Below are 136,174 nucleotides of genomic sequence, written 5' to 3'. Positions count from 1 at the left end.
TGCTCAGGGTGCCTGCGAGGGGGCGAGGCTGGGGCCTCATGGCCATGCGCCTGGGTGGGCAGAGACCCACATAACTGGGGGAACCCCAGGGCCCAGCCTTGAGCACATCCCGGTGTGCGTGTCTCCTGGAGCAGTGCTGGCTGCAGAGCTGTCCTGGAGATGTCCCTGGACACACTCCTTCTCATGACCTCATGGCTGGAAGAGCCAGGACGGTGCCAGGCTTGGGCAACGGAGGGGCTGCACCCCAAGCCCGGAGGCAGCCCTCTGTGCAGAGAGGTCGGGGACGGGTGGGTGACGCTGGCAGGGCTGGTGTCTTCCAGGGAAACTGGGCCAAGGAAGCCCATGCCCATCAGTGAAGGCAGCTTCCCAGGTGGCCCCTGACCCCCAACTCCCGGTCGCCACACGGCCTGTCGGGGAGAAGCCCCCAGCAGAGCCCTGTGCCTGCAGGCTGCCCTAGGAAGGTGGCAGAGGGAGGGCTGGGCGTCTTTGGCAGGCACCCATGGGTGTTCCTGGTGAGCGGGAAGCGTCTGCTCCTGTGCTGCAGAGGACCTGGCCTCCCTCTCTCCAGGCCCAGGTGCGGCGGGTGCTGCCTTGTCTCCTGGGACAACGCTGGGAGGTGTGGCACCACCTGGATGGAGCTGCCTGGCTGCATTGTTCCTTGGCCCCCGGTGGCTGTCCCTGGGTCCCGGCTCATCTCCTGAGAGAAGGTATGGCTTGCTGGGGATGCTGTCAAAGCAGACAGGAGGGTCTGGAGCCGTTTCCTGATTCCCCTGTCCCAAGGAAAGTGAGGGGCGTGCTGTCATGGCCAGGAGATAACGCCCCAGCCTGTCAGCCAACCCCAACTCAGCTCCGCTTTGTGGTTAAGGGAGTTTCGGAGTGAACATGCTCAGACCCCTCTACTTCCTGAAATGTCAGGGGGCCTGTAGAGAGGGCACACAGAGCCGCGGCAGGATGGGCCTGGGTAAGTCACTGTCCTGGGTGTGCTGGGAGGGTCCCGGGGGGCTGGCCCAGGAGAGGGCCTGAGAGAAGGCTGCCTGTGTGCTGGAACAAAGGTGGGGCTTGCTGAAGGCTCTTAACCTGAGGCCTGTCCCCAAGATAGGACTTAGGGGCACGGTGCCCACCAAGAACATCTGTCACATGGGTGTCCTCATCTGCCCCCACTCTCTCTAGAGATCCTTACGTGGCTGTTGGCGCAGATGCCAGGCAAGGCTGGACTTCCTCTCCCCTCTCCTGGCCTGCGTGCTTGCCATCCCCCTGGGGCAGCATGGTTTGTGGACATGGGGCTCCTTCCTCCAGGGTGGCCTAGGCTGAAAGGCACTGCATAAGGAGGGACTGCAGGACAGTAGGGACTCTTTTGGAGTGGACGGTGGTCTGGCCAATCATGGGGCAAGATCCTGTGGCTGGTGGCTCACAGGTCTCTCAGGCTAGGTATCCCAAGCACCTGGCACAGCAGGGGCTCCGTAAATTCTGCTGGGTTCATGGACCCAGGCTGGGCACACCCCCCGAGGGGCTGGGCTGACCACTGAGGACTGGAGAATGAGGCTGAGCAGTGGTTTCCAGCATCGCCATCCAGGATGGATAATGCCGTGCGTTAGGGCCAGGCCCAGCCAAGGCTGAGAGGTGTTGGACAGCTGGCAGCTGTGTGGGAGGCCCACTCACCAGCAGTCCAACCAAAGAGAATGTGTGTCAGAGACGATGGTCTTACCTTACCGCACTGGGAAGGATGGCAACGCGGCTTCGGCTGGGCAGGAAGTCAGCCCCAGCTCCTCCTGGAGAGCCCGTGACTGATTCTGGTGAGCCTGCAGTTCTGGCCTGAGCACATCCTGATGTGGGGACCGAATCCAGGGTAGGTTCTCAAAGAAGGATGTGGGAGGAGGATGGTGGAGACAGCCGCAGTACCCTGCTGTGGCGAGGGGTGTGAGCCTGGAGGGGAACCCACCAAACCCGTCAGCCTCAGAGGCCCAGCAGCCCAGGCTGGGAGTCCCTGAAGCCCCAGCCAGGGTGGGTGGGAAGCATGGGGCAGGGACGGCCACGGATGTATGAAGAGCTCTGTGATGGACAGGCGAGGAGCACATTCTAAAACCCAGGGGCTGTAGGCAGGTGCCGGGTGGTGCTGGGCGGCCGAGGCTGGCTGCGGCTGGTCTTACTCCTGACCCTGGCGCCTGGCATTTCCAGGGACTGGGCAAGCTCCTCCCTGGGAGAGTGGGCAGAAAGCCAGTGGCAGCTGCCCCGGGGGTGTGAGCTGAGGGTGGGGACGGGCCCTGGGAAGGTAGCTGGAGGCACGAAAGGAGAAGTCAGGTGGAGGGCACTGGCGGGGTGCAAGGGGAAGGTGTGGTTTGAAGATGGCGGTTTACAGCGGGGGCTGGGGAGACTAGCAGTGTCTGCGGCCTGGGATGCCCGGAGCTTGCTTGGGAGCAGGTGGAAGAGACAGGACTGATCCGTGCCTGCCTGTTCAGGACTGTGACTGCGGTCCCTAGGCCACATCCCAGGGTCCAGCTGAGCTGCTCTGTACCCAGCCTCCACAGTTTCCCCAGGAACATGGGGCCACCAGGGGCACATGGCCTGAGACCGTGAGGGTGACGTGAGCCTGTTGGTACTATGGGCCTTGAGGGCATTGCTGACCCATGGATGCTCCTGGGCATGGGGTGGGGGGCATCCCCCATGGGGAGGACCCTGCTGCCATGTCAAGGCCCTTGCCCCAGCTGAGTCAGAGCCCCAGAGATGGGCCCAATGGCCAGGGCAGGCGAGGCCAGCAGCCACTATGCACGGCCTGGCCTGACTCCTGCCCTGCTGGAGGGCCACATCTGCTTCTAAAAGTGGAGCGGCAAGGGACCCCCTCACCCGGCCCTGGTCCTCCTGATGCACACAAAGCCAAGGGGCAGGAGGGGCCCGCCCAGGGGCACCCTTCCTGGGAAAAGCCTGGGTCCTGGAGGTTGGGGCTGCCCCTTACCGCTCCTCGTGGGAGACAGCCCTGCTGCTCCAGAGATGGCCACACGGCACCTGAGCTTCCCGACAGGGAGCCCTGCAGTCCAGCAGGTGAGAGGGCCCTGCACAGGCTCACCTGAGCGGGGAGGAGACTCAGGGGAAGCGGGAAGCGGCTGGGAGCAGCACGGAGGGTGGGGGGGCAGTGTCCAGGCCTGGACCCTGCCTGGCCTGAGGCTGTGCGCCTGTGGGGCAGGAGCACCCCGACAAAGCCTGGGCGGGGCCCACTCTGAGAAGCAAAGGCTAGGGACTGGTGTGCAGGGCAGGGCTGGAGGCAGCTCTGGGCAGGCGCCCGGCGGCCATGGGAGGAGTCCAGCCCAGGGCTGGGGTTCAGTCCCGTGGGCCCGCAGCCTCCCTTCAGCTGCCCCAGCACCAGCTGCCCCCTCCTGGTGTCACCACCTGCCCCCTTGCTGTGGTCCAGGGAAACCCTTGGAGCCCAGAGGTCAGACAGGCCCCAGATCTGGACCACGGTGCCCTGCAGTGCCTGGCTGCGCTGTCCAGGCTGTGCCTCCGTAGGCAGGCAGGGGCCCAGAGAAGCCTCTCGGTAACAGAGGTCGTCCCGCCGGCTGCTGGACAGGAGGCCAGCCTCGCAGGAGGGAAGCATCTCTCAGGTTCCCTATGGGCCCTCACTCCCGTGGCCTTTGTGAGCCTGGGTGTGGAGCGGCCCTCCCTCCCTCCGCTCTAGGGACCAGTGCTTGGGGTAGCCCTGCAGGGGAGGGCTGGTGTCTGATGCCGACCCGGGGCCTCCACTCTGTCTGATGTGTGTGGCCTCATGAAGCTGCCCTGCTGCTCTGTAAGGACACGCTCCTCTTGTGTCCCTCAAATTCTGGAAGGAGAGAGAGGCTCACAGCATTGGGCAAGAGATGAGGTACAAGAGTGCAACCTGCCACCCAGGGCTGGGCCCGGGAGGAAGCAGGCCACAGGTGGGGTGGCTGTCCTCCCTGGTCCTGGACAGGTGGGCACTCATCCCGTCAGCCCCTCTCTTGGGGGCCCTGGCCCATGTGGCTACCTCGCCAGCTGGAAAGCACCTCCTTGACCCTCCTTGGTGGGGAGCACCACTTCCGTGCCCTGGACTCCCTCTGTTTAGAGAGTGGCCAGAAAGCCCTGCTTCTCTGCTGGTACAGCAGCAGATGACCCCAGGTGGCTAGCTGGGGACGGCAGAGAGGGCAGAGCCCCGCACACAGTGCACTCCCCTGGGCATCTTCCACCACAGCATGCAGAGCTCAGTGCAGGAGGACCTGAAGTCCCCTAGTAGTGTCCCGGCAGGTCACTATGAGGGTCCTCGTCCCCTTCACACTGGGAAACAGGCTGCTGGCCGAGACCCAGGAATGGAGACCGAGGGAGTGGGTAGCCTCCCTGCTGCTGCCACCAGCCACACCTGGGAAAGGCCTTCCTGGATTCTGTCTGGCTTGGACTTCTCGCTTGGTCATGTACGTGGAGAGGTTGCCTTGACTCTTCACACACTGAGCAATTTCCTGTGGCCTCAGGTGAACGGCTCAGCTTCCTGTTACCTCCAGCTTCTAGAAACATACTTGAAAGAGGAAGGCAGGGTGCTCAGGAGCTGAGCCAGCCATGAGCTGGGGTCTTGGTACATGTGGCCCTGGCCGGGGTCCTGGTGTGTGTGTCCCTGGAGTCCTGGTTTCCTGGTGGCTGCGGCCTGCTTACTTGGCCTACCTCTGTAAGGCTCTGTGCCTGACCCAGTGCTGTCCCTGGTGGTGGTGGGTTCGAGCCACAGTAGGTGGAGTGGGGGCCCCTGAGTTGACCTCTGCGTACCCAGCCTCCGCTCCTCTGTGGAGGACTGAGACACACATGTACCCGAGCCAGAGAGCCCAGGCTGCCTCGGAGGTCCCAGGACTCCAGTGGGCCTCCCTGACACCCTGGAGTGGGCCTGGGCTGGGCGGGTCCTCCCTGACTCCCTGGAGTGGGCCTGGCTCTGTTTCCCTCAGACCCTCTGCCTCGTCATCACGGGGGCTGTCTTTGGGGGCTGTCCCTGTTAGTGAGGGATGCAGAGAAGCAGGTCCCCTGGAGCCTGCTGCCCACCGCCCATGCCCTCTGTCTGAGGTCCCTGTCAGGGTCCTCATCCCCTTCACACTGGGCAACAGGCTGTGACACAGCTTCTGGGTCACACGCACTCGATGCCGTGGGTCACTCCTGGTGAGGACTACTCCAGACAGAACCTGATGGCTTAGAAGGAAGCACAGGGCTGGGAATGCAGCTCCGTGGCAGAACTTCGGGGGGTGTGGAGCCCTGGGTTTGGTGTCCAGCGCTGACAACAGAAAACAAGAAGGCCCAAGGGAAAGACTTAAGATGTTTGGAAACATACTGACGATGGTTGAGACTCCCCTCAATCCCCACTACATCGCCTTCCTCCTTATTCTCCATGACACTGAGAATTCAAATTCCTTTTTTATGATGTACATCGTGATGTTCACTGGCTTTAGTAATTCTATTAGGTTTCCTGTTGTTGATTTTGGGGAGTTTTTATACATATATATATATATATTAAGGACCTGATATTGCCTCCCACAGGATGAATTCAAGAGTTGGCACATCATAAATGTTCTCTAATCATTTTCTCAAATGAATTAATTCATGCTTAATTCACATGATTTAATCTGCTTTTCCTAAAGCAATTTCCACCTGCGCTTTCTCTAGGTCCTTTTAAATAGTACACTTCTCAGTAGGACCAACAAGACGCACAAGGTGTACCAGAAGGCTTACATTAGAGCCACCCTGAGATTGGAACCTGCAAACATGCCAGGTGAGTGAGCCTCCTTCAACTTCAACATTCAGGGTCCATGAGAGTCTTCCTATGACGTACTCCATCTCATCTCACAGTTCAAAAATTAGCGTGCAGAGACAGATTTCTGAACCAAAGCGGACGGAGACCACAGGCCCACAGGCGCTCCACCAGGAAGCTGACAAGTGCCCACTTCACAGTTCCTCGAGAGAGTGCTGGGAACAGCCAGGAGAGGGGTGAGGGACAGAAGCAGCTCTCACGTCCAGGACCCCTGAGCACTGGGCCTGAGACACCGCTGTCCCACGTGCCCTTGCTGGCCATGGAGGAGCTTGTCAGGGACTGTGGTGAAGAGCTGACCGTGAGCCGCACCCTCCGCCCCTGCTGCCTCCCCTTCTGGGGCTCCTCTGCCTGCACCGAGGCTCCCAGCCCAGTCACCAGTGGGGGAGGGAGGTGCAGGAGGGACTTGGCCCTCAGTGAAGGCCTCAGGAGCGTGGGCCTGAGCAGGTGGTACAGGACCAGGCCTCACCAAGCCCCTGGATGGTGGGGGAGTGCAGGGCAGGAGGGGGATGCACTAGAGCTGCTCTGGAGCATGAAGGGGCCCTGGGCCACCACAGGGCTCACTACTGCCTCACCTGGGTTAACAGGCGTTGGTGCTGGGATGGAGGTAGCAGGGGGGGCTGGGAGGGGCATCTGAGGCCAGGAAGTGGGGGACAACCTCTCTGTGGGCTCATACAACAGGCAGGGTGCTCACATGAGGGGAGGGAGCTGTGGGCCCCGCGGCCCCGGCACCCTGCTCACTGCTGTCCGCTCACAGGCTTGTGCAGAGGACTGCTGGGGGCCCTGAGGCAGCTCAGCACTCCCGAGTCTCAACTTGCCTCAACTTGTCCGTCTAGACTGGGGACAATGACACATGCCAGAGTGGGAGGAACAGTGGGTGGGGTGCCTCACACCTCACACCCAACAGGACAGCCACTACCAGAAGACGGAAAATAAGAGGGCTAGAGCAGAGCTCAGTGCAGTGTTTGCCTAGCAGGGTGAGGCCCTGGGCTGCATCCCCAGCACCTCTGGGGAAAACATCAGAAAACAGCACGTGCTGAGAGGGACACGGGAGAAGAGACCCTGTCCTGTTGAGGGCAGAGTAGGGCAGCACCGAGGAGGCAGCATGGGCCCAAGACACAAGCACCCAGCATCCAGGCTGGGCTCCGTCCACTCCCCGGACGAGAACACAAGAGGACACTGGGCAGGACCTGAGCTGGTCGGATATCCAGGAGCACTGCTGAGGCTGGACTCACAGGAGACCCAGAGGCCAGAGGCCAGTGAGGGTGTGGCCAGGCAGTGGCTGTGCATGGCTGTGAGGAGCTTCACGGGCCTGTGGCCTTCAGACCCCTGCCTCTATCCTCTTGACCTCAGAGGCCATGTGCTGCTCTGGAGTCACAGCGAGCCCCAGCAATGGCCCAGACCAAGGGCCCAGTCTCCAGCACAGTGAGAGGCACATCCTGAGTCTGGTTTATGCTGCAAACTGACCTCCTGTGGTTCATTCTCCACTTGATCAGGATGGTAGGTGATCCTAGGACTCGACTGGGGGCTCAAATGGGGCACCTGCAGAGAAGACTCCCACGGGCCCCCCACTGTGAGGAGCCAGGGCTGGAGAGATCAGAGGACCCTCCTGCAGGCCGCTGTTGTGGGACTGGGGCAGCAAGCCCCCCCCAGGACCACACCTTCCCCCCAGGAGCGCCCTCCAGCAATGCCAGGCATCCTGAGCAGGAGCCCTGCGGAGCCTCTAGTAGTGAAAGGCACAGTTCTAAATTCCAGTGAGTTTAAACACAGAGGTTGGACAGATAAAAAGATGACTAGGCTAGCCCTACGGGTGTGGGCCACCCAGGAAGCACTGCAGAAGGACAGAGAGCTCAGGGTGAGCGTGTGCAGAGCCCAGGATGAGGAGGCCGCACAACAGCCAGGGGCCACTCCCCAGCAGCCACAGAGGCCAGGACCAGGGCAGCCTCTGCAGAACAGAGAACATTCCGTCTTTGTTTTGGGGACTGGCTTACTTCACTTAGCACGATAGTCTCCAGATCCATCCATTTACCGGCAAAAGTCTTGTGTCAAAATATGCTCTGGTGTCACCCATGTCCAAGCAGGACAAGAACCACCACCCAAGCCAAGGCTCAGGGGCGAGGCCTCCAGCCGGGAGCTGAGGTGGGTCCAGGGGAAGCCGTCTCAGGGAGCTGTGTGTGGAGGCACATCTGACAACCAAGGCGGGGGTTGCCCCCAAAGGCTCCTGTGAGCAGCCCTTCTGGGGCGGCATGTGGCCCAGTGGTAGCGCGAGCCCCAGATGCCCTCCCGGCACGGCAAAACAGACCAGCCGCAGAGACAGAGAAGAACATTACTAAGGCTATCCTCCAGCGCCCGGACACTGCTGAAATCCTCGCCCCCCAGCTGAGGGCAGGAGGGCGTGGGCCTGGCCACTAGGTCCCCAGGGGTCAGTGAGTGCCCTCTGCAGCAGGCCCCGGGAGCTCCCTCACCCCTGCAGCACAGTGAAGACCGCGGAGGCGGGAAGCAGGCTCACCAGCCCCAGGGCAGGCTGCTGGCCCTGCGGGGCGCCCAGCCTCCAGCACGGTGCGAGGCACATCCCCATGTCTGTAAGCTGCCCGGGCTGTGCCAGCTGGTTACAGCAGCACCTGGACAACAGCAAGGGGGCGCACCTCAGGGCAGAGCCTGAGGGGAAGGAGGACAGCAACAGGCCCGGCTGGGTTCGGGCGGTCACGGGCCAGCAGCCCACCCCAGGGTGACCCCGGGCAGCACTCTGAGCTCGCTGGATGCGTGCCCTAGATGGTTGCCATAGTGGGATGTTGTTATGCAGACTTTTTAAAAATCACCATTTTTAAAACCATACAAGTGAAATGAGGGGACATGAGTCAAACACAGGCCAGGCCAGGGGTCCCAGAGGTGAAGACTGGATCCACTCAGGGGTGACTGCACCCTTGGAGACCTCGAGGTAATCGCTGACCCATCCAGAGAATCAGTAAGTTGCAAAGCGAGGAGAGGGGAGTAGAGCAATGTGGAGTCACTGGCTCCAGAAGATGAGGCCCGGCTGCCCTGCGGGGCCTTGACTTCACAGTTCACCTCTCACACCCGAGGGCCCTGGGCTGGCCCCGCCTCCCCTCCCTGGGCCCTCTTCTCCTGGGCCCTCTTCTCTGTGCTCGCCTGTGTCCAACCCCCCCACCTTTAATATTTATTTTTAGTTGTAGTTGGACACAAACCTTTTATTGATTGATTTCTATGTGGTGCTGAGGATCGAACCTGGGCCTCACACGTGCGAGGCCAGCGCTCTACCGCTGAGCCACAGCCCCAGCCCCAAATTTCCCCTTTCTGTAAGGACACCTCAGGGCCCATTCTCACAGGCTCATCTCAGTCAAGATGCTGTTTCCAAATAAGGTCACCTTCTGAGGCCCCAGAGGTTAGGGCCCCACAGTGTCTTTTTTGGTGAGGACAGAATTCAGCCCATAGCAGAAAGCAAAAGGGGAGTAAAAGTAAATGGAAAACTGCAAAGGAGGGCAAAACAAGGTGGAGGGATAAATCTAATACGGGAAGCTAGGGGTGGTGGCACCCACCCGTGGGTCCTAGGTGTCACCCATGTCCAAGCGGGACAAGAACCCTGGAGGTGGAAGCAGGAAAACCACTCAAGTCCAGGAGCTGGAGACCAGCCTGACCTAGCAAGACCCTGTCTCAGAAAGAAAGTACATAGAGAGTATTATAAATGCAAAGGGCTGACCTCGAGAGTTCAGAGGCAAAGAGTATTCGTTGTTTTAATCCACCCATAGTATTTTGTAAGTGTCACATCTAGAATTCAAGGGTCCTGTGCTGGGGGTGTGGCTTAGTGACATGTGCTTAGCAGGGTTGGGGCCCAGCTCAGTCTCTGGTGCTGCAACACGAACAGAAAGAAGCAGAACTCAGGGGCCTCCGAAGGCCAGGCTGGACAAGAAGCCGCGGCAAGCAGGGCTGTCCCCAGGAGCATCTGGAGCCCTGGGACTTCCCAAGGCCCATGTGGCAAGTGGCTATAAATGCAGAGGCTTCACTACACATGTGGTCTTGGGGTTCTGGCTTCTCGAGTCTGGAGTGGGTCCCACCAGCTGAGGCTGAGTGCTCTGAGGGCCCGGCCACCTGGGTCCAGCCCCAGGGCACCGGCAGCCCTGGCAAGGGTCAGGAAGGAGCCCTCATGTGCACAGGGTGCTTTCTGGGTACTTCTTTCACCTAGTGGGTGGCCCGGGGCCCAGGTGTCTGACCTGTGACCAGGGCTCCCCGTGGGAGGCTTGCTGGTCCTATCAGATGCCCTGCTGGCTCCTGGTGCTCACCCCTGACCTGCTGTTTGGGTGGGGTTTGAACTGAAGCTCTGTCCAGGGTGAATGAGCCCTGCTTCTGTAGGAGAAACTTAGACTGGCATTCAAAGTAGATGCCAAGGCAACATAAAATTACAAGGATTCACCACTGTGTCCCTGTGGAGGCCACAGGGAGAGCCCCTGTCCTTGGCTTCTCCAGGTTTTAGAGGCTATGTTCCTTGTCCTGAGGCCCTTCCTCTGTCTTCAGAGCCACAATGGCTGTTTTCTTTCTCCCTCTCCCACATCTAAACTCCCTGTGATGCACTGGGCCAGATGATCCTAATTAATCCTGATTCTATCAGCAACCTTTTCCCCTGCTGCCATAACTAGCACATTCACAAGTAGGGATTAGGATACAGACATGTTTGTAGGAGGTCATTATTCTGCCTACCACACAGATAAAGAGCATCATGACATAATGCCCAATGGATCAACTCACCAGAAACAGAACGAGTTTTAATTTCTAGGCACCAATTAACAAAAGCTTCAAATATAGAAAGCAAATCTTGAAAGACCTAAAAGGAGAAGTGGATGAATCTATCATCATGACAGGGACGGTTAGTTATCTTTCTTTGTAACTGAGAGTCAAAAAGGCAAAGAAGAGATAAAACTATGTGTAAGGATGAGACAGTGCCCAAGTCAGGGCAGGGGCTGGGGCCAGAGCAAGATCGAGGCTGGAAGAGGGAAGCAGTGAGCACCTAACTCCAGACACTGTTGATGGGGTACTCAGAAGGGCGCTTGCTCAGCTGTCATCCTCTTCAAACATGCAACTCATTCAAACTGACTTGGATGAGTTGCAAAGAGTGCATCTTGCACAGCCTGTGTTCTTGTCCATGAGGTCAATGGGTTGGACATCCAGGATCTAAGGATCTCTTTCAATAATCCCTCTGGAAATTGTCTAAGCACCTGGTGGGCCTTTCGCTTTCTCTTGGCTCTGCAAATCTCACTCTTGTTTCTGCCCCACAGGAAATGCCACCCCAGTGACCACCCCGCTCTCTCAGACAGTCCCGGGACTGTCTGCCGGGCTCTGCAACGCGTCTTTCGAGGAGAGCAGAGTGGTCCTGGTGGTGGTGTACAGCACGGTGTGTGTGCTGGGCCTGCCGGCCAACTGCCTGACCGCGTGGCTGACGCTACTGCAGGCTCTGCAGGGCAACGTGCTGGCCGTCTACCTCTTCTGCCTGGCGCTCTGTGAGCTGCTCTACCTGAGCACGTTGCCGCTCTGGGTCATCTACATCCAGAACGAGCACCGCTGGACCCTGGGCCCCAGGGCCTGCAAGGTGACCGCCTACATCTTCTTCTGCAACATCTACATCAGCATCCTCTTACTGTGCTGCATCTCCTGCGACCGCTTCCTGGCGGTGGTGTATGCACTGGAGAGCCGTGGCCGGCGCCTCCAGAAGACCGCCGTCTTCATTTCTGTGTGTGTCTTTGTCCTCGTGGGGCTTGTTTACTACCCGGTGTTTGACATGGAAATAGAGAAGGAGAGCTGCTTCGAGCCAATGCGGATGAACGAAAAAATCGCGGGCTACCACTACGCGCGGTTTGCAGTGGGGTTCGCCATCCCTCTCTGCACCATAGCGTTTACTAACCACCGGATCTTCAGGAGCATCAAGCTGAGCATGGGCCTGACCGCTGCCCAGAAGGCCAAGGTGAAGCACTCGGCCATAGCAGTGGTGGTCATCTTCCTGGTCTGCTTCGCCCCCTACCATGTGGTTCTCCTCATCAAAGCGGCCACCTTCTCCTACTACAGAGGAGACAAGGTTGCGGTGTGTGCCTTTGAAGCCAGCCTGTACACGGTGTCCATGGTGTTCCTCTGCCTGTCCACGGTCAACAGCGTGGCTGACCCCATCATCTATGTGCTGGCCACAGACCATTCTCGGCAAGAAGTGTCCAGAATCCAGAAGGGGTGGAAGAAGTGGTCTGCAAAGACAGAAGTCACCAAGCTCACGCATTCCAAGGACTCAGAGGAGATGCACTTCCCCATGGCGCTCGCAGACGACTGTGCGCTCCCCCCGCCTGTGAACCCTCCCAGGCTGCAGCCAGCTAAGTGGGGCTCAGCGCACACCCCGGAGAGGCTGGTCGAGGAGACCTGCTGAGACCATTGTACTGCAGGGGAGGACCACAGGTGTGAGAAGCCAGGGCCAGAAACGTGGTCACACTGCCCATCAGCCACAGTGTCCATGTGCTGGAGCCACCCGTTTGGTGAGCCTCTGCCCCCTAGGGTCTCCTGACTGGAAGGTGGCAGTGTGTAACTGGGTGATGCTCCCAGGCTGTCGGGAGCCAGAGAGCCAGAGAGCATGGGCATGGGCAGAGGGAGATGCCAGCTTGTTCTGCGGGTTCCCTCAGCCATTAGCCAACGCAGGGCTGCAGCAGAGCTCTGGACGACAGCTTCATGAATGTGCTTTGCTGCAGGCATTGCTGGGTGACTGCTGCAGTGTGTCAGGGGGCTTTCCGTGCTTCTGCTTCACAGGTCGATACAAGCCACAACGAGGGGCACCCTGCACCGTCACAGTGCCTAGACACTGGCACAGCCCAGCAGCAGCAAGAGGCAGGAGCCCAGCCCTGAGGACACTTGTCTGGGCTTGGTTCTGAGCTGAGCAGACACATGCTGCCAGGGGTCACCAAAGGGAGTCAGAAGCCAGGGTGGCCAGTTGTTGGTGCCCAGTAGGGTAGTCCATGTGTTTTCCACAGGGAGCCCCAGACACTCATGCTGGGAAGGCCAATCAGTCAAAAATGCTGGTAGACACCCCAGGAAGGCTGAGATACAGCTGCCACAGAGCAAGAGGACGCTTGGAATTCCTTCACATCGAGACTTCCTGACTTCATTGTCACAGGGGAAGGGGTCGGGAGCTGGGACAGAGCAAGCAGATGACTGCCTAGCGCCTCACCAGGTTGGAGTACAGGAGGAAACTCACGGCCCACTCGGATCCCAGCTCTGCCAGGCCATGCTGATGACTCAGTTTCCCCATATGGATACTGGGAACAATGACACCTACCTCACTGGGTCACTGTTGGGGCTGACCCTCCCACCTGCCTGATATCCTAGCCTCAGCAAGAGTCTCAGCAGGAGACTGAGCCGAGCAGGTGGAGCTGCCTGGACATAGGGCCGGCACCAGGGGCACGCTCAAGTTTCCTTCCCGGGGAACTGCACAGAGCCCCTGTGTTGAGTCAGGTTCTCATTTCTGTAAGGCAGGTGTGGGTCTCTGCTCTTCACTGTGAGAGACACCCGCAAAACACACAGAAACACACTTAGAAATAAAAACACAAAAATACATGCTCTTTTCACTTCCATTGGAAAAGAAAGACTCCATTTGACCCTTACAAGTGCTTTTCTTCTGGGAGTCCCTTGGTACAAAGGCCTTGAGGAGGGTGAGCCCTTGGATCCCACAGGGACAACCAGAACCGGGTGTTAAGAGTGATGGCAGGGATTCTGCAAACAGTCTGGAAAATTCCGGGATGGGTGAGAACAAAAAGACCCTGGAGAGACTGCCTGCTGTTTCAACAGTATGCTGGTGTCCGGGGGCTGCTGTGACTGATTTCACAAGCTGGCCACTGACCACAAAGTGACCTCACAGCTCTGCCTGCCACTGGTCCAAGACCCAAGCATGGCAGGGCACAGCCCTCCCACCCTCCTCCAGCTGCCCTGGCTGCCGGCCTCCCCAGCTTGTGGGCATGGCTCTAGTTGCTGTCTCTGTGATGCTGTCCTTTCTGTGTCCAGGGTACATGCTGGGCCCAGTGGCCATGGGAACACAGCTCCGCGTGCTGGGTTTACACCTGCCTGGTTCCCTATGCTCCGGGTCGGGTGGAGGGTGACCATGCTGCCCTCTGCCCTGCCGGCAGTCCCAGTGGCCCATTCAGCCTCTCTCCACCCCTGAGCTGAAGCTGCAGCAGCCTGTGACAAACGGCCCTGGGTGCCTTAGTCACTCCGGATACCAGCGTTTTCACGCCTGGAGGCGGGAGCTGGGACTGCAGTCGGCGCAGCACAGCGGGCGAGCCACGCCTCCCGCAACGCCGTGGCACCCCTGGGCAGTGTCCAGAGGAGGGGTGCGCGGCCGAGGACAGCCAGCGCCGGTTGGGACCTGGGCTGGGCGGGGCCGAGTGCTGGGCGATCGCAGCAGGGGCGGGGCCACGGTCGGTGGGCGGGGCCGAGTGCTGGGCGATCGCAGCAGGGGCGGGGCCACGGTCGGTGGGCGGGGCCGAGGGCCCGTGGGCGAGACTTGCCGGCCAGACCCGCGCCTGGGAGCCCCCGCTTCCACCGAGGCCTGGACGGGAGGAGGGGTGGGAAACTGTGTCGTGTCCTAAACGCCAGCCCGCCCTGGCTCGCTCTTCACCGAGTCCCTGGGGACTTCAGGGTCCTTCCCCAAGACGGACTCAGGTCTGCCCTGGGCCCTTTCCTGCCAGCAGCATCCGGGGCTCTCAAGGTGCTGAAGGGCCAGCGTCGTGATCAACCCCTCAGTACCACGTGGTCTGGCCTGGACAGTGTCCCGTACGGAGGGGTGGGTGACGGGGAAGTCCCTGAGTGGCCTCTTCTCTTGGGGCTCCTTCCCGTCATAAACATGAGGCCCAGAAAAGTACATGCGTGGGGTGGGGGTGGGGCTAAATAAAAGGAATTTCAACAACATTGACGCCACTTAAAATATGTAGCACTTAAAAAAAAAAATGGACCGCATCGCAAATTTGCGTCCTCCATGCTCATCTTCTCAGGCTTCTGATTTTAGTATGCGTACTGCAGAAGAGAGCACCACAAACTCTTTTAAATGTCTGAAAAAGACAAAAGACTTCAGAAAGTAGATGCAGAGCTTTGAGAGACACGGGCAGGAATCAGACAGCAGGGACAAGAACTGTCACCCCTTTCTGACCCTAGCTGGCTGTTATTCCCCTACAAACTGAGAGCCAGTTAGGCAGAGGAGGAAGGCTTGTTCTTCAGCCAGAACTGAAAGAATCATGGAGAAATAACTCAATCAAACAAAGGATGCGGGTCTTTAAGATTGAGGGCAGGCTGGAGTTGTGGCTCAGGAATAGAGCACCGTGTTCTATCCTCAGCAACACATAAAAAATAAACAAATAAAATAAAGGTATTTTTAAAAAGTGTGAAAGGAGGAAAGACAGGGGTTAGTGGAAAGAATTGTCTCTGATTTCTCTGGAGGGCACCAGTCCCTGTCCTCAGATTCTTCTCTGGACCTGTTTCAACTGGGGGTCAAAAGCAGACCATACCAAGATGGGTGGGAATGTGGTCAGGGCCATGCTTTACATCGGCATGCTAATGAGCAGGTGAATTGTAGGTCCACTGGGCTTCCTTCATGGCTGAAATGGCTCAGTCATCCTGCATCTGTTTTCCCAGCAGCAACCTGGGCCCCAGAGGTCTGCATGGCTGGGTGGGAGGTGGGGGCACAGACACCTGGTCTGGCACAGAACACTGGTTAGCAAAAGGTTTATTTCTCAGGTCTGAGAGGGCCTGGGCTTGGCGACAGAGCTGCAGCCTCATGACCCCTTCTCTGGGCTCCACTCCACCCCACTGCAACCCCAGCCTCAGGTCTTTGCCTCTGCAAATTGCAGGGGGTGAGGAGTTGGGGAGCTGTCGGTTCATGAGGCCCTGTCTACTCAGCACAAGTTCAGCTCATTCTCACAGGGCTTTCTTGGGACATCTGGCTCCTGTGTGGTGCAGTATAAAGCCACTGGCTGTAGCCTCCCCCATTGCCAAGGGGTTTTGGAGTCTCCCATTTAGATGATTTTTTTTTTTAAAGATATCACCTTTTCAATTTTGCTGCCACAGAGTAACAAATAAACAGATTTTTTTTCCTATGCTGGGCTACCCCAAGGGTTTTAGTATGAGTACTGCAGAAGAGAGCACCCTGGCCACTAGGGCCCAGATAAGAAGTTGAAGGACTTGCCAGTATCAGGGAGGCTGCCACCACCAGGCGGGGAGGCTGGAGACAGGCCCTGATATGGCCAGGTGGGTGTCCTGGGGAGCCTCCACCGCAGGGTCCCAGAGGGCCTGCTGGCGTTGGTGTGGGAACTGAGTGAAATTAGAAAATGGATACTCAGGGAGACCGGGAACTGGGCAGTCACCACTGGGCATGAGAGCTCTTGCAGACCAATTGGCTTGGGGTGCCATGGCCTAGAGACGAATCCATGGCTCTGGCACGGGCTCAACTGAGTGGGGGAAGCTCCTTTCCCAAGGGCCAGGCCTGTGAGAAATGGAAAGTCTGGTGGTTTGTTTTCAAAATACAGTCTCTAGCCTTAAATGTAAAATGCCTTGGGGTGTAGCAAAAGCAGCTGGAGGGGACGGCAGAATAGAAAGCTATGTGCAGGTAATGCTGAGTGTAAGAGTCACAGTCCTGGACACACAGGAGGGGAGAGGAAGGGACCCAAGCAACAGAGAGGAACTGTGCATGTGCCAGCTTGTGGGGGGCTGAACTAGACGTGACTGGGTCTCTCTCCCCTGCTGAGCGGTGTGGCATCTGGCAGTCATGCTGCTGGACAGCCCCGTCTTCTAGGGTGCGAGCCACTGTGTCTTTGTGCATGGGCGTGCCTTCCTGCATCCCCATGGGTGAAGCTACGCTCACCTGTTCCTTTGTAATATTACCCTTGCTCTGTTTGGGATAGAATGTTCCATGGAAATGCCTTGTGTGTGTCCCCTTCTCTTACTCTGCCCTTGGGTGTGGCCTACCTTGATGTCAATCAACCTGCTGACAGCAGACATCACAAAGATAGACTCAGCCCCCTGAAACATGAGCCCTTGCCTCATTTGAATAGTTTCTCCTCAATAAAAGGGGTCAGTGTGCGCTCTTTCTGCGGAAGCTTAAGGTCAGAGGAGTCACAGCACCCCCAAAGAAAAAGGTATTGTTTCTTGTGTGGTTATTTCGTGCAGCCCAATCAGCCCAGTTCCCCTGGAGTGACCCCTGAGTATTTTAGTCTCGAGCCACCTGGCACCAGCTCAACCCAGGGGGACTTTCCTGCCGAGAGAATACAGGGAGGTGGGGACAACTAAAGATACCTTTCTTCGGGCTGGGGATGTGTCTCAAGCAGTAGCGCGCTCGCCTGGCATGCGTGCGGCCCAGGTTCGATCCTCAGCACCACATACAAACAAAGATGTTGTGTCTGCCGAAAACCGAAAAATAAATATTGAAATTCTCTCTCTCTCTCTGAAAAAAAAAAAAAAAAAAAAGATACCTTTCTTCAAACAACCCAGCAGGAGGCAGTAAAACCTAAGTGATGTTCCGGAAGACTGTGTACCCCTAGGTACTCAGCCAATGAGGATAAAACACTGGTTGTATCCAATCTGAGGGTCCTGACCACCAGGCACCTGATCTTGCAAGACCATCATTGATCTTGCAAGACCATCATTGAAGGAAAACCTTGCTTCTGCTGCCCTCATGTCTCTTAGTCCATTCTTTGGGCTTGGACAGGTAAGTGTGTTTTTCACTGGACCAGACAGGAGTGGGCTGGGCTCCAGCCAAAGGCTAGCTCCTTGCTGGACAAAGGGGCACCCAGGGATTGAGGCTGAGGCTCTCCAGGGCAGTGGGTGGAAGGCATCTTCCCAATCCCTGCAGGCAGACTGCGAGGGAGGGCCAGCTGTGTGTGCTCCACTTGCTCCCAGTTGCTGCCTCCCGGCCACACCTGTCCTCTCCTGCATGAATGATGGGCATGACAGGGTTTTGTCATCAGGCACTCCTGACCATAGTGCGTCCTGGCTCTTCCTGCTACAGACCACATCCTCTCCCCACAACACTGCAAGGGGCTATGGACCGAAGGCACACACACCAGGTGAACCCCTAGGCGAGACAGCTAGGGAGAAGCCGCACTGGCCTCAGTAGGCTGGGAACCTCTTATTGGGGATTTCTGTGTCCCCTTGCCTGGGGACACAGTCCCAACAGCATTCTGAGTTGGGGGAGGCTTTCCAGAAACTCTGGCCCTTGGGGCCAGCCCCAGGGAAAAGGGGTGCTGAGTGTGCCAGGTCCCCTTGAATGACCCTGTGTGGAGCAGCTTGCTGGCTCATGGTTGCGGGTCACCCACAGGCAGCCCAGTTCCACCTGGGGAAACAATCCAGCTACCTGGATACCACCTGTCTCTGGGAAGGCCTGGGAGGTTTGAGCCTTCCCAGAGACAGCTCACTTGAACAGGTCACGTCCCCTCTCTGCCTCAGTTTCCTCATCCATCATGGTGAGTCAGACACTGCCCGTAGGGCTGCAAGTCAGCAGTTGAGATGTTTATGCCAAGCCTGAGCTGCCTGCCCGGGGGAAAGTCCTGTGAAGATGCAAAGTTCACTTACAAAACCACCCAGCTGTCCCTAGTAATGGCTCTCCAGGTGCCAGTGGCAGGTCCTCAATGGCCACCAGGGGGCAGTACCCCACAGGGCCAGAGCAGGGGGTCCGCATGGTGGGCAGTGTCTGTGCCCACCCTGATCCTTTTCCTCCTCTTTGGCACATCCTTCTAGTCCCTTCCTAAATGTGCACCTGCTTACGGGCATCGTGGAAAATGCATGGTGTGGGTCTCTGTAAGGGGTGGTGAACATTTAAATTTAGTTTTAATTGACTCATAATAATTGAACATGTTTATGGGGTACAGTGTGCTCATGTGGATACATGTATACAGCATGTACTAATCACATGAGTGTAATCAGCATTTCCATCTCCACAACAACATATCATTTCTAGGCGGGGCATGGTAATCCCAGTGACTCAGGAAGCTGAGACAGGAGGATGGCAAGTTCTAGGTCAGACTCAGCAACTTAGTAAAAACCTGTCTCAAAATGAGAAATAAAGGGGTTGGGTGTAACTCAGTCATAAAGCACCCCTGGGTTCATTCCTTAGTACTGAATACACACACACACCCACACACACACATATATAAACTATATGTACATATGTGTGTGTATGTGTATACATACACTTTATAATTGCCGTCTTTGAGCTCCTCTCTGCTCCATCTTTATAAAGTTATATTATGGTTATGGTGAACTCACCCCTCCTGTCTGTGCTTGGGTCCCCTCTTTCCCTACCCTTCTCAGCCTCTGGTAATCACTATTCTGAATTCTGCTTCTACAATCAGGTAGTTTTTTTTTTTTAATATTTATTTTTTAGTCGTAGTTGGACACAATACCTTTATTTATTTTTATGTGCTGCTGAGGATCGAACCCAGGGCCTCACATGTGCTAGGTGAGCGCTCTACCGCTGAGCCACAACCCTGGCCCAAGATCAGGTAGATTTTTAATCCAACTTTTTATTCTGAAATAATTTCCAATTTATAGAAAAATGGCAAACAGTACAAAAAATCTGGATGCTCCCTTCCCACATGCCCCAACCTCTAATATTTTCCACATTTGCCTTATTATTCTTTCTTCCCGTTTAACTTTTTTTTCTGCACCACCTCAGGATACATTGTAGACTGATGCTTGTGACCCTCCACATCTCCAAGTACTTTGGAAGTAAACAGACTTGCCGAATCAGTCAACATAAGGAAACTGCCACGTGTCCAAGGTCTGCAAATCTGCAGAACTCCTGCCAAGGTTTCTGCATTTCCAGCAGGAATCCCTCTGGAGTGAGGTCTCTGGAGTGAGGTCTCTCCGCTATGTGGCCTATCCCAGGCTCAAGGTGGCTATCTCGGTGGCACCGGCAATGCTAACTCCTGTTGTCTGGGTGAGGTGGGGGTCCACCAAGTCTCCCCACTGCAAGGTTAGTCAGTAAGCATTTTGCATTCATTAAATAAAATAAGTAGTTCCTGGGAGGTTGAGATCCCTCTGTGAGGTCTGGCCCCTTTCTCCCATATGCATGCATGTTATATACTTTCTATGTCTGAATTTAATTCAGGCTCAAGAGTTGTTCTTCGGGGCTGGGGATGTGGCTCAAGCGGTAGCGCGCTCGCCTGGCATGCGTGCGGCCTGGGTTCGATCCTCAGCACCACATACAAACGAAGATGTTGTGTCCGCCAAAAACTAAAAAAATAAATTAAAAAAAAAAAAAAGAGTTGTTCTTCTGCTCTGTAAGGTAGGCTGGTGCTGTGTCCCCTCCGCCTGTCTGTCCACTCTTGAACACTCCTCACTTCCTGGAACAAGTTAGTTTACCTGGCTCTGGTCTTGTCTTGGCCCTCCTCCCCGGAGCTGGTGGGGGTTGGAAGCCAAGACCTGGGCTCCAGGTGTGTTGCTGCTAGGGCAGCCATTTCAGAACTTGGAGTATACACGTCTGAACACATGCACATACACATATACGTCTACATCTATATCTAACTATAGTCAAACTGTGGATTTGTATCAGTATCTCCAATTTCAATCCAACAGCTGGTCCAGCCTGCCCATTCCTTATTTGCAGTTCCTTTCTCCAACAGTGAGAGGGCTTGAATTCTTTATCCACACTATATCTGCTTATTTTTTCAACTCCCAGCAGCCTTCAAGATCCTTTCCCTGGCTCCCTAGGCAGGTTAAAGCTGTTTTTCATGAAGAGGTTAGAAAGGAGAAATGGAAGGTTAGAGATTTTCCCAGCTTGTAAGCTCGTAGTCTTGTTTTCTATTGCTATAACATAATATGTAAGCCTGGATATTATATGAGGAAAAGAGGTTTATTTAGCTCATAGTTTTGGAAGTTCAAGGGCATGGTGCTGGCACTGGCTTGGCTCTGGTAAGGGCCCTATGGCAGATGGCATTACAATGTTGAGAGCATGTGTGAAAAGAGATCACATGGCGAATCAGAGAGCAGGGAGGGCCAGTCTTGCTCCTTAAAAAAAAAAATTTTTTTTAGTTGTCAATTGGACCTTTCTTTGTTAATATGTTGATATATGGTGTTGAGGATTGAATCCAGTGTCTCACATTTGCTAGGCACGCACTCTGCCACTGAGCTACAACCCCATCCCAGTCTTGCACCTTTATAACCTTCTCTCTTGGGAACTGAACTGGTACCTCAGAATACCCCTTCTGAGCATGATTTCTCAAGGCCCCACCTCTTAAGGGCCCCACAATCCCCCCAAATCATCACACTGCAGACCAAGCTCCCAACGCATGAACCCTGGGGACACTGAAACCATATTCAAACTACAGCTCAGCCAACAGGCTGCCAGTGCTGGGCACGTGATGGGAGACTGGAGACTCCTGGGCCTCAGACAAAAGGCTCTGCTACTCATGGCATTGAGGGCACAGTGGGCTTCATATTGTCCTTTGCTCCCCAGGTCCTTCCGGCAACAAGGTGCTTGGATGGCAATAGTGGCAACTGCTAGCTGGTCCTCATCTGGAGCTCAGGACCCCTTCCCAGCTTGTTCCTGTCATGGGTAAGATTTGGCTCCTGTCATGGGTAAGATTTGGCTCCTGTGGTGTAGACCAGAGGTTCCTTTTTTTCTGGTGGCTGCGTCAATGTTCTGAGTTCTTGTAGGGAATCTTTAAAAACATGGCTGTGGTCCTCGTGACCCCCAACCTTGCATTTGGTGTCAGAAGTGAGGGCAGTGCTGTGGACTGTTTTTGAGTCTGTATGTGCATATTTCCCATCCTTTCATCATGAAAGGATGTCAAATCTTATCAGATGCTTTCTTTGTCTGTGCTTACTGAGCTTTTCATGCCTTTTTCTCCTTTATTACACTTCTGTGGTGAACTGTGTTGACTTTGGAATGTGAAACCAACCATGCATTCCTGGAGTAAGCCCAACTTGGTTGTGATTGATTATATTTTATCACGCTGGATCTGATTTGGAATCTTAAAGTAAGCTCATGAAAGACTAGCCTGTCCATTTTTCTTGTCCTCTCCAAGTTTCAGCATCAAGATTTGGCTGACTCTAGTATAACAAACTGGAGACTTGTAGGTGGGCATGGTGGTCACACTGTAGCCCCAACTACTCAGTAGGCCACGGCAGGAGGATTGCTTAGGCCTAGGAGTTCAAGCGCAGCCTGGGCAAATAAGGAACTTTTGCTTCTTAAAAAAGATATTTAGGCAGGTGCAGTGATGCATGCCTGTAATCACAGTGGCTCAGGAGGCTGAGGCAGGAGGATCGCAAGCTTGAGGCTAGCCTCAAAAACTTAGCCAGACCCTCTCTCAAAATAAAAAGGGTTAGGGACATAGCTCAGGGGTGAAGTGTGCCTGGGTTCAATCCCTGGTACAAAAACATAAAAAAGGAGGAAAAAAAGAATTAAGATTGATGATGCTATTTCTTCCACTTGGATGGAAGAAAAAATAAAAAGGAAAATTTTTTTAATAGATTCTAGTTTTTGTGGTTAAATTTTCCTGAACACATTAATTACAGTTTCCTGAAAACTTGACAACTCTGATATCTGTTTCTGTTATCTGCTCCTTCGGCCCCCCCGCCCCGTTTTCCCACCTTTTTTGGTCCTGACATGCCTTGTTAATATTTTATTGAATATTATTGGACACTGAGTGAAAGCAGAGTCCAGCTGCATTGAATATTTTTGATCTCTGCAAATTTGGTGGGTGGAAAATGGCATACATCACTGCTCCAATTTGCGTTGAACTTCTTGTCACCTGCTTAAGGGTGTGTGTTCTCTCCTTTGCCCACTTCTACTGGTTTGGAGTCTTGTTTTCGTGCGCAGGACCTCTGCGTAAAGGGAACTGCATTTTCTGTGTGGGTCCGGCTACAAGCGTTTGTTTTTTACCGGACGTCGGACATGCAGAGCTCGCAAGTTCTCACAAGCTGGACTGCAGCGACCTGAGCGAGCTGGCTCCTCCGCGCCGCGCCTCCCCAAATGTATCCCCAACTGCGATTCTCTGTGGTGAACTGTGTTGACTTTGGAATGTGAAACCAACCACGCATTCCAGCACAATTCAGGTCCTGTCGCCCCTCTGCATCCCGCAGGAGGAAGCTGAGTCCCTCCCGGGGCCACAAGTCCCCCTTCCCCGGAGAGGCGGGCCCCTAGCGCGGGGCACATGGCGCGGCTGTCAGCGCCTCGGGCCTCAGGTCCACTCTTGTTTCTCCACGGCGCCGGGCGAACCCGGACGTCGCGCACGGCCCTACAGCGAGCCGCCCCCGCCATCACGAAGCCGCCACTGCTCGCTGTGCTCACGGCTTCCTTGCTGACGAGCGGGACGGGCGGCACGGGGCACCCGGGCCTCCATACGATAGCCCTGCAAGTCCTCAGCTACCCTCCGCCAGAGAGCTCGCGAGGAGGAGGCGCTGCGCAGACGCGGTCCCAAGCTCGCGCGGAGACCTGGGAGCAGGAGGGGCGGGACTGGGCGTGAGGGCACCTGGGTGCTGGGGGTGGGGCGCAGCGCCACGGGGAAGTTGGGGGCGGGGCCGGGCGCGAGGCCGTCTGGGAGCTGGGGCGGGGCCGGGCGTGAGGGCGTCTGGGAGTGGGAGGGCGTACGGCGCGGGGCGGAGTGGCGGAGCACGAGGGCCCAACGGCCACCGCCGCGCGGGAAGCCGTGTCGCCAAGCCCCGCCCCGCGCGGGTTTGAACGGAGCCCCGCCCAGCGCTCAGCCAATCGGCGGGCGCGCAGCGGCGCCATGGCGACCCTTTGTGGGCGCTGAGCGGCTCCCGGGCTCCGAGCTGAGCGGCGGCCGGCCTGGCGGCGCAGGTGAGCGAGCAGGCTACGGGCTTTGGGGAGCCTCTGCGCGTGCCGAGCGCTCGCGGGGTGGGCGGGTCGCAGCGGGCTTCCCGGCCGCTGCCACGTGCGCGCTCGTCGCACCGCGACCCTTCGGGAGGGCATCCGCCTGCAGACCGGAGCGACACCCTGCCGGCGGCCTCCTGCCCTCGGGCTCCGCGCCCCTCGCCCACCCGCTCTCGGTCCACCCTCCGTCCTCGGCTCCTCTCCGTCGCCCTCCGTCCACCCTCTCCTTCCTCCTGCTCCCACCCTGCGCGCGCCCGTGCTGACCCTCTGGCCTCTTCCTGCCCGGTTTCCCTCCCGAGGGCGCGTGGGAGCGCTGGGCCTGCCCGGGGTCCTGCTGGCGGAGCAGCCGCGCCGGGGATCCTTCCTCCCTCGGGTGCAGGGCAGGCATTCTTTGCCTTTGTTTCCCGTGTTATTTAGCGCCCAGGGGGCGTCTCTCCGCCTGCTCAGTGGACCGTCCTCCCTCTGAGCTGGTCGTGGGCTGCCCTGGACAGTCCTGCCTGTTCTCTTAGGTGGGACCCGAAAAAGCACCAGAGACAATTTCAAAAGCTTCTCTCCCTAAAGTAGGGTCACCAAGGAAAAGGCTTTTCTGAGCACTTTCCGGAGATGCACTGGCCCAGACAGCCTCCGTGTTTTTTCCCCTGCTGGCCTTTGTGTCTGGCCTCTCAGTCCATAGGACTGAGGTAACCATTCTTTCAAACGAGCTGATAAAATTAAGATTAACGTCTTAGGAACTTAGTAATATGACTGCTTTGGTCACCATGTTTTTTAGTGAAAGACTAGAAAGTCAGCCATGACTTTTCTAGGCAGAGCGGCAGGTTTTATCTGGGAAGGAGGCCAGGAAGTTCCCCTCAATTTGCCCCCGGAACCTGCTTCCAGGCATAAGAAAGTCTTATATCCTCTGAGCATCAAAAGTAATTGTAGCCAACTGGTAGGAGCTGTCAGCAGATGGTGGTGGAATGATGAACTCACATGCAGCCTCAGAGACCAGGGGACTCTGCACTTTCCCACCTTGTTACATCCTCCCTATTTTTTTTTTTAATGATATATTTCACCTGAATCTGATTGTGTGATATAAATTGACATTTTTAGCATTTAAGCCCAATATCCATAAGAGTGGTTGAGGTAAGAGCCAGTACTGTCCCTGACCACCCAGCCCTCCTGATCAGAATATGGGGGTCTGAATTTTCAGCCACTAAGAACTGCTGCTAGAGTACAGTATGCAGCTGGGGGCGGTCCCTGTCTGTCTCCCTTGGGTTGCTCCAGGGGAGCAGTTACAGTCACTCCCCTTGCTCCTGGCTAGCTTCTGCTTTGCCTTGCTGCCATCTCAAGAGTTCCTTTGTTCACCTGGCCCTGTCTTCAGGCCTGTGCTTGGCCTGGAGGAGGCCTGAGGGTGGGGATGGAGGGCTAAATCCTGCTGGTGTTGGCTGTTCTGAAGACACCAGTTGGTGGGATTTGAGTCATTTAACTAGACGTGGACAGACTCTGGCTTCGTGGGAAATAAGGGAGGTGTGAAATAGCTACCGTACTCTATGTACAACTTAGCAGGAAGCCAAGCTCTGCAGCCCACAGGGTTTTGCATTGGAAGGGCTAAGCAACCTCAGGGCAACCGCAGTGAGTTGTTCCCAGACCGGGTCAGCTGAGGAGGATCTGTGTTTCTTACCTCTGTCCCAGACATCCTTTAGGGCCAGTTAGAACCATGCTTAATGCAACTTGGTCTCCGACAGAGAATCTGAATAGGGGTTCCTTACAAGTCTCCTGGGCCCACTGTTATCCCCTTATTCTGGATCACAGGTTTTGGGCAATAGCACTTTGGGGTCATGAAATTGTAAAAACTGCCCATGAACTCTTTTTTGTAGTAGTAAATTTTTTTTTTATTGGAATAACAATATTACCACTTGCTTGGGATTAGGAGCACTTGAAGTGGATGATATTATTAGAGTGCACAGAAGGAGATCTGGCACACCTTACATGCAGAAGAGGCATTTGCCAAAGTGGCTTTCAGTTTTAATGTGGTAGCCCTTTACCACATCCTTAGCTGACTTATTTACTTATTTTCTTTGTAATCAAAGTATAATTTAATACAATAAAATGAACAGATACAGTGCAGTTCAGTGAATATTGACAGATATGTGTCCTATGTTGCTGAGGGGTGTGTCCCCACATCCTAGAGTCCCTCTGCCCCTTGCCAGCAGTTGCTATCCACAGCAGCAGCACTGTCTGCCGTGTATTGCTATCACTAGGTTGTCGACTCAGGTGGGTGGGTCATGCACTGTGTATTTCAGCATAGGACCTTTGTGATCCATTCCTATTGTTAACAGAGGCCTCTATGTTTTTTGTTGCTGAGTTGTATTCCATTGTGAGACTACATTGCAGCTTATCCATGTAACTTGGGATTGAACTCAGGGGCACTTGGCCACCCAGCCGCACTCCCAGGCTATTTTGTATTTTATTTAGAGATGGTCTCACTGAATTGCTTAGCAATTTGCTGAGGCTGGCTTTGAACTCGTGATCCTCCTGCCTCAGCCTCCTGAGCTGTAGACTTGTTTTTTATTTATTTTTGGGGTGCCAGGGATTGAACTCAGGGGCACTCAACCACTGAGCCACATCCCCAGGCCTGTTTTGTATTTTATTTAGAGACAGGGTGTCACTGAGTTGTTGAGCGCTTCACTTTTTGCTAAGGCTGGCTTTGAACTCACTATCCTCCTGTCTCAGCCTCCCAAGCACTGGGATTACAGGCATGCACCACTGCACACAGCAACTTGTTTATTTTTAATGTTTAAAGAATGTCCTCAAGCTGGGGCTGTAACTGGTGGTAGAACCCTTGCCTGGCATTCTCAGGGCCCTGGGTTCCATCCCCAGTACTGGGATGGGGGAATGTCCTCATCCCAGGGTGGTAAGAGAAGGCTAAGGGCAGAGTGTGAGGCCAGCAGAAGCATGGATGTGGAGCAGGGTCACTCTGCAGGTAGAGCAGTGAACTTAGAGAACTGGTAAAGCAGTAGGGAGAATTTCCCAGCATATGTGCAAACATTAATGCAGAGTAAAATTGATAGGGTGGTTCAGTCCTCCCAAAAAGCAGCTTTTGTCGATGTGTTCAACAAGTGCCTTTCAAATGTTTCTGCCCCTGTCCCTGGTACTAATCCAGGAATCAAGGGTTAGGAAACCAAGTGCCAGAACCATTGCATCACCTGAACTTGGAAACCATTATTACCTGTGACAAAAACCTAGGTGTAGGTGAGTGATGTGGCCTGGCCAGGTACAGCTGCTGTGCTCCTGCAGACTCTGAGTGGGCATCTCCCCACTGTGGGGATCAGACTTCCATCCAGGCAGAGCTGGCAGTGGACCTGCAGGGAAGGGCTGCCTTGGGAAGGGCTGGGAGGAAGGGACCCACGGGTGACTGGCTTTCTCTGAGTGCTTAGGATTGTAGGACATTGTGTTTCGTGCTTTTTGATTGTCAGCAAGCTGTCTCAGCAGCCAGGCAGGTGAGAACAGGTGGTGGATGTGTAGGAGCTACTATAGATAGGGGACAGTTCCACCAGAGACGGAGGCAAGGGTGGGAGGAGGGCTATTTGTTTGCCCCTCTCTGACTAGTCCAGCTCTGCAGCAGGGACAGAAACTAGAGCAGCTGTTGTTTTTATGTGTTGGCTGGTGCCTTTGTTAGCAAGTTGCTGTTTAGCTTCCTAGAGAGCCTGTGGACTTCCAGGTTGTCCTGTAGGTCAGCAGCTGGCTTGTGGGCTCCTTGCTGCAGGTTGTGGGTCAGGGTTCTGTTTGAATGTGGTCCAGCTGTTGCTGATGTGTACATTCAAGTTCTAAGAGCACATCCTGTTAAGGGTGCCTTGGCTTGCTTTCTCTGCAGCAGTGCCGTCCTGGCATGGCCTAGGGGCTGCTTACCAGCTGTAGCTGAGCACTGAACTCAGGCTTTTCACATTCCCTGGGGTCCTAGGACCACATCTGGCTTCCAGAACTCAGTGTGAGGGTCTTTGTTGAGTGTGCTGCCCAGAGGCTTATGACCAGGAGATAGGGGTGTCAAGGTCATTAGTTCTCAGGATAGTTTTGGAGCTGTGTTCAGGTTTGAGGGGTGGGTCTTGGTCCTGCCCCATTCTTACTCCTTTTGTGAGTTGCCCCATGTGCTCCTGGTAGGCTATCTTGACTTCTGGTGGACCTACCCAGTCATTACCTGGTTTCCAAAGTCAGAGGGCAGCCAGAAGTTTTGTAAACTAGGACTTAATTTATGACATTTGAGTCCTACATTAAATCTTGCAGAGTTGGAATTTTATGGTTGAAAAGAGAAACCCAGAACCAAAAGAGAAAGAGGGGCTTGCCACGGAGGAATCTTTGGAGTTTAATTTTTTCCCCCAAACAATTTTTTTTCTGTGGTTTGACATAATCTTATATTTTCTTGATAAACTTGACAATTTTTATACCAGTGATTTAAATGTGATCGGGTTTTTAGAAACAGTAATTCTGTAGAAGTTGAATTTGCACCAAGACAAAGAACTTGAATGCTATAATACCAGACGGGATAGAGTGTAATGTGTCTTGGTGGTGAGCTCCTGTTCATTTAAGAACAGGTCTGCTGCTGTGTGCGGTGTGGACCTGTGTAGGTGGTCATGCCACTTTGCTGCTGGGGAAAACCATGGCTCAGGCTTAACTCTTCAGTTTGAAATTCTCTAGACCCACAGCAACTGGCACAGAGGCCCTGTGTGCGTGACCCTGATGCTCCAGGTGGGTGCCAGGGGCAGTGGGGAGTGGGGTCCTCTGCAGTGTAGCACACTTGCCCAGGTGTAGATCCCCTTCACTCCAGGGATTTCTTGTGCCTGCCCTGCATGGCCCTCCCACCCCTTAGTTTGCCACTGCATAAATGTCAAGTGAGATCCCACAGGGTGGTGATCCCTTGGCCTCTCCTTGGCCATCCCCAGCTGAGGGGACTGTTTCCAGCATGGAGCTGTTTGGTGTGAACACTGTGAATGTTCTTGTATACGTTTATACATAAACCTTGGCTTTCATTTCTTTGGGATAAATGCCCAAGGGGTTACTTTAGTTAATAAAATTTAAAGTGTTGCAAGCATGGGAGGTGATATCTAGGACTTTGAAAGGATATTCAGAAGGACAGGGGATCTTTTCCTGTCCTTCCCAGGGTAGAGCCAGCAAGACAGTCACCACCAGGGCTGTCCTGGGGAGGGACACTTGGCAGCTGGTTCTTCCACACTGCATAGCTTACCTACCGCTTATTCCTGGGCCCTGCGTGGGGGACAGCACATGCCTCCCACATCAGCTCCCCAGAGCCACCTGGCTGCACTCCAACCACAGAGAGTCATTGGATTGAAAAAAAAAAAAAAATCCTAAAAGTTTGCATTTTTAAAAGACTCTGAATAGTTTGAATTTATTCATTTATCTCAAGTTAGTTGAAATAAAAATGTTCAGCTCCTGCACGAGCATGGAAGGAGAGCCCCAGGTAATCACTGTGAGCCCCAGCTGTGCTGAGCCACTGTGTTACACAACATGAGAACAAGGGGGCTTTTCGGGGCCCTGGTCCCTTCTGAAGGTGCTGCTGTGGAGCCAGGTAATGCCTGCCCGCTGGAGGACATAGGCCAGCGTTCTGATCTGTGCATCTCTGGAGTACGATTTCCCAGTGAGCCGTCTGCCATAAGGGACCATAATTTTGTTAGTGAGCTCTCGAAGGGAAGGAGCAGCCCTTCTAAAACATGTAGGACTTTATCACTGGTGAGGATCCAATAGCTAATCGGTTTTGGAAGGTGGACAGTATTGTTGATGTGGTCTGCAAGCCCTGTCCTCTCCATGGCCCTGTGTTCTGTGCCTCACCGCAGAGTTCCTCTTCTTTCACAGGCACGAATGCGTGGATTGTTTCATGCAGATTTTGAGCCTGGCTCTAAGAAATAAAGTTTCTCCTATTTCTGTTCATTTTTCTGTGGGTAGAAAAGTCGTGCTACAGCCTTAAGCTTTGTTGTTGCTGACAGTATGGCTGTGCGTATATCACAGACACAACGCTGCCTTCCAGGACATGCCTTTGTGCCCGTATGCAGATGCCCCTTCTCTCTTTGATGAGTGTCCTGGGGGCACTGTGCCAGGGTGCCAAGATGTGCTAAGTGGCGTCTTCCTTGGTTCCCACAGGGCACAATGTTTGCACGAGGACTGAAGAGGAAATGTGTTGACCAGGAGGAAGATGGGGAGGGTGCCTTGGCTGGCTTTGGCACTGTTCCTGCCTATAGCCTTCAGCGGCAGTCGCTCCTGGACATGTCCCTGGTCAAGCTCCAGCTCTGCCACATGCTGGTAGAGCCCAACCTTTGCCGCTCAGTCCTCATTGCCAACACAGTCCGGCAGATCCAGGAGGAGATGAGCCGGGATGGTGCATGGCGAGGGGCAGCACCCCAGAGTGCGGAACGGGTGCCGCTCGACCGCCTTGTGTCTACGGAGATCCTGTGTCGCACAGCAAGGGGGCCAGAGGCAGGGTGCCCTGCTCCTGACCTGGGAGATGACCCCTTGCAAGGTCCAGTTTCTGAACTTTCCACAATCAGCTCAGCACAGGTGCCGAGGAACACTCAGAGTAGCCTTTGGGATACAGGCAACCCTCGAGAAAACAGAGGAAGCTTTCAGAAGTCTCTAGATCAGATATTTGAGACCCTGGAGAACAAAAGTCCCAGCGCTATGGAGGAGTTGTTCTCAGATGTGGACAATTCCTACTACGACCTGGACACTGTGCTGACAGGAATGATGGGTGGCACTAAGCCCGGCCTCTGTGATGGGCTTGAGGGCTTTGCCTCGGCAGCCTCACCTCCCGGCTCCAGCTGCAAGTCCGACCTGGCCGAACTGGACCATGTGGTGGAGATCCTAGTGGAAACCTGAGGCCTCCAGTGGGCCACGGACAAGGCCACATGCCCCAGAGAGCTTACCTGATATACTGTGGCCCATGTAGAAACGCAGGGCACCAGTCCTGTGCAGACTTCTCACCACTGCAGCCTGCGTCCTGGCCCTGTGGGGCAGTCTGTTGATTCTGAGAGTGTCCTGGGGCAGACTCAATGGCTCTGGCTCCGGCAGCAGAGGCCGGTCCTGGGAGCTGGAGCTCTCTGAAGGCGCCTCAGCCCTGGGCTAGGTGACATCCCACAGCCCCAGGCCCTCCCTGTGCTGGCTGCACCTCCCGCGGAGATGTCGAGCAACAGGCTGCATTCAACCAACCTCATTAAAATCTAGATAGGTGAACTTTTAAAACTCAGTCTTATATGTTTGGGGCAATATTTTGTCTTTTAAGATATATTTTTTAAATGTTTTATACTCTTAGATTTTTGCAGCTATTTTCTTAAAAGTCTATTTTTTGTATAAACATCATTTGCTGCTACATTAGAAACTTGTATAACCTGAACAATTGCAGTTGTGTATTTCATTGTTTGAAGGTTTAAATGGTCATTTCCCACACTCTGATGCAGCAGCGTAAGTGTTCTGTTTTCTACTTTGGTTGTTCGCAGGACCCTTATGTCATGTTCTGTGTTACAACAGAGGATGCTTAAAATGAGAACTGCATGCAGTTAGAACCCTCTTCACTAGACCTGCTCTGAAGCCGTGTCTTTTTAGACTTAGTGAAAATAATGGAGGGTTCTATTTAAGCCTATTTATATATGTAAATGCCACTGGAGGGGAAGGTTGGGTATTTGTGTGAAATCACAGGCACCATTTGATCTTTAAGAGTCTGGAGTCTCAGCTGTGTCTTCCATGAGGTGGTCACAGAGGGCGCCTCCCATCTGTTTCCAGCACGGCCCTAGCAGAGCTGCGTGCCCTTTTTAGAGCATACACATGGGCTGCTGTGTGCCAGACATGTGTGTTTGGAAAGACCGTATGCCTGTGTGCTGTTGGTAGAAATGCTTACACCTGCTCTGTTAAATTGGTGCTAGAACAGAATTGTAAGGTTAAATTTAAGTCCAGAATGAAAGAACTCTGTAATTCATGTCCTCTCAATCCAAAGGGTCACACAATGAAGGGAGCTGGTGTGGCCCTGTGCCTGGCTGCCACATCTCCAGATCCTTGTTGCCTACCATGCACAGGTTTCCTCGTGCCTCTTCTGACCTCCCATCTCTGAGCCTGACAGGCATGTGGTTTTCCTTTGTGCACATGACCATACTTTTTTTGTATCAACATGACAGTGATGGATGTAAACCTCACTTTATTAAAAATATCCAGCGCACAAAATGGGAATGGTGTGAACTTCACCATGTCATCCTTGTTTTGTTTTCCTCGTTGGTTTCAGCTGTAATGTCTGTCTGTCTGTGGAGGTAGGGAAAGAACTTCACTTGAATGCATTAAATAGTCAATGGATGGTTTTTCTTTTCCTAAGCTTGGCGGGGCTTCTGCCAGTTTGCGGTCCAGGGATCAGGCAGCGTCACCGTAGCAGGGCTGGCCGTCTTTGGATCCACGGAGGGCCGCCTCCTGGTGGTGAGAGTGCTGCTACTCCTGGAAGCAAAAGGGTGCCTGCTGATAGCTGAAGCAGTGTTTGCTTTTTTTTGCAGCATTTCTATTGCAAATCTCATGTGTTCAGTTTCAGAGGTGACAAGGTATTGCTGGCATGGCAGGCTGGCAAAAGGTAAGACGGAGTGAGGGAACCGGCTGTCCTCGCGCACGGAGGCCTGGTGCCCCAGCTCCTACACCAGGCAGCTGCCTCCCCTTGTCTGCCAGGTGGTGAAGAACCTATGGGACTGGGCAGTGTGGTTGTTGGTGGTGGAGAGCCCCTCAGCCAGTCCCCATTCCCCGGGCTTATAGACCTAGGCCTGGGAAGGTACCTGCTTCTGCAGTAGTCCCCGTGGCTCATCCATTGTTTTTACAGAAATTTCTGGCTGTTTCATCATGTGTATGTGTTTTTTGAAGATGTAGATATAAGTAATTGACTGGAAGCAGTTTTCCAAACATTTGATAATTTTGTTTACAAAATATCTATATAATAAAAAATATAAATTCCAGTTATCCAAACTCTGTAGTGTTTTGTGGATCTGCCTCCAGTCAAACCCTGACCCCTCTACCCTGAGGGGTCAGGGTATTTGGTTTTCAACTTAGTTGACAGGTTCTCGTACGGCTAGAGTGCATGCTCTAATACACAAGTATCGAGGTGGGGTCCCAAGACCAGAGAGCGTGCTGCAGAAGCCTTGGGAAGCAGCCCTCCTGCAGGGTTTTACACCCTCAGCCTTGGAGCCCCTTTGCCTTGGAAGCGCATTAGGTTTTTAAAGGTTGAAAAGTAAAGCACTGATTTTAAGTATGAGCACCAGTGCATGGCTGCAATCCAGCTACTCCGCAGGCCGAGGGCTGGGGTGTACTCCGTGGTGTGCACTAGGGATGAGGAGAACACGAGAGCCTATAAGTAGATTTTCCACAGTGTACTGTGCCACACGTCTGCCCAGGTTCTCAGTAGAGGCAAGAAGGGCAGGGCTGAGGCGAGTGGTGTCTGTGAGCTTGAGTGTGGCCCCTCAAGGCACTTCAAAGCCCCGCAGGGTCAGCCGTGGGGAGCACTTGCCTGCAGATGGAATGAGGTTCAGCCTGGCCATTCCCACGGAGCCCCGGTGCTGCTGAGGGCCCTGCTCCCCTGCAGGTGACCATTTCTGGCCCATACACTTCATCCTGTGCTGCCCAGTAGGCAATAAGCCCCACTACTCCATCTGCCCTCCATGCCTCCCGAGTGAGCTTGTGCTGCCCAGCTGGGATGCCAGGCCATTGGCTAGTGGTTTGCTTCCCAGCGTTCCCAGAGCCTGCTGACCAGCCAGGCCCACCTCTTGCTGATGATGTCAATGCCTGAGCAAGAGACTGGAGAACCTGATGGGGGGTGGGGGGCGCTGGAACGCTCAGAGAAAGCCCTAAGAATGAGGTGCTCAGAGCAGCCCCCAGCACGGCTGCATAGGGGGGTTGCTGCCTCTGTGGGCTGCACCTCGTCTTTTTTGTAAAAATCCCCGAGATGTGTAAATGACAGCTTGCAGCAGCCTTGGGGCTAGACGCCGTGTTCCTGTAGTCAGAATCTGGTTGGACCTGCTGACTTGCTGCTCTGCAGTCAGCAGGGCTGTGGGGGACCCACAGGTGAAGCCCAGAGTGAGCTGAAGATGCCACTGCAGCTGGACTCAGGGCAGAAACTTGGATGGGACTGAAACATGGGTGTCCTGCTGCCTCCTGCCCTCTACCTGCCTCCATAAGTGGCTTCATGTGCTCTCGGCACCTGGCGCTCAAGAAAGCTGCCACCCTGCCTGTTAGGCTGGGGGACAGGCAGGACCCAGGCTCCAGGGGAGCAGATGGCCCTGGGCACTGGGTACCCTGAACTGGAGCAGGCTTGATTCTTGGGAGGCTCTGCCAAGCCCTCACCTCTCCTTCCAGCTCAGGCTGTTGGCCTGGCCCCACTGGGTCAAGGCACCAAGTAGGACACACAGCGGGAGCATGGGCCCATGGAGGTACCAGGTGCATGACCTGGTACCCTAACACACTCAGCCCGTGTGGTGCCCGTCACCTCCTCTCCAGCCAGGGTGAACAAGGCTGGGGTATGGTGCACTGCCCAAAGCCCAGCCCCTGGTGAGGAATGAGCGGGGAAGGAGCTTTCCCTCTGGGCCAGCCTGCTGTTGCTGTGGGCAGCTGTCCAGGGTGGTGTGGGAGGGGCATGTGCAGCTGGAGGAAGGGTCAGGTGAGGGCTGGGGACTGGCTGGGGTCCACTGGCACCCAGCACCCAGGGTGTCTGAGTGTCTGAGGACCCTTGCTTACCCCGCCCCCACATTCCTGTGGTGGAGCTTCCTAGGGAAGCACCTGGCTTTTCTGTACTCTTCCCGAGGGCCACAGGGTCACAGCTCCTGCCAACACCTGGCAGGGGCCCCCTTAGCCACAGCCTACAGTTCCCTGTACTCCCCTGCAAGGACCCAGAAGACAGGCTGTACTTCAGAGTAACTGAGGCATGCTGTGCCCACCGAAAGCCCCTTGTTCACACTTCACATACTTCACGTAGCAGCAGAGGGGCTGTATCAGGCCCTTGAGCCTGTTGCCCAGGTTGGCCAGTTGTAAATGCTGTCTTTTTTGTTTTTCTGAAATGTGTATATATTTATTTTGGCAGTGCTGCCCAAGGCCTCACACATGTGAGGCGAGTGCTGTGCCTTTGAGCTACTTTCCCAGCCCCCTGAAACAATTTTTAAGCTAATCCGAGCTATAGGAGGCCATTTTCACCTTAAAAATCCGGTTAGCCTTAGAAAATAGAGCATGTTTATACATTGACGATTCCATAATCAGGAAATAATTCCTGAATATTCTCTAATACTTAGCTCATGTTCAGACATCTGTGCCCTAAATTCACTCCCCTGTACCACAAAAAACAAAAACAAAACAGTTAAAAAGGACATTTGGGGCAGTGTTTTTTTTGTTTTTTGTTTTTGGTACTGGGAGATGAACCCAAGGGTGCTGTATCACTGAGCTATACCACCTGCCCTTTTTTAAAATTTTGAGTCAGGACCTTGCTAAGTTGCTGAGACTAGCCCGGGCCATCCTCTGCCTCAGCCTCCCAAGTCAATGTGATGATGTCAGGCTACCTTTTCAATTTTTAAGAACAGGTTTCAGGGTTGGGGTTGTAGCTCAGTGGTACAGCGCTTGCCTAGCAAGCATGAGACACTGGGTTCGATCCTTAGCACCACATAAAAATAAATAAAATAAAGGTATCATGTCCATCTACGACTTTTATATATATAAATTAATTATTTATAAAGCGAACAGGTTCCATGCAGTGGAGTTCACAGCATACCCGAATCGCACCCCCTGGGTGATGGTTTATTGGAAACACTGGTCACACAAGCAGGGTGTGGCCCTCCTTGCCTCACAGCCCCCTCGTGGGCCAGTGTGCTGCCGCTGTAGGCAGATAGCCCAGGACTCGGCATATCCCCATGCTGTGTGTCCCTGTTCTTTACTGGTTCTTCCAGTTAATCTTTAAGTGGGAAAATTCGAATCTACAAGGTATGTGCTGTTTTCTGCATGATGGGTGGCTCAGGCCCGTTAGTAGTGTGTCACCTCAAGAGTCATCCTGCTTTGTAGTGGAAACACAACCCAAGAATGTAACTGCTTGTGCAGTGGGTCTCCCGAGGGCTCATCCGGTGGGAGATGGCACCCTTGCCCCTGTAGCTGCATGCCCTTGGCTCCTGTGAGGGTGGCTTCTCTGGTCCACCTGTGCCTGGGGTGTGTCACCCAATGGCGTGCCCAGGGCTACCCCAGGTGGCAGGCTCCACCTGGCTGGTGGATGACAGTACTCCCTCATGCATGTGTACCACCTGCCTTTACCACTTGTTTGTGGGGGCCATGCGGCCCATTCCTCCCCTCTATTGGGGAGCAGGCCACAAGGAAGTGGGCCTGCAGATGCCTTCCACAGCCGGAACTGGCCATCCCCGGTAAGTGCCCAGTAGCAGGGCTGGGATCACACAGGCCGTGTCTTGGGGGCACCTCCATGCCGCTCTCCATGAAGGCTGCACTGCACTGTGCTCCAGCCGAGCGGGCAGGGCCCTTTCTTCCGCCCTCACCAGCAGGCCTCGGTGTCCCACCCGCACTTCTCTGAGCAGGACTGATCCTTTGGGCCATTTGTGTGTGTGTTCTGAGAAGTGTCCCTCCAGTCCCTTTGTCCACCTGTAATTGGTGACAGTGCCCCTGCAAGGTCTGCACTCTCCCTGCCGCCCGCCTCCCTCTGCTGCGCAGAAACTGCCTTTTCCTTTCTGTGTGCTGGTCCACACGTCCTCTGGTTAAGGGCGAGAGGTCAGAGCAGCTTTCCTGACATCTGGTGCCAGGGAAATGATCTGAGCCACCCCTTGGTTGTGGGCCACATGGTATTGATGCACAGCCACCTGGGGTGACCAGGGACAGCCAGCTTCCTTCCTCCTGGCGGGCACAGCAGCTGTCACCTGCACCTGCATCAGTGGCTCAGGTGAAGGGAAGCTGGCACCTCCTGAGCAAATTGGTCCTAGAGTGGCCTTGGTACAGAGACAGCAGGGGCTCTACCTGGAGTGCCAGTCCCCAGCGTGGCCTCTGTAGCCCCTCCAGCCTCAGGTCTCCCTTTCGGGACAGAATGTTGTCATCAGTCCTTGCAGAGTCAACGAGTCAGCAAGAGCACGGCTTACTGAGGCCTTCTACAAAGTCAGTGCTGCCCACTTGGCCTTTCCTGGAAGGAAACCGTTGATGCAGGAGATGACCAGTGAAACACACTTGCCTACCCACCTGGGCCTCCAGGGCTGGCCCAGTGTGGCCTCCCAGCCATCAGAAAGGCCTGTCCCCAAGGCCACCAGTGTGAATGCTGTGGGGAGTGCTCATGGCACTTCCAGGAACAACACAGAAGCCCAGGACCTCCTGGGACCAGGTGCCAATGCTGCTTCTCAAAGTGCAGCTGTCTCCTTGGTGGTATTTCAGTACATTCCCCACTTTGGGCCAGGTCTGGGATCATCCCTGACATCCTCCACCAGGAGCAGGTGGCATCTGCTGGGCAGGCTGCAGTGCATCCAGAAACCCCTCCCCCCTGCTTGGGGACTGGCTCTGCCCAAGACACCCCTTCCTGATCAGATCTGAGGCAGGGGTTTTGAAAGATCCTAGGAAACTGATGTGGGTTTGGGAAACGGCTCTACAAAACAGAACCAAACCCAGCCAGTGAGACGATGTGAAATGCCTACATGACAGACTCCTGTTTCTAGCACACATCCCTGTTAAAAAGCGCCAGCTTTAGGTGACGTGGAGGGAAAACCTTCTTTTCCTGTGGACTTGTGATGTGCCGCCCGTTTCCATGCAGGGGTGTCTTCAGAAAGAGGCTGTAGGTAATCAGGCTCCCCTGTCTGCTGCCAGGTGTCCCTGAGAGCTGAGAGGAGGCCAGCAGTCAAATACAAGTGCAGGTGACTAGAGGTGCCAGGTTGGCATCTGCCCTGCCCACCTCTGGCCCCTCAACAATCTCTCCTTGGTCACCATGATCCTAAAAACTTCATTGTGCAATGCAACCAGAGAAGCGCACAGGGCTGGTGTACTGGGACCAAGGCCGCTAGTGGCCCACCTGTCCCTGGCCTTCACCCCACTGCAGCAACCACTGCCACCTGACTTCTACCACTGAGCAACACTCCCAGCCCTTTTTATTTTGAGACAGGGTCTCATTAAATTGCCAAGGCTGGCCTTGAACTAGGAATCCTCCTATTTCAGTGTCCCAAGTGTTGGGATTGCAGGTGTGTGCCACGGTGCCAGAAGGGCCAGTCTGTTTCCTAAGTAGGTTCCTGGCCCTTATCCTGGGTCTGGTCCCCCTGCTTTCCATGCTCCTGGCCTTGGAGTTCCCACATCGCAGCTGCTGGACCTCCTCGAGTGCTGGCTACTGTAAATGACACAGCTACAGACAGGTAACCTGTTGTGCTCAAAGACAAGTAGTGTCTACCTCGAGGCTCTTCCAAAGAACAGAGGGACCCAGAGTCCTCTAGGGCCTGTGACAGACCTGTGTGTGTTCATGCAAAGGCCTTCCTGGGTGCCTGCACACCTGGCACCATGTGCCAACCATCAAGGCTGCAGCTGGCATCAGCTGGGTGGCACCACACGTGCCCCAGACTCCCTCGGCACGTGGCTGCAGTGTCCTCCCACAGAGAGCTGTGCCTCACTGCCGGCCCTCCCCTAGCAGATCTGTAACACACAGTGCCCAGTGCCACGCTCTCCCACCTCCCACTCACACACAGAGCCCTGTGGCTGGGCCTGGCCACCTGCCCCTCCTGTAACCTGATCCAGGCTGGGCATGAGACGCCGACCCAGATGAAAGAGAGGGCTTCTAGAACACAATCTTCCACCTGCCCTTCTTCCTGCCTCGAGTCCCACTATGAGGGTGGCAGCAGGCCTCTCGAGGAAAGCTGCTTGGCTGACTTCAGGCGCCCACCCCTGCCCAGGCTGGAGACCCAGGGCTACCCTGCTGCAGTGCAGCCTTCCTACCCGCGCATTCTACGTGCCTAGGCATCGAAGAAGAACAGAAGCCAGGCTCGGTGAGGACACAGGGAGCTGTGTGCAAACCCAGCCTTGCCTCCTGAGGCCTCTCCTGTGGGGTGCTCACCTTCGTCTGGATCAGGGCTTTGCAGTGGGGCAGGTCGAAGGTGCTGAGTGCCAGCAGCTCTTCAGGACCTTTGAGGTCAGGACCTTCTGAAATGTGACCCTGGTCTCTGGAAGGACTCTGAGGAGACAAACCTCTATGTCACACAGCTGACAGGGTCACTGTTTCCTCTCACCTTCCGTTTTAACCGGAGCCCCTCTACCTTAATTCTGGACATGCATAGCCCCTGGGAGGGTCAGGCCAGGGCCCTCCCTGCTCAGTGCTGCCACCTGCTGTCTATCACCTGGTTCAGGGGCAGCCAGACCTGCCTGCTGTGGTTCCAGTGTGTCCCCCAGAACTTCTGTACTGAACACACAACCCCAAATTCACAGTGTTGATGGCACTTGGGGTGATCAGGGTAGAAGGAGGCCATGAGGTGGGGTCCTCCTAGCGGCACTAATGGCTTTATAAGAAGAGAACTGAGCTGGCGTGACTGCTCTGTTGCCTTGTGATGGCTGGCACCATGTTAAGGTGCAGCAAACAAGGCCCTCACCATGCCAGCACCATGCTCTCCTGGGCTTCCATACTCCAGAACCATGAGCCAAACAAAATGCTATGCTTTACAATTACCAGGCATTTTGTTATAAATAGAAAATGGAGTACGACAGTGTTCAACAGAAACACCCTCACGGCCACCTGAAGGATGAGCACCCACAGCCTGCCACTGTGGTAGCTGTCCTGCCTGAGCCTCCCCTCCAGAACCCCCTGGTTCTGTTTCCCCAGTGGTTTCCCCACCACGAGGCCTCCTGACCAGTCAGCATGGCACACTGGAGACATGGCCATCGTCCACATGACTATCTTCATTGGGGCCATGAGGCCCGCCTTGTCAGCTCCTTTTTGAGTTCCATTTTAAAAGTTTCCACCTAAGAATGGAGGGCTGTGGCTGGGGCTCAGTGGTGGAGCGCTTGCCTAGCACGTGTGAGGCACTGGGTTCCACCCTCAGAACCACATAAAAATAAATGAATAAAGGTATATTATGTCCATCTACAACTAAAAAACATTTTAAAAATACTCAAGAGTGGAAAAAGATCTGTTCTATATTGACTGCCGAAAGGTGGCCCTGTTACTATTTCTTGATCACACAGGCCTGATGTGTGTACCCTGGGCTTGGCTGGCTCTGGGCTGTTCCTGCCTCATGCAGCAGCAGCTCCTGTCTATGAAACTATCTCTGCCCATCATGGTGCACACTGGCCACCCTCCACACTCCAAGGGCCTCTCCCTCTCAGCCTCATGCCTGTGCCCATACTGGAACTTGCCCTTGTCCCCCTCAGCAGGCCCTGGCCTAACCCCAGCACCTCCTGCAACACCTGAGGTGCAAGCACACCTTGGTGGCTTGCAGTGCCCTGCAGAGTGCTCCCGCCCATGCTCTGAACTTCACGGTATTCCACCTCCACACATGGCACCTTCCTCCTCTCCCCACCAAGTCCATGTGCACCCTGTCTCCACATCTGCACCCACTCCTGCAGGACCCCGCACCAGTGTCCAGGTGCTGCCCACAACAGCCACACCCACACCCCTCACCACCAGTGGCCTTCTAAGTAGTCAGTTGGCCTTCCGGTGTCATTTTCTCCACCACCCTCCCTGTCCTGGGCCCAGTGAAGTTTCCACCCCCTGAACCACGTCACCTTCTGAGCAGCTTCTATGCCAAGAACCAGGAAGAGCTTCTCCTGGCAGTGAGACTGGCTCCAGAGGCATCGTGAAGCAGACATGGTGCTGGTGTTTTGAAGGGCTCGCCAGACTTTTCTAGATTCAGAACTGGAAAATAGAGGAAGTCACTAAAGATGAACTTGAAAGCCTTCTGAGCAGGTCAGGAAGCCCAGTCTCACAAGCAGAGGAGGACCTGGCACAGGTGACACTAGATGGTGCCCCTTCAGGGGCCCTGGCCACCTCCTTCACTCAGACACACACCCCTGCGGTCAGTGTTCCTGATGCTGCCCTGCCTCTTCTTTCCACAGTGCGTCCCAGCACAGGAGGCCTGTTCTCATCAGGGAGTGTCTTCAAGGCCAGATGTTTGCTGTCTGGTTCACTATTACAGCTGTGCTGGCCACAAAATCCATGTTCACAAACTAGGAAAACACTGAGGGCTCCGAAGAATGGATGAAGAAACAAACAGGGTATGGTCACCATCACCACCAGGCACTGGGGCAGAGGGGCCTGCTGGTCAGAAGCTTTTGCCCTAGTGAGGACATGGTGGGTATCCGACAACACGGGAGCAGATGGGACATGTTAAATGCCTAAATCATTTCCCAAACATGCCAATGTCTCGGAACATGCAAACAGGGTTCTTCTTCAGCCCAACAACATTCACCACCCTCTCCTGAGTGTCAGCCCTGCCAAGACTGACTCTAGAACCACTGTGCCTCTAGAGAATGGTCTGCCAGTGCCACCCCGCAACCCTATGGCCTGAGGGGCCACTCTTGAGGCAGGCTCTCCCTGGGGCTGTGCCAGGCAGGAGCAGCACACACAGGGAGCCAGGCATGTGGACAGCGGAGGCCACAGCCTTTCGGGTTCCGGGTGTCCCTCCCCAGACCACTGTAGCAGGCACACTGGGAAGGTGCTGGGTTACTGCACAGCAGTGGCCATGATGGGTCAAGCCAGAACTCTGAATGGCCTGCAGAGCTGTAATAAAGCCAGGCCTGTCCAGACATGCACAGACCCCCATGGCTTGCTGACCTGGCCTTCCCCACATTACTGAGGGGCAAAGAAGCCTGCTCATCTCACTCTCTCCCCTCCTGGGGTCTTAGGCCAACTTATCTGGAGCATCTCAGCCCTTCACTGTCTCACCCTGGAGCCTGCTTCTGTCAACAGGTGCTGGAAGCATACCCTTTCAAAGCCACTGTCGGCACCCACTGCCAAGTGCACCTGATCTCTCTGGGAGCCCGCAGCCCTGCAGGCAGTACTGGAAGCACATGGCCACCCGTGGGTTAGTGGACAGCTTGGGGGTGTTTTCTACAGCTCTGTGGCTGAGGCTCAACCAAGTACACCAGGGCTGCTCTGGGGCCCACCATCCCTCCCATCCTCTCCTGCACTCGTGCTGAGACACAAGAGGGCTGGCACCTGGGCCAGCTTGCTCAAGGTGTGCAAGGTCAGCACTGCTGGAGCCTCCACCTGTGCTGCCAGCTCCCCATAGGACACTGTAGCCCACAGGAGGCTACAGGGGCAGTGATGCTCTCCAGGAGGCACGCACAGAACTTTGTGCAGCCACGTTATCAAACAACCGTGCAGGTACAGCGCTGCCATGGGGTTCTTAGCTCTGTTGGTGTTCATTACCACAGTCTATGTGCAGATGCAAGGCCAGGGTCTTCTTCACTGCTTATTTCCAAGAAATGGTCTAAGGTGGAAACATCTTCAGTTGCCTGCTCAACTGTGACTTCTTGAAAAGCAAACCTAAATATGTTCTCATACCTGAGAACAGGCTGGAAAGAAAGAACATTCCAGAATCAGGAGAAATACAGGCATTTAGGTCACCATATTCTGAGTAATTAACTTTGATACAAAAGAAACCTGAGCTCAACTGTGCAGTCAGTGCCATCTCTGGACACAGCCTCTCCTAAAACCTCTGTTCTCTATAAAATCACAGAGCTCACAGGAGGTGGGTGAGAGCACAACTCAGAGCTCATCGGAGCTGCAGGGAAAAGGTGGCCTTTCAAACACTGGCACAATTTTTCATGTGAGCTGGCTGAGAAGTTCACACATACAGTGGAAACAGCCTCACCTGGAAAAGGCCCTGAGGTTTGCAGGCAGCCAGGTGAGGGGTCGGGGACAGTCTGAACTGGGTAGTGTCCTAACACCAAGTGGGATGGGGGTGGTAGTTATCTGAGGTGTGCAGGTGCAAGTTTTATGTCTATCAACATGCCTCAGCTCCGTGGGGTGCAGGTGTTCCATTTGCCTAGTGTTTCCTGCAAAATTCCCGTATGCGCTAATGTTCCTTAGTGCATCAATTGCATTGGAAAGGAGTCCTGGTTTTAAAACAAGTGTTACAGCAGAACTGACTGTCCCAAGAGCGGGTCTCACCGAGGGCCAAGAAATCGTTGGTGTAGGAGTACCTTTTACCTCCCTCCTGACTGTTGAACTTATCTTTTGTTCCCTGGTGTGTGCGGTGAACCATCTGGGAAGAGATGGCAAAGAGAAACAACAGAAGGAGGAGAATGACCAGCAGAGAGGAGCCAGAGGAGGCAAGGGTGGGCACTGAGTTCTGAGGAGCAGACAGGATGAGGGCTGGGGCTCAGCTGGCCAGCTCCAGTTCCAGGGCCTTGCACAAAGCTATCTGGGATTGTGTGACTTTAGGACTTGGGACTTTATAAACCAGTAGAGCTTCTTCCCCATAGGCTCTGAATGAGGCCACACAAGTGCCACCTCTGCTGATGGGAAGTGGTCATGGAAAGTGGCCCAGCTTGGGTTGCCCCCACCTGGTCTTGCCCAATCCATTTCTGCAGGCTCTGCTGTCAACTGGTTCCTTCTCTGGCCTTGTGAGGACAGGACAGCCAACCCTATGACAAGGGATGGAGGCCAGAGAGAAGAGGCCCCTCAAAGGCTGGTAGCCCCCAACCCAGTGCCTGATGCCTTTGAGAGGTCTTAGGGCATTTCTCAATCAGTCTGGTGACAAAGACCACAGAAATACCTCTGAAGATGGGTGGGAAGTGATTCCTGTTGCCCCAGATCCACCCTGGTGTGGCAGGTGAGAACCACCTTCCTTTAAGGCAGGAGTTTCTAGTGGCTGAGGATCGGTGGGTCTCTCCAGGAGTTCAAGGGACTGAGGGAGTCCAGACTTGGCTGAAGATTCTCTAAAGCCTTCAAACTCCCCCCACGTGCTGCTGAGCTCCCCAGCAGAACAACTAGTGGTGCAAGTCGGAAGGCCCTCTCCCGTTGGGGAGCTGCTGGCTTTCCCACCTGGCACAGACAGAGGACCCTCACTGTAGATCCTTATCCGTTCCAAATTGTCACCACTCTGTCCTTCAGCTGTGTAGCAGCGGGAAACCTCCGCCCGTTCCCCTGTGAAGTCACTCACGGACTCTCCCCACCACTTCTGCCGGTCTTGCATCTTCGTGCGGCCAGGCCAGCAGACCAGATGAGGAGCTGCGCACGAGGCATACAGTTGCTGGGCTGAAGCTGCCCAGGGCTGCGCTAGACAGGGCCTGGGGTGCCGCGAGCCACGCTGTCGGGGCCGGCGTGGCTTCCGGGAGAGTGCCCACGTGCTGCTGTGGGCCGCTGTTGATCAGTCCAGCACAGGGGCGTGTCCCGCGGCCAACCAAAGTGCCGGACCCGTAAGCCCACGGACAGGACCGCCGCAGTCTGGAGCGCGTCTTGGGGACCCCAACGACAAGGCGGGCTCCCGGGCTCTAGCGCCAGGCCCAAAAGGGAAGAAATGGCGCGGCGCTCTAGAGCCCCGGAGCGCGTCCCTGGCGGGAGGGCGAAGGGCAGCCCCACGCACTTCTCTGTGGCGGCTGCCCGCATCCCCTCCGGCCGCGCCAGTGTTGCCCGGCAACGGCGCGCGTCGGTCCGCTTCCGGTGCCCGCCGCAGTGGCGTCAGCACGCTGCCGTGGGCATGGTCTGCCCGCCCGGCCCCACCCCTTGCTCGCCCCGCGCGCTGCACCTGCGGTGACCCCAAGAGCGGTGGCGCGGTCTGGCCGGGTCCTACGTGCCAGACCGCGGGAGAGGTTCTCGCTTGGTGATCGCGCGCCCCGCGTGCCTTTGTGCACCCCGGTGCATGCCCACATGGAGCGCACACACCAGAATAAGCAAACGCGGGCTGCCGCTGGCACTGGGTCGCACTTTCTGGTCTTGGTCCCCTCATCCTGCTGCGTAGACGCTGTAGGGGCGATTGTGCTTCTGGGGAAGGATTTTTCTACCGAACTGGAGGCTCCCTAAGGACCAGGGACCAAGTCTGTCTTCCCAGAACCTATCCCTAAATGGCTCGAGGTTGTAGGAGAATGAGGGTCCACTGCCTGCAGAGCTAGAGGAGGGGCACGATCCCCCCTGTCTGTCACGAGCCAGTTCCCAGAGTAGGACTAGTTGGGGTGGGGGGACAGTCACCCCCTCCTGCTGCCACCTGCCCCAGCGTAAGGGCACTAATGAGTGAGTTTTGCCCTCTGCCAACTGCCTCCCTAGGCATTCCTGGTCTTTTCCCATCTGTCCACATCCCCTGCCCTCACCCCTAGGCTCATGAAGTCAACTTGTGCTTCACTCCATGTCCCCTGCAGCACCCCCAGACTGGCAGCCATACTGGCAGCCATGTTGGCCTCCTCTGGGAAGGGGAGGGCCACCTCCATGCTCACCCCACCTCCCGCAGCCTTCTTGAGCCCTGCAGAGGTCTGTCCTTGCATGACTTATCCAGCCTCTCCCTGTCCTCAGCCACGCTACTGAAAATTTTGATTTTAAAAATGACAAGATGAGATCATTCTCTGCACCCTGGACCACAGCCTCCTGACACCACCACCCCACACACTTCCTGAGAGGCAGAGCAGCCTGGCAATGCTCAGGAAGCCTTGCAGTCTGACTGCTCGGGACTAGGTCTCTGCAGCATCGCCCTAGCACCCATGGTGGCCCTTCAGGATGGGGGGTCAGACACTGACCACTGTCTGCTGGGCTTGCAGACAGTGGCTCCACTTGTCTCATTTTCACCCGGGATAGCCTCAGTCAGCAGTCCTGCTGTCTGTCCAACTCCCCTTTCCCACTGGGCTTGCCACCTTGAAGTCCAGAATTGGAAAGGAGATGAGAATGCTGTCCTCTTAGGGGCTGAGGTCTGGGCCCAGATGCCTGAGTGAGAAGGGGAGTGGGTCTGGAACACTTTTCCAGCAGCTTCCAAGTCCTCTGGGCCTCAGCTTTCATGTGGGAAACGTAATGGCCTTCAGGTGGTAATAGAGGAAACCACTCAGGCACCAAACAATGGCAGGTTCCAGCAGTACCTGACCATGGGCTCAGGTGGGGGCCACCTGCACTTCTTGAAATGGCAAATGAATGATGTTTTGGGGAACATCACTCAGTATTTCCTAATCCCTGGCAAGCTGGGTCTTCTGAAGTGGAAGGGACCTCACAAAAGTGATTAAAGCAAGGCTTTCGAGATGAGGAGGTAGTCCTAAATTATGTGGTTGAGACCCGCATAATCATGGGGTCCTCATGAGGAGAAAAGAGATGGAAGGTGTGGTGGTGCATCGGAAGGCAGAAGCAAAAGGATCACAAGTTCAAGGACAGCCTCGGCAACTTAGCAAGGCTCTGTCTCAAAAGAAAAAAATAAAAAGGGCTGGAGGTGTAGCTCAGTGGTAGAGCACCCTTGGGTTCCATTCCCAGTACTGCAGAAATAAATAAGTGAAGGGCTGGAGACACAGATCAGTTGTAAAGTGGCCCTGGGTTCAATCCCTAGCACTGAAAAGGAAAGAAAGAAAGAGAGAGAGAGGGGGGAGAGGGAGGGAGGGAGGGAGGAGAAAGACTGGGAGATAGGTCAGGGCTAGAGAGAGAAGATGCAAAGGTGCAAGCAGAGGCCGAACAAGCAAGACCACCAGCCACGCAGGACCACAAGCCCCTGAATGCAGGCAGCAGGAGGTCCAAAGGACCAGGAGGCTGAACTCCCCTGCAGCCTCCAGAAGGAACACAGCCTTGCCACCAGCACTGGGAGGGAGGATGAGCTTGTGCTCTTTCTAACCCAGGCCAGGTGTGGCATTTTGCTGCAGCAGACATTTGGAACCATTATACCTGGATGACCCCTAGTGACCACACTGAAGAAATGCTGTCTTGAGGAAGGGCCAAGGTGACCCTGACATTGGGTGACCAGCCCTGGCTGCAGAAGAGGTGGGGCGGCCCCGGTAGCTGCTAGGTGGCCTCTGCCACTTGGGCCAGCATCTGGGTGGAATTTCCTGCTTCGCAGCAGGGGGCATGAGCCTGGGCAGGACCTCCAGGTGCATGGGCAGATCAGGTAGCTGCTCAGATTTAATTGGCTCCATGTGCGGAGGACAGTGGCCCAAGAGGAGTGATTCCTCGCTAAAGTCAGGAGGCCATGACTTCCCCAGGAGGAGACCAGGCTGGTCTCCCAGCCTCCTCTCCCTCTATTTGTGTCTACCCCCAAACCCCAGCCCTACTTAGAGCCAAACCTCCCCTATTCCATCCTCAGGAGGAAGGGCCACCCTGGGCCCTGGAGCACCTGGAGCAGGCGCCACTCTGCCTGGAGTCCGTAGTCACCCTGGTGGATCCTGGCATCACCAATAGAAAGAACTGGCTGAGCAGGGGTCCCTTGCCCCAGAGATACCCAGGTGTCCTGCTCCTCCAGGATGCCTAGACTCCAGGGAGATGTCCATCCCTGCCTGTGTCAGCCTGTGGTCCCTGGGTAGAAGGACCAGCCCTGGAACTTGCTGTGACCCTGTGTCCTGGTCCTAGGCATGTGCTGAGCTGTACAGGCACAGAGGAAGGGACCCCATGCTCAGCCCTGAGTCAGGCTCTTAGCTTTGGGGGAGACTGAGACAATTAGAGACAGGGCTGCTGCGGTTGTGTGGGCCATGTGCCACCTGCTCATGGCCAACGTCATCAGACCCTGGGCCAGTAGGCCTGGAACCATCCCCAACATCTCTGCAAAGGACGAAGGGGGCTAGGGTAGCTGAGGAGTCCTAGATGCCCCCACTCCCTCTGGCTGGGCTGGGCTGGGCGAGGCTGTGGCGGGAGGAGCAGGGACAAGGCAGAGCTATTTTCGTTATGCTGCTGCAGTTACTGCAAGGAGGCATCAATCATTGATGCTCTGGGCATCCCGGCCTGCCTGGAGATACGCAGGAGAGCAGGGGAGCATCCAGTGGGGGGCAGGGTGACATGGCCAGCTCCTGGCCCAGGCCCCACCTGGGAAGGAGAGAGAGCAGGGCGAGTTCTGAACTGGCCTTGTGTCCTCATGATGCTGGGGGGTGAGGGGCACTGATTCTGGAGCTGAGCCCTGCTGCAGTGGCCTTCCCCAGCTGGCACATGTCCCCCGAGGGGCACTTGTGTGTGTGATAACAGGAAGTCCTGGCAGTGCAGGGCTCTGCAGTGGATGAAGGTCAGGCTTCAGCTGGTGGGAGGGATGGGGATGGGGCAAGACGCACTTTGTCCCGGCTTCTGCTTGCTGTGATCCCGGGGTCCAGGCTGGGCTTCTGAGACCTGGCCCTGGGTATCAAGGTCCAGCTTGTGACTGGCCCCATCTGTGGGTAGGCCCTCTTAGAGACAGCCTCAGGGAGACAGAGCCCACAGTTCCACAGGGACACTTGGGGATGAGTCTGGCCCCTGAGGTGGGGAAGCTCTCTGGGCTGACACATCAAGTTGTCTATTCCTCAAGACACTGGCCTAAGACCTATGAAGGGGCTCCCAGGAGGGCAACGGCAGGCAGGCCTGGGTTAGGGCGCTCAGCTCCCTCTTGACAGCCAAAAGGCAGCCCCAGCACTGGGGGCAGAGCAGAGCCAGACTCCACCTGCTGGGGGAGGCAGCCCTGGGGACAGGGCTCATGCCACCCTCAGTCTGGAGTCCAGGGCTCTAAGCCAGCCAGAGGCAACCCAGGGCTGCAGAAGAGCAGGACTCCTGCAGGACAGTGAGCATATCTTGAGCTTTACCGAAGCCCTGGCCAGGATCTGGAACTATCTCTGTGCCAGGAGGGACAGGACCAGTGGACACAGCTCAGGGGATCTTTGTTGACCCAAAGTGGGGGTGGGGCCGGGGCATGGCCCTCTGGGTGTGATGCTCTCCCACTCTCAGGGTGGCACATGGAAAGGCTTGGTCCCACCAATTCAGTCTTGAGGGCTGTCCTGCTTTGCTGAAGGGGAATACAGGTAGGGGGAGCATTAGGTGAGCCCAGGGTCACACCAGGAGGCCACCCCTGCCTCCTCTCCTCCACGAAGTGGACAGGAGCCACTACAGCCCTGTGGTGATCACACTGGATGATCAGGATGTGTCACATGGAGTGAGTCCACTTGATCTGGGCAGAGCCCAGTGGACCACATGGCTTCCCTAACAGCATACACCTAATGGGGTAGGGGTCACAGTTGGGCCTTTTCCATAAGGCCCTTGATTCCACAGACTGGCCCTTGTTCCCAGGACCTGTCCAGGGACCCAGAAGCCAGATTCAGACACAGTGGAACAGCAGGCTGGGCAGACACAGGGACACATCTGGGACACAGGGACACAAATACCCAGGCACATGACGGTTCTCTCTTCCTGAACCCAGGGCGGTTCCCCAGAGGAAGGGGTGAGACCCTGTGCCCCTGCCTGAAAGACAGGGCTATCTATGCCCCATTGTGCCACTGGAGGAGGCTGCCAGGGCCCTTTCCCAGCAGTGACTCCAGTGTCCATCTGACCTGCTACTGGCAGCCTGCCTGGCAGCTGCAGTCTGGCTAACGGGAACTGCCAGAGTGAGTCATCCCATCAGCTGGCTCACCTGGGCCCTACTGGTTGAGCACAGTCCCCATGTGAGTCTGAGACCGTGTGCATCTGTGTGTGAATGTGCAGGTGTCTGCATTGTTGTGCATATAAGTGTGTGTGCGCCTTAGTGTGTGCACATGAGTGTGTCTGGGTACGTGTGAATGTCTGCTGGACTGGGATGTATCCAAGGTGGCCTGTGGTCTGTGTACTGGTGTGTGTATGATCTTGCTCACAGCTCTGTTGCAGCCTGGCCCCTTGGAGCTTCTCAGCCTTCATTGCCCCCCAGGCTGCCCCCTGCACCAGCTTCCAGCCCCAAGAATAGGTGTGTGTGAGTGTGTGTGTGTGCGCGTCCAGCATGACCAGCACATTGCCAGGAATGTTTTTTCTTGGTAATAGCTGTCCTGTCTGGGTTGTACCTGCCTGCAGTGCCTCCAGGGTGGCACATGGGAGGGCTTAGTCCCAGGATTCTGCTTCCGGCCCAAGGTGTCCTCAAGTCTATGCCAAGCCAGGTCTCAGTAATCTCTCTGCTGAAAGAACTGTTGGGCCCTGCCCTCCATGCCCATCCCCTATGCATGGTGCCTATGGGGAGCCAAGCAAGCTTCCCAACTTGCCCTACTCCAGGCCTCACCAGGTCCCTTCTGCCAGCCTCTGCAATATATCAAGGTCCCCCTCACTCTGTCCCCACCTCACTGCCCTAGTCCATCTACTCCTGACTTACAGCTTTGCCCCCATCCCAGCCACCAGGGTGGCCTTTCCTCAGCTCCCACTGACCTTTGCAGACACAGGGACTGCTTGGAGCCCCCTCTGCAGAGCCACCCTCCACCCTGTCCCAGCCTCAGCAGGTCTAACCTTCAGGTCCTACCTCCCGCCCCCACCCTCTTCACCTACACTATCCGTCTGCCCTTCTGGGAATACTTTCTGCCCTGCGGCTGGCTCACAGCTCACCCCCAAGGTTGCCCCAGCTTAGGTGTCTGCCAGGAGCCCTTCCCATCCGCAGCCCACTAGCACCCAGCACTGCCCTGCAGAGCACCTCAACTTTACAGGCTTGGCTATGCCCTCACCAGCCCTGAGTCCCAGGTTAGGGCCAAGTGGGACGCTTGTCACCCCTGTGTCCCAGCCTCCAGGCTCTTGACAGGAACCTGGGGAAGGATGAATTCTGGGGGTGGTCCTGGACTCCAGGACAGCCCCCAGCACGGGCACTCGGAATTGCACAGTCCACTGCAGTCCTGCCCAGGCCACCCTGTCCTTCCTGGACCGTCTAGCCCAGTCTTTGTTCTTGCGGCCCGCCTCCCTCCTTCCTCTCTTGGAGAATTCCATCTTGTCCTGATCAGCCCAGATCACAGGCCGTGCTCCCGCTCCCCTACTGTTCCCCAGGTTGGAGGTGACAACTGGCAACAAGTGCCAGAGCCCCAGTGCGGGCAGGCGGAGGGTCTCCAGCCAGTTCTGCGGGCCCAGAAAGGCTGACTAGGGGCGCGAGGCGGGGCCAGTCTCAGGGGCCGGGGGCGGGCCTAGAGCGGGGCGGGGCCAGGGCGGCGCAGCCAATGGGCTGAATGAGGCCAGCGGCACCGCCCAGGCGCTCGCTGCGCAGTGGCCGGCGCGAACGGGGCGGGCCCGGGCGGGTCCAGCGCGGTGGTCGCAAGGCGCGAGCAGTGTCCGCAGTCCGAGGCTGGCCGCCCGCAGCAGCGCAAAGCTGCGAGGCCGAGCGCGGCGCCCGCCCGCCCGCTCGCGCGCTGGAGCAGGGACGGCAACTGGACACGCCGGGCCGCCGCTGGCCCGCACCTCCCGGCCGCCGCGATGTGCGACTGCTTCCACGTGGTGCTGCCCACCTGGCCCGGAGCCCCAGGCAGCGGTGCGCCTCCTCCCCGCCTGCAGCCCGCTCCCCTCCGGCGGGTGGGCTCCGCGGGCGCGTTGGGGGCGAGCTGCGCCGGCTGGGCTGCCGCGGGCGGGCGGGCGGGCGGGCGCCTCAGGGAGGGCCCGCGGGTCTCGCGCGCTCGGGTCTCAGCCTTTTACCTGCCCCTGTCTCCCGGCTTCCCACTTCCCTCTCCGGTCTCCATCTCCGACCCTCCGCTCACGTCTCTCTCGGGTCTCCATCACTGTCTCCCTGCTCCTGTCTCTTGGCTCGCTGCTCCTGTCTGCTTCTTCCTCTCCGTCTTCGTTCCTTTATCATCACTCTCGGGAACTCTTGTCTTATTCAGAGAGGCGACTTTGGGCAGCTGCTGCCCAGACCAGAGCATGGCCGCATGTTGACATGGACTGAGAACTCTGGGAACCAGGCCTGCCCTCTGACCTGCTTTGGGGGAAGCAGCTGGTGGGACCAGGAGTCAGGGCTCTTGGCCTTGATCCAGAGCTGCCAGGCTGGCCTCGGCAGGGTCCACAGCGTGGCTACTACGTGTTTGGATCATCAGTGAGGTGGTGACTGTGGCAGGGCTAGACCTGAGGCTTGGGAAGGGGTCTAGTGGGGCCAGAGATCAAACCACAGGGTCCCTCTGTGTTGGGCAAAAGAGTGTGGGTACTGCCTACAGGGGTGACCCCTTCCTCAATCCTCTGCTGCAAAATGAGTACCTGGTGCTCTTTGTCTTTCTGTTCCTGCCCTGGGCCTGGGGCTGGGTGTCTCAGCATCTTGGAGGGCAGGGTGGAGCAGCAGGGGTTGTCCTTCAGGCTCTGGGTCAGCAATGCAGCCTGCCACACCCAGGGCACCTGGCCAGACCCTGGCACAGGGACTGGGGCAATGCTGCATTGGCACAGACTGGACCCTACTCCCTGGGGGAAAACAGGTCGGTGAGGCTAATGAAGCAGCTAGTGATGCAGAGGGGTGCCCAGGATGGGCGTGTCCCTCCACCTGCAGTGGAGCTCCCAAGGGCCCTCCTGTAGGACAAGGGCTGAGGCCAGTGTGCGAGGGTTGATCTGCAGGGCCACCAGAGCAGGGAGCCTGGGCCCCTTCCTGCAATCTCCTTCACTGCACTTGACCTCCTGTTTGGAAGTCTAAGGTACACTGACTTGCCCTGGACACCAGAGGGAGAGGGCTCTGGTGGGGGGAATAGATCCCCACCCTCATCTTCCTTCCCTGTTGCTGTGGATGGGCTTCAATGGAGGGAGAAGGGTGGGGCCCCAGGGATATGGGTTATCTCTGCCTCCAGCTACCCCCTGCCTCCACTGCCTGAGGCTTCCAAGCTGGGGGGGTGGGGGGTCTCACAACCATCTCACCTACCTCTGGCTCCACAGAGCTCTGTTCTGGCTGCCCCTCCTAGCTGAAGGCCTTCAGTTCTGCTTTTGGCTTTGTGGTTCCCTGGCCCGTCTGGGTCAGTCCCTCCTCCTGTCCAGCCTACAAACTGCCTTCTTTTGAAGAATGAGGTCAGTGGTCCTCGCTGCAGCTTGGTGGGAGACCTGCCAGATCAGAACCCATGGGGGTTCCATCCAACATGAAGATCCTCAGGCCCTCTCCAGCCCTTCAAGGGGCCCTGGGACATGCTTAACTGATCAAGAACCTCTGGAGAGTTGGTCCTGGGCCTTTTCCAGCTTCAAACCCCCTTCCCACCAGCAGGCCAGAGCTACCCTTGTCTTTCTGCCCAGTCCAAAATTGCCTTCCTGTACCTGCCAGGCCCAGTTCCTGAGCCCCCTGGTGCCAGCCCCTCCCAAAGCCTATCTGGCTTCCTGCTACCCTGGGAAAGGAGCAGTCTGTGGTTCATCTTGTCTGGAGGTTGTCCCCTAGTGGCCATGCCGGGAACAGGGAGCCTGTGGTCCCTGCATAGGGATCCGCCCAGTCTAGGGACACTTCACCCAACACATTCATCTACCCCATGCAGGAGGGTAGAATTTCACTCCCATGGGGGCTGGAAGTCACACCCACCCCTATACCTGGGGAAGGCCTGTTCCTTCCCAGAGGCAGAGCTGAGTCCTGGGTAGTTAAAGTGGCGAGGAGACCCCACACACCCAGCCTTGGCCCCTGCCTGGGACCTGCAAGTGCCTGGTGTGGCCTGAGCATGTCCCCCAACTACACCCTTGCCTCCAGGGAGGCACTGGGTTCAGTGACACCATGACTGGTATTGGGGTGGTCTCTCCTCCAGGAAGGGGCCATAGTGTAACTGGGGTCTTTCCAGGATTGTTCTGCAGCTGGCTGTGCCTCTGCATGCTATGGGGCTAGGGGGCTGCAGGCTTGGATCTTGCCTCTGCCAGTGGCGCCGAGGGCTGCCACACCGAGCTGCAGCTATGTAGCCAGGAAGGCTCTGGGCTGGCACTGCAGTGTTATTCCTGACCAGGTTGTCCACACTGATGGGGGGCTGGGACCCTGAGGCCAGAGAGGAAGGCCAGGTCCTGCACCATAGTGCCACTCCTGGGTGTCAGGTCTGCCTGCTCTGGGCAGTGATGTGGGTCTGACAGGTGCAGGCTCTGCCCTGTCCCACCAGGAACAGGGCTTCCAAGGCCCCTTCTCAGCCTGGAAGTATCCATGGCCAGGTTGGGCAATGAGGAGGAGGTAGCCATGGTCACCCTGGGATGCCACCCTTCTTGAATGAGGTAGGTTCTCAGAAGCCACACTGGGGGTGCTGTTGCTCCTGGCAACACTCCACGTTGTTTCCCTGGCCAGGGGTCAAGCTGAGCAGTCCAGGGCTGAGGCTGTGCTGTCTCCTGGCCTCTGGTTCCTGTCCTAAACCTCAGGCTGTGCTTACCTGGTACAGCCAGGGCAAGGGGTGGGCAGGGCCCAGGAGTGGCAAAAGGGTGGAACTGGTGGAGCCCCCAGCCTCCACGTGCCCAAGCAGTTGTGTGCCTACCCCCACCCAAGGCTGCAGCAGGAAAGCCTTCTCTCTCTCTGCCTAGACATGCTCATCTGTGCTGGGCTAATTGTTGCCTCTTCCAGGAAGCCCCTGGATTGCTGGGCTGACCCAACTCTTCCTGACTCTGACCCTCTCTGTCTTTCCTCCTATGACTTCCTTTCAGAAGGCCTTTGTGTTTGGGGTTCAGCTGGGGCTGACTGCCCAGGGCATGGGGGAGGTGTAGGTGTAAGCAGGAAAGAGCCTGACCCCGGCAGCCAGGTGGGACACTGACCACCTGCGGGTCTCTGCCACCTAGTCCAGGAGTGAAAGCCAAGCTCTCCTCAGTCGCTTCCACACCCTGCACTCGAGGACAATCGGAAAAGCAGAGGATGCCACCCATCTCTGCCTGTCCACCCATCCATCTGTGTCTGAGAGCCACCCAGAGCCAGTGTGTCCTAGGGCCCTGGGACACAGGAGGTCACACGTGAGCAGAGCAGGGATTCACCCAGTGTTTGCAGACACAAGGCAAGCTCTGCTGTGGCCATATGGCCTCAGGTAGTGGGGAGTCAGGAGGGCTTCCTGGAGGAAGGCCCACCCAATGGAGACCAGGAGCAGCTCCTAACGAGAAGGAGTGCAGGAAAGGGGCTCCTGCCGAGAACCGCAGCAGCAGAACCGGCGGGTCTGGGGGTAAGATGGACAGGTGGCAGGGAGCAACTACTAGGAGGGAAGGAACCCCCCATTTTTTTGGTGTTGGGGTTTGAACCCAGGGGTGCCTTACCACTGAGCTACCCCAGCCCTTTTTTAATACTTATTTTTAGGTGTAGTTGGACACAATACCTTTATTTATTTTCATGTGGTGCTGAGGATGGAACCCATGGCCCCACACGTGCCAGGCCAGCGCTCTACCACTGAGCCCCAGCCCCCGCCCCCCTTCTTATTCTGAGACAGGGTCTCCCTGAGTTGCCCAGGCTGGCTGGTAAGGTGCAATCTGCCCAGCCCCCTGGGCAGCTGGGACTACAGGTGTGCGCCACCTTGCCTGGCTCCACATTTTGGGCAGCTCCAGTGGGAAGGGGTGAGGCTGGGTCTGGGAACTGCCCAGGTGTTGGGGGCTGAGCCTCGAGGGGGCTTGGCCTGGACAGAGCCTTAGCTAGAGGCGCAGTTAGGACGCCCCACTCCCTGACCGCTGCCCCGAGGGCGGCTTGGTCTTGAGGGGTGTCTGCCCTGCTGGCCCGTCTCTACCTCCATGTTCCCTTTGTTTTCTTTTTTTGGAAGCCGTGGCCAGGGAGCAGGGCCTGCCTTGCTGGGGTGAATATTTAATAGTCAGAGCAGTTTCTCAAGTGGAAAATTGGAACGGGGCCCAGGAGGCCTGAGGCGGGAAGCTGCACTCCCCTCCCGGCACCCCAGACACGCCCGAAACACTCCCAGACACCCCGCCCCCGCTGCCAGGCTCCTGTCCCCCATGGGTGTGCTTCTGAAGTCGGGTGGTAAATAGAGAGCTTCTGGCTGGATTCCTTCTTGCCTGAGGCCTTGCTCCGTGGTTGAGGTGGATGGTGGAGCTGGAGTTGACCGCTACTGGACAGGAGTTTGGGAAGGGATGCATCACTGAACATGGGGTTCTGGAAGGACAGCAGGACAGAAAGGCAGTCAGGGTGCCAGGGACACACAGCGGACAAGGCAAATGAGGGGCCTCCCGAGGCCTGGGCCTCCCTTCCTTTTAGCACAGGGAGGCAGCGGTCAGTGCTGGGCCTGTCTGCAGTCACCGGCAGCCAAGTGTCAGCTGAGTCAAGGCCTCTGTGTCTGCAGCTCAAGCCCTGGTCCTCCCCTGCTCTAGTGGAGTCAGAGCAAGGCTAGCCTCTCCTTGCCTGCTGGACCCCCTGACCTGTCCTTGCTTTCTGAGAGCTGGACCCTCTGTGCGCAAGGAAGAATGAGGCCTCCTACAGGGCACCTGGAGACAGGACCGCTGTGGTGACTTCCTCCCCGCCCAGCCTTGCTCCTGGTGCAGCAGCACCGACAGCTCTGACACATCCCCTGGGAATGCTCTGCTCCTGCCGTGGCATCCATGTCAGCTGATTCACCAGGAGCTGCCCACCCCCTCCCTGCCTGCCCCCTGCCAATGCCAGTTCCCATGGTGACGCTAAACTGGGCTGTGGGTCCCGGTGGCTTTGAGCTAGGTCTGCCTGTGCAAGTGGGCGCCAGGACACATCTAGGTCCCAGGGTCTGTGGCGTGGCTCAGCAGTTACCTGTGGCTCTTCTACAGACTTAGCCTGGCCACATGGAACAGGGGTCCAGCAGTGGGGTTCCTGGGAACTGAGGCAGGAGGGCAAGGTCTCCGGGGCTGTCAGGTAAGCTTGCTGTGGAAATGCACACTGACCAGGGGCCGGGGGTGGGGTTGGCAGCTGTGCCTCCGTTCCCCTCCCCTCAGGGGACAGTGGTCCTGAGCGCAGAGCCATGGTTCCCAGCCTGACTTTAGCCTTTCTGCAAACCTGCTGCCCCTGCCGGCATCGGCTACTCACCAGCTTGGGCCCAGGGCTGCAGAGCAGGCCATCTCGTTTCTGAGCAGGGAGGGTGCCCCAGGCAGAGCAAATGGCTCATGCCTGAGCTTGGGGACTGCAGAAGGCCTGGAGTGGGGTACCGTCAGTGCCTTACGGCAGAGCTTGAGTTGGTGAGGGCTGTGCCAGGAGGGGAGGTCATGGCCTCTGGGCCACCCAGCAGTGAGTGGCTTTGCAGGGCCCTTCCTCCAGCTGCTGTGAAGTGGGCATGTCCCAGCTGGGACCCCAACAACCATGTGATAGCCCAGGACCCCAGGCAAGTTGGCTGGGAGTCAGGAGGCCCCGTGCAGCTGCTGGGGTGGGTGGCTAGGTTGGTCAGCACACACAGGCTCAAGGGGACAGTGGCAGCCCATGCTGCTCGGGGCCAGCATTCCTCACCAGCTGGGCCAGCAGCTGGGCTCCCTCTGACCAGCCTGCATTGCCTGGCGTGCCCTGGGCAAAGAGCTGGCTGCCTGGTGGGGCAGTAAACAAAGTCCCCAGGTGAGAGCTGGGAGTGGGGCACAGGAGTGGCTGCCAGCCGGCTGTGGCAGTGTGAATAGAGTCATCTCCTTCTGTGACTGTTAGTCTTACATCAGGGCCTGGGGGGTGCCTGGTGCCGCCCTTGCCTTCCAGGACTGGGGTGTCCCTGGGTCTCTCATCCCATTTCCCTCTGCCTTCTCCTTACTTTAGAGCCCTCCGACTCACCTGGGGCCCTTCTCTTGCTGTTCCTCACCTCAGGGTGCCTCTGGCTCCCAAGTCCCAGTAGAAGTTCTGGCTCCCTCAGCTGCTCCAGGAAGCCCCCTCTCTGGGCCACCATGCTGGGCAGGGCTGTGGGTGCAGGCCATTCTGTGCTGACCCCCCCCGGGGATGGCGGGACCCCTCCCAGCCCTGGCACCTTGGGCTCGGCTCCTCTGCTGTGAGGGCCTGCTCCAGCCTGCCCATGGGAGCAGGTACCCACTTCCAGCTGGGCCCTGCCCACTGGGCTTAGGGCACAGGGCGTGGCAGCCCTGGGATCCCTGCATATCTGCAGCCAACACAGCTGCTCTGTCCTGCCCAGGCTTGCTGGATGCCCAGAGGCACGAGCTGGGTGCTGAACCCTGAGGAAAAAGGGGGAGGTGGCAGGAAGGGGCAGGCCAGGCAGCTGAGCTCTGGGTGGTGGGTGATTGGGGTCACTGGACTCAGGAAGAGTGTTTCTCGGCCACCATTCGAACGGGAAAGGGTGTGGTTTGCTAAACATGCTGGGGCCCAGCCACACCAGGCTCATGGGTGCCCTGGAGCTTTGACGGCCAGGAGCTGTCAAGTCAGGGCCCAAGAACTGGAAGGGTATTTTGGGCCAGGCTGCCCTCACGGGTGGCAGCAGCCACAGCCACTTCTCCAAGGGCCCAGCTTGGCCACCCTGGGGTCTCCGGCCTGCGCTTGGAAGGTACCTCCCTGCCCCGTCGCTTCGTGCCCAGCCAGGCCAGCTCTGAGCAGAGTCTCCCTGAGGAAACTGAGGCAGGGCTGTCTCACAGCAGTCGTCCGCACAGCAGGGACGCACACGCTGGGCCGCAGCGGTGACTCAGGAGGGCGTTTCCCCTCCGAGTCAGCTGCCTGGGCTGGGGGCACTCAGGGTGGGGCCCCCGGCTCCCCAAGCTGAGCTGGGGAGGCTGGCCTAGCTCCTGGCCTGTGCGGGACCCGCCCAGCCCCTGCCTGAGGAGGAGGCCAGGAGGGAGGGACAGTGGAGGAGGGCTGTGCAGGGGAGGAACCAGGCGAGGCAGTCAGGGAGGCAGCCAGCCCAGGAATCTCTTCTGGGCCAGTTGGGAGAGCGTCTGGGGCCTGGCCTCCTCCGTGAGGCTGCTCCCTGCCCTGGGCAGCCTGTCCCCTTTCAATTTCAGCCCTGCGGCACCTGCCCCCTCACCACTCAGCAGGTCAGTGGGGGCCAGATGGGCTGCCGGCAAGGGGGGATGCAGGGGCAGAGCTGGCCTGGGCATCTCCCTGATGCCCTGTTCTGTCCCCGAACCCACTTCTGGCTAATGTTGGGGGCAGGGCTGTCGGTTCACAACAGCTCCTGCTAGCTGGTGCCAGGGCCAGTCAGGCTGGGCAGCCTGTCGGCAAGGGGCTATCTCAACTCCAAGTGGCCTCAAAACCAAGAGGCCCTGCAGCTCCCAGTTCCTGGACCAGTCTCTGGCCACCACACCCCAGGGTGTGCAAGGTGTACACAGGGCTCAGGAGGAGACCCTGGCCCTGGCCAGTCGGGGGCGGTGCCTCTCGTTTGAAGGGAGCCTTGGCTAGGGGTATGTTGATGCCAGGGCACTGGCATGGCCATTTGGCAGCAGGACAGATTCCCAGGGCCAGCTGCATGTCCTGGGACGGTTCTAGGGCAGTAGTCGCTGACCTTGTCTGGCATAAGGGACCTGGGTTGTGGAGGTGGCTCAGCAAGGCCTGCTTTGCTTTCCTGGAGCTGCCAAGGTGGACTCTTGGGCCTCAGGTGGGGGCAGCCCCTCTTGGTCACAGTGTCCTGGCATCTAGGGTTCTGGCCTTTCTACCCAGACTCAGTTGACGTCGGGGATGGGTGGGCATGGGAGGTGCACTGCTGGCTGCTGGATCCTGGGCTCACCTGCTGCCCTCTGGCCCCGGGACTAATCCCGCTAAAGCTGGGCAGGGCTTAGTCCTCGCCAGGGGTTTTGACCAGCTCCTTCCCTTTCCCTGCCCAGTGCACACCTCACACTAGCATTTATTATGCCCCGACTATGTGCCAGGCTCTGAGTGCTTGGTGAGTATGGTGCTCTGAAGACCAGAACTAAGGAGTGTCCAGAATCAATGGCAGAGTGTCACCTTGTGAGTTCACTGAGTGAGGACACAGCATGTGAAGTCCAGAGGCAGGAGGGGGCGGGGCCCCAGGTGGAAGCAGAGAGGGATTTTAGATGGATGGCAGCAGGAACTACAGAGATTGTTCTGGGAGAGGGTGATGTGAACACCCGGTGGGCCAGGAGCCCTGGCCCCAGGGCTGCTGAGGCTGGTTCCCCACTCGGCCTCCAGCGCCTGGCTCTGTCTCCACATTCACCATAATCTCCAGAAACATCAGGGGTGGGGGCAGGCCCCTGACTGCCTGGGGTGTTGCTCATAAGGTCAGAGGGTCTCGTGACAGTCAGCCGAGCTTGGCAGTTTCCCTGAAGTCCAGGATGTGGTGAGGCAGAGCTGCAGGGGCGAGTCCTGTGGGCGCCCAGTGAGGGCAGGGCGGCGATCTCCTCTGGGTGAGCCTGCTCACTCCACTGCCAGAGCCAAATTGGGGGCTGTCCAGGGTGTTGGGCAGGGCGCTCAGCCACACATGCCTCTGTACCCACTCTCTCAAGTGGATGGAGAAAGGAGCACCTCTGCAGTGTCCTGTCCCAAGGACCCTGTTGCCCTGGTGACATGCAAACAGGCCCACCACACTGGCCCAGCCTGGAGGCCAGAGCTCACCCTGGGTGGTGGTTTGGATGCAAACTTGAGTTTTGTTTAAGTGAACGCTCCACCTATGTGGCTCTGCTGAAGAGGGCCTGCGGGCCAGGTGTTGTAGTGTCATCTGGGGTGGGATGCCCTTCTCTGCAGTCCCCACTTGTGTCCCTCCCTGTCCCCTGGGCCAGTACCTACCCTCTCCCAGCCCACTGCTCAGGCCCACCCGGAGATATTCCAGTCACTGGAATCAGCTTTTCTGGGCCGGGGGCTCCCCTGGGGCTCAGGAGTGTGAGGGGCTGAGCTGGGTCTCCTCCCAGCTGGGGTCACACCTGCAGGAGTGTGAGGCCCTTTAGAGGAGCTGGGGGACTCCCAGGAAGAGGCACTGTGGAGGCCACAGACAGCAGCACCCAGGAAAGCTGGGCCCAGCCCAGGCGGGTCCCCTCCATAGCCTCCTGTGGAAAGTGGGGCTCTGTGACTGCCAGCCACAGTGTCACTGTCCCAGCCACAGTGCTCTCTGATGGGCTGTTTGCAGAGCTTCTGGTGGCAGGTGGGTGGGATGCCTGTCCTGTGCTCTGGGGCCTGAGGCCATGCAGCTGGTGGAGGTGGGGACACAGGGTCTTCCTCTCCCAGGCAGGCAGGGCGCTGGACAGTCCTCCTGCAGCAGGCAGGATTTCCCCCTTCCTGTTTGTGCGTCCCAGGGCCAGGCCCACGGCAGCTCCTGGGCACTTGGGCCCCTGGCTCCTGGCTGCGCCGCCTCCTGGCCTCTGCTGGTGGTGCTTACCAGGGTGGCTAGGAGGGAAGACTGGCTACGCGTGGGCCTTCCTGAGGCTGGCAGTGGGCCAGGCCCCCAGGCCAGCTGGGCAGGGCTGGTTGGGCCTCTTCCTTCCCTCCTCCCCCTCCCGGGTTCCCAGCGCAGGGTGTGTCCTGCTCCCAGTTGTCAACACCTTTCCTCACGGCCCACCGCCCACAAGACGCCCCTGAGCAGATTTAGGTGCAGCTTCCCAGGGCCAGGGGTGGGTCCCTGCCTGACCATGAGGGGCCTCACGCGGGGCCCAGGACCCTCTAGCACCCGTGGGTCTGGGCTCCCTGCCTGGAGGTCCTCTTTTCCAAGGAGCTGCCTTGCAGACCCCTGTCCTGTCAGCCACCCACCACCCCGTGCGAGATGGAGCCTCTCATTGGCTCTGTTTTGTCTGACCAGAAGGCAGCCAGGAGACTCAGAGGCAGAGGGGGTGGCTGGGTCTCTGGGTGTCCTGAGGAGCTTCTCAGGCCAGCCCCCTCCCAGCCCAGGGACCTCAGGCCCACCCAAGACTAGGGGAGTTGCGATGGGCCAGGTGGCCCAGGGAGGCCCAGAGCGGCAGTACCTAAAGGTGACCTGGGCAGTCAGTGGCCAGCATGGGGTGTGATGGGCTCCCACCATGGTGAGTCCCAGCTTCTGCCCTGCACTGAGCCTCCCTCAGCCTCAGTTTCCTCACATGTCACACACCAGGCATCAGCCTAACAGCCTGGGGAAGGACCATTTGCTCTGGGACAGCACAACGGGAGCCTAGCTCCTGAGGCTAAGGCTGCCCAGCTGTTGTCCAGCTGCCAGAAAGGGGAGCTGCTCAGAAACCCAGAGCCCCCCACCATACCTGCCCTGTCCTGCAGTCCTGGCCTGTGGCTGTGGCTCAGATGGGTCCTCTGGGGAACTCTGCAGGAATGGGGTGAGGGGCAAAGTGGGGCGCAGGCAGCTGTTTGGGAGGCAGTGACGGGGCATCAAGTATTCCAGTGGGAGCATCAGGGGACCCTGGGGGTGGCAGACTGGTGCCTGCCAGTCAAGGCAAATGAGATGGCCCTGGGAAGAGGCCCCATCTGGCCCAGGTCAGAGCTGTGCAGGAGAAGACTGCCCCCCACCTGGTTAGGGAGTGAGGGTCTGCGGGGGGACCCAGGGGGAGTGCCAGGAGTCTTGGGGACTTGAGTGGACCCCCTTGCCCAAGGTCAGACTTGCAGATGGGGAACCAGGGTTGTGGTTCTCCCATGGAGCCCTGGAGGCCAGGGGTCTGGGCCTGGCCACTGGAGCAGTGGGAAGGAGGTGGGGCAGGAAGTAGGGTGGGCCCCAGCAACTCTGGCATGACCCAGAGTATCTGCTCTGCCTTGGCCTCCTCTCCGTCTCTCCCGGGAGAGCCAGTCTCAGAGGCTGTCCCCTGCCCTCCAGAGTCACTTTGTGGAGAGACATGAAGGCCCAAGAGGAAGCAAGGTGCTGTTGGGATGCACAGGAGCAGCCCAGATGTGGGCTCTGCAGACAGGGGCATCCAGGGCCTGACACTCAGGCGGGGTAAGCAGGCTGGACCCCGGTGTCCACGAGGAAATCTGAGCTCAGGGTCACACAGCGTATTGGTCAGAGACCAGCAGCCAAACCCAGACTCCTGCCCAAAGTGGGCTTCCCCATCTCCTTGGGTCCCAAGGGTAGGGCTCCTCCCTGTGGAACAGGAAGCACGGGGTCCCAGAGGCCAGTGCTGCACCCCACAGGTCAGATTTGCTCAGGGGTCTGCTCTCCCTGATCTGCAAAGTCTGGCCCAGGGTCCTTAGGAAACTCGAGGCCCCTGGGCAGGTGGGCTGGAGAGGCACTTGTTCCTCTCATCACAGCAAGGTGCCTCAAGAAGGAGGCGGTCCCTGAACACGAGCCTGTGTGCAGTCCCACCAGCATGGTTCCTCCTTGCAATATGCACTAAAATCCAAGGGGGGTTGGGCCTGAAATTCTGTTTGTGGGAAGATTTTATTTATTTATTTTTTCTGTCTCAATAAAGCCTTATTCACAAAACCTGTCCGTGGGCCAGATTAGGCCTGTGTAGTTTACCTGATTTTATTTATGTGTGTGTGTGGGGGGGTGTGTATTTAGTTGTAGATGAACCTTTCTTTTTTAAAAAAAATACTTTTTATTGTAGTTGGACACAAGGCCTTTATTTATTTATTTATCTTTATGTGGTGCTGAGGATGAAACCCAGGGCCTCACACAGGCGAGGCAAGTGCTCACCACTGAGCCCCAGCCCAGCCTGAGAGTCCAGAATGAGCATGGATGAAGGAGGGAGTCACTGGGCCGGGTGCAAGATGGCAGGTTGGGTTTGGAGGGAGGTGGCTGAAGATGGACAGTCCTAGTCTCTTTTTTGAGACAGTTTCTCACTAAGTTGCTGATTCTGGCCTCGAACTTAAACCCTCCTGTCTCGGCCTCCTGAGGCACCAGGATCCCAGGCATGGCCACTGTGCCTGGACAGTCTCAGGGATTCCCAGTGTCCCGTGCGGGCAGTGGTCCCCCGGAGTGGTGCTGTTTGGAATGTCCGCTGCTTGCGCAGCACTGACTGTTTTTACAGTTGATCTGACTCTTCCCATTCGTTGGCATAAAGTTCAGAATTTCCTCATTTTGATTTTATGTGAAATTTTTAAATTTTTATGAGAAAGAACACAGATTACGCAGCTATCCCAATCACAGGAACCCTCTGGGAAGCTGGCCGCCCAGGACTTCCAACGGCAGCGGGGCACCTCCCTGGTACCTTCTCTTAGTACCTTCTCCTACGCGCCGTGTTTGTGAGCTCCACCGTCCCGCAGGCTGGGAGTGGTCCACTCATCCTCATCCTCGGTGTTTCTCAGTCCACTCTTGACCGACATCTGAGCCTTTCGGGTTCTTGGGTGCTGTCAATGGGACAGCTTTGGCCACACCTCCTTGGCTCTTGAGTGGCTGGGCCACAGGGAAGGTAGGACATGGTGGCTGTTTGCCAGAGGCTGTACCAGTTTGCCCCCAGGCCTGGGACAGGGCAGGTCATGCTGCGCATCCTCGTCACTATCAGGTGGCCAGGCTTCGCTGGTGGGCTGTGGCTTCAAGTGGCACTGCCCTTGAGAGGAGTGTGCCGGGCACTGCTCTATGTGGCAAGTGACCAGTCCACTGTGGCCAGTGGCCCTTCCAGTGCTGCTGTTCTATTGGGTTGTTTTGTCTTTTCCTGAGCTGTGAGAGCTCGGTTCCTTCTGGAAGGAGGACCACTTTTTCTTGCGCTAGTTGGCCATTTGCACATCTTTTGTGAAATGCTTGTTCAGATTTACCTCATTTTCAATTACAAGTTTTTGGATTAATATATAAACACACATATAAATAGCAATGTGTGTACTAGCTGAGTGGTAGAGACATAATGTGTATTTTAGTGTTTCATTTTAATTACACTATTGACATACTGGCTAACCCAGGGGCGCTTAACCACTGAGCCACATCCCCAGCCCTTTTGTACCTTCTATTTTGAGACAGTCTCACTAAGTAGCTAAAGGTCTTGTTAAGCTGTGAAGGCTGGCTTCAAACTTGTGATCCTCCTGCCTCAGCCTCCTGACTTGCTGGGGTCACTTATGTGCACCACCACAGCTGCCTATATCTTTTTTTTAATTTATTTTTTAAATATTTATTTATTTTTTTAGTTGTAGTTAGACATAATACCTTTATTTTATTTATTTATTTATATGTGGTGCTGAGGATCGAATCCAGGGCCTCGCACGTACTAGGTGAGCGCTCTACCGCTGAGCCCCAGCCCCAGCCCACTATCTTTTTATTTTTTAAGTGGTTGCTTTATGGATAATGTTACGTATGTTTAACTCATCACAATCGCCTTCAGTAACATTGGACCACTTCAGTGTGAGAACTGACCACCGTAGTGCTGCCCTGCCCTGTCCTTTGTGCAAAGTTATCACTTGCTTTTCCTCTGCACCTGGTACATTTGACAACAAGCTTTATTATTTTGCATAGAGTTCGTTGCCCTTTTTCTTTAGAGCTTCATTGAGGTTTGTAAGCAGTGACACTAACCGTCCTAAGTGTGCACTTCAGTCATTTGTGGTGGCCTTAAAGACTTGTACCTACCATCACCATGAGCCCTTTGCTAGAACGTTGCTGCATCCCTGGATCCCCTCCACCCTGCTGACGCTGGGTCTCCCCCAACCCCAGCCCCGGGCGACACTGGGTTAATTCTGGTAGAATGAAGCCCCATCCCACTTCCCTCCGCTGCTGTTTGGTCCTCGTGGATTGCATGGCCTTGGTACAACCCCGTGACGTGGGCGAGGAGCACCGCTCTATCTACGGGGTTCACGGACTACAGCCTGTACCCCGATGAGCCAGCTGCTTCTGTAAGTCAAGTCTGGATGAAGTGCAGTCACACTGTGCCCACTCAGCATCCAGGCAGCCGCAGCTGCTGACCTGGAGGTGCCGGCCATCCGGGCTCGCACAAGAAAAGCGCAACTGCGCACTTCACACGGTCCTGTCAAATAAGTTAGTGAGAAGTGCTGCCAGATGTGCACGGGTCACTTCTGTCAGTGAGGGGGCCCGGGACAGCTGTGCTGTGAGATCAGGTCACCTCAGGACGGTGGCCTCCTGCTTGAGGACACACTATGATGCCCACACGTGTCGAGGCTGGCTCTCGACCGGTTCCCCCGCGTGACGGACGGCCCTGGTCTTTTCTCTTCTGCGTCTCAGCCGCAGCCTCCTTTCTCTCCGGCCATGCCGCCCCGGAACTCTCTGAGGTCTGTTGGTTCCCCCTGCTTCTCCTCCTCTTCACCTTGTGCAGTTTCTACTAACCACCAAGTGGACAGCTCTTTCTCTGGGCTCCCCAGACCTGCAGTTGAGCCACTCTGGGGCAGTTTCATCTTGGGAATGTCTGCACTGAGCGCGGCCACGCCTTCCCTCCATTCTCCAACGCACTTCCCTCCAGCTGTGACAGGCTTTCGGTGGGTGGTGGCCTGCATCAAGGCACCTCCTGTGGCGGTTCAGAGACAGGGTCCGCTGGCCGCCTGCTCCTCGGCTGGGGCTGTGCCCGAGGTCTCTGTGTGTCTTGTCGTTTATCGCTGAGTGCTGGGCGTTGAGGTCAGGTGTTGTATCAGCTCTGCCTTCTGACTTCACCCCCACTGGAGCGGGCCACTCACTTCTGTAGCTATTTTCTTGACCAAATCTGCCAAGTCTGAGCACAGTGTGGGAGCTCCCCAGCTCCAGCACACTACTGTCCAGCCTCATGCCACGGCCTCCCCACCCAGTGGCTGTGGCTCTCCCCAGGACTCAGTGTCCACCTCCCTGTGTGCCATCTGGTCCATCCACCAGTGTGTCTCCACCAACAGCCTCTCTTCCCACAGTGTCTGGCCGGCAGCTGCAGCCCGAGGAGCCAGGTGCAGCTACTGAGGAGGACCGCACTGTAAGTGGGACCAGGGAGGGAGGGTGTCCGCCTCACAGCCTGCCCCCAGGCCTTCTGGCCTTGCAAGAGCCTGAGTGCTGACAGGAACTCAACTCTCTCCTCCTGCCAGGTGACTGAAGGGCCTGTGGACGAGGTCATTCGGCCACGGCCACAGGGGTCCTCCCCTGTCTACGAATGCACAGCAGAAGGCACTGGCTTTGGAGTCCAGGTGAGCCCCGGGCAGAGCTCACAGGCCGAGACCAGGCCTGGGCACAGGGCCCTGCACCGCTCTCCCTCCTGATCACCTGTGTGGGAGGCCCACATGCATGTCTCTGTACAGCACCCTGCCCTGTCTGCTGCCATCAGGCCAAAGCTGTGCCCATCACTGTCCCCTCTGGGTCCCCTGACGTGGAGATGCCTGCGGCTACTGAGCTCGTGTGGGTGGGGCACAGACCCAGGCTCCCATGTGTGGGGCCATGGTGGGACACGGGATGTGTGCACATGTGCAGCCTTTGGGGAGGACACAGGCCCCCGTGGAGGAGGACAGGAGGGGCCATGGGAGGAGACGTGTCCTCAACAGATGGCGTCCTGCCTTTGGAGATCCTCCTCCGTACTGAACTCCAGTGCCACAGGGCTTGCCGGGGGAGCTGAGGCTGGCCTCAGGTGGAGGAGGCCCTGCGCTGCCTTTTCCCTGGTGGCCCCCAAGGGACACAGCTCCCTCTGCACCCAGCTGCACCCTGCAGCTCCTGGGTCCCTCTGCACTGGGGTCTGCTGCCTGGAGCCTTCTGTTCTCCCTGACCCAGGGCCAGGTGGGTGGAACCTTCTTTCCTGCCTGTCCCAGGCTGGGTGGCGGGTAACTCCCAACCCCTGTGGCTACAGGAAGACGCCCCGGGCCGGCGAGGCTCCTCAGGGAGGCGGAGGTCCTGGTGGAAGCGGGCCTCGGGGGACTCGCAGGTCTTCTCCAGGATGAGCCACCCAGAGGTTGGTATGCCAGACCCAAGGTGCTGAGGGAGGGTGGCGGGCAGCAAGGAGACTGGCAGCGTCCCTGGGTCCCAGGGAGGGCAGGGCTACGGGAGGCCCCAGTGACGAGGGCCCTGGGTGTGTGGTCCTCATTACGCCCCCATCCAGAGGGGTGGTGCCAGGTCGGGCACCTGCACGGGTTGCAACCAGAAGCTTCAGAGCTCTGTGGGTACCCTGAGGGGTGCGGGGGCCTCTGCTGGACACAGAGGCCACCATCATGTCCAACATGGGTGGCCTGCATCCCTTCCCTGTGTTGGCCTCAGGTCTGTGGCCCTGCTTGATTTGAGCACTGGGTGTTCTGCATGTGCCCAGTGCGTCATTTGTGAGGGAAGGAGGTTTGACCACAGTGCCTGCAGGGGCCATCCTCTCTGCTGGGCATGGACAGCCAGTCCTGGCAGGCTGGGTAAGGCTGTGGGAGGCAGCTCCTACCTGAGGCTCTCTGTAGCCGGCGGCCTCCAGTGCTGGGACAGTGCAGCCTGCGTCCATCTGAAAGGTGCCCCCACCTCTGCCTGTGGTGCCCATGGTGACAGGTGGATGGTGTGGTCCCCTTCTTGGGAGACGCCAGCCCCTAGCACTGATGGCACAGCTCACCATGGCTCTGATGTGCTTCTACTCCAGGCTGTGCGGGAAGTGACAGAGGTGACACTGGAGACTGAGGTGGAGGCAGGAGCCAGTGGTTACAGTGTCACAGGTGGGGGACACCAGGGGATCTTTGTCAAGCAAGTGCTGAAGGACTCCTCGGCTGCCAAGCTATTCAGTTTGAGAGAAGGTACAATGGCCGATCCATCCCTTTCCCCATCATCTGGGCAAAGATGGCCGGGACATGGAAGGGACCCGGAGGGGGCAGGGCCACACCTAGATTCAGGACCACCCCGTCATGTCTCTACTCGTCTGCCCCAGGCTGGGCCACCCACAGTTCCTCTTGGCCGTGCAATGGAGAGAACCTCCGTTTCTCCCTGTTGCCCCAGGGCTGGGGGTCCCAGTACCCCTGACTTGGTGGGAGTGGGAACTAAGGCAGAGCTGTTCCTTTGTCCTCTAGGGGATCAGCTGCTTAGTGCCACCATCTTCTTTGACAACATTAAATATGAAGATGCTCTCAAGATACTTCAGTACTCGGAGCCTTACAAGATCCAGTTCAGAATCAAACGGAAACTGCCTGCCCCAGAGGGGGAGGAACTGGCCGTCTCTGGCCCTTGGCAAGACTCCCAGGGCAAGGAGCAGGTAAGGCCCCTTCGGCAGGTAAGGAGAGGCTGCAGAGGCTGCCCCTGCGTCCTCGTGCACAGGGCACCAGCCTCTGCGCCAGCTCCAGTGAGTTCCCTCCCCCTGTGTTTCAGGACAAGGATGTGACTGACGAGTGTACAGAGACCCCTACGAAGACCCTGGAGGCAGATGGTGACCGGGAGAGGCTCATCTCCAAGCCCAGGGAGAGCCGTGGCAGGCGCCCCCACGAAAGGCTCTCCTGGCCCAAATTTCAAGCCCTAAAGAGCAAGCGGGGGCCTGGACCTCGGCGTTCACACAGTTCCTCCGAGGCACACGAGCCTGGAGATGCACGAGACGTGTCCCCGACAAGCACAGACACAGAGGCCCAGCTGCAGGAGGAGCTCCAGGCACAGAAGGCAGGGCCAGGCCGCCAGAGGAGGAGGAAGTTCCTGAACTTCAGATTCAAGATGGGTTCAGGACAGGAGCCCTCTGCCGCAGGGCAACTGGGCAGAGAGGCCCACGGCAGGCCACATCCTGCTGGGGTGCTGGGGGAAATGGGCCCCTGGGAGGATGGGCCAGGGGCCACAGGGGCTCCTGCGGGAGGCAGGCCCGAGGAGAGAGCACAGTGGCAAGAGGCTGGGCCGCCTGTGCAGCAGGGAATGGAGCCAGGCCTTCCAGCACACGCCCTTGGTGACAGAGCTCCTGCAGAAGGGGTAGGGATGGCTGCCAGGGGCCAAAGGGAGACACAACCCGTGAGCACCCAGCACAAAGCAGGGGAGCACAGCAAGCCCAGGAGCGGCACTGGCGCAGGCCGGGGGATGAGCTGGGAGCAGGAATGGGAAGAGATTCAGAGTCTGGAAATGGGGATAGCAAGACTGTCCCTGCTGGACACCCAGGACCCAGGCAGCTCACAGACACACGGACCGGAAACACAGGTCCAAGTACGTGACTTAAAGACACCCAAATTTGGAATTTCCAAAGAAAAAGTAACAGAGACAGGAAAAGGTGGCAAAGGACTTGAAAAGAAGAAGGGAGAGCAGACATCACCAGGAGAGGACGAGGGGGCCAGGACGGAGGCCACCGCAGAAGAGGACACACCAGTGGGCACAGGGCCCCAGGCAGACGCTGCAAGGAGGAAAGAACAAAAACAGAAGACACCAAAGACACCGCAGGACAAGGGGGAGACACAGAAAGATGAGGACCCAGAGAGGAGGGAGGCCAAGGCGAAGATGCCCAGGGCGCCAAGGAGCTCCATGGGACGGTCACCAAGTCGGGAAGGGAGAGCAAGCTCACCTAGAGCAGGAGGGGAAGGGAAACGGGAGACGGCCCGCGAAGACAGGAGGGCGACGAGGGGACCTCACGCGGTGGGCACAGAAGACGCCCTGCCAGGGGAAGAGCAGGAGCAGAGACCAGTGGGAGCCACACAAAAGAGAGACGCGGAGACCACAGAGGAGAACGTCAAGAAGGGACACAGGGACCAGGACGCAGGAGAGGGCCGGCTCAGAAGGCCCACGTTCAAGATGCCCTCCTTCAGCGGGTCCGCCGTCGGCAGGGCCTGGGACGCGTCTGTGGAGGTGAGGGCACCCAAGGTGGAGGCTGATGTGGCCTTGCCTTCCACACAGGGTGACCTCAAGAGCTCTGACCTCAGCATCCAGCTGCCTGCCACCAACTTGGACACCAGGGATGGCCAGGTGGACGTGACCCTCCCCGAGGCCACCTTGCCTGAGGGAGACCTTCTGGCAGACACAGACTCTGGAGCTGGCCTGAAGGGACACCTACCCAAGATGCAGATGCCCAGCATCAAGATGCCCAAGGTGGACCTTAAGGGCCCCCAGGTGGACATAAAGGGCCCCAAGCTGGAGGTGAAAGGCCCCAAGGTTGAGGTGAGTGCCCCCGACCTGGACATGGAGCTGCCCTCTGGACAGGTGGACATGCAGGCCCCCACCACCAAGCTGGAGGAGGACCTGGCCCTGGCAGACAAGGAAGTGGCCACCGGAGACAGCAAGTTCAAAAGGCCCAAGTTCAAGATGCCCTCTTTTGGCATCTCTGCCCCCAGCAAGACCTTGGACACATCCATGGAGGTGAAGGCACCCAAGGTGGAAGCCCATGTGACCTTGCCCTCCATCCAGGGTGATCTCAAAGACCCTGACCTCCACATGCAGCTGCCTGAAGCCAATGTGGACATCAGGGCTGGCCACATGGACATGACCCTCCCCGAGGCCACCCTGCCCAAGAAAGTGCTACTGGCAGCCCCTGATGCTGAAGCTGGCCTTAAGGGGCACAAGGCCAAGGTGCAGATGCCCAGCATCAAGATGCCCAAGGTGGACCTCAAGGGCCCTCAGGTAGATGTCAAGGGCCCCAAGCTGGACATGAAAGACAACAAGGGCGAGGTCAACACCCCTGACCTGGACGTGGAGCAGCCATCAGTGCAGGTGGACATAAAGGCCCCTGGTGCCAAGGTGGAAGGGGCCCTGGCCCTTGCAGAAAAGGACTTGGCCACTAAAGAGGGCAAGTTCAAAATGCCCAAGTTCAAGATGCCCTCCTTCGGCCTATCTGCCCCCAGCAAGACATTGGACACATCCATGGAGGTGAAGGCACCCAAGGTGGAGGCCGATGTGGCCCTGCCCTCCATCCAGAGTGACCTCAAAACCTCTGAACTCAGCATCCAGATGCCCACTGCTGACTTACAGGCTGGGACTGGACAGGTGGACTTGACCCTACCCAAGGCCACCCTGCCAAAGGGAGAGCTGCCGGCAGCCCCTCCAGCTGGAGCCAGCCTGAAGGGGCACTTGCCCAAGGTGCAGATGCCCAGCATCAAGATGCCCAAGGTGGACCTCAAGGGCCCTCAGGTAGATGTCAAGGGTCCCAAGCTGGACATGAAAGGCATCAAGGGCAGGGTGAGTGCCCCTGACCGGGACATGGAACAGCCATCACTGCAGGTGGACATACAGGTTCCTGGTGAGAAGCTGGATGGGGACCTGGCCCTGGCAGACAAGGACGTGGCCACCAAAGAGGACAAGTTCAAAATGCCCAAGTTCAAGATGCCCTCCTTTGGTGTGTCTGCCCCCAGCAAGACCTTGGACACGTCCGTGGAGGTGAAGGCACGCAAGGTGGAGGCCGATGTGGCCCTGCCCTCCATCCAGAGTGACCTCAAAACCTCTGACATCAGCATCCAGCTGCCTACAGCCGACCTGGAGGCTGGGGATAGCCAGGGGGACGTGACCCTCCCCAAGGCCACCCTGCCTGAGGGAGAGCAGCCACCGGCTCCTCCTGCTGGAGCCAGCCTGAAGGGACACCTGCCCAAGGTGCAGATGCCCAGCATCAAGATGCCCAAGGTGGACCTCAAGGGCCCCCAGGTGGACATAAAGGGCCCCAAGCTGGAGGTGAAAGGCCCCAAGGTTGAGGTGAGTGCCCCCGACCTGGACATGGAGCTGCCCTCTGGGCAGGTGGACATACAGGCCTCCAGTGCCAAGCTAGAGGGGGACCTGGCCCTGGCAGACAAGGAAGTGGCCACCAAAGACAGCAAGTTCAAAATGCCCAAGTTCAAGATGCCGTCCTTCGGCCTGTCGGCCCCCGTCAAGACCTTGGACACATCCATGGAGGTGAAGGCACCCAAGGTGGAGGCCGATGTGGCCCTGCCCTCCATCCAGGGTGACCTCAAAACCTCTGACATTAGCATCCAGCTGCCAACTGCTGACCTGGACACCAGGGCTCGCCAGGTGGAAGTGACCCACCCCGAGGCCACCGTGCCTGAAGGAGAATTTCAGGTGGCCCCTCCTGCTGGAGCCAGCCTGAAGGGGCACATGCCCAAGATGCAGATGCCCAGCATCAAGATGCCCAAGGTGGACCTCAAGGGCCCCCAGGTGGACATAAAGGGCCCCAAGCTGGAGGTGAAAGACCCCAAGGTTGAGGTGAGTGCCCCCGACCTGGACATGGAGCTGCCCTCTGGGCAGGTGGACATGCAGGCCCCCAGTGCCAAGCTGGAGGGGGATCTGGCCCTGGCAGACAAGGAAGTGGACATCAAAGACAGCAAGTTCAAAATGCCCAAGTTCAAGATGCCCTCCTTCAGTGTGTCTACCCCCAGCAAGACCTTGGACACGTCCGTGGAGGTGAAGGCACCCAAGGCGGAGGCCGATGTGGCCCTGCCCTCCATCCAGAGTGACCTCAAAACCTCTGAACTTGGCATCCAGATGCCCACTGCTGACCTAGAGGCTGGGACTGGACAGGTGGACTTGACCCTACCCAAGGCCACCCTGCCCAAGGGAGAGCTGCCGGCGGCCCCTCCTGCTGGAGCCAGCCTGAAGGGGCACCTGCCCAAGGTGCAGATGCCCAGCATCAAGATGCCCAAGGTGGACCTCAAGGGCCCTCAGGTAGATGTCAAGGGCCCCAAGCTGGACATGAAAGACAACAAGGGCGAGGTCAACACCCCTGACCTGGACGTGGAGCAGCCATCAGTGCAGGTGGACATAAAGGCCCCTGGTGCCAAGGTGGAAGGGGCCCTGGCCCTTGCAGAAAAGGACTTGGCCACTAAAGAGGGCAAGTTCAAAATGCCCAAGTTCAAGATGCCCTCCTTCGGCCTATCTGCCCCCAGCAAGACATTGGACACATCCATGGAGGTGAAGGCACCCAAGGTGGAGGCCGATGTGGCCCTGCCCTCCATCCAGAGTGACCTCAAAACCTCTGACATCAGCATCCAGCTGCCTACAGCCAACCTGGAGGCTGGGGATAGCCAGGGGGACGTGACCCTCCCCAAGACCACCCTGCCTGAGGGAGAGCTGATGCCAGCCCCTCCAGCTGGAGCCAGCCTGAAGGGACACCTGCCCAAGGTGCAGATGCCCAGCATCAAGATGCCCAAGGTGGACCTCAAGGGCCCCCAGGTGGACATAAAGGGCCCCAAGCTGGAGGTGAAAGGCCCCAAGGTTGAGGTGAGTGCCCCCGACCTGGACGTGGAGCTGCCCTCTGGGCACATGGACATACAGGCCCCCAGTGCCAAGCTGGAGGGGGATCTGACCCTGGCAGACAAGGATGTGGACACCAAAGACAGCAAGTTCAAAATGCCCAAGTTCAAGATGCCGTCCTTCGGCCTGTCGGCCCCCGTCAAGACATTGGGCGCGTCTGTGGAGGTGAAGGCGCCCAAGGTGGAGGTTGATGTGGCCCTGCCCTCCATCCAGGGTGACCTCAAAACCTCTGACATCAGCATCCAGCTGCCCCCCGCCGAAATGGGGGACAGGGCTGGCCAGGTGGACCTGACCCTCCCTGAGGCCACCCTGCCTAAGGAAGAGCTGCCGGCGGCCCCTGCTGATGGAGCCAGCCTGAAGGGGCACCTGCTCAAGGGGCAGATGCCCAGCATCAAGATGCCCAAGGTGGACCTCAAGGGCCCTCAGGTAGATGTCAAGGGTCCCAAGCTGGACATGAAAGGCATCAAGGGCAGGGTGAGTGCCCCTGACCGGGACATGGAACAGCCATCACTGCAGGTGGACATACAGGTTCCTGGTGAGAAGCTGGATGGGGACCTGGCCCTGGCAGACAAGGACGTGGCCACCAAAGAGGACAAGTTCAAAATGCCCAAGTTCAAGATGCCCTCCTTAGGCGTGTCCGCCCTAGGAAAGGCCTTGGAAGCATCTGTGGAGGTGAAGGCGCCCAAGGTGAAGGATGATGTGGCCTTGCTGTCCACACAGGGTGACCTCATGAGCTCTGACCTCAGCATCCAGCTGCCCACTGCAGATCTGGACACCAGGGATGGTCAAGTTTATGTGACACTCCACGAGGCCACCCTGCCTGAGGGAGAGCTGCCAGTGGCACCTGACACTAAATCCGGCCTAAAGGGGCACCAGCCCAAGGTGCAGATGCCCAGATTCAAGATGCCCAAGGTAGACATCAAGGGCCCTCAGGTAGATGTCAAGGGCCCCAAGCTGGACGTGAAAGGCTCTAGGGGCGAGGTGAGTGGCCCCGACCTGGACATGGAGCTGCCCTCTGGGCAGGTAGACATACAGGCCCCCAGTGCCAAGCTGGAGGGGGACCTGGCCCTGGCAGACAAGGAAGTGGCCACCAGAGACAGCAAGTTCAAAATGCCTGAGTTCAAGATGCCCTCTTTTGGCATCTCTGCCCCTGGCAAGACCTTGGACGCGTCTTTGGAGGAGAAGGGGCCCAAGGTGGAGGTTGATGTGGCCCTGCCCTCCATCCAGGGTGACCTCAAAGCCTCTGACCTCAGCATTCAGCTGCCCACCACTGGCCTGGAGGCTGGGACTGGCAAGGTGGACGTGACCGTCCCCGAGGCCACCCTGTCCGAGGGAGAGATTCCGGCTACCCCTGCTGCTGGAGCCAAGCTGAAGGGGCACCTGCCCAAGATGCAGATGCACAGCATCAAGATGCCTAAGGTGGACCTCAAGGGGCCCCAGTTGGACATCCAGGGCCCCAAGCTGGAGGTGAAAGGCACCAAGGTCGAAGTGAGCACCCCTGTCATGGATGTGGAACAGCCATCAGTGCAGGTGGACATACAGGCTCCTGGTGCCAAGGTGGAGGGGGACCTGGCCCTGGCAGACAAGGACGTGGCCACCAAAGAGGGCAAGTTCAAAATGCCCAAGTTCAAGATGCCCTCCTTAGGCGTGTCTGCCCCAGGAAAGGCCTTGGACACATCAGTGGAAGTGAAGGTGGCCAAGGTGGAAGCCGATGTGACCTTGCCTTCCATACATGGTGACCTCAAGAGCTCTGACCTCAGCATCCAACTGCCCACCGCAGCCCTAAACACCAGGGATGGCCAGGAGGATGTGACTCTCTATGAGGCCACCCTGCCTGAGGGAGAGCTCCTGGCAGCCCCTGACTCAGGTCCCAGCCTGAAGGGGCATCTGCCCAAGGTGCAGATGCCCAGCATCAAGATGCCCAAGGTGGACCTCAAGGGCCCCAAACTGGATGTGAAAGGCCCCAAGAGCGGGGTGAGTAGCTTTGACCTGGAGATGGAGCTGCCATTAGGACAGGTGGACATACAGGCCCCCACCACCAAGATGGAGGGGGATCTGGCCCTGGAAGATAAGGAAGTGGCCACCAGAGACAGCAAGCTCAAAAGGCCGAAGTTCAAGATGCCGTCTTTTGGCATCTCTGTCCCCGGCAAGACCTTGGGTGCATCTGTGGAGGTGAAGGCACCCAAGGAGGTGGCCGATGTGGTCCTGCCCTCCAACCAGAGTGACCTCAAAAGCTCTGACCTCAGCATCCAGCTGCCCCCCGCCGACATGGGTGACAGGGCTGGCCAGGTGGACGTGACCCTCCCCGAGGCCACCCTGCCTAAAGGAGAGCTGCCGGCGGCCCCTGCTGATGGAGCCAGCCTGAAGGGGCACCTGCCCAAGGTGCAGATGCCCAGCATCAAGATGCCCAAGGTGGACCTCAAGGGCCCTCAGGTAGATGTCAAGGGCCCCAAGCTGGACATGAAAGACAACAAGGGCGAGGTCAACACCCCTGACATGGACGTGGAGCAGCCATCAGTGCAGGTGGACATAAAGGCCCCTGGTGCCAAGGTGGAAGGGGCCCTGGCCCTTGCAGAAAAGGACTTGGCCACTAAAGAGGGCAAGTTCAAAATGCCCAAGTTCAAGATGCCCTCCTTCGGCCTATCTGCCCCCAGCAAGACATTGGACACATCCATGGAGGTGAAGGCACCCAAGGTGGAGGCCGATGTGGCCCTGCCCTCCATCCAGAGTGACCTCAAAACCTCTGAACTCAGCATCCAGATGCCCACTGCTGACCTACAGGCTGGGACTGTACAGGTGGACTTGACCCTACCCAAGGCCACCCTGCCAAAGGGAGAACTGCCGGCGGCCCCTCCAGCTGGAGCCAGCCTGAAGGGGCACTTGCCCAAGGTGCAGATGCCCAGCATCAAGATGCCCAAGGTGGACCTCAAGGGCCCCCAGGTGGACATAAAGGGCCCCAAGCTGGAGGTGAAAGACCCCAAGGTTGAGGTGAGTGCCCTCGACCTGGACATGGAGTTGCCCTCTGGGCACATGGACATACAGGCGTCCAGTGCCAAGCTGGAGGGGGAACTGGCCCTGGAAGACAAGGAAGAGGCCATTAAAGACAGTAAGTTCAAAATGCCCAAGTTCAAGATGCCCTCCTTTGGTGTGTCTGCCCCCAGCAAGACCTTGGACACGTCCGTGGAGGTGAAGGCACCCAAGGTGGAGGCCGATGTGGCCCTGCCCTCCATCCAGAGTGACCTCAAAACCTCTGAACTCAGCATCCAGCTGCCTACAGCCGACCTGGAGGCTGGGGATAGCCAGGGGGACGTGACCCTCCCCAAGACCACCCTGCCTGAGGGAGAGCAGCCACCAGCTCCTCCTGCTGGAGCCAGGCTGAAGGGACACCTGCCCAAGGTGCAGATGCCCAGCATCAAGATGCCCAAGGTGGACCTCAAGGGCCCCCAGGTGGACATAAAGGGCCCCAAGCTGGAGGTGAAAGGCCCCAAGGTTGAGGTGAGTGCCCCCGACCTGGACATGGAGCTGCCCTCTGGGCAGGTGGACATACAGGCCCCCAGTGCCAAGCTGGAGGGGGATCTGACCCTGGCAGACAAGGAAGTGGCCACCAAAGACAGCAAGTTCAAAATGCCCAAGTTCAAGATGCCCTCCTTCAGTGTGTCTACCCCCAGTAAGACCTTGGACACGTCCGTGGAGGTGAAGGTGCCCAAGGCAGAGGCCGATGTGGCCCTGCCCTCCATCCAGAGTGACCTCAAAACCTCTGAACTCGGCATCAAGATGCCCACTGCCGACCTAGAGGCTGGGACTGGACAGGTGGACTTGACCCTACCCAAAGCCACCCTGCCCAAGGGAGAGCTGCCGGCGGCCCCTCCTGCTGGAGCCAGCCTGAAGGGGCACTTGCCCAAGGTGCAGATACCTAGCACCAAGATGCCCAAGGTGGACCTCAAGGAGCCCCAAGTGGACGTCAGGGGCCCCAAGCTGGACATAAAAGAGTCCAAGGTCGAGGAAAGTACCCCCGACATCGACATGGAGTTTCCCTCCATACAGGTGGACATAGAGACCCCCAGTGCCAAGCTAGACGGGGACCTGGCCCTGGCAGACAAGGACGTGGCCACCAAAGAGGACAAGTTCAAAATGCCCAAGTTCAAGATGCCCTCCTTAGGCGTGTCCGCCCTAGGAAAGGCCTTGGACGCGTCTGTGGAGGTGAAGGCGCCCAAGGTGGAGGATGATGTGGCCTTGCTGTCCACACAGGGTGACCTCATGAGCTCTGACCTCAGCATCCAGCTGCCCACTGCTGACCTGGACACCAGGGATGGTCAAGTTTACGTGACACTCCACGAGGCCACCCTGCCTGAGGGAGAGCTGCCAGTGGCACCTGACACTAAATCCGGCCTAAAGGGGCACCAGCCCAAGGTGCAGATGCCCAGATTCAAGATGCCCAAGGTAGACATCAAGGGCCCCCAGGTAGATATCAAGGGCCCCAAGCTGGATGTGAAAGGCTCTAGGGGCGAGGTGAGTGGCCCCGACCTGGACATGGAGCTGCCCTCTGGGCAGGTAGACATACAGGCCCCCAGTGCCAAGCTGGAGGGGGACCTGGCTCTGGCAGACAAGGAAGTGGCCACCAGAGACAGCAAGTTCAAAATGCCCGAGTTCAAGATGCCCTCTTTTGGCATCTCTGCCCCTGGCAAGACCTTGGACGCGTCCATGGAGGTGAAAGGGCCCAAGGAGGAAGCCGATGTGGTCCTGCCCTCCAACCAGAGTGACCTCAAAAGCTCTGACCTCAGCATCCAGCTGCCCACTGCCAGGACTGAACAGATAGACGTGACCCTTCTCAAGGAAGGCCTGCCCAAGGGAGAGCTGCCGGTAGCTCTTCCTGCTGGAGCCAGCCTGAAGGGGCACCTGCCCAAGGTGCAGATGCCCAGCATCAAAATGCCCAAGGTGGACCTCAAGGGGCCCCAGGTAGATGTCAAAAGTCCCAATTTGGATGTGAAAGGCACCAAGGGCCAGGTGAGCACCCCTGACCTGGACATGGAGCAGCCATCAGTGCAGGTGGACATACAGGTTCCTGGTGCCAAGCTGGAAGGGGACCTGGCCCTGACAGACAAGGAAGTGATCACCAAAGAGGGCAAGTTCAAAATGCCCAAGTTCAAGATGCCCTCCTTCGGCATGTCTGCCACTGGAAAGGCCTTGGACGCATCTGTTGACATAAAAGTGCCTAAAGTAGAGGCCGATGTGGCCTTGCCTTCCACACAGGGTGACCTCATGAGCTCAGAACTCAGCATCCAACTGCCCACCGCTAACCTAGACACCAGGGATGGCCAGGAGGATGTGACCCTCCATGATAGCCCCCTGCCTAAGGAAGAGCTGCCAGGGGAACCTGACATTAAATCTGGCCTAAAGGGGCACCAGCCCAAAGTGCAGATGCCCAGATTCAAGATGCCCAAGGTGGACCTCAAGGGGCCCCAAGTGGACATAAAGGGCCCCAAGGTGGACGTGAAAGGCCCCAAGGTCGAGGTGAGTGTCCCAGACCTGGACATGGAGCTTCCCTCTGGGCAGGTGGACATACAGGCCCCCAACACCAAGATGGAGGAGGACCTGGTTCTGGAAGACAAAGAAGTGGCCACCAGAGACAGCAAGTTCAAAAGGCCCAAGTTCAAGATGCCCTCCTTCGGCATCTCTGTCCCGGGCAAGACCTTGGATGCATCTGTGGAGGTGAAGGCACCCAAGGAGGTGGCCGATGTGGTCCTGCCCTCCATCCAGAGTGACCTCAAAACCCCTGACCTCAGTATCCAGCTGCCCACCGCCGACCTGGAGACCAGGGCTGGCCAGGTGGACGTGACCTTCTCTGAGGCCACCCTGCCCAAGAAAGAGCTGCCGGCGGCCCCTCCTGCTGGAGCCAGCCTGAAGGGGCACCTGCCCAAGGTGCAGATGCCCAGCATCAAGATGCCCAAGGTGGACCTCAAGGGCCCCCAGGTAGATGTCAAGGGCCCCAAGCTGGACATGAAAGGCACCAAGGTTGAGGTGAGTGTCCCCGACTTTGACATGGAGCTGCCCTCTGTGCAGGTAGACATAGAGGCCCCTGGTGCCAAGCTAGAGGGGGACCTGGCCCTGGCAGACAAGGATGTGGACACCAAAGACAGCAAGTTCAAAATGCCCAAGTTCAAGATGCCGTCCTTCAGCATCTCTGCCCCCGGCAAGATCTTGGACACGACTATGGAGGTGAAGGCGCCCAAAGTGGAGGTCGATGTGCCCTCTATCCAGGGTGACCTTGAAGCCTCTGACCTCAGCATCCAGCTGCCTGCCACCCACCCTGACGCCAGGGCTGGCCAGGGGGACGTGACATTCCCTGATGCCACCCGGCCCAATGGAGAGCTTCCGGCTACCCCTGCTGCTGGAGCCAGCCTGAAGGGGCACCTGCCCAAGGTGCAGATGCCCAGCATCAAGATGCCCAAGGTGGACCTCAAGGGGCCCCAGGTAGATGTCAAGGGCCCCAAGCTGGACATGAAAGGCACCAAGGTTGAGGTGAGTGTCCCCGACTTTGACATGGAGCTGCCCTCTGTGCAGGTAGACATAGAGGCCCCTGGTGCCAAGCTAGAGGGGGACCTGGCCCTGGCAGACAAGGATGTGGACACCAAAGACAGCAAGTTCAAAATGCCCAAGTTCAAGATGCCGTCCTTCAGCATCTCTGCCCCCGGCAAGATCTTGGACACGACTATGGAGGTGAAGGCGCCCAAAGTGGAGGTCGATGTGCCCTCTATCCAGGGTGACCTTGAAGCCTCTGACCTCAGCATCCAGCTGCCTGCCACCCACCCTGACGCCAGGGCTGGCCAGGGGGACGTGACATTCCCTGATGCCACCCGGCCCAATGGAGAGCTTCCGGCTACCCCTGCTGCTGGAGCCAGCCTGAAGGGGCACCTGCCCAAGGTGCAGATGCCCAGCATCAAGATGCCCAAGGTGGACCTCAAGGGGCCCCAGGTAGATGTCAAAGGACCCAAGCTGGACTTGAAAGGCACCAAAGGTGAGGTGAGCACCCCAGACCTGATGGTGGAGCAGCCATCAGTGCAGGTGGACATACAGGCTCCTGGCGCCAAGGTGGAGGGGGACCTGGCCCTGGCAGAAAAGGACGTGGCCACCAAAGAGGGCAAGTTCAAAATGCCCAAGTTCAAGATGCCCTCCTTAGGCATGTCTGCCCCAGGAAAGGCCTTGGACACGTCTGTGGAGGTGAAGGCGCCCAAGGTGGAGGCTGATGTGACCTTGTCTTTCACACATGGTGACCTCAAGAGCTCTGACCTCCACATGCAGCTGCCTACTGCTGACCTGGACAGGAGAGATGGCCATGTGGATATGACCCTCCATGAGACTGCCCAGCCTGAGGGAGAGCTCCTAGCAGCCCCTGATTCAGGAGCCAGCCTGAAGGGGCTCCTGCCCAAGGTGCACATGCCCAGCATCAAGATGCCCAAGGTGGACCTCAAGGGCCCCAAGCTAGACGTGAAAGGTTCCAAGGGCGAGGTGAGTGTCCCAGACCTGGAGATGGAGCTGCCCTCCATGCAGGTGGACATACAGACCCCCAGTGCCAATTTGGAGGGGGACCTGGCCCTATTAGAGGAGGATGTGGCCACCAAAGAGGGCAAGTTCAAAATGCCCAAGTTCAAGATGCCCTCCGTAGGCTTGTCTGCCCCAGGAAAGGCCTTGGACACGTTGGTGGAGGTGAAGGTGCCCAAGATGAAGGCTGATGTGGACATGCCCTCCATTGAGGGCGACCTCAAAGGCTCTGACCTCTGCATACAGCTGCCCGACACCGACCTGGACTCCAGGGCTCTCCAGGTGGATGTGACCCTCCCCGAGGCCACCTTGCCGGAGGAAGAGCTTCTGGTGGCCTCTGCTGCTGTATCCAGCCTGAAGGGGCACCTGCCCAAGGTGCAGATGCCCAGCATCAAGATGCCCAAGGTGGACCTCAAAGAGTCCCAGGTGGACGTCAAGGGCCCCAAGCTGGACATAAAAGGCTCCAAGGGCAGGGTGAGCACCCCCGACCTGGAGCTGCCTTCTGTGCAAGTGGATATTCAAGCCCCTGGTGCCCAGCTTGAGGGGGACCTGGCCCTGGCAGACAAGGAGGTGGCCACCAAAGAGGGCAAGTTCAAAATGCCCAAGTTCAAGATGCCCTCCTTTGGCATGTCTGCCCCAGGAAAGGCCTTGGACACGTCTGTGGAGGTGAAGAGGCCCAAGGTGGAGGCCGATGTGGCCCTGCCCTCCATTCAGGGAGACCTCAAGGACTCTGACCTCAGCAGCCAGCTGTCTGCCACTGACTTGGAGGCTGGCGCTGGCCAGGTAGACGTGACCCTCCCCAAGCCCACCCTGCTCGAGGGAGAGCTGCAGGCGGCCCCTGACTCTGGAATAGGCCTGAAGGGGCATCTGCCCAAGATGCAGATGACCAGCATCAAGATTCCCAAGGTGGACCTCAAGGGGCCCCTGGTGGATGTCAAAGGCCCCAAGGGTGAGGAGAGCACCCCAAACCTGGACATGGAGCTGCCCTCTATGGAGGTGGACATACAGGCCCCCAGTGCCAAGCTAGAGGGGGACCTGGCCCTGGCAGACAAGGAAGTGGCCACCAAAGACAGCAAATTCAAAATGCCCAAGTTCAAGATGCCCTCGTTCAGCCTGTCTGCCCAAGGAAAGGCTTCGGATGCATCCGTGGATGTGAAGGTGCCCAAGGTGGAGGCCAATGTGACCCTGCCGTCCATTCAGGGCGACATCAAAAGCTCTGAGCTCAGCATCCAGCTGCCCACCGACCACCTGCAGGCTGGGCCCGGTGAGGTGGATGTGACCCTCTCTGAGGCTGCCCTGCCCGAGGGAGAGGTGCCAGTGGCCACAGTCTCTGGAGCCAGCCTGAAGGGGCACGTGCCCAAGGTGCAGATGCCCAGCATCAAGATGCCCAAGGTGGATGTCAAGGGCCCCCAGGTGGACACAAAGGGCCCCAAGCTGGAGGTGAAGAGCCCCAAGGGTGAGGTGCTCCCCTCTGAACTTGATGTGGAGCAGCCCTCCGTGCAGGTGGACACACAGGTCCCCGGCGCTAAGCTGGAGGGGGACCTGGTTGTGGCAGGGGACTTGGCCCCTGAAGACATCAAGTTGGAAAGTGGTGATGTAGACACGCCTTTTTCAAAACGAGAATCAGAATTGACATTTCATAGACCCCATTTTAAATTTTCTAAATTGTTCAGTCCTCATAAGAAATCCCCTCGGGGTACTGCTGGCGTGGAAGAGGCCCCCGGGGCCTGCCTCCTCCGCGTGTCCCCAACATCATCCTCACAGGTCTCTGGGGTGGAATCGCAGGAGTGCACGGTGTCTGGGGTCACTTCCTCTGTGGAGAGTCCCAGTTTTCTCACGTCTGACCTTCCTTTTGCTAGAGCTGACGGTGCTGCGGGGCGCACTGGGCCCCCTGTTGTCACGGGTAGTGAGCGTCCCTCGCTGAGCCAGCCCCCGGAGGCCTGCTTTCCTCCGGGTTCCAGAGCCGAGTGCCCGCAGGCCTCCTGCTCTCCACAGCGGGGCGCTCCTTCTGCTGGTTCTGAGAGCTCTGTTGTCTGTGTGTCCTCCCCTGAGCATCAGTCAGGCCCAGAGGACCCCGAGCCTCCTGCATTCCATGCCCGGGTGACTTTTCCTAAATTCCACAAGCCAAAATTTGGGTTTTCCTGTGCTGCTGCAGCTGTTGCTGAGGCAGATTCACGTGCTGCCGAGGATAGCCCAGGCCTGTCTCTCCTCTGCCCTGTTGAGGGAGTGGATTCGTTAGGTGAGGGTGCCGTGGTGACCGGTCTGCCTGCCTCTCAGCCCCTGTCCTCAGGTGTCCCTGAGTCCCCAGGGAGGGAGGAGCACTTGGGTCTGGCTGTCGTTGGAGGCCCAGCTGAAGCTGCTGACCGTGATGGGAAGGGCAGTCCCTTTAAGATGCCTCGCCTCAAGCTCCCGTCTTTTAGCTGGTCTCCGAAAAAGCAGGCAGTGGTAACAGGGGACCCTGGGGGCCACCCAGAGGACGCCACACTCAGCCTGGTTCTGGACACAGACGAAATGCATACCCAGCACACGGTCCAGGTGCCCCCAACGGAAGCTCAAATGCATCTGCCTTCAGAGAAGGAAGGAGAGAAAGGGAGGCCAAGGAAGCCTGCCTTGGCCATGCCCAGACTTCCACTTCCCAGACGGCAGGCTTCCAAGGCGCGGGAGAGCTTGCCTCCAGGAGACACAGACGCTGCATTGTCCAGTACCACAGATGGAAACGACACCGAAGCCACAGAGAGGGCCAGCTGTGATGGTGGTCAGGGAGACACTGGCGTGACGGCCGGCCCCCTGGAAGGAGATGGGGGGCATGTCCAGGTGCCACAGGCCCATCCTCCCAGTTTGGGTTTTGACAAACCCAAGGTGGAGGTGAGTCTGTCGAAGGCTGACCTGCACCTTCCCAAACATGACCTGGCTATCAGAGGTGACAGCAAAGAAAGCCGGCTCGGGGACCTCTCCATGAGCCAGTCCCATGGGGAGAGGATGGCACACCCCGAGGATGTCCCCACTGTGGAAAGCCCAGAGGGGGGCACTACCACCAGAGCAGCACCGGCAGACTCGCAGGCACACTGGTTCAGGATGCCCACGTTGCGCGTGCCTGGCTTCAGGCGCTCTTCCTCCAAGGAGCAAGGGGGACCCCGGGAGCAGGACACAGCCGAGATATGCAGGCTGGCTGCCCCCACACCAGCAGAGGCAGCCCCCGATCCTGGGTCAATGGCAGAGGCAAGTGTGTCCCCACGGCCCCTAGAAGCCCAGATGGAAGGGGCCGCTCCTGAGAGTGAATCCTACGCAGACGTCCCAAGGTGTCATCTTGAGAGCCCCAGCTTAAAGCTGCACTTCCCCACTGCTCCAGTGTCCGAGTCGGGCCTGCCCAGCCCTGGGGGCGGGACCCATCCAGCCATAGACCCCCTTCCCCTTCAGATCCCTGGAGTGAGGCCTTCTGAACCCTTGGCTCCACCAGGAGAAGCACGTGGGGAGCCTCTTTCCCAGCCAGGAGGATGTGACCTTGCCAAGGCAGAGGCAAGAACAGAGATGTGGTCCTTCCAGCCCAAAGGTCCTCTGAAACTGAAGGCTTCCAGCACTGACGTGCCATCCCAGGTTTCCGTGGTGAACGTGAATCAGCTCTGGGAAGATTCTGTGCTAACAGTCACATTCCCCAAACTGAAGGTGCCCAGGTTCTCCTTCCCTGTGCCCAGCTCCGAGGCGGATGTGTTCTTTCCTGTGGTGAGGGCAGTGCCCTGCATGGAGGCAGGCACAGAGGTGGCCCTTCTCCAGGACAGTCCTGGGCTCTGGGGAGCCAGCCTCCTGAGGGCCTCTGGCACTGTGGTGCCCGGGGAGCAGCCTGAGGGCCCTGACCTCTCCTCAGAGGTGTCCCCAGTTTCTAAGGTCAGAGTGCACATTCAGGAGTCCCAGGGTGAGAGTCAAGGGGTCACCATTTGCAGCAATGTGCAAGGAGAGTGCTCTGATATGGCAGCACCCGAGGCCTCTTCCACTCAGATTGTGCGGGAATCTGAGATCCCCACGTCCACGGTTCAGATGCCTTCCTATGGGTTCTCCTTGCTGAAGGTGAAAATCCCAGAGCTCCCTGCACAGGCTAGCACGTACACCACAGCTCAAGACTCCGCAGCAGGGGAGCACTCGGGAGGGTCCCCAGGAGGAGACACCGTTCCTGGAGATCCGCAGCCTGACACTGGAGAGCCATTTGAGATGATCTCCGGCAGTGCCAACCTGCTGGGGCCACCAACATTCCCGAGTGAGGCTTGCTCTGGCCTCCAGCTTGCAGACAGTGGCTCTGATGAGGAGCCAGCAGAAATTCTCGAGTTTCCCCTTGACGACCGCCCGGAGGCAACGACCCCGCTGGCAGGTGAAGACAGGGCTCCCAAAGAGAAGCCAGAAGGTAAAAAGTCTTCTGGGCTGTTGTGGTCTTGGCTTCCAAACATCGGGTTCTCTTCCACCAGCGAGACCAGTGCCGATGCCAGGGATGACGCCCAGAGGTGTGCTCCCATCCAGACACAGCCTGGGGCACGGCCAGACCCGGAGCCCGAGAAGAAGCAGGACAGGGCAGGCTGGTTCCGGTTTCCCAGACTAGGGTTCTCCTCTTCCCCTGCCAAGAAGGGCAAAAGCTCGGAGGAGGAGGCAGGTCTGCCCGGGCAAAAGCTGCAGGAAGAAACAGTCACCTTCTTTGACGCCCGAGAAAGTTTTTCCCCTGAAGAGGAGGATGATGAGGTGGCAGCAGGGGCTGCAGGTGCCAGGCTGGGGTCCAGAGTGATGGTGGCATCCCCAGCAAGAACAGAGCTGATCCTGTTGGAGGACAGCAAAAGTGTTGGCGAAGGGCCTGTGCCCAGGCCCGCAACTGAATGAGGGTAAGAGAGGTGCGGCCAGTCAGCAGGAGAGAGATGCAGAGGGCAGGGGTGGAGTGCCTGGGGGCGCTGGGCTGGCCGCACACGCATCCACCTGGATAACGGACCGGAGAACCAAGCAGAAATGAACATGAACATCTGGGTCACATGGCCCAACCTTCCTAAAATGGAACCAAAAACGTGACCAGCTCCCTCCAAGCTTTGGGAGCACAGAGGTGCCCAGACTCCCACCTGTATGGATTCACTCAGCATCGTGGGGCCACTGGAGGCACAGCTGGAGAAGCCTGCTGGTCTGCATGCATGAGCTCCAAGCGGCCTGCAGGAACGCCCAGAGGGGCCGCGCTCCTGACGGCAGGGTTCTTGTGCCCACGGGTGTCGAGGCGGTTGGCGTAACCTGTGCCCTGCGTTGCCATCTCGTGGTGAAGCCAGTTCTCTGGCTCCAGGCGGAGCACGCGGTGTTCTTGAAAACCTGTTACTGGCTCACGTACAAGCTGGCTCCTTTGTCAACATCCTCCTCGTGGCCAGCTCCAGGATGCCTTGCGATGATGCTGGGCACACAGGAGATGGCCAACGGTTGCCTGATGGGAACTAAGTGGCGACAGATGTTAGGACACCTGAGAGTCATCACGAGACACCGATGTGTTCTCCTCAGTTTCTCCAGTGTGCACAGCCCCACGCCGTGGCCCCAGCACCCCTTGATGTAGCCAGGCTCAGCTGCCCCTGGATAGGCAATAAAGCGCTGTATTCCGTGGTAAAGGCTTCCGCGTCCTGTGTTCTAAACCCCCAGTGCTGTTGCCTGTCCTGCGCACACTCAGCCCTGCTCTCCACCAGGCTGCTCCAGAAAGCAGATCCAGGGTGCACAAGGGGTGGCCATCCTGCTCCTCTGTCCAGATCGAGACGAGGCGGGAGACAGGGGCCCTGAGGCCATGTGGGTGGGGACCCAACACACACCCCTCTCACCGGCTGGAAGCAGCATTGGCATGGAAGACAACATGCAGAGCAGGACAGCAGAGCGGTCCTGGCTGGAGGCCCAGCTGTCCCTGGCAATGCTGGCCTGTCCTCACAAGCTGCTTCCACCACAGTGGCCTTCAGGGCAGCCCACAGGAAGGGAGTCCACGGGGGGCTGAGCAAAGCTGAAGGTTTCCTGCATCCTCCCTGCTGTCCTGGCACGTTCCTGGCTTTGGCCTGGGTTTGCAGTGTCCTGAGGGGCAGCTGGAGCCTGTAGCAGGCCTCTTCTGGCCCCAGCAGGCTCCTGTGACAGGTGCTCCTTGCTCTGGAGGGAGGACAGTTCTCTCCTGTTCTGGAGGACTGTGGCTGGGGCGCCCACTGCTCCCGAGGATGCCCACTCCCTGAACTGCCCTGTGAGGGCCTGAAGGGTGGGGGCCAAGGTGTGTGGGAGCACGCTGGGTGCTTCTCCCTGTGCCACTGTGACCCGCCATGTCTATCCTTGTGGATGGCTAGGAGGGTCACCCACGTCAGGGGACACAGCGGCTCTTAGAAAGGGAAGCAGGCTTCTGTCCCACACTCTAGTGGGGCTGTTGCATTCTCCACCCACGGTGCTCTGCTTTCCTGTGCCCCAAATGTACCAGATGGCTTGGCACAGTCCCAGGGAGCTCACGGGGTCTACCTCGCTCCAAAGGCTTCTGCCCTCTGAACCTGGAGCAAGGCCTCAGGAGTGGGATGCCAGGGCTGGAGGCCAGGAAGGAGGTGGCTGTACAGAGGCCCCACAGGATTTTCAAGGACCTTGGTTCCCCGCGTGTGAGTCATCTATGCTACGAAAGGACACCATCACCACTTAGCACCTAAGACAACACACGTTTATAATCCCCATTTCTGACAGTCAGGAGTCCAAGTGTGGCTCAGTGGGTCATGGGTTCAGGACCCCACACAGCTGCCACCAAGATGTCAGCAGGCTGGGTCTACCTTGACTCGTGTTCATTCCCTGAGTGCTGGGTGAGTGAGGGCCTTGGCTTCTGGCTGGCTGGAGGCCACCTGGTACTTGGTCACCTGGACCTCCCCATAGCACAACTCTCTTCATGAAAGTTAGCAGGGGACAGACTCCCGACAAGACAACAGTGCAGTCTATGTCATGTAACCAAGGAGATGGCAGCCTCCATCACCTTTGTGTGTCCTATTAGTGACAAGCAAGGCACAGGTCCTGACCCTGAGCAAGGAGATGAGATTCACAGGGGCAGAGACCACGGAGGCTGGTTTCCAGTCCACCTACCCCATCCAGGGAAAGCCACATCATGGCGCCCCATCCCCAGGTCTCCCAAGCCGTGTCAATCTGGGTTGGCTGTGGAGAATCGGTGTCTGCTTTGGAGCTGGCCTTTTAGGAGGTCACTGAGATGTGGCCACAGGACCCCTGTGTGTGGAAGCAGGCCTTTCCAGGCTGAGGGCCACCAAAGCTGCCCAGAACACCGAGTGTCCCTTGGGCATCGTTTCTAGGCCTGGACAGCGGGGGCCGGAGACCAAGCCCACACATGCAGCCCTGAAGGGCAGAGGTGGGCGAGACAGTGTCTGCTCCAGAGAGGGGTGCTGCTCCCGCTCCTCGGCCAGAGGGGAGATCTGGGTGGTGGGGAGGGGAAGTACCCTGCAGGGAGCGGCCACAGCAGCCTCCGGGTTTGGCTCTGCCAAGTGCCGCGCACACCTGGGCCCGGGACCAGGAGCTCCAAGGGGCTCGCAGGGCTCGTGGATTCCCAGGCCTCCCACAGACACACTCTCTCCAGATCCCCACAAAGCAGGCAGGAGGCGGGCTGGGTTTAGGGGACCTTCAGCACGGACCAGAGGGTGAGGGGAACAAGTGCAAGGACAATGACGAAACGGAACTTGCAGCTGCCTGTGCAGACCGGGTTCGCCCTCCAAGAGCACAGAGGACCAGAGAGGGCAGGGAGACCACCCAGTGCGGCACCAGCAGCCTGGCATCCATTCACTATCGGGCAAGCCAAGCTGCAGTTTGTGTGGCCTCTGGGCCTCGGCAGGCCAAGTGGTCCCCGATTCTTGGTCAAAAGCCACCATGTGAGCAAGGGTAAGTGCTGAAACAGGCTTCTGACTCAGTACACAGAAGAGAAAAGTCAGAACTCAGTCTCCAAAATGGGCTAACCTCCTGCTTCTGCATCAAGGACAGGAGCTCCAGTGAGGTCCTTCCGACTCCCTATCCCAGCTTTGTGTCCTCTTCCTCCCGGAAGCTCAAGTCCAGGTTCTCTGGAACCCATACTCTAGCCCGGCCACCAGGGCCCTGCAACCTGGCCCGGTTCTAACTCAAATCCTGGGCCCACCCTCAGACCCCAGGCCGGCGCCACAAAGCCCTAGGTCTACCCCCACATACTAGCCCCACCCACACAGCCCCAGGACCCACGCCAAACGCCAGCCACACCCACACGGTCCCAGTCCTGCCCCCACAGGCCAGCCCCCCGCCCCTCCTATATACTCTGGCTTCTTCAGAGTCCTGCGACTTCCAGTGACAAGCTGCGGGCGCAGTTTGTGTTGCCGTGAGCCAGCCCGGGGGATCTCACTCTCTCAGAGTGGAGCCAGTGCTGGGGCTTCGGATTAGGAGAGGGTAAGCGCGGCCCGAGTTGATCCTTGGCGCCAAGGACCCCTTCCAATCCCTAACTCCGCCCCTAGGCTCCTAAGGCTCTGCTGACCCCGTGGACAAGTAGCAGGGCTGGAGTGACCACGGAGACACTGACCCTTTGCGGGGTCCCTGGGGCAAGGGGTGGGACACTGGCTTGCAGGCCTCACTTGTGGGCTGGGATGACTCCCTAAGGTCAGCAGTTTGCACCCACCCAGGTTAGCACGCCCCCCTCTGGAGAATCTGGGTAGGAAGGAGCTGCAGAGCCTGGACAGAGGCGGCGGTGAATCGCAGCCATGATAAAGAGCGCTTCAACGGGAAGCCGAGGCCAGCGGCTCTGGGTACACCCGACGGGGCGAGACCTGCAAACCGTCGGCATCTCTTACTGGGGGTGGTACTTGGGCAGTGCTCAGCAATGCCCGCAAGCTGTATGCCTGGGTCTGGCCCAGCCCTCACGGGTGGGTGGCCAGTGAGACACAGCTGGGGCTGGTCCTATGGCAGTCGAGGCCTTTCCATGTAAGGGCTACAGACCCTCCTCCCCTGAGAAGCCAGTGCCACCTGAGGGTCTGCGGAGCTTAATGCAAAATTGTCAGAACCTGTGTTCATCTGAATTGCAATTCTCTGGCCCCAGGTAACATTCTTTTGCATTTATAATTTCTGAGCTTCAACAGCCTGGTGGACAGCAGGGTTCACTGGGGGCTGTGGACCAGGAGCCAAGGGGTTGGGCCTCAGCCCTGCCAGACACAGTCCTGGCCTGGGGCTTGTCCGTCCAGGCCCACAGCATAGCGGGAACTCCAGTCACGCTCAAAGAGTCGCCGCAGTTGTTCCTGTGCGGGCTGCACCCCTGCCTGGGCACCGGGGGCCCTCTGGCTGACCACCAGACCCACGCCCGAGGTGCTGCTGAAGTAATCCTCCGACCAGTTGGAGGTGCCTGGGGAGGAGGTCCAGAAGAGAGGCTGGGGTGCTGGGCTCAGCCCCTGCCACAGGCCCTGGACTGTGGCCCCAGCTGTAGGTGGGGACAGTGGGCACACTGGCTGCTCTGCTATCAGTCCAGCCAGGGCAGGTGCAGGAACTCCACCAGGTCACCGTGGGATGGACATCCTGGGCCCTGCAGCTCAGGATTCCTCTGCCTGCCCCTTGACAGATGCCTGGTCCCCAGAACTCCACTGGAGACCCTGACCGCCTTCAGCAGCAGCCAGGCGTCCCAGCTGCTCACCTATGTAGGCTGCCTTCTCCGTGACCAGGAATTTGTTGTGGTTCACCCGGCTGAAGGGGATGTTGGAGTGATTCCCCACAGGCACGATGAAGACTTTCTTTGGAACAGAGAAGGGGCATGGGAGGGGATGGGAAGGGAGGGGAGGGGAGGGGAGGGAGGGGAGGGAGAGGAGGGAAGGAGGGAGGGGAAGGAGGGAGGGGAGGGAGGGGAGGGAAGGAGGGAGGGGAGGGAAGGAGGGAGGGGAGGGAGGGGAGGGAGGGGAGGGAGAGGAGGGAAGGAGGGAGGGGAAGGAGGGAGGGGAGGGAGGGGAGGGAAGGAGGGAGGGGAGGGAAGGAGGGAGGGGAGGGAGGGGAGGGAGGGGAGGGAGGGGAGGGAGAGGAGGGAAGGAGGGAGGGGAAGGAGGGAGGGGAGGGAGGGGAGGGAAGGAGGGAGGGGAGGGAAGGAGGGAGGGGAGGGAGGGGAGGGAAGGAGGGAGGGGAGGGAGGGGAGGGAGGGGAGGGAGGGGAGGGAGGGGAGGGAAGGAGGGAGGGGATGGGAAGGGAGGGAGGGGAGGGAGGGGAGGGAGGGGAGGGCCCGCCTCCCCCAGCCTCTCCTGGGAGCAGAGCCTCACCACGTCCACTGAGATGCCAGCAGAGGGGTTGCTGATCGCCTGCAGGGACCGCAGGTAGGGGAACATGGTGGGGTCCGTGCCGAGCCCACAGCTGACCAGCAGACGCACACGTACACGCCGGCCAAAGGCGGCTTCCCGCAGTGCATTGTCCAGCACTGGCCAGTACCTGGGGAAGGCAGGGTCAGGGTCCTGCCTCAGGGCCCTGGGATGAACAGGGGTCCTGGCAGAAGGGGAGACCTGCGAACCCGGGAGCCGCCCATGGGGGGGCTGTGCTCTCCAGGGCCTCGCTTCCCAGCGGTCACCTGGCAGGGTGGCTGAAGCGCGTGGTGGGGAAGTACTCCATCACTGAGGCGAAGATGAACTCCCGGGCACCCTCCATCACTGCCAGCACTGCATCCAGGTCCTGGGTGCGGCCTCTGGGGCAGAGGGCTGGTGGCGAAGCCTGTGGTGGAGAAGCACTCCTGCAGCACTGCCAGGCCCCCCACCTGGGCCCCACATACCACCCAGGGGCCTCGTGGTGGGGGAGGGGAGGCGAGCCGCACTGCCTGGGAAGAGGGCTCTCAGCAGGGCCCTGGGCCCGGCCTGAACCTAGCCAACGGCCAGCCTCTGGGGCTCTGGGCTGCACTGACTCTTCACAGACTGCTCCTGCCCCAGGAACCTTCTCCGCTTTCTCCAGAGTGGGACCCCCTTATCCAGGGTCTCTCCGCGTTCTGACATAGTCTTGGCTGCAGACCAGTCACTAGGGTAGCTGGGGGCTCAGAGGGTCAGTGCTCTGACAGAGGGGAGTCGTGGGCATCCCCTTCCGCGCCGCAGAGTGTCTGATGCCTGGCGTCCCTAGCCCCCACAGCCTCTGAGCCCACCCACACTCAGCAGTCTGTTTGAGACCCCAAGGGCCACAGATCCCGCTGCCTCTCTGGCCAACTGTCTCCCACAGATGGCGCTGACCTGGCATCCTTTCCAGGAGCTGGGCCTGCCAGTGCCGGCCTGCTTGTCCCTGGCACTGGTCTCTGAGGACCCAGAAGCTGCTGGTGGTGCTGAGGACTAGGCCCAGGGTGTGGCAGGGCCCTTGTTGGTCTGGCCAGCTAGGGGAGAGGAGGGTCCTGATGGCCTCTCTCCCCACCTTACCGAGAAGTAGGCCATGGTGGGCAATCCGTCAAAGTGGCACCGGAGGGGCTGGAAGCGGTTGATGTGGGATGAGAAGTTCTGAGGCCAGGTTTTGGGGAGGACAGCCTGGGGTGCCCCCAGTACCCAGTACGTCTGGAAAGTTTTCTCCAGGTCCTGGGCCAGGCGGCTGCAGTTGTAGATAATGGCTCCAAGTTCCTTCACCTGCAGGAACCAGGGTCAGTAGCCACAGGGAGCAAGGCCTACCAGGGGAACCTGGGGCCCATCACCTGGCGCTGGGCAGGGTGCAGCCCTTCCCCCCTGGCAGCAGCTCTGCGGCGTCACCTGCAGGACCTGTGACAGTGCACCCAGGTGGAGGGCCACTGCTCCCTGGGTCCCTGTTTTTCCTGAGCGGTGTTTTCTAGTGCTGAAAGTGATGTTTGTTGGACACCCCAAAATTGCATAAAACACAAGGAAATAAAATTGCTCTAAATTGCACTGTTAAGGGATAACAACTGCTACCATGATCACATTTATTCTCTCTGTCTCTCTCTCTCTCTCTCTCTCTCTCTCTCTCTCACACACACACACACACACACACACACACGATCTCTTTAGTGAAATGAAAGTACACTCCATGGAGAACTTGGGGCCACTCATCCCAAGAGAGGAAGCTGCTCACTTTGGTCTTTGACATGTGGTGTGTGTGGTGCTGTGGGTTGGACCCAGCCTCCAGCATGTGCCAAGCACACACTCACACTCTGCCACTGGCTTCAGCTCCAGCCCTCGGACACATTTTTGTTTTTTAATATTTTTTAGTTGTCAGTGGATCTTTTATTCATTTCTATGTGGTGCTGAGGATGGAACCAAGAGCCCCATACATGCCAGGCAAGCACTGGACCACTGAGCCACGACTCCAGTCCCCCTTGGACATGTTTTTAATGCACTGCTTCTTCTAAAAAGCCTCTTGCTTTGTAATCTGCATCTTTCTCTGATGGCTGTGGTCTAAGCAACTTCCTGTCCTTAAATGTTACTCCCTGATATGAGTGCTGGGCCGGTGGAGCCTGTGTCTGATCATCTCCTCTACAGAAAGGTGATGGCACGGCTCTGTGACCCAGGATTCCATCTGCTGACTTCTCCTGACACTGACTTCCTCTGATCAATGGGGACATCAGGCAAAGCCCTTGGGACTCGGAGGGGGAGGAACTCCAGATGGGCCTCCTGTCCATGAGTCCTGGGACTTACCTGCGTCAGGGACCGCCAGTCCATGTTGGCACTGCCCACGTAGATGTGCCGCCCGTCTACAACCCAGAATTTGGAGTGCAAGACACCCCCAGTGAACTGCCTCATGGGCACCTGTCGCACCTGGGCACCTGTGATGGAACACGGGCTCTTTGTGTGTGCTAGCTGCAGGGGGAGCCTGATTCTGATGTGTCGGTCCTCAAAACAGCAGTGCCACCTCAATGTGGACGCTCTCCTCACTTGACTGGTGAAGAAATGGAGGCACAGCTGGCCCTGGGTCTCTCTGGGCAGCCCAGCTCCAGAGCATTTGAGATGACTGAGCCTGCTGTCACCTGCCACCTGGCCTCAGCCTCGTCCTCAGGGCCAAGCAGCAGGGCACCCAGGCCACCCCACACTCTGCCCTGTGGAATGTGCCACTCTGGCTTCTGGGAGTCTGCCTGAGTCCAGGTGACATCAGCTCAAGGGAGCTCAGAGTCCTGGGCTTCTCCCTCCAGGGTCGAGGGGAGCAGTGGGGGCCTCCCCTACCCTGCCCAGCAGTTCAGTGGCTCTTTGCCTTTGTCCCGTGGCGTCGGCAAGGCAGGGCCGCAGGGCCAGGGTGGAGAAGGCGCCTACCGTGGGCGGCCAGGACCTGCAGGTCGGTGGAATTCCTGGTCAGTGATGGGCTATTGGTGGCCACCATCAGGGAGATGTCCTTGTCCAGCAGCTGCTGCAGCTTCTGCAGAATAGCCTCTCCCTGTGAGGCCACGCTGGCCATGAGAGGTGGCCCCCAGCTGGGTCCTCTGTCCCTCCCCCCAGGACCTGTGGCTGCCCATGGCCTAGGGCTGGGCCAAGGGTCTGGATGACCTTGGTTGGGAGCAGAATTGCACTCAGGCCCATCTAAGTGCTCTGACCCCCAGGGGCCTCCCCTCTACCCTGCCCAGAGCTCCCAAGAAAGGGCTTTACCCTGCCCTTTCCCAGTCCCCACCATCGCACTGGCCCTGGGCCTGGGCCCCAAAGCTCCACACAGATGGGTGCCCTGACTTTCTGTGTGCCCATCCCAGGGGCAGGTTGGGGCAGCCTTTAATCTCAGGGACAGGGGTGGGGGCCAGGGATGCACCGGCTGGGAAGACGAGTCATTGACCCCGATGTCAGGCCCCGTGAGGGACCAGTAGTATGAGGCCACATGGATGCTCTCCTGGGCAGTGTCCAGCAGCTGCAGCCAGGCCTGGGCCAGTGGCTGGGCGGATGGGCTGCCAGCTGCAGATGGCAGGTCCTGAGGGATGCTTTCCACAAGGACAAGCCTGGAGAGAGAGGCAGGAGGGGGCCGGGTGTGGCTGCCGGAGCCACCAGCCTGCCTTGGCCATCTGCTCCCTCCCTGCCGCCCAGCGGGAGGCACTACGGCCCATGTGGTCTGGGGCCCGAGCCGCCAAGCTGAGGATCCAGGAAGGGCAGCTAGACGGAACTGGCGGAGGAGGCCTCAGCCCCACAAGCTGTGGCAGCAGTGACACCCTGAGGGGACGGGGCTGCCTGGCCTGCAGCCAGGCTCCACCCCAACCCGATGGATAGTGAGGTGAATGGGGAGGCTCCGGGGTCTGGGACCCCGACAGCAGGGAGCTGCCTCGGGGCAACAGCACCAAACCCCGCGGGATGAGAGGACCTGAGGTGCCAAGACTCACTCAACAGCGGACAGCGTTCACCAGCCTTGCCAGGGCCCCGGGCAGCCCTGTTTTCTGCCAAGAGTCCCCAGCCCAACTTGAGCCTGACACTCCAGGCCCTTCCCGTGACCCATGTCCCCTGCAGGTGCTGGTGGAGGGTGGTGCTCGGCCCAGAGGAGGACCCGGTGGTGGAAAGCAGGCACTGTCCAGGAGACCTGCCCCCACCGCAGGCCCTGTGGGCTCACTCACTGGCAGGAGTCCCTCTGCTGCTCAGCCTCTCCTTCCAGGGCCTCCCAGGACTCAGGGGACACTGCTTCGGGGTGCTGGTGCCAGGCGCGAGGAAGGGGCACTTGCCACAGGAGGTAGGTGAGAGTCACGAGGCCCAACCCCAGCACAGCCAGCATCCCCAGCACCTGCGGGAGACACTGTCTCTACAGGGTCCTGGGAGGGCCGTGACCGCCCCCCAGTACAGGAACAGACTGCCAGGCACTCCAGAGGGCCCTGCTGCAGCTGGGCTAGGCCTGGCGGGGGAGGAGAGGAGGACAGAGGGAAGCCAGGCCCTCTAGGTTGGGGTTGGTGGTCTGCAGCCCACTGTGTGGCGCTGTGGTCAGCGGTAACTGGCTGCCCCAGCTTCCCTGGCCGTGAGATGCAGGCAGGGTCTCCAGCAGCCCCGGGGCTTACCTCCCCGGCTGGCCTGCCCTCCCACCCAGGGCTGGTTTTCTCTTCTGTACTTGGGCCCAGGGTTCTAAGATTCTATTTAAAATTGACTTTTAAAGTAATTAGAATTGGGAATTAGGCTAAAACTTGTCCTAGGCTGTGGCGTCCCTGGTAAACCCTCCCTCGAGACCCGGGTCCTACCGTGCTGGTTCTGCTGCATGGGCTGCGGCGTGGTCTGGAGCAGGGCCACTCGGGGTCCTCTGCTGTTCTGCATAGTGGAGCCAGCAGCTGCAGGAGGCAGTCTGGGCTCACAGGCAGCTCTGGCACCACGGTGTCAGCCCTTTGTGGGGTCCCTGCAGACACACGCTCAAACCCCCGGAGTGGGTCTCAGCCTGGGCGGGGCCGGGCTCCGCTGCACACCCGCCACGGGCAGCCTGCGTGTGGACCTGGAGCTGGCTGCACGTGGCTTTCCTGGGGCCTTGGGCCTGTCTAGCCTGTGCCCTGCAGGCTGTGCTCCCCTCCCGGTGCCCCCGTGGCGGGGTCTGGACGTCTGGGTCTCGGTTCCTTGTTTCAGCCCAGCTGCAGCCGAGTCTGAAAGCACTCTTTCTGCTTTTTCGGCTTGGTTCCTCCTGACTGGCCCCAGCAGTTGCCCCCCTGCCAGGGTTGCCTGGTCTAGGCCCCTGGGTATGTGACCGCTGCTGGTGGAGGCCAGACCCGGTGGGGGACGCAGGCAGCCAGAAGCCTCCAGCAGACCGCGTTGTGTCCAGGGCAGGGCCTCCCCTGGCAGCAGGGAGTCTGCAGTTCTGGGATGGACTCACCTGTGCCCACAGAGTGGTCCCTCCATGGGGAGCTGGGAGCCCGGCTGGCACCACTGCCCTGAGGGCACCACAGAGCAAGTACCTGGGAGCTGTGTCCACCCTCCCCGGGTACAGGGAAGGGCCTGTGCACAGGATGGGGCCACTGTGCCCTCTAGCCCCCGACTGAAACACCACAAAGGCCCTGGTGACGCCAGGGGTCCGAGGTTCAGGGCCCGGGGGGCACTGGATGCCTGTGTGGAGTGTGGGGCTGGGCGAAGGGGCCCCTGGGGCTTCTCCCTGCTGTCCTTCCCAGCTGGGGCTCAGAGAACTTGGCCACCTCAGCCTGGGAGGGTGCCCAGGGCCTGGGGCTCTGTGTGGCCCAGAGCCAGAGCGCCACAGGGTGGTGGGACCCGAACCCATAGCTTGAAGCATGGGGGACATGGGCTCAGGCAAAGTTACCAGGCCCAGGATCCCTCTGCCCAGGTGTCCCTGAGGAGGAGAGTAAGGGTGACACCCCAGGCCACCTGGGCTCGAGCTCTCAAGATGGCCGCCTACACAGGGGCGGCCCAGGCCCTGCGAGCCCAGCTTCAGGCTTCCCCTCCTCCGTGACTTTCTGGGGAGGTGGCCTGTGTGGGGTTCTGGGCTGGGGCACTGGGGACCCTCGGGGGCTTGCTCTGCACTGCTGCTGCCCCTCCTGGGAGAGGGCTTTTGCCCTCAAGGTGCCCAGACAGAAAGGCTGACAGCACTGCAGCCCGCTGAACCTGGGTCCTGTCAGGGGCGGCTCAGGCACCACAGACCCTCGGACCTCCTTCCAGCCAGGGGACTACACTGGGGCTAGGGGACGGGCCTCCTAGGGCCTGGTCAGCTGAAGCTCTGTCCTCCCACAGGGGCCCTGGGGACCTGTGTGGCCCTGGGGGAGGGCTGGCTATCTGATGGAGGGAGGCATCTCAGGGCTGAGCTGGGCTGGGGGACGGGCCCTGAGCCTCCTCAGCCCCATGGTGGGCCGCCAGGGAACCCTGGAGGCATCAGAGGCCACAGCCGAGGTGTGGGGATGTGCCCTGCAGGGCGTGTGGCTCACTGGGTGTCCCAGCTGTCCTGGCTGCACAGACTGGGCAGGGAACCGGTAGTGCAGGGCCAGTGGAGGCTGTGTGAGCCCCTGGGCCTGGGGTGGCTAGGAGCCTGAGCCGTGGTGGGGACAGCAGCTCTCCCCAGGGCTTTTGGCCTTCTCCACCCAGCTCAGGCCTCCCGGCACCTACCTCTGGGGGCCCTGCCTTGGCATCCATCCGGGCTCCAGTCACAGACTGCATCCCCCGGCTCAGGGCAGGCCCTCCTGCCTCCTCGGCAGCCCACTGCTTCCCTCCGGGCCACTTCCTCTTTTTTCTGCCTACCCCACCCCCAGTTAAGAACAGACAGCTAGAGCTGTGTGGGCCACGAGGGGTGGGGCTGAGGACTTTCACCCGAGAGAGAAAACCACCCCCTCAGCCCTCCTAGGGGTCACACGGAGGGTTCACCTTGACCACAGGCCACAGAGACCTGAGCACCCAGACTGACCACATCTAAGAGCAGGTGGTCTAGAGGCTATGATGCCTCCACAGCCACTGGGGGGTGGGTCCTGTGGGCTCCCAGTCCCCAACCCCTAGGATCCTTAGCTTCATGGTCCCACAGCTGCTGCTGGAGCTCAGCCATTGTTCCATGTTCCTAGCAGAGGGGGGCCGCTGCACTTGATTTTCTGTACTTTGCCCTCCGCCCTTTTGAAAAGAGAATAAGGGACATCCCAGAGGAGGCTCCCCAGAGCTCCCACGGCACTTTCTCTTATCTGTGATCTGGAAGTCGATGGAGATTTGCTCACAGGCCTGCACCTAGCTGCACAGGAAGCTGGGAGGTGGAGGCTGCTGGGGCCTCTGTACCTGAGAATGCAGAGGCCTGGCTACAGGTCAGCCTCACCCATACCGCCGTGGCCGGGGTCTCCTGAGTACAGTCCCTCTGGTCCTTCAGACTGGGCCTGGGGAGTAGCCCTCCGCTTGAGGTCAGTGCTTACTCACCCCTCACTAGGTGGTGAGCTTCTGTCCAGGGTGCTGACCTCAGAGTGTCCACAGGGAAGGACATCGGCTCACTGAGGCAGGTGGTGTTCCCCAGAAAGGGCGGGAGTCCTCGTCTTTCAGCCAGCAGGGGTGTCCACGGCCGCAGAGGAGAGTGTCATGGAGCGGTCTGCTGTGGCGGGAGCATCACGTGGGCCTGCAGCCCCACGCAGCCTGGCTACCACACCCACAGCGTCCTTCCCTGCCTCTTGCGTGGCCAGGCAGTCGCCCATGCAGACCCTTATTGGCCACCTGAGCAGGGGAGTTTGTCCACCTGGGGGCCGTGAGGAGCATAACCACACAAGATGAAACCACGCACAGAGAAACAGGGAGATCGGGATTTAGGTGGACACCAGGGGCTGGGGCAGGCGTCACCGGCCTGCCGACCGATGCGGGTTCCCAGGCTGGAGGCGCTCCCACCATGACCGAGGAGCCCCCAGCTCCCTCCACTCCACATGCCACCCACTCCCGGGCCTGTGCTGCGCTGTAGGCCCTGGGCTCCCACGCAGGCACCGTGGCAAGGTGGTCTGTCCTCCCTCTACACGGTCAGGTGGTCCTGAAGCCTCGCTGCAGTTGACTTTCTGTACTTTGCCCCCTACGCTTTTAAAAACTTCTCTCTTGTCCACTGTGGAAATCACTGAGTCTGTGTCTTCTTTACGCTTTTTACCACATCCCAATGGTTTGAAAAGTACGTACTTTCCCTTCAAAAATAATTATTTTATGGGCACCTGAAAATACATGAGATGCACATGGTGACAGTGATGTCAGTGACACTAAAGCAGGCATTTGTGCCAGCACGGGCCTGTGTTGGAGCCACAGCCATGCTCTGAGCCCCAGCGGTCCACTCCCTGGGACCGCACCCAGCAGAGACTGTGCTGGTCACCGCCTCCGGCTCCTGGCAGGATGTGGCTCACCCCCGGCTGCACTTGACCTGGAGATTCTCCTGTAAGCACTTTTCTCACGCAGATGTGTGGCTGCTGGTCCTGGGTCCCGTGGACCTTTGGGAAGGAACCTCATGCAGAAGAGATCACAGTATGCCATGCTCCACGCGTGGCCTGTCCACAGTGGCTGAGTGGAGGGACGGGGTGTGGACCTGGGGTTCACCTCTGGGTCCAGTGTGCTCTCCCTCCGGCCTCGGGAGCTGGGCCCGGGCAGGCGCAGTCAGCTTTAGTAGATGCTGCCACTTCTCCCAGGACACCCGAGCTGGGTTGTAGGGCCGGCCCAGGGCTCTCGGTTCAGCTGTGCGGTAGGACGGTTGGGCCCGCCATAGTTCCAACCTGCAAGTCTCTGTTGGCCACTGGTGTGGAGCCTCTTCTAGTCACTGACCACGGAGCCTCTTGGACGGTGCCTGTCGGAGTCTCATGCCCATCTTTCACCTCCTGGCTTCTTCCTCTGACTTGAAACGTTTGTTTTACGCTTTGGATACAAGTTCCTTGTAGGACTTTGAGGGCGTGACGTCTTTCCTCTCCTCTTCCTTCAAGGTGAATTTGGATGAGTGGACGCTCTGAGTTTAAGGAAGTTTAATTTATGTTCTAGTAGCTTCAGTTATTTAAAATGTTTCCTTTGTAGGGAATGCTTTTTATGTCCTATGAAGAACCGTTGTCACTCAAGTCACCTTCGGATGACTGGTTGTCACAGCGTCCCCTCTGGGTTGGAAGGGGGCTCTCGTTCTCACCCCGCCCTCTGTGTGTCCTGAGCCATTTCCGTTGCTCTGCATCGAATCTCAGCAACGTGCTGATGAGACGTCTTAGGGATCACCTGTGTATTTTTCTCCACAGTCGTTGGGTGTTTGGGATCCAAGGGCTCATAACTCTCCTGACCGCTGGACCACCTTGTGCCACTGCTTCTTTGAGGATGTTTCTGTCCTGCCCTGTGGATTGCTCCACGCCCCACAAAGTCGGGCCTGTGCTGTGTTTTGTTTGTTTGTTTTCTTGTAAGTCTTCTTTCCCTTTTGTCTGTGATTCATTTTAAGTGGTGTCTATCATTGCATCTTCCAGATGCAGAAAGACTAGGCCTGGGATTGTGGCTCAGCGGTGGAGCGCTCCCCTAGCACAGGCGGGACTCGGGTTCCATCCTTAGCACCACATAAAAATAAAGGCACTGTGTCGTGTCCATCTACACCTAAAAAAAAAAAAAAAAAGATGCAGAAAGACTTAAAAAAATGCTGTTTTCCTTAGCCTGCCCGTCGCTGTGTGTTGGGTGTTTTCTTGCCTCCAGATATGCCTGCTCTTTGCAAGTCTGGTCAAAAAAAAAAAAAAAAAAAAAAAAAATATATATATATATATATATATATATATATATATATATATATATATATATTGGTTGTCAATGGACCTTTATTTTATTTATTTTTATGTGGTGCTGAGGATCCAACCCAGGGCCTCACACCCTCACACATGCTAGGCAAGCGCTCCAGCACTGAGCCACAGCCCGGCCCAAGCCTGGTCATTTTTTGATTGGACATTGTGTGGGTGCTGGGTTTTGTTGTGTTCCTTTAATGAATGCTGGACTTTGTTCGGGCAAAGATCCTTTTGTCTTGGGACTTGCCCTTAAGCATTGCTGGGGCACAGAGAGGACCACAGCTGGCTCAGTCCTGCTCACGCTGCCAGGCCTCGTCACGAGTTCTGTCCTCTGGAGCACAATGTGCTCGGCCAGGTCGGGTTCAGGACCTGTCTGGTGGCCATTCCCAGCCTCCTGGGGCTCCTGTCGTGTGTGTAGGCCGTGGCCTCTCTCCTCTGCCACTGACTTGGTGCTGTCCCCTCCGTCCTGCTGTCTTGCTTGCTGAGCTCTGGCCCCCTTGGCCCCCCCACCAACTCAGCCACCTTGCCACCTCTTTGGAGGACCCTCCCTGTGTGATTACAGCCACCATCAGTCAGTAAGTGGCGACTGCGGCTCATCTGGCTCGTCCCCCTGTGAGGGGACAGTCCTGTGCCACCACCGCCCAGTGTCTGGAAACTGCTGTTTTGGGTATTTCCCACAGTTCCAGGAGAGGGACGAGGCCCCACCTGACTTCTTGTTAAAGCTGATTTTTTAATTCTATCTATTTTTGAGGTGCCGGGATGGAACAGGGGCCTTGTGCATGCTGGGCAAACGCTCTACCCTGAGCCACACCCTCAGCCGTTAAACTTCATTTTGAGCAGGATTAAAGTTTCCTGTCATTTGGGGGCATATTTTTGAATGTTGGGCAATTCTTTCTTTTTTTTTTATTTCATAGCTTTATTGAGGTAAAATTTAACAATAAAATGCACACATTTGAAGTAGGCGATTTGATCAGTTTTGACCTTACACATATATAGCCAATACAATTGCTATGGGCCAGGCTGTATGGGCAATGACCAGACTCCATTTACCCTGAGACCCCATATCATCTAGGAAATGCTTCTCCAGCGGGAAAGCCCCACCTCTGACCCATTCACATACCAGCACGGCACTAGGCAACACAGAACAGCAATTCTTACACAATGTGAAGTTGTTCTTTGGTTTCCATTTTTCTTGGGTGACTACCGTGTCAGAGGTTGATTGTCTAGATGTTAGTGACCGCTCTCTAACTTGTCGTCAGCTGGAGTCATTTTGGCCCCCTCCCTCTGCTTGCTTGCTGCCTGGAAAGTCCTGTGGGAAATACCAGTGGACACACTGCTTGCTCTCACTGGCTGCCCAGTTCAGCTCGGTGCCTGCCTGTCTACAGCTGTGTCCGCCCAGATGTGGTTTTGCAGTTTTTGCCCTTGAATATCCTAAATGCGCAGGCTCGGGCTGTTCCTTGCAGAGACAGTTATGGGTTCTGTGGGGAACAGTCACTGGCCGGCAGGTTGAATAAAGACTCTTCAATTTGGACAAAACTGGGACTTGGTTGTTTTCTGAGCAACCTGCCCCACAACACCATCACTACAAAAAGCATTTTGTTACTCTTTTAAAATTTGAAATCATACAGACCGTGTTTCCTGCATGATTCATTACATTGCAATCAATCATCATAAGACTCATAGAACCCCACCCCCACATCACAACTACTTCAGAATTAAATGGTGCACCTATAACTATCTCACAGGCCAAGGAAGAAAGCACAGAAAGGTAAATAAAAGTGCTCTGTACTAAGTTATAATAAATGCTTAAAACCCAAAATCTCTGGGATGAAACAGTACTCAGAAAAACATTTATAATTTAAAGGACTTGTATCAGAAAGAAGCTAGAATAACAATCAGATTACTTTTAAATTAGGGAGTAGGATGGAAAAAGTAAGAGTGGGAGCAGAAATACATGAAATAGAAAAGAAATAATACAGCTAAAATTGATAAAAATCAAGTAAGTCTAATCAAGGAAAAAAAGCAAGAACTCAAAATTGATATCAGTGGAAAGGGAGCTATCAAAGTACCCCTGCAGATGCTAAAATATATTAAGGTCATATTACAATTGAACACCAACTTATGTGATAGCTTATATAACATGGTCTATATGAGAGAAAGATCCGTGTGCTTATGAGAAGAACGTGTATTGATCATTGATGGATAATATACTCTCTATATGTCTGTTAAGTTTAAATTATCAATGATGTTTTTTTACCTCTATAGATTCTTTATTTAGTTTTTGTTTGGAGGATCTACCTGGTGGTGACAGGGGTATGTTAAAGTTACCCAGTATTATTGTGTTGTGGTCTATTTGATTCTTGAAATTGAGCAGGTTTGTTGATGTACTTAGATGCTCCATTGTTTGGGGCATAAATATTTATGATTGTTATGTCTTGTTGATATATAATTCCCTAAAGCAGTATGAAATGGCCTTCTTTGCCCCTTCTGATTAACTTTGGCTTGAAGTCCATTTTATCTGATATGAGGACTGCTTGTTTAAGTGATCCATGTGAATGATATTTTTTCCCCAATTTTTTTTCTCCTTCAATTTGTGGATGTCCTTGCCTATGGGGTGAGTCTCTTGGAGACAACATATTGTTTAGTCTTGTTTTTTAAAACCAATCTGCCAGCCTGTGTCTTTTGATTGATGAGTTTAGGACATTTACATTCAATGTTATTACTGAGAAATGATTTTTTTAGAGAGAATTTTTAAAAATATGTTGTGGATACAACATCTTTGTATGTGGTGCTGAGGATCGAACCCGGGCCGCACGCATGCCAGGCGAACGCGCTACCGCTTGAGCCACATCCCCAGCCCGAGAAATGATTTTTATTCCCTGTCTTTTTGATTTATTTCTGGTTTTTACTTTGAATTATCTTCTCCTTTGATTGACTATTCTTTTTTTTAAAGAGAGAGAGAGAGAGAGAGAATTTTTTCAATATTTATTTTTCAGTTTTCAGTGGACACAACATCTTTATTTTATTTTATGTGGTGCTGAGGATCAAACCCAGTGCCCCACGCATGCCAGGCGAGCGCGTTACCGCATGAGTCACATCCCCAGCCCTTGAGCCACGTCCCCAGCCCGATTGACTATTCTTCTAGCATAGTTCCTCCCTTTGCTGGTTTTCACTTTTATTTTTCATCATGAAATGTTTTATTGAGTATGTTTTGTAGTGCAGGTTTTCTACTTGTGAATTCTTTTAACTTTTTTTTTCATCATGGAAGGTTTTTATTTCATTGTCAATACTGAAGCTTAATTTTTCTAAGTATAGTATTCTTGGTTGACATTCATTTTCTTTCAGAAGTTAGTATACATTATTCCAGGACCTCCTAGCTCTGAGGATCTGGGCTGAGAAATCAGCTGAGATCCAGATTGGTTTCCCCCTATATGTAATCTGATATCTTTCTCTGGCAGACTTTAAAATCCTTATTCTGTATGTTAGGCATTTTCATTATAATGTGCCTTGTGTAGGTCTGTTGAAGTTTTGTACATTTGAAGTCCTGTAAGCCTCTTGTATTTGATTTTCCATTTCATTCTTTAGGTTTGGAAAACTTTCTGATATTATTTCATTGAAAAGATTGTGCATTCCTTTTGTTTGTATCTCTTATAAATCTTAAATTTGGTATTTTCATGCTATCTCATATTTCCTGAGAGTTCTGTTCATGGTCTCTTAACATCTTTTCTCCATAGTTAGCTGTTTACAACATTATACATTTTGTCTCCATTGCCCAAAATTCTGTCTTCCAAGTGGTCTAGTCTGTTGGTGATGCTTTCCATTGAATTTTTAAATTTGGTTTATCGATTCCTTCACTTCCAGGATTTCTGCTTGATTCTTTTTTTCAGAATCTATACCTCTTTTTTGATCTTTCACTTCCTGTATTTTCTTTCTGATTTCACTCCTTATATCATCCTTTACCTCACAGATCAGTTTGACTATATATACATTCTAAATTCCTTCTCTGACATTTCTTCCACCATGGTGTCATTAGATTCTCTTATTGAAGTATCTTGGTTTGTTTGGGGTGATTTGTTCCCTTGCTCTTTCATATTATTTGTGTGTCTACCCATCTAGAGTATGTATCTGACACAAAAGAGTTTCTACCCTGTGGACTTGTAGTGTCCCTGAAGGTTTCCAGGACCTCACAGCATAGGGACAAATAATAACAACCAATGCAAACAACATACAGCATAAACCCAAATAGTTCCTACTATGACATCTACAGTGCTAATTGTCACAGTGAACAGAAATGATATGTTCAGTATTGCCCACAGTAAAAACAGTAAAGTTTGCAAAAGGGTTTATAATTTTGAATGCTTGCCTGGGAGAGAAGAGAAGTGATGCAGCATGTGATGATTATGAAGGAGGAGGAGTTTGTTTGTTTGTTTGTTGGTGTTGGGGATTGAACCTAGGACCTGGTCATGTGAGGCAAGCACTCTACCCAATGAACTATATCCTCACCCCCAAGGGAGGAAGAGGGAAGATAGAAGTAAAAAACTAAAGGAAGAGTGAAAGAACAATAGAGATTGGCTGTTAGCAGAAGAAAAGAGAAAGAAATAGATAATCTATATGTAATATATAGATCTATATATGATCTGTATATATACATATATAATCTATATATGTATATAGATTAAAAATTAGAAAAATAAAAAATATAAAATTTAAATATACTACCAAATATCCTAGTGCTCAAAATATTGACTTGTGAAAAATAATTGGCTTCAGAAATGCTAGAAATGGGGGGAAAACAAACATGAATCTGTCTAAATGTCCATGAACCATTAAGGTCACAATTAAACAGAGAAAATAGAAAAGAAAAAAGAGATCTCCATGAAAAGTTAAAGAATTGAGTCCTTTGGAGTTCAAAACATTCTCAGTTTCCCCTCTCAGCAGTGTTGGTGGGTGGCTGGGGTGAGAAAGGGGATCTTGGAGGCGGGACTCCCAGAGGCAGAGTTTAGGCTTAGGAGGGCTCAGGCTCTTTGCTAGGTGCTCACTGGTCTGGAGGTTTTAAATCAGTGCCCTTCCATAGTTGGGCCATTATTTCTTAGAATATATTTTTCTGAAAGTTTTCTCTGAGAACGAAAGGTCACTCGTTTTTGCATGGAAAACCACGGGCCTGGTGCTTTCTGGAGATCAGTTTCTTTAGAACAGGGAAATCAGTGGCAGGTGCCGGCGTGCAGGTACACGTTGGGGGCTTTTATTCATTTCTGCAAATGAACTGAAGCCCACACAGGCTCAGAGCCACTGACCTTCCACCTCTGTCCCTACTGGGGTCTTGCCCAAGCCCCACACCTAGCTCCCCAAGTGCGTCCCCAGCCAGTGGGAGCTCACCTCACCACTTGAGCTGCTGCCGTCCAGCCACGCACCTCTAGGCCAGGTGATCCAGAAGGTTGAGCACCGTGGCCCCCTGCCCCCAGCCCTGGCCTACTGCAGGCCCCAGCCTCCCCTCCCCAATTCCTCTCTTATACCCCCAACTCACTCCCCACCAGGCCAGGCCACTCTGTGTGGCAGGTCTACCTCCTCACTACCCTGAGTTCAGCCACCCATCCAGGAAGATGAGGAAGACAAGCCCTGGCTCTGTAGGACAGGGACCTGAGTGTCAGCCCCCTGGCCTCCACCTCCTGCAGCCACTGGTCAATGGGTGGTCTGCTCAGGCCTCCAGGAAGGCTTGCTGACTGTAGGGCCCACATGATCCACTCCGATGCAGACCTTGGGGCCCCCAGCTGGCCTAGCTTCCTCCTCCATGAAGGTGCCAGGCTGGGGTGTCTGCCACAGAAGTGGGGCCTGTTCCTGAGCCACTATGGGCGGCTGCCAATGGGGACTGTCAAGATTCAGGAGACGGGCCTGGCAGCTGGGCAGGTGCCAGTGAAGGGGGTGGGCTTGATGGGGGCCACAGCATGTGCTCGGCACCAAGAAGCCTGACCACTGACCACTGCCTTGGCTACTCCCCAGGTTCCCGGGCTGCATCCTGCAGATGCCCAGCCAGCAGCCACTTGCACAGCAGGGGCCTTCTAGGATCAAGGTGGTGGGGACAGCAATACCCTCAGGCTTGAAGACCCAGAGCTGCAGGCACCCAGTGATGTAGGTCAGGGGAAAGAACTGTGGTGGCAGGGACTCCTGGCACAGGGTTCTGGCACCTGCTGCCCATTTCTACACAGCTCAGGCATACTGTTGAGTGTTTTTGAATGCCATGTCACCGACGTCTAAGATAAAATATACTTTCTCTCGTTAGGAGGGACCATCTGCCTGGCTTTCTTGCCTAGGTCGCCACCTGGTGGCAACACCTCTGAATTGCAGCCACAAGGGTCTGGGGGTCAAAAGGCATGTTTGACCCCATGAGGAAACTAGCTGGGTCCCAGGCAGCACCCCACCCCAAGACCGTGGATGGAGGAGCAGACCAAGGCAGCAGACACTGGTGTGCTGCCACGTGATACAAGAATGATTTATTAGAACTGCATGACAAATCATATAAAATAACCATTTTCTGAAAGACACCCACGAGACCACCTGAGAACAGTGTACAGCCATACCTCCAAGAAGCCAGGCAGGTAGGTACTAATCCCAGGTCAAAGGCTGGAGGGGAGGAACACAGGGACTCGCGTGGGGGTGGGGACACCAGTTTGTGCATAAAAAGAATTGTACAGCAGTGAGCAGGGGTGAGGGTGGATAAGTCTTGGACAAGGCAAGTGGCCACGGCTTGATTCCGGGAAACAGGATGTGGGCAGCTGGGAGGGGCATGCAGGGGTGGGCGGCACCCGGGCAGGCTGGACTAGCACCTCCTCCAAATGGACAGTGGGCTCTGGGGACAGGGCCAGGCGGGATCCCCCAGCCTCCCTGCACACACACACACAGTGTACACACACACGAACACACACGTAAACATGAGGTGGGCCGGGGCACGGGTGTGCAGGGCCCTGCACTGGATTCCACGCCAGCTATCTGTAAACAGGGAGCCCATCACCCGTGGGGCCTGCAGCCACCTCCCACAGTGGAGGGCCCACCAGGGTCCCACGCCTGCACTGACACCAGGAGCAGCGTAGGCACAGCCACCATCTGATCCCAGGGCATGCCCCACCCTACCACAGCCAACAGGCTCTTTGGCTTGGTGGCCCCAGAAACGGCCACCGCTGCAGCAGGGGAGCAGGTTCTGCTCCCCGGCATGCTCCCAGCTGAAGGATCCTGAGAAAGCACAACCTTCCTGGGCCAGCCCCTGCTCCCCACCTCGGGTCAGGCCGCAGGAGCCTGCTGCAGAGGACTGACTCAATGCCACAGAAGAGGGAGGCCGGGGGCGCGAGAGGCAGCCATGTTGTCCAGACCACCAACCAGGGAGCTTCGGGGAGCCTGCTTCCCAGCCCCTTTGGTCTTGCACTCACCTCACCCGGGGGCTGTGCGCCCATGTGCCCACCCCCAAGCCCCCTAGAAGTCCAGGTCCCTGGCTGGGATGACCTCTGCCGCTCTTTGCAGTCAGCATGCCGGCGGACCTGGGCTGGCTCTAAACGGACACTGTCTCCACAACTCTGCACCCGGGTCCACAGGCCAGCTTATGCCACCTGCCCACACGTGGGCCGTCTCCCTGGGGCAGCCTGAAGCTCCGTGGGTTTGGCAGTTGTGTTGGCACCAGAGGCTTAGAGTTGTGGGCTTTCTGCCTCAAACACCTCCAGGGTTGCTCACCTGCCCAGGCTGCTGACTGGAGCAGGTAGAGCCACCAGGGCAAGTCCTCTCCCTCCTGGACAGGAGTGGGAACATGCCCGAGCCCTCCCCAGCTCCACGTCTGGCACTGAATGACCCATGCCCAGCATACAGGGTGGCAACAGGTCAGTTCAGAGCCTCCCAGTGAGTCCAGGCAGGGCCCTGACAGGCTGAGGGTAGCATTGTGGTCACCTGGTGGGACCTCCCTGCAATGGCACAAACTACATTTTTCTTTAAAGCTAAGAACAAAAATAACAGTGATGAGGGGTGGGTATGTGTCCTGCAGGGCTTGCTCTTGGCAGTGGCCACACCAGACACTGGGCCAGGAGGCTTGTGGGGGTAGGGGCAGCCATTGGAGGCTGGATGAGGTTGGGGTGCTGGCTGGGGCTGAGGAGGGGGCCTGGGTGTGGGAGGTGCTTGCCCATGGGGTTATGGCACATGTGGGGTTTTTCACAGAGAACTGCCTGAGGTCGGGCAGGTGGGACAAGAGGTGGGTGGGCAGGTACAGGACACATGCGCACAGGGAGGCTGGCCTGGCCCTCCTGGCCTTGGCCTAGATCAGGAACCTCTCTGCATCGGGGAGGAAGGCAGGCTCCGGGAGGCCGGGGGGCCCACAGTTGGCCCGCTGTGGGAAGCTCCTTAGGGGCAGGGCTGGCAACAAGGTCTCCACTGAGGTGGGCGTGGACGGGCTCTGGGCTGCTGTCCAGCCCTTCCCGAGCCCGGGCTGCCCCGAGCTTGTGCAAATTCTGTTTCCTGTGAGCAGGTCCAGGTTCCCACTGGGGTCCACGATGGCATTGATGACTGCAGGTTGGAGGTCAGGAGGGTCAGGCCACAGAGGGTCCAGCAGCAGGGTGGCCCAGCAGCCTCCCCCTCTCCTGCCCCAGGGCTGGGCCTCACCTACCTTCCAGCTGCTTCTGCACTCTCCGCAGTTCCTTCAGGATGGAGCTGATCTCCTGGGGAAGAAACAGTGAGTGGGTGGAGCAGGACCACTGGGGCATCCCCTGCCAGGTCTAGGGGGGGGCGGGACCCTGCCTGACCCTGCCCACCCAGCCTCACCTTGTTTGACGTCTTCAAGATGGGCACCTCATTCTCGGCGTTGATCCTGGCCTCCAGGTCCTCCCATGCCCGGCCCGTGTTCTGGAACAGGATCCTTCCAGGGGAGGGACAGGACAGAATGAGGATGCAGGGGACCTGGGCGTGACACCTCCCAGACCTCTCCTGCTCACGTGACCCATTCCTGGGCCCCAGAGCATAAGAAGGGCCAGGCTGCTGGTGCTGTGGTCCCCATCTTCGTGCAGAACACTGAGGGACTAGGGAGGGAGGAGGTGGGGTTCTCCGAGCCCAGGTTCTGCTTGCCGCGTGGGGCCGGGTTCAGGTGAGCAAGCGCACCATGTGGCCCCGCAGGCCACGGCCCGACAGGGTCTCGCCCACCTACCACATCAGCACCTGCCTGAGGGCCAGACTCACTTCATCTTCTCAGCAAGATGCTCCGTGTTCTCGCGGATGGCATGTGACAGCTGGGACACAGGATTCAGCATCAGGTTATCGAAGATCACCTGGGAAGACCCGGGCATTAGCATGGCCCAGCAGTGCCCAGGTGGCCCTGCTCACTCCTTGCACCCAGACAGCCGGTCAAGACCCCGCGAGCATGGCGGTGGGGCAGGAGGGGACCTGCACCTCCTCGCGGCTCCGAGGCCGCGTCTTGTTGGCCAGGGCACCCTCTCGGTTGTCGTTCATGTTCTGGTCGAAGTCCCGAGAGTTCATGGAGCCAGGTGGCACCTTCTGGAAGTTGAGGCTGGCCTCTGGGATGCGCTGCACCAGCTGCAGAGGGGCAGGGCGGGCAGCATTGGCACGCCTGGCGGAGGGCAACCACCAAAGGGTGGAAGGAGCAGCCCCTCTGCTACAACAGGCAGAGAGCATGAGGGGCTCTGCCCGCTCAGTGCCCCCGGCGCCTGCTCCCTCGGATGGGGGCAGCTGAGCTTCAGGTGTGTTGGCCTCCCCAGGCCATGGCCTCTTGTGGGGGTGGATGGCAGGGGGTCAGCCCAGAGGGTCTGAGCTCAGGGTGTGCAGGACTCTCCCTTGGTAGCAGGTACTGCCCCTGGCACATGCACCCAGGAAGCCAGGGCTTACCTCCTCACGGGCGGAGATGGTTGAGGCGGGGGTGCTGGGCACATTCCCAAGAGAAGGACTGCGGGTGGGCCCTGGTGAGCCCAGCGAGTCACCGTCTCCAGCTACGTCGTGGATCTCCTGGGCCAAAATAGCCACGTCCTTCACCAGGGTCTGGCTTAGCCTGCAGCCGGCAGAAAGGACAGGTCTGTGGGGGTCCTCATGGAAACTCGCGCCATGGGGAAGGGGCAGCAGGAGCCCACGGGCCTCGAGGTTGCCCCCACCTGATAGTGCACTTCCTCCAGGCACAAGTGGGACCCTGCCACGTTGACGTGGCACTGGATGGGGGACAGGGGCCTGGGATATGCAACCCCCCACTCTGGCCCCAAGCCATGGCAGCAATGGAATGGGCCAGAGCCCCACCAGGAGGTTCCACTCACCACTGCCCTGGGGAGGGACAGGGGGGGTCTGCCAAGAGGAGGGCAGTGCCCCCCCTGCTCCTGGGCAGGACTGGGCATGGTGGCTGCTGGGTGTGGGTGCGACTCAGCCACAGGGTGTGTGGGGCACAGGAGCACCCCTGCAGGCAGGAGAGCTGAGGCAGGGAAAGGGTGGACCGCCATGGCAACTAGAACTTGGGGTTCCTAACACCCTGGGGGAGAGCTGGGCAGAGGGTGGGGGCAGAGACCTGTTGGGGGTGGACGCTGTTCCCTGGCCCTACCACCCACATGGCCTTAGCTGGGGCCACACCCTGGTCCTGGGGCCCATGGAGGACCGGGTCTCTGTCCCCAGCTGTCACAGGGTCTCCACTACCTGCCCCTCTGTGACCAGCAGTGCCTCTGGCCCATGCCCCAAGCTGGGCTGTCTGATCACTGCCCACCAGGACTGCCTCACTGGTCCCACCCCACATCACAAGAACAATAGAAGGACGTCCCTCTGACATGGGGACGTGCCTTGTCTGCTGCTGTGGGCCCTCTCTGCCCAGGGACACACTGGCACTCAGCATCCCCCCGCCCTTCGCCTCGCCCAGGTACAGTGCCTCCATCCAGGGACCACACCTCTCTTCTGGGTGGCCAGACAGTCCCCATGCTCTGCTCAGGTGGCATTATCCAAGGGAGAGCTCCGCCCCAGCCCTCCTCTCTCCCAGCCCCCGACACACCTACTCCACAGTGGCTTCAGCTGCCATCCCTGCCAACATGCCTGTGTCCCCCATCTTCTTGTGGGTCACTCTCTGGAGGGCCACCTGCCTCTCGTCAACTTCGGGGTGCCTCAGGGGCTCTCAGGCTGAGCATCAACAAAATACGTGGCATCCACCTAGGTCCAGGACCTCACCTGTCCCTCCATAAACCTTTGAGGCCCAGCCTTTGTGGCACTGACCACTGCTCAGGGGAGACCATGTTCACTCCACTTATCTCCCCGCACCGTCCTCCCATCATCTGGGCTGGAGACCGACAGCTGCTGAATGTCCACGTGAGGAAGCTCATTTCTAATAAAAACACTGGGGTGCCCTCCTTGTTCCTGGGGTCCCTGATCCTCATGGGCAGATCTCATTCATCCACTGCCCGCCCAAGCATTCTCCACATCTACCTGGGGCCAGGAGGAGAGCCCCAGTCCAGCCCCTGCCGGCTCTTGGCCACTCACCTGGCTATCTCCGCGATCTCTGCTGTCTGCACGATGAAACCATAGGGGTCAGGCTCCTCCTCGTCATCAGTGTCCCGGAGGCCGGGGGCCCGGGGGCGAGCACGGCCAGCACCGCTGGCCCGGGGGGTCTGCGTGGCTGTTGAGGCGTGGGAGCGCGAGTGTCTGGGGGAGCCGTGGTGGGAGCCGTACTCCTCCTCGGAGGTGGACGTGTAGTCCGAGCCCTGCTGCCGGCGACGCGCGTCTGGGATGAGTGGGTTGGTTCAGGAGCAAGAACAGAACAGAGCAAGCTCAGCACCCATGCACCCCCGGGGCCCTTGAGGTCCCCAGACTGCAGGACGACTACAGCTGGAGCCCATACCCAGAAGCTCTTCAGCAGAGCACCAGCAGTCGCTGAGCTGCAGGGAGCACAGGCCAGCACCAGCCACCACCTGCCCAGAGAACACGTGGGCTGAGTGGCCAGGTACTCCCAAGTCCACCTCAGTGACCCAAGTGACATCTATCCCTGATGAGACAGGAACCAGTCCAGGACAGCAGGGAAAGGTGCTGAGCCGACATGGACGATGGGGGTGGACCTCCCCTGAGGGTCAGCCACACAGGGTTAGGGCACAGGGTGAGCCCAGGCACGCCCCTGGGCAGGGTCCTGGCTCTTGACCCAGCCCTGAGCTGAGGCTCTGAAGCAGGCTCTGTGGCTGGGGTTGGGCGCCTGAATGCCTGCGAGCATGGAGGTGTGACATGGAGTGACAGTGGGTTCTGCCAGGCAGACTTCCTGCCAGTGCACCCAGCAGCCATGGGTGGGTGGCAGGTAGTGGGGGCAGGTGGGCCAGCCCTGGGCAGGGCAGTGCGGCCAGAGCAAGGGCAGAGCTGCAGCTCCTCAGCCTCAAACCAATCTACTCCATGAGCACAGCTCCCCTGCAGGTCAGCAGAGGGCAGCTGTGTGTGTGAGGACCCTGTCAGGGAAGGCGGGCAGCAGCTCCAGCGGCCACTGTCACCTGTCGCTGGACACATGGGCCTCGGGTGCAGGGTGGGTCTCTCATGGGGGTCTGACCCAGCCTTCCCTGGCGGAGAGGTCTGTGGGCTCGGAAGGCTGTCAGAGAGCCTCCCACCGACGGCACAGGCATCCAGTGCTCTCCCCTGGGCTTCAGCCACAGCAGCACGGGGAGCAGAGGACCACGGAGAGCCCCCCCAGGTCCCCCAGGCCCTGTGGTGGCTGGCTCAGGAGTCACAGGAGGACTCAGCTAGAGTGTAAGAGCGGCAGGGCCAGCCCCTGGGCCCAGTGGGGAGATGGGATGTGCCCCTTGTCCCCAGGGAGGTCAGAGTCATCTGCCTGCACGGGGGGGGGGGGTGTGGTGTGGTGGGGGGCAGCAGGGACACTGCAAGTCGGCAACACAACCTCCAGCTCTGGGAGCAAGGGCTCCCCTGGCTGCCACGGGGCAGGCAGTCGCTGGAGGCCGCCCTGGTCCCGGCCCGCTCGCCAGCCCGCCAGCCCGCCACCCACACTCACTGGAAGAGTATCTGGCGCTGCCTGGGCGAGCCCGGCTGAAGGGCTGGCGGGAGCCCGCAGGGGTGGCAGGGGTGGCAGTGGCGGCGGCGGCGGCGGCCTTCCTGGCAGCGGCGCGGGCTTCAGCCATGGTGGGCTTGCGGCTGGTGGAGTACAGCTCGACACTGCGGCCGGAAAAGCCTGCGCGGGCCGGGGCTGTCTCAGAGTCGCTGGGCCCTGTGAAGGAGCCTGCCCGCTTCCGGGGCATGGCCAAGATGTCCAAGCGCGACAGCTTCTTGGCCTGCTCAGGAGCTGGCCGGCCGGCTGGCTCGGAATTGGCCGGGGGCCCCCGTTCACTGTCCATGGCCTCGGTGTCTGAGGTGTCCCCCAGTCGGGCTCGTCTCAGGCGGGAGGCCCGAGTGGGCCGGGGGGTGGACAGGCTGTTGGAGCGGGTCAGTGCCTGATGTACCTTCTGGGCACTGGTGGAGCTGCGGTTCTGCTCTTCCCGAGCAGCGGGCGATGGCGGGGGGGCCACTGGCTTCCGACGAGGTCCTGGCCGACCTGCCCCAGTGGCCTCCGGGGTCTCATGGTTGGAGATGACCAAGTCTGAGCTGGATGGGTGGGTGAGGCCAGAGCCCCGCTCATCATCAGGCCAGTCCAGGGACCCTCGGGGCCCATGGCCCCGCCGTGCAGCCAGGCGTCTTGGGGGCTCCCCGCAGCCCAGGTCTGCTGGGCCTGGTGGGTGCTGCTGCTTCTCGGACAGCTGTTCCCGGGTGCTGCTCTGGGTGGCACCCCCAGGGTCTGGCACTGCTGGTGGGGAAGGCAGCTTCTCCTGTCGCCCTCGGGGCTGGGGGGTTGTTGGACTGGGTCCATTCTTGCCACTGAGCAGGCTGACGGTGCTGGCCGTGTCCACATCTGAGTCCCCAGACAATGAGTCCTCTGGGGGCCTGGGGGTGCTGCCCCCCTCCCCCTCTCCCTCTGCAGACTTGGAGAGCAATCGTGCCTCCAGGGCCACCAGGGCCGACTCGGTCTCCTTCAAGATCAGGTGGGTGTCCTGTGAGTGGCAGTCCATACGTGAGGCCCGGGCTGCAGCCAGGTCCTGTAGGAGGGGGTGACTGGAGACGTGCGGGAGCTTGCCAGGTGCAGGACAGCTGCTGGCCGGCTCCTTGGTGAAGCTTTCCTGCCGCACAAAGGCCACAGCTTCCTTGGGAGGGGGCAGGCAGGGGCTGTGGGGCTCTGGGGACGGCCCAGTGTGTAGCTGGATGACCATCCTCCCGCTGGTACTGACATAGAGGCCATCGCTGGCTGGGGGGCTGGTCTGGGCTGCCCGACCAGGGCCCTGCACCTCCCCAGGAGCCACGTACGGCTTCTGGGAGGAAGTGGCCTCCCTGCTCTGGCCTCCAATGAAGAAAGACGTGGGGGCCGGCTCCCCAGGAGTCCTGGGTGAGCGCCGCGTCCCAGCTGGCCCCTCCTGGGGGCCCCTGCGTCTCCCCTCCAGCTGCTCTGCGCCTGGCTCTGGGACCCCGTCCGACCCGCTGGCATCACTCAGGCTGTCGGGCTCCAGGTCCTCCTGTCCCACGGGGTAGCTGGCCGGCTCTCTGCCCAGGTTGGGTGGCCCGGGCCCACTCCTTCTGGCAGCCTCGTGGCCTGCAGGACTGGCAGCCCTGTTGCCCGGTAGCCGTGGGAGCAGTCGCCGCGTGCGAGCAGGCAGGGGCCCCTCGGCTTCTCCAGCCCTGGGCCCAGGGCTGTCGTCTGCAAGGCACAAGGACAGCCGGTTAGAGCGCCTGCAGGTCTGCAGCCCTGAGCACGCGGCCCCACCCTGCTCTAGCCCAGGACAAGGCAAGCCAAGAATGTGGCCGGTGGCCTGAGGCTGTCCTGACCTGGCCTCCACCCCATGGCCTCCCTGGGTCACATACCTGGCAGACCTGGGTCTGAGTAGCTGTCGGCCAGGCTGGCCCAGCGAGATACCCACTTCTGAGCCCCAGGGGAGCCCGGAACCAGGAGGCCCTGCAGAAAGAAGGGCAGGAGTACGTGTCCACAGCATGGGCAGCACACATCTGGAGGCCAAGGGCCAGGAGGGTATCCACTTGTGCTACCTGCACCTGCCACATGCACCCCCAGGCACAGACAGCAAGGTGACCCCACTCTCACGGTCTCACCTGGGCCTGTATCAGCCCATCATGAATACCCACTGGGCAAGCTCTGCCAGAGGGGCAGAGTTGGGAGTCAGGGCTCAGCTCTGGTCAGCAGCTGTGGCTGTGCCCTGACCCTTGGCTCCATCAGTCCAGTCTAGGGCAGCCCATGCCCCTGGTACCCAACTCAGCTTGGCCTCAGAACCTGGCCCTGAGCCCTCCATGCCAGAGCCCAGTCCAACTGCCCTGGGAGCCTGCCCTAATCAGAGGCCTGCTGACCTCGGGCCCCAGGCCCTCTCTGGAGGGCCACCTGGGCTCACACCTGGTGCTCCATCTGGGGTGCCAAGCCTGGTGGCCGGGAGGCAAACTCCTGCAGCAATGCCATGCGCTGGGCCACACCCTCATCACTGGACTCCTCTCTGTCCCCTTTGATGACTGGGCGAAAGGTGGCCGCTGACACCCTGGAGAGTTCGGGAGACTCGAATACCCCAAATACCTGCAAGGAGACAGCACTGAGGGTCAGAGGTGCCTGGTCCCACTCCTACTGGAGGGGACAGGGCAGAATGTAGCTGGACATGTCAAGTGGGAAATGGGCCCAGCTCCAGCCAGGTAAGAGGCTGGGACAGGGCTGCTATGAGGCCTCCTGGAGCCCCTCCACCCAGGTGGACTAGGCATGGGGCCAGAGGCCTGGAGCAGACCAGTGGGAGTGCCCTCCCCCCGTGCCCCATGGGCACTCTCCTAGCTGCTATGGCACCTGGTCAATCATTTTGCGGGCCTCCTCCACCTCCCTGTCCTGGGCCTCTGTCTCGATGGTGTAGGTGCCCGCATCACTGAGGCTGTCCTCCTCCTCCTGTCTGCGTGCCTTGGTGAGCTGGGGGTCTGTGGGAGGTGGTGGGGGTGTTGGGGGTCCCACGGGGCTGGCCCCTCGGGGTGTCAGGGGGGCAGGCAGCACTGGGGGCACCTTCTCGGGGCCAGGCCTGGTGGATGGGGAGCTCTCCCGCAGACACTGGGCCATGAAGTCCTGGGCCAGGCGGGAGCGGCGCCCCACGCTGCCAAAGGGGCGGGCAGGTGCCCGGGGGGCGGGCGAGGTGCTGCCCAGCCGCTCCTCAGTCTTCTCGCGTTTGAGTGAGCTGGCTCTCTGTGGTCCCGAGCCGCCGCCTGCCATGCGGGTGGGAGCACCCGGGCGCTCCCTGTCGGCAGTGCCCGGGCCTCGGCGCCTGTCGGGCTTGGGCTCCCCGGCAGGCGTGTGTGTGAAGGACTGAGAGCGCTTCTTGCGGGGCGTGTCCTCGTCAAAGAACTCAATGACAAAGGCCTGCTGGTTGTGCAGCAGCTCCTGTGGGTCCCGCTTGATCTGCCTCTGCAGCCGCACCTGCTCCCCGGAGCCCTCGGCAGTGGCCCCGGCCCCCGTGGCCGCCTTCCCCAAGGGGTCCTCGGAGTCGCTCTGTGTGCCATCCTCATGCTTGTGGCCTGGGGGGGCAACTCATCAGGAGACAGCACTCAGCCCAGAGGCCTCGCTGCCCTGGACAGAGGTGAGCCATCACACGTGGTCTCACGTGGGGAAGGGCAGGGCAGGGCACCCCACATGCAGGACCCTGCCCCTCAGGCCCGTGGTTCTCGGGAACTCATCAGTGAAACCGACCAAGCTGATGGGGCCCATCGCTGGCATGGTGGATGTGCGGCCACCCACAGCCCCCACCCGCTAGCCCCTGGGCAGCACTCACCCTTCAGGGTGCGGGTGTGGATGGGCAGGTCACTCTTGGTGCTGTGGCGGTCATCCCCGGGGCCGGGCCGGCGCAGTAGGCTGGGGTCATTCTGCACCAGCCAGTCGGCCACCTTGGTCTCGGCCGAGATGGCCTCCACATGCGTGGGCTCCTTGCTGGGCGGCCTCCGCTGCCGCAGGGAGAACTTGGTGATGTGGTCCTTGATCTTCAGCTTGCCGGGGCTGCCAGCGTCGAACTCAATGGTGAAGGAGGCGTGACTCTGCACCACAGGGGCTGCGCCCTCACCCCCCTCCTCGTCCTTCGTGGGCACCTCGTGCACAGGTGTCTCTGGGGGCCGTGTGGGCTGCGGGGCCTCCTTTGTGGGGATCTCGAAGTAGCTGGGCTCCCGCCGGAGCGAGTAGCCCTGGGGCTCCACAGGTGCACGGAAGCCATCCAGCTCTCCATCCCGCTGGGCCGCCTCCTTGGGACGCTCTGGGGGGCAGTGTTATCAGACCAGGCCTCGGGGCAGCCACCCTCTGCCACCATGCCCGTCTCCCCGCAGGGCCCAGCCGTCCCCACCCCGCGCCCCCTGGGAGTGGGGAGGCGTGTGCCAGTGTGGGGCCCACCTGGGCAGGGTTCCTCCTGGCGCCGGTCCTCGGGTGTCGTGCCACCGTCGTCCTCACCCCACCAGGAGGGCTGCCCATAGAGGGGCGTGCGGTAGGCCACTGCCTCTGTGGGGGGAGTTGAAAACTCTGGGACTGGAGCTGGGGGACAGGCGGGGCTCTGGAGCGGGCCCTGGCATCACCTCCTGGCTCAGACTGTGCTACTGAAGACCCTGCTGGCAGCTCCCTGCTCTGAGCCACATGCCTGGGGAGGGACAACTGCCTGCAGGGCCTTATCCCTGCCTGAGCCTCCTTGGGAGTGGCCATGCAGGAACTATCCCTAGGGGTATAGTCCTCCACAGCCCATCCCTGGGGCAGGCAATCTGGTCAGCCCTGGCTGGCCCTCTGCTCCTGGAGCCTGCCCAACACCCCCTTCTGGCCACGAATGCTCTGTAGATGGCTTGTCACCCAGGCCCACGTGGCACCTGGGTGCTTTGGAGCACTGTTTTATGTCTGAACACTGGCCTCCGAGGTTAAAGTCACAGCTCATGTGAACTCTGGTTTTCTAATCCCTGCTTGCACTGGTTCTGCCAGTCAGCATGGTGGCTGCGAGGTAGCAGAGGGTCTGGAGGCCAGGCCACCGTCCAGTACCCCATGCTCCTGTGGTGAACCTCCCTGGGCAAGTGCCCCTCCCCAGGACCTTCCTTGACCCAGCACAGCAGCACACATCTGCTTCAGGGCAGCCCTTCCCTGGTATCTGGCCCAGACCCTCTACTGCCCCTCGGGGCTGAACCACCTTCCTGCCCAGCTGACTGCTCTGAGCCACTGTCACCAGCTGTGTGTATTCACAGCCTGGACGCGGACAGGTACTCCAGGCGGCTCAGATGACTTTCTGGAAACCTTCCCAGTTCCAAAAGACAAGCTTGGGCTGGGCTCCAGAAAGCAAAAGGTGTGCAGCTGCCCCCCAGCCGGACGCTGGCTGCTCACAGCTCCTTGCTGCAGATGTGCAGGCCAAGGCTGGGGGGAGGACAGGCAGAGTCCCTGGACACACCCCCTTCCATCTCCACCCCGCATGGCCCGCACACCCAGCCAGGTGCTCTCTCAGGCCTCCCAGTGCTACACCCTCCCCCTGTGCCCACCCAGAGCTGGGTGGCAGCTATCATCTCACGCAAGACACAACCAGGTTTTGTGGTGGAGGCCCCCCAGCCCCCGGTGGCTCTGTGGTGTAGAATTGCGTCCAGATGTCTGATGCTGGGCAGTTTAGCCTCCGGCATCCACATTCTGCCTGCCTCTGACCTGCTTGAGACCACATGGGTGGCCAGTTGGTGGCCCACCAACTGCAGACCTCTGGGAAGTGGTGTGCCTGGGCAGGTGTGTACAGAGTGAGGGTGCAGGTATGTACGGGCACCTGAGCCCGTGCACAAGGAGGCAAGGTGTGCCCTAAGTGCGCAAGCTGGGGTGCAGGGTCATGCAGGGAGGGGAGGAGGTACACTTTGGGGGAGGTGGGGTACAGTGGGGAAGGACAGGGCATGATGGGGGGAGCTGTGGGAGAGGAACATGGTGTGAGGATAGTCACTAGGTGGAGGAAATATTGTGGGTGCATGGTGGATGGGACATGAGGATGGTCCACCCTGTCCCTGTTCATCACCAGCCCAAGGCCTACCTGCTCCAGGTCTCCGGTCCCCCTTCTCTGGCCTGGGATGCAAGGACTCGCAGTAGGGTGTGTGCTCGGGCAGTGCCTCGCCTTTCTTGGGTGCTGGGCCCTTGACGCTCACCTGCAGCTGGCTGGTGTACTTCTCATGCTACGGGCAGGCCGGCAGGGGTGAGGGGTGGGCACCAACATTGGGATACAGCCACCCAGGGAGGACCCAGCCTCTCCCTCCCACTTGGACAGAACATGAGACCTGCCCATTTGGGCAGCTCAGGATCCACACCACAGGCCACAGAGCTTTGAGGGCCAGCTGGGGTTTGCTCTGATGGGAGGTGGCAGGCAGGGACACCAGCACAGAGTGCCTGGACACTGCCATCTCCAGGCCCCACCAGAAACAGGTCCAGGTGGCAGGGTTTTAAGTGCAGGGGTCCTCAAGGTTTGGGACCAGAGACACATGTATACTGGCAGAGTGGGCTCACAGGCCCTGCTGCTCTGGCTGTGCGACCTCATGCTGCCCATGGTCATTTGAAAAACAGGCTGAGGATGGTCCACCCACTGGGCTCCTGGCTGAGCTCTGAGCAGGTTCCCACACACCTGTGCCCCCAAACAAACAAGCAAGGGCAGAGGGGACACCTGCCTCCTGTGGCTCCCCAGGTCCCAATGAGGGCTCTGCACACATGACCCAGCATAATCAAGGGCACCTGCTCAGAAGGTGCTCCTGTGGCCTCCACATGTGTGCCTCCTCTTGCCCTCCTGCTCCTGGCCTCCACAGGACCCTTCTCATACCCAAGATGCTGGTGGGCCCTGGGTGGCCACAGGGGTCCAGCTTCTTGCCCCACCGTTGGTGTACTCTGCTCCCAGTGAGACTTCTGTTCCAACGGGTGACCTCAGCAGCCCCTGTCTGGGCTCTTGGCCACCTACCCAGCCTTAGAGGTCTGTCCTCTGAGCCACAGAGCCAAGCATCATAGGGACTCACAGCCTCCGTCCTCTCAGTGGTCCTGATTGCGGCAGGCTGATGGCTCAGCCTTACCCCACCACTCCCTCTTCAGCTGCCCCACCATCTGCCACTGCATATGCCTGGAGAGTAATGGCTACTTCCTCACCTGCCAGACTGGGCTCTCTGGCAGGGCAGGACAGGTCAGACTGATTCATGGGACCCACAGCCAGGATCTGGGCCTGGGGAATGTATGCCAGGGAGATAAGGCAGAGGAGGCAGAGACGGGGGGTGGGATGGGGTCAAGGTCTCACGGCCAAGGAGTCCAGGACTGGACCTGCTCGGTCCTGGGCTCACCGGCACTAACCTTGAGTGCCTCCTCAGGAACACGGTGCTGCACACGCTCTAGCACGTACATGTTAGAATGTGGACTTAGGTTAAAGAGAACACAGAGCAGAGAGAGCTGGGAGGACGTGCACCCAGAGCATGGGGGCCAGTGTGGGATGCATGCCCAGGGTGCATGGGCCAACTCAAGCCCAGCCAGAGCTCCCTAGCCATGTCCCACATGCTCAGAGCACAGGACATCCAGCCTGAAGAGCTTGCGGTCAAGCCAGGACCCTGGTTCCAGGGAGTGGTCACTTGATCCGCAGCCCTATGTGACCTCGGGCTCAGCAAGTAGGCTGGCATAGGCCTAGACAGGGACGGGAGCTCCCTGGGTCCCCAACAGGAGGTGGAGCCCAGCCGTGGGCACGGTGCTCTTGAGTCCCCAGGCCCTGGCTGTGAATACTAAGGCCCTTACACAGTTCTGGGACGAACTGTGATCCTGGTTCCGGAAGGAGAAGTCCAGAGGAGGGGAGTTTCTCAGGAAAAGGATATCGTAGCCAAAGCGGATGACATCATTGAGCTTCAGCGTGACATACTTCTGATCTGGGATGCGCACATCATTCACAAATGTCTGTGGAGGAACAGGGCAGTGCTCTGAGCCGTGGGGTCCGCCAGGGACAGCTGCCGAGGCTCTGCAGACCCTCCCTGCTGACCTGTGTCCCTGGCTGACCTCAGGGTGCCACAAACAGCCTACAGCTCTGTGGACATTAGAGCCCAGTCAGGTAGCTGGCCCTCCAGGGCCCAGGAGTGCAGATCAGGTCAGCACCCGGGGGGCCCTCTCAAGCCCATGCAGGTAACAGAGGAACACCTGTTATTCATGCAGCCCTGTACAGGTGGGCTGCCCCATCTGGTGAGTGTGCTTAAGGGGAGGGGCTCGAGGCAGACCCCAGCTGGGCCTGAGGCCCCCTTGCTGGGAGCATGTTGAGAGGCTGCAGAGGGTAGGACCCCGTGCTTGTAGGAGGCTCACAGTGTAGGTAGGGCCTGAAGCCATGGTGGGACCCCGATTCACAACTGCATGGGTGGGAAAAGGATGCACCCTGATGGCTTGTTTTCTTATTAAAATAGCATCCCAGGATGGCCCACGTCCACCAAACAGAGATCCCAACAGGTACCTCCAGGATCAACACCTGTGGCCCTGTTCTTCCATTCCACACACCGGGCTCTTCTCCGCCAACCCTCCCAACTCCTGCAACCAGGGCCTCCCTCGTGGCCACCTCCCTGCTCCTGCCAGTGACAACTCATGGAAGGGAAGGTCACAGAACTCCCATACCCAGAGAGGGCACTTGGGCATGGGTCCTTCCATGGAGGTACACTTCCCAGCCCTGTCTCCTCTATCGCCTGAGGTGTCCACTCACCGGGAAAAAGCCACGCCACCCCTGGAGGTCAAGTCCTAGCCAGTGAAAGCCCTTCTGGCCTCTAGCAGAGAGGAGGATTCCTCCCTAGGGGAGCAGGAGGCTGGGAGTAGACTGGGGAATGGGGGTGGGGCCAAGCTAGGAAATGAAGGAAGGGGGCAGAGCTGAGGGGAGGGGCCAAGGACAGGAGATGAGGCAGGGCCAGAGCTGAGGGGAGAGGCCAGAACTGAAGAGTGGGGCCAAAGTAGAGGGGAGGGGCTGGAGCTGAAGTGCCTGGTCAGAGCAGGAGTAGGGGTGCTGCTAGGGCTAAGGGGAGCGTCACTGCAGAGTCCACCACACTTACCCCATTGAGGCTGCCAAGGTCCTTCACCCAGTGCTCGTCACGGTCCTGGTCATAGTTGATGACGGCATGCTGCTTGTCCACACTGCGTGACTGGGGAGGCACAGAGACAGCCTCAGATGCCTCATCTCAAGAGGAGAGGCACCCCTGCGGGCCCACCCAGGGTGGAGCACCCCATGCTGCCTGAACTCTTTAGCAATACCAACACTAACCCCTGAGCCCCCAACCCCTGGCAGAGGGCACCCCTTAATGCCACCAGGACAGGCCACAGGGCATTAGGGCAAGATGCCTAGGCCACTTCTCCCATCCTCTGCTGCCCCCTGGCCCTGCTTCCAGGAACGCCCTCTCCAATGCCCCCTCCCATTCAGCAGTGGGAGCCCATGGGAACCCTGTCATCTGGGACAGGCTGTTCTTCTAAGGGCAGGCAGGGGCGTCCAGCAGAACCCAGAGGAAAGCAGAGCAGGAGACTTGTCTCAGGGAGGGACCTCCTCCTCCTCCTGGCCTTGCCCCACAGGGCACACAGCCTCTCAGTGTGATAGACACATATGCGTGTGAGTCTCAGGCTCACTCCTACGCTGAGAGTCACCCAATTCCACCTCTAGCTGCCACCCACCCTCCACACCCTGGCAGGCCAGGGCCTGGCACCTGCCCACAAACCCCTCAACATACACATGGTACTTCCACCTGAGTCTCAGTTTCCCTGGCCACCAGACTACCCAGGACCACCCCCCTCTCCCTCTCCCTCTCTCTCTTTTTTTAGAGAGAAAGAGAGAGAATTTTTTAATATTTATTTTTTAGTTTTCGGTGGATACAACATCTTTATTTTATTTTTTATGTGGTGCTGAGGATCGAACCCAGCACCCCACGCATGCCAGGCGAGCACACCACCGCTTGAGCCACATCCCCAGCCCCCAGGACCTCTCTTAAGGACAGTCACCCCAGCTCTCTCATGCTATCAGCCTTGACTGGAAGACCAAACTGAGCCCCCATGCTCTACCAGGACAGAAGCAGAGACAGGTCACATTCTATCTACTTAGGGTCTGCCAGTAGGGGCCATGTCACCCAGTCCACAAGGCCATGTGTCTCAAGTCTCAGGTCTCAGCACCCAGCATCCCCACACCCCCACACCACAAATCACGTTGCACAGCTTGGGGCTGTGGGTGTCCGGGTAGTGGCTGCATCCCTGCTGACCCTCTCCCCCATGTGAGAAGCCACAGGCCTGGGGCCCAGCCAGCAGGACCAGCCAACCCTGGGAAACCATCAAGGACAGTGTGTGCTCCAGGTTGCACCCCCGCAGGACACTGAGGTCAGCCTGCAGAGCCCCTGTGGTGAGATTAAGAGCTGGCACGACTGCTCCCTCCTCCCTTCAGGATGGCCCCCAGCCACAAAGGTGGTCCAGGACCTGTGTTCCAGTGGGACCTCCCCCCAAGCTGGTCATTCACACCTATGGCCACTGCAGAGCCCCTCCTCCCTGATCCTCTCCACCTGCCCTGCTCCATCAGTAGATAAGCACTGGAGGCCCCCAGGACATAGCCTCCTTCCTTGTCAGAGTCCAGGGAACACAGCAGGGGCGGGGGGGGGGGGGGGACACAAGCAATGTCACATGGCTTGGCCCAGGGTTAATGTCTAGCCCTGCAGGTGTGCCAGCACAGACCCTAGACAGCACTGCAGCTAGACAGACTGGCCTCCATGCTCCCATAAACACTGCCACTGAGGAGGGAGCACCCAGAAGCCCCAAGGTGTCCAATTTGCCCACAAGGATGGTGCTGCAGTAGAGACCTGGGGAGCCAGAGAAGGGAGCTCGGGAGGGCGGGGCCCAAGCCACACTCTGCACTCTGCCCTCTGTCTTCTCAGGATGTGGGCAGGGTGTGGGGGACAACTGACCCAGGAGCACTGGGTCCTCGGGCAGCCATCTCTGAGTTACCTCCCTTGGCACAGCCCACATCATCCATGGGAAATAGAGGTTGGTGGCTCTGCCAGCCAGTGCCCTCACTGAGAGGCCTCAGGACCAGTCCTGGTCCAACTCACCCACCCCCAGAGTAGCAGGACTCTGGCAGAGGGGGTCAGACCTTGAGCCCCTGAGCCCCACTTCTTCCCCAACCCAGACTCTTCATCCAAAGCTGGCCCCCAGCACCAGTCTCTGCCCTAGAGAGGACAGGCCTGAGGGGCATTCCCAACACTACTCCCTCCACTGGCCTCAGCCTGTTCCCCAAGGCCTTGGACGCTCCTAGTATTTCCTCCTCCTACAGGCCCTGGTGGCCGGCAAAGAGCAGGGGAGGCACTGGCTGGGGGACACGGGCACTCCTTCCTCTGGGCATTACTCCCCCAGGGAGGAGGGCCATAGGGTGGAGGGCCTTGAAGCCCTCTAGGGGAAAGTGGGTACCTGACGCGCAGACCATTTGACTGCCCCTCTGGGCAGCCCTGAAAGACAGGCACATGGTTCCTACTCGGAGCCCACACCAGCAGCCAGAGGCCTAGGGCTCTGAGATGGGCTGGAGGCTCACCTCTGCCTGCCACCCCGCCATCTATACAGGCCAGCTCGCTGACATTCAGAAGGAACCCTCCGCCTCAGAAAAGCAAAGCCTGAGCCTGAGAGCTGGGCTCTGACCCCTCCTTGGGCTAGGGTCTGGAAGGGGCATGGGGGAAGAGTATGGCCTGGGGGCTTCTGAGGCCACCTGCTCTCACCTGAAGGGTGCCCAGGACAGTTCCGGGCTCTGCTGGCCTGAGGTGAATAGGATGGGCAGCTTAGACACTGGATTTGCTGAAGACTGAGCCTTGGAAGGGCTTCCACCTGAACTTCCCAACCTATGACGCCATGGGCCTGCTGTCCACAAGCCAGCCTCCCTGGACACCCTCCAGGCCCTCCCCAGGAGCGCCAGCCCAACATACCCCTTGCCACTCCCAGGCACACACACCACTGGTCTTCATCCTTAGTCCTCAAGCTGTGGCCATACCATGGCACTCCCCCCATCTGCCCCACCCCCACCTGGCCCTTGCCAGCATTTTGATCTTGTTACTCTGCTGCTGAAACTTTCCGGGACTGTCCCTGGCCTGGGAGGAACAGTGGCCTTGCCTGAGAGCCACAGGCCCTGGGGACCTCTCCTTGCCCTCTCCCTGCCAGTCCACCATCTGGCTTTGGTCACACCATTCTGGGGACTCTGAAAGCGTCATCATTGAGACCCTCGCCTGGCCCTGGTCTTAGCCCACATAATACTCTCTGTCCAGGCTCACCACCTTCCCTGTCCCCAACACCTCCCCTCTCCCAGAAAGATGCTTCCCCCACCTCCGGTTCCCAGTTTCTGGACTCAACACAGGGGTCCCACCAGCCCCCAATCACACCTGGGCCTGGGCTACCCACGTACTCCCAGGTCTGACCTTCTCCTGCTGGCCAGGGCCTTGTGTCAGACACCCTTCTGCCATGCCCCTCTCAGATCACAGAAGTTCCAGGAACTCGTGTCCCTCTTCCAGAAACCTCCCTCCCAGCCACGACACCTCAGACCAGAAGCAGACCCCCACCCTGCCAAGCCCACATGCTCAGGGGCTAGAAGCCAGCCCACCCATGAGAGGCAGCTCCTGGCCCAGGGCTCAGACCTGAAGCACACAAACCAGGCCTGCAGGAAGGGAGACCAGAGTGCGAGGCCACCAGGGGCTTCGGAGTTGGAGAAAAGGTCTAACAATTTGTACTCAATTAAAAACGGAATAAAGATATGTCTCCCAAGTTTATGTCTGATGTTCCCTGTAGAGGAGAGCCCTGAACTGGCTGTGCTGACCCTAGTAGTGGTCACAACCCGAAGTTCAGGCACACTCTCCTGCCAGCTCATCCCGAGTGTCACCACAGTGAACCTGCAGCAGGCTGGCTGGACTTGCTGCCAGCAGGGGCTCCCAAGGCTACTCTGATTGTGGTTTCTGGTTCAGGAGGAAATTGTCCGAGTCCCAGCTGTCATACTTGCCCATGGGCAGCATGGTGGAGGCCAAGAGGACAGAAGACACTTCCCCACGAACTGGCAACACACACGCACACACACGTGCGACATACGAGTACTCACACACACAGACACGTGTGCGCAGGCCTCCCGGCCCCCATGCTCATCCTCCTCCCCTGAAGGGGCCCTCCTGCCTGGCCCCTCTGCCACTCTTGCTGATCCCCCCTGCTCACACTGTGGGCCTGGTCAGCCCTGGAGCCCCAGTCCTGCCCGCAGTGCTGCCTTCTCTGCACCTCTCCCCATATGGGGGTGAGCGGGGACATCTCACTGATGGATGACATGTTTGTGCCCAGCTCCTGCCTGGAGAGGACAGCACGGGAGCACTTTCTGGGCCCAGAGAGGAGGCCTAGGGCACTCCAGGAGCCAACGGGAAGGCGCTGGCTAGTGGGCTGGGGTGGGGACTGATAGAGTCCACATGGGGAGGTAAAAGTGGAACCAGGTCCCCTGGGAAGCCAGGGCAGGTGTGGGGGCTGGGACTCCTGTCTGTGAATGGGGTGGGAGGGGCACTCAGGGACTCGGAGTGCGGGGTGAGGGGCAGGAAACAGTGGAAGAGAAGGGGCCAGGCTGAGCCCAGGTGCAGGCCTCTGAGAGCGCTGGTGCAGCTGTGGCGTGGGGCCAGAAACTGGAGCCAGGGAGGGTGCGGGACAGCATGTGGTCGCCTGCCAAAGCAGGAGCAGAGGGGCCTGAGGGCCCTCAAGTGCAGGTCCCAGAAAGCCACGGGGAAGGGGATGGTCACACGTACCCAGCTCCTGAGGGCCCAGAGGGGTGGTCAAGGAAAGGCAGCTGGGGAGCCTGCAGCCAGCTGGGATGGGGGCAAGGGCTCAGGTGGGGGTCTGGCCGGGTGGGAGAAACACTGGGTGGGCTGCTGGTGGAGGAAAGAAATTCCCAGCAGAGGTGGCTCCACGGGGCGTGAGGAGGAAGGGAGGCTGGCCCGACCCAGGCCCAAATGGCATGAGGAAGGGTGACCGAGCAAGGGCCACAGGGGTGAGGACAGGGAAGGGGCAGCTGCCAGGGTACCGAGGGCTGCCACCTGCACTCACCCTGTGCCTGCACCAACTCCTCAAGCTGTCTCCCATGCAAGACGTCACATGGCCACAGCACCCAGGACATGGAGAGCCAGAAACGCAGGCAACCCAGGAGGGGCCACCTGGCAAGAAGACCTGAGAAGCCACCACTGTCCTGCCCTGCTCAGGGCTCTGCCACTCCCAGGCTGAGAAGCAGGACTTGGGCCTCAGCCCTGTCTGGGCACCCCAGCACCTAAGAAGAACAGCAAGCAGCGCCAGGGCAGGGCCACCGAGTGCCTAGGCTAGGTCCCCCGAAACCCCAGGCTCCCTGTGGCTCCTCTCAGAGCCCTCCTGGCCACCAGGGGGAATGGCAGGGCACACCCTCATCACACCTGAATCAGGGCCATGCAGCTCCACGCCACACTGTGGAGCAACCCGCAGGTCAGGCTGGGGCTACTCTCCAAGGCTGGGGACACAGCCTGAGCCCCCACATCTTACACAGTCTTGGTGCCTTTCAGTGAGTAAAAGTCATCACCAGATGGCTTCATAGCACAAGAAAATGATTCGAGGTGAGTGTTCCACACACGGCCTTGCCTGTCCCTGTGGCTGTCTTTGAGCGACACACCCCTGCAGGGGCAGTGGGAAGCATTGGCCTGCTGCTCCTGCACACAGCTGCTGACATGGTCTGACCACCTACAGAGGCACCAAGAGGGTAAAGGGCAGAGAATAGTCTGGGCCCAAGGAATAACCTGAGGCGTGCCAGGTGCAGACCCAGGCACATGGGAGGACATCTGTTGAGAAGCCACCGTCTGGCTCAGCCCTCTCTGCCCTAGGACAAGACACCGCAGACTGGGTATTTGTAAACTACGGAGACATCACTCACGATGCCAGAGGCGGGAGGGCCAAGATCACGGTGCCTGAGACCAAGGGCCCTGTCTGCTTCAGTCCTTTCTTGGCAAGCCCCTACGGGCTTTCTTAAGGACCCTCATCCCATTCATAAGGACCATCAAGTCCTGATCCCACCAAAGGCCCTGCCTCTCAATACCATCACCCTGGGGACATGTTTCTATAGGTGAATTCAGAGGGACACAAACTCAGACACAGCACAGACACAAATGGAGTGTCACTGGGACAGTGCTTTCCCCAGATGGAGGTCAGCAAATATTTGCTGCCCAGGTAAATGTGCTTGTGAGGGTACCCTGCCACAATCCCGGCCCTGCCCACCTGACCGAGCCGGGTGCACCCAGGGAGTGCAGTGGCAGCCAGGGTTGCACATAGGAGGCCACGCCAAACCCAAACGTCCTGGGGGGTGGCAAACTCTCCCTCAGCAGCCCCTCAGCTGAACAGACAGGTTGCCCAATAGGATGTTCTTCTCCTTCTGAAGGTCCCAGGAGGGGCCAGGGCCTGTGTGCATGCTGAAAGGTGGAGTGCAGGTAGGCTACAGGGAGCCCAGCTCATTCAGGAAAGGATATCCCAGGCCAGGATGGCAACACTGCCCTTCCTTCCCAAACAGGCACATGCAGAAGCCCCAAGAAGCCAACCCAGACTCTGAGACCCAGGGCATCCAGAGAAGAATTTCTGATTGCCCAGCACTCCTCCCTACTAGGCCCTTCCCACCTGGGGCACCATTAGGAAGCCCCCAGCTTTCACCTGGACACATAGAGGAACAAGACCACCAGGACCATCCTCAGATAGTTCTGATGGCCGGACAACGAGGACATGGAATACCCTCTTTCCAGCAGCTTCAGCGGTGAGCCCTCGGCCCTCTGCCTGCACAGGGCAGTATCACCTTCCTGGCCCTGATGCTTTGAGGATCCAACGGAAGCCCAGGCACTTTCCCGTAAGAAATGGGCCTGACACACAGAAGCCTGTGCCCACAGCACACTCATGCCCCCCCATTCCTGCCCACAAGAGGCCCCAGAACCCTCCTGTGGGTCCAAGGACCCAGGCAAAGAGGCCCCAAGCCCCCACTCACCTGCAACATGAGCTCACATTCATCGCGTCCCACAAAGATCAGCTCGCGTGGTAGCCGGTGGCGGGTGCCGCTGCTGCTCACCAGAAACCACGACGTGACGCTCATCTTGGTGCTGACGAGGCCTATCTGGCCCTGGAGGGAGGTGGTCATAAGAGTGGGGCTCCCTGGTCTGGGCCTTGGACCCCTGGACACACCTGAGGCCCACCAAAGATCTGCCCATCTAAGCTCAAACTGGTTGATTCCAGAACTGCTGGGCTTCAGCACAGCAGGCCACCCACCCCTCCCAGGCGTGCCTTCAGTCCCACTGCCTTTGTCTTGTATGACCTGCCTCCCCTTGGAGGCCTACCTGTGGACCCCCCAAGTCCTCCCCATCCCCCAGGCCCCACCTATCCCCCTTCTCTCTAGGTGCCAAGGGACAAGGTCCATGGAATGCTGGCTACACTGTCTGTATGTGAACCCACATGTCCACCTGATCCACCAGGAGCACCTCACAGTGACCCCTCAGGGTTCCCAGGACATGAAACCTGAGCCAGAGGGCCCACTTCTCCAGCAGAACTCTCTGGAAGCCCTGACACAAGAAGGCCTCGGGCGCAAGACTGGCTCCATCATGGCTCAGTGCAAAATGTAAGTGCGGTGGCCTCGTCTAGGCTTACGGAGAACTTGTGGCTCTGAGAGCAGAGCATGCACTCAAAGGCGGGGTCTGGGCAGGAGCTTGTACCCAGTGTACACGTTCCTTTCCCAGGAGGCCAGCCCTGGGGCTCCGAGTCCCTGCACATCACAATCTGTTTCATGTAGAGAACAGGTGAAATTAGGAGACAAGTCCAATGGTGATCTGAAGACTGGTCAAGAGGTGAGGGCAACAACCCAGGACAGAAGTGACAGTGCTGGGACCCTGGTGAGTGCATAGGTGGAGATAAAGGCAAGGCCACTGCAAGTAGAGGTGTGGAGGTGGACATGAGGGTGGGACAGAGGTGCTGGGAAGGACTGGAGGTCCTGGAAAGAGCTAGACAGGTGGGGGCCATCGCTAAACTGGGAACAGTCAGGGTCCCCCACAGACCTCCCAGGAAGTGCACAGAGTCTACACATATGAGGTGACACCAGTCACCCCGGCCCTTGGGGCCCAGGCCTTATACTGCAAAGCCCAACATCCACACCAGAGGCTAAGCCCAGCTCTTCACTGAGGTCTCAGTTGCATTCCAGGTGGCCAGTGCAAGACCAACACCATGCTCCACCCATCTGAATGCCCAAGGGGCCATGCATTCCATGTGTACTGTCACCTTGCCCAGCAGGCAGGAAGAGGGAGAACTGTCTGCACCAGGAGGAGGCAGTTTCAGTTCACCAGCACGCCCCTCATTCTGGGACCCCTGCCCTTTCTTAAGGCCCAGCCTCCAGAGAGGAAACCACTGGAGGCCTCAGGGTGAAACTTCAGAGTCTCCAGAGCCCAGACAGCAGATACAAGGCCTCCACAACCCTACCACCCAGAAAGCCCTGATCCTGCTGGGGGAGATGACAGGGCTCTCCAGAGAGCCCCCACCCCATCAGAGTCTCCCAGTCCCCATTCAGCCTCAGGTCTCATTCTCTGCTGTCATCTGCTGCTGGTTCCCTGTGGCCAGCAGACTGGGCCTCTCCCAGAGGAGGCCACAGCCTCTGCCTAAAGCAAAGGGAGGTCAAGCCCCCAGAGCCTGGTCAGGCCGCTCTGCAGGAGCCAGGCCACACACTGTCACCACCAGCCCATCCTGAAAAGGCCTGGGAGTCACCAGAGGTTCCCAGCAGCCTGCCGAGGGTTTGGGGCTGGGCTGGCCTGGCCATGGTTGCCAGGAGGGAGAATAATAAACACCCCAAACTTGTCCCCTCAGCTATCCCAGCCAGAAGGGCCACAGCCCAGAGGGGGGGAGGAGAGGAGGCAGCGATGCGGAGAGGCTGGGGACAGCAACGAAATAGGCTGGCGACTGGAAGGAGCAGGCAGGCTGGAGACAGGCCGAGAGGTGGCAGGGACAGCGAGGAGACGGCGGCGGCGAAGGGAAATGAGGAGAGGAGGAAGACAGAGGGAGGGACAGAGGGAGGAGGCCGGGAGCGGCCCGGCGGGAGCGCCAGGCCTGGAGGGGGAGGGAGCGGCGCCTTCTCCTGAATCAGCGCTGGTCGGGGGCGACCAAGGCCCTGCCGGTGCCAGGGCGGGGACCCGGGCCCAGGCCTGCCCCCTCCACAGGCCTCGTAGACGCGCACCGGGCCAGGCCGCGTAGACACGCGCCGGGCAGCCCCTCCCTGCCTGGCGCAGACCTGGGACGCCTCCGCGGCGGCGGGGACCGGCCTGGCCAGGTGCGCCGGCTGCCCCCACCCCCGCGCCTTTGTCGGGGCCGCTCGGGGACCTCGCTCCCCTCCGTCCTTTCCCCGCGCCGGGTGCGGCCCGAAGGCGCGCAGGTGCCGGCGACTGGAGGCCCCGCCGCGGCGAGCGCGGGCTGGCGCGTCCTACCTGCGGTTTCGCTCGGCCCCCGGCTCGGCCCCCGGCTCGGCCCGGCTCGGCCCGGCTCAGCCCGGCTCGGCTCGGCCCGGCCCTCCCGCCCGGCCGGCCGAGCGCTGGGCGGGGCCGCAGCCTAAGACATGCCCGGCGCGGCCCGCACGCTCGCCGCAGCCCCGGCCGAGCCCACCGGCAGAGCGGCGGCCGGCGACCTCGCGCGGCGGGTCCCTGACGTCTGCGGGAGGCACGCCCCGCCCCCGCCCCGCCCCCGCGGCCCCGCCCCCGGGCACGCCCCGCCCCGCCCCCGCCGGAAACCAGGTTAGGGCGGGGCGGCCGCCCGCAGGTGAGTGCGCCCTCGTGGGCGCCGCCCAGAGGCTCCGCGGGCCCCGCCCCCGCCCCGCCCCCCGCCCGGCTGCCCCGGGCCCCCAGCCACCGGTCCCCAGCCCCGCGGCCCCCTGTCCGCGGCCCCCGGCTCCCTCACCCCGCCCCCGCCCACCTGCCCACCTACCCCGTGGGCTGCTCCCAGCCCCACTCCCCTCCGGTCTCCGCCCCACCCCGAGTCTCAGCCGCGCGACCGGTCCCTGCGTACTGGGCGGAACCCGGTTTGCAGAGCAGCTCAGCGTGCTGGCACTGGGCCTGCGGGTTAACGCTTAACCTCGCTTCTGGAGCCCAGCCGCATCCCTAGCCCCCAACCTTTGGCCCCAACTGTCCAAACGAGGGGTAGAGGGTGAGGGAAGTCGGGTGAATCCCAGAGGCCGACTCAGCCCGATCGGGAGCTTTCCTCCCTGCTCACCGCGCCTGGCGGATGGGGCGTGGGTCCAGTAGCCTCAACTGTGACCGCATCTCTCCAGCCGGCTGGGGGTGGGGTGGTAGGCACGGACGCGGCCCTCCCTGGACGCCCTCTGTGGGCCAGACCTTCCCGGGGGCCGGGGCGGGGCTAGGGCTGGGAACTCCAGGGCACTCCCGGTTCCTAGGGTAAGTTCTCACGGGCTGCGCTCTGTGCCAGGTGCTACTGTAGAGTATCCAGTGTCCCTGGAGCGGAGAAGGGGAAGGGATTAACGCTGGGGGCAGGGCGTCTTTGGAGACGCTGTGGACGAATTTTCGAGAGGGCATTCCTGCATTCCAGGTGGGGAAACGGTGTGAGCGAAGGCGTGGAGGTGAGGAGCCCTAGTGGGGCTTTATCCTAAAGGTGCTGGAGCTGCCGGGCCTGCCCTGACTACAACAGCGCCTGCCCCGCCTCGCACCAGGGCCTACTGGCCACTCCGTGGTACCTGTCCACAGCCTGTGTTGACTGACAATCGCTGGGCCCGATCTGGGGGCGGGAGCACTGAGGGGATCAGATGTACCCCCAAGGGAGTGTGCCAGGTGGTGGACACTGTGAGAACGCCAGGGAAGTACCCGCATGGAGAAGGTGAGATTGTGGGGAAAAGGGAGGGCCCTGTGGCCTGGTGATCAGGCATTTGGACGCCATCCCAAGGACAATGTGGCGCCAAAGTTTTGATGCCAGACTTGTTCAGACGAAGGCTTTAGAGAGTACTCAGGTGTCCACGCGGGTGGGTGGTAGAACTTGGTAGGGGTGGGCCTTGTGTCCAACCAGAGGCCCTGGGCTGGAGAGGTAGGGCAGAGGAGGACCTGAGGAGGGCAGATCTAGTGGGAACCAGGAGGAAGAGGGACTGTTGGTCACCTGTTTCCCAAAGAGTAGGTCACAGGCCTGCTCTCCCAGAAACTCCACCTACTTCCCTCTGCCCTCTGCCCTCTGGGGCTCTGGGGAATCCCCTTCCACAGGACTTCATCCCCTCCTGATTTTGCCTTTGTCCACATCTTGGCAAGTGACCCTTTATAAAAGTCATTTTTTCTATTTTTGCCTTTCTTCTGCCAGGACCTGGCCTTCCTCCAAGGGGAGGGGGAGGCAGGGATGATGCCCCCAGTTCTTCCTGGGCCTCCAGAGCCAGCTGTGTGGAGGTACTGGGCTGAGGTACCGGGGCCAGGGGAGCAGGTGTGGAGTCAGCAGTGGGGCCTTGGACAGGAGCTGGAGGCCTGAGTGGGCCAGTGGCATTTGGTCTCTCCAGCCAGGGAGCAGTGTTAGTACTGCCCAAGCACCGTGATGCTGGAAGCCCACAGGAATGGATCGTGGCTCTCTTGGGTGTACACCGAGAACCCACTGGGAGACCAGGAAAGGAAATGAGGGAGGGGGTGAGGCTCCAGTTCACCTAAGTTGGTCCAGACCTTACATGCAACCCCAGTAAAATTAGCTTCAGACAGTTTTATAAATACACAAAAATTTGCAGTGGCACATGCCTGTAATCCCAGCAGTTTGAGAGGCTGAGGCAAGTTCAAAGCCAGCCTCAGCAACAGCGAGGGACTGAGCAACTCAGTGAGACCCTGTCTCTAAATAAAATACAAAGTAGGGCTGGGGATGTGGGTCATGGTCAGTGCCCCTGAGTTCAATCCCCTGTATCTTCCCCAAAATTTAAAAAAAAAATGTAAACAAAAATTCTAAACTTCATGAAGAAATAAAGATGCAAAGATGACTGGTCTTGAAAGGACTGGAGTAGAGTTTCTCCAAAGAAGATACACAAACCACCAATAAGCACATGGAAATAATCTGACACCACTAATCATTAGGGAAATGCAAATCAAAACTACAAGGAGAAGGGCTGGGATTGTGGCTCAGCGGCAGTGCACTTGCCTGGCATGTGTGAGGCACTGGGTTCGATTATCAGCACCACATATAAATAAATAAAGGTCTATCAACCACTAAAATAAATAAAGGTTAAAAAAAAAAACTACAAGGAGATACTGTCTCACACCCAATAGCTACTACCTGAGCAAATCAAGTGTTGGCGCAGGTACAGAAGAACTGGAGCCCACTGCAGATGGGCACAGAAAATGGTTCAGTTGCTACAGAAAGCAGTGAGACAGTTCCTAAAAAATTAAAAATTACCATATGATCCAGCAATCCCATTTCTAGGCAAAATTGAAAGTGGGGACCTGAGCAGATGTCTGTACACCCATGTTCATATCAGCAGTGTTCACAGCATTCCCAAGGTGGCAGCAACCCAGTGTCCACAACAGAACAAAATATGTGTGTGTGTATAAACTGTGACTAAACCTTGCAAAGAAAGTGGGACACAGGAGCAGCGTTGATGATCCTCCATGCTGCACTGGGTGGAATGAGCCAGTCACCAGGGGCCCAGTAGTGCACGTTGCACTCATGCGAGGCCCCTGGAGTGATCAGAGTCACAGACAGAGGGTGGCGTGGTGGGTGCCAGGGGCGGGGCAAGGGAGATGGCGAACTGGTGTCTAATGAGGACAAAGTTTCAGTTTGGGGAGATGGAAAGGTTCTGGAGCTGGAGGGAGGCAATGGCCCCCTGGCAGTGGGTCCTTAATGCCACTGGGTTGTTGCCTAGAAATGGTTCCTGAGTCAATGGTGTGTTTTGTACATTCTACTACAATAAAAAGGGATGAAGAGCCCATAAAACTTAGAAAAGGAAACAACACTGGTACACTGTCCTAGGACCAACCAGGACATTGTTTTCTTTTTCTTTTTTTTTTTTAGTTGTTGATAGACCTTTATTTTATTTATTTATTTCTATGTGGTGCTGAGAATCAAACCCAGTGCCTCACACATGCCAGGCAAGTGTGCGGCCGCTGAGCCCCAGCCCCAGCCCCAACAACCAGGACATTTTGTTAGCAGCTTACTGGACACAGGCCTGAGGTCATGGCCACTTAGAGTGATTTTTTTGTGCATGTTAAAATCCACGAGGAACAGGGATTGATCATGGAATTAGGGTGTTGAGACAAGAGGGTGGCCATCTAGGGAAAATGTGCCCTTGGATCCCTATCCTCCTCCTGTGTAAGAACTCCATAAACCAGAAGTTTAAATGCAAAAAACAAAACCACAAAAGCATTAGAAGGAAATACAGGAGTTTATTTCATAATCCAAGGTTTTTCTAAGCATGACACAAAAGCAAAAGCCACAAACACATTC

The 136,174-nt window shown here is 58.3% G+C and overlaps 6 protein-coding genes across 20 annotated transcripts in view; 3 read left to right on the top strand and 3 right to left on the bottom strand.

Annotated features, from left to right (window-relative positions):
- The window catches only part of Gpr132 (G protein-coupled receptor 132), a 17,587-nt gene extending 4,215 nt beyond the window's left edge, over nucleotides 1-13,372 (top strand). Inside the window, exons 1-6 of one of the 10 annotated variants that reach the window (XM_058582280.1) lie at nucleotides 460-707; nucleotides 866-961; nucleotides 1,171-3,036; nucleotides 5,638-5,743; nucleotides 5,821-5,958; nucleotides 11,065-13,372. In XM_058582280.1, coding sequence (XP_058438263.1) covers nucleotides 2,860-3,036; nucleotides 5,638-5,743; nucleotides 5,821-5,958; nucleotides 11,065-12,194 — 1,551 coding nt within the window. In that variant the 5' untranslated portion in view covers nucleotides 460-707; nucleotides 866-961; nucleotides 1,171-2,859 and the 3' untranslated portion in view covers nucleotides 12,195-13,372. The other 9 variants (XM_046453137.2, XM_046453140.2, XM_046453138.2 and 6 more) reach the window with 9 other exon arrangements.
- A 10,093-nt stretch (nucleotides 13,373-23,465) lies between these two features.
- On the top strand, nucleotides 23,466-32,593 carry Cdca4 (cell division cycle associated 4). The gene is made up of 2 exons (XM_046453194.2): nucleotides 23,466-23,600; nucleotides 29,763-32,593. The coding sequence occupies exon 2, from the start codon at nucleotides 29,769-29,771 to the stop codon at nucleotides 30,492-30,494; it is 726 nt and encodes a 241-aa protein (XP_046309150.1). The 5' UTR covers nucleotides 23,466-23,600; nucleotides 29,763-29,768; the 3' UTR covers nucleotides 30,495-32,593.
- On the bottom strand, nucleotides 31,787-44,194 carry Clba1 (clathrin binding box of aftiphilin containing 1). Of its 3 annotated transcripts, XR_006853546.2 has the most exons (6): nucleotides 43,340-44,194; nucleotides 41,989-42,134; nucleotides 40,344-40,473; nucleotides 38,683-38,799; nucleotides 36,624-37,467; nucleotides 31,787-32,090 (listed from the first exon to the last, which is right to left on the bottom strand). XR_006853546.2 is itself a non-coding variant. In XM_046453192.2 (5 exons), the coding sequence occupies exons 1-5, from the start codon at nucleotides 43,757-43,759 to the stop codon at nucleotides 37,303-37,305; spliced, it is 978 nt and encodes a 325-aa protein (XP_046309148.1). In that variant the 5' UTR covers nucleotides 43,760-44,194; the 3' UTR covers nucleotides 31,787-37,302. The 3 variants fall into 3 exon arrangements, 2 of the variants coding, with proteins under 2 accessions (XP_046309148.1, XP_046309149.1); XM_046453192.2 differs by having other exon boundaries at nucleotides 31,787-37,467; XM_046453193.2 differs by lacking the exon at nucleotides 36,624-37,467.
- A 13,997-nt stretch (nucleotides 44,195-58,191) lies between these two features.
- Nucleotides 58,192-86,212, top strand: Ahnak2 (AHNAK nucleoprotein 2). The gene is made up of 7 exons (XM_046453148.2): nucleotides 58,192-58,263; nucleotides 65,900-65,958; nucleotides 66,068-66,166; nucleotides 66,817-66,918; nucleotides 67,576-67,726; nucleotides 67,997-68,178; nucleotides 68,292-86,212. Exons 4-7 carry the CDS (start codon nucleotides 66,904-66,906, stop codon nucleotides 85,509-85,511), a joined length of 17,568 nt encoding a protein of 5,855 aa, XP_046309104.1. The 5' UTR covers nucleotides 58,192-58,263; nucleotides 65,900-65,958; nucleotides 66,068-66,166; nucleotides 66,817-66,903; the 3' UTR covers nucleotides 85,512-86,212.
- A 3,501-nt stretch (nucleotides 86,213-89,713) lies between these two features.
- On the bottom strand, nucleotides 89,714-97,724 carry Pld4 (phospholipase D family member 4). Its single transcript, XM_046453221.2, has 11 exons — nucleotides 97,595-97,724; nucleotides 95,743-95,829; nucleotides 95,134-95,297; nucleotides 94,347-94,530; nucleotides 93,863-93,983; nucleotides 93,254-93,381; nucleotides 92,033-92,233; nucleotides 91,210-91,349; nucleotides 90,908-91,073; nucleotides 90,298-90,394; nucleotides 89,714-90,012 (listed from the first exon to the last, which is right to left on the bottom strand). The coding sequence occupies exons 1-11, from the start codon at nucleotides 97,643-97,645 to the stop codon at nucleotides 89,810-89,812; spliced, it is 1,542 nt and encodes a 513-aa protein (XP_046309177.1). The 5' UTR covers nucleotides 97,646-97,724; the 3' UTR covers nucleotides 89,714-89,809.
- A 9,455-nt stretch (nucleotides 97,725-107,179) lies between these two features.
- Cep170b (centrosomal protein 170B) lies at nucleotides 107,180-133,099 on the bottom strand. 4 transcript variants are annotated; one of them, XM_046453112.2, is made up of 19 exons: nucleotides 132,977-133,099; nucleotides 129,729-129,860; nucleotides 122,770-122,859; nucleotides 121,567-121,645; nucleotides 121,058-121,116; nucleotides 119,769-119,907; nucleotides 118,130-118,234; nucleotides 117,525-117,995; nucleotides 116,558-117,270; nucleotides 116,126-116,299; nucleotides 115,588-115,678; nucleotides 113,696-115,423; nucleotides 112,195-112,435; nucleotides 110,581-110,740; nucleotides 110,128-110,271; nucleotides 109,918-110,006; nucleotides 109,507-109,600; nucleotides 109,352-109,403; nucleotides 107,180-109,251 (listed from the first exon to the last, which is right to left on the bottom strand). In XM_046453112.2, exons 2-19 carry the CDS (start codon nucleotides 129,831-129,833, stop codon nucleotides 109,004-109,006), a joined length of 4,782 nt encoding a protein of 1,593 aa, XP_046309068.1. In that variant the 5' UTR covers nucleotides 129,834-129,860; nucleotides 132,977-133,099; the 3' UTR covers nucleotides 107,180-109,003. The 4 variants fall into 4 exon arrangements, with proteins under 4 accessions (XP_046309068.1, XP_046309067.1, XP_046309069.1 ...); XM_046453111.2 differs by lacking the exon at nucleotides 132,977-133,099 and adding an exon at nucleotides 132,199-132,301; XM_046453113.2 differs by lacking the exon at nucleotides 132,977-133,099 and adding an exon at nucleotides 127,790-128,446 and having other exon boundaries at nucleotides 129,729-129,853.
- Nucleotides 133,100-136,174: the final 3,075 nt, after the last annotated feature.

Source organism: Marmota monax, unplaced genomic scaffold, assembly GCF_021218885.2.
Source record: "Marmota monax isolate L192 unplaced genomic scaffold, Marmota_monax_Labrador192_F-V1.1 WCK01_AAM20220418_F8-fsc00190, whole genome shotgun sequence".
Taxonomy (NCBI): domain Eukaryota; kingdom Metazoa; phylum Chordata; class Mammalia; order Rodentia; family Sciuridae; genus Marmota; species Marmota monax.
The sequence above is the reverse complement of the archived record's forward strand: the minus strand, read 5'-3'. Positions and strand labels throughout refer to the sequence as shown.

Excerpts from the sequence above, each read along its gene's own strand:
- Cdca4 (XM_046453194.2), top strand. The coding sequence starts at position 29,769 with ATGTTTGCACGAGGACTGAAGAGGAAATGTGTTGACCAGGAGGAAGAT.
- Clba1 (XM_046453192.2), bottom strand. The coding sequence starts at position 43,759 with ATGCAAGACCGGCAGAAGTGGTGGGGAGAGTCCGTGAGTGACTTCACA. Across the intron at positions 42,135-43,339 it reads CTTCCCACCCATCTTCAGAG|CCTGTTCTCAGGTATGAGAA; the intron begins GTATTTCTGTGG and ends CTTTCTTTCCAG. Across the intron at positions 37,468-38,682 it reads AAGCCCTGATCCAGACGAAG|CTCTCAGGGACACCTGGCAG; the intron begins GTGAGCACCCCA and ends GCCTCCTCTCAG.
- Ahnak2 (XM_046453148.2), top strand. Across the intron at positions 67,727-67,996 it reads GCTATTCAGTTTGAGAGAAG|GGGATCAGCTGCTTAGTGCC; the intron begins GTACAATGGCCG and ends TTTGTCCTCTAG. Across the intron at positions 68,179-68,291 it reads ACTCCCAGGGCAAGGAGCAG|GACAAGGATGTGACTGACGA; the intron begins GTAAGGCCCCTT and ends CCTGTGTTTCAG.
- Pld4 (XM_046453221.2), bottom strand. The coding sequence starts at position 97,645 with ATGCAGTCTGTGACTGGAGCCCGGATGGATGCCAAGGCAGGGCCCCCA. Across the intron at positions 95,298-95,742 it reads CATGCAGCAGAACCAGCACG|GTGCTGGGGATGCTGGCTGT; the intron begins GTAGGACCCGGG and ends TGTCTCCCGCAG. Across the intron at positions 91,350-92,032 it reads CCACCATGGCCTACTTCTCG|GCTTCGCCACCAGCCCTCTG; the intron begins GTAAGGTGGGGA and ends TCTCCACCACAG.
- Cep170b (XM_046453110.2), bottom strand. The coding sequence starts at position 129,878 with ATGACCACCTCCCTCCAGGGCCAGATAGGCCTCGTCAGCACCAAGATG. Across the intron at positions 122,860-129,728 it reads AATGTGAGCTCATGTTGCAG|TCACGCAGTGTGGACAAGCA; the intron begins GTGAGTGGGGGC and ends GTGCCTCCCCAG. Across the intron at positions 116,300-116,557 it reads CCCGCAAAATGATTGACCAG|GTATTTGGGGTATTCGAGTC; the intron begins GTGCCATAGCAG and ends GTCTCCTTGCAG.